The sequence below is a fragment of the Nesoenas mayeri genome (genome assembly GCF_963082525.1).
Source record: "Nesoenas mayeri genome assembly, chromosome: 3".
In the NCBI taxonomy this organism is placed as follows: Eukaryota; Metazoa; Chordata; class Aves; order Columbiformes; family Columbidae; genus Nesoenas; species Nesoenas mayeri.
In genome coordinates, this window is record NC_137544.1 from 35,802,909 (window position 1) to 35,947,087 (window position 144,179).

A 144,179-nucleotide genomic window follows, 5' to 3' on the forward strand; every position below is an offset into this window, starting at 1 on the left:
AGAGCCGACACCCAAAGTCCTGGATTGGACTCTGCAGCCAACCGGAGCTGGATTCAGTCTGTCACTAGGCCTCAGTTCGCAGGGACGACTAGCAAGGTCCTCTCCTAATGTCGGCCATAAGCAGAAGGGAAAAAGCAAAAAGGCAAAAGGGACGAGATCCTCGTGATCTCTCACTTTTATATGAAGTATTCACGTGAATGGAATGTTATACACAGTTGGTCAGTTTCTTGGTCACCGGTTTCTCGTTGCCCCTCTCACGAGATGTCCAACCATGCTTATCAATAAGTTTGCATTCCATTGCTAGGTTTTACCAAAACATGTGTCTGGTTCTCCAGGAAAATGCAGGTAATATGAAGCTTTAGCTGACAGGCAAATTCACTAAAAGAGAAACTTGTTTTTAACAAAACCAGGACAACCTTCTATACAGAACAAGACTGCTGGAAAAGAGAGGTTCCTTTTCATAAGCACTGCTCCATTTGGAGGTCATGAAATTTGGAACACTTCTGAAAAGCTGCCATAGGGATATGGGCGTGCAATGGCCATGCTTGAAAATGTCAGTCTTGATTTTTGTTTGCAGCCATAGCCCTTTAAATCTATTCCTCCAACTGCTGAAAACACAGTATATAAACAAGTATATGAACAAGTATATAAACTCTGACACTTACTGACTGTGTTGAAGGGCGTAGATCTGCCCTGCCTCAACCACAGTCTTCACTGCCTGGCAAACTGAAGATGAGTCTTACCAAGGGCTTGGAGGAGAGCTAGGAGCAGATATCCCTCTCCCAAGCAAGGCAAAGTGAGAGCTGAACTCTCATCCTTTTGACCTCCACTTCTTGCCACTTTTGAAGCAATTTGTATTCCAGAAGTATTAAGAAAGATAACAATTGCTTTTGATCTCTCAACAGGAGGATAGGCCTGGAAGTCCTAAACAGGGTCTAAATAACAGGATATAAGTTATGAATAAATTGTTTCCTACTGGTTTGACAAGTTTGGTTAGTACACTCTCCTGTATAGATAAATATTTCTGTAGAAGAGACCTTGGAAGTCAATAATTGAGATCTAAAAACCAGGAAGCCAAGGGAGATGCATTGGGTATAAAAAGCGAGACTCTGGTAGCAGGAGCTGCACGGCCGACACACTGGAATGTGCAGCTGAGCCCAGCAGTCACCATGGTGGCACCTCAGGGAAAGTGTGTGTGAGGAAGGGCAGCAAATGGCAAGAACAACAAAAAAGAACCTCCAAGGCCAGAGCAGTAGGAGGTGCTCCATGGCGGAACTACTGATACCCTCAAGGGAGCTTCAGCCCTGTGACAACCCACACTGGAGCAGGTGAAATGAGTAAGAAGGAAGGAACAGAGAAAGAAAATATTAAGGAGCAAGTGGTGACAGAAAGAAACCACAAATATCCTGAATCTCTACATTCTGCACCACTCATCACCTCAGACTGAGCAGAACATGCCTCAATGTGAGGGGCGGTGAGCGAGCGATTGTGTGGGTGCTCGGCTGCTGGCTGGGGCCAGCCCACCGGAGGAGGTTATTTACTTTAAAATGCATGATTATTTTTGAAAGCAATAACTATTTACCACAGATAGCCTTCTGAAATATAAAAGAAAATGTCATGGTGCTGCTGAGAGCCCACTGGGTAAAGGAAATAATCTTGAAAATCAGCTAACTCCTCTAAGTTCAAATTTGTGCCCACTGTCTTCATAATTAAAAAACTGAACTACTGTAAAAAGAGATCCTCAGATCAAGTTTCAGGTAGAAATACCTGATATGTACCTGAAGGCTGCAATTTTATCCTCAGGCTGTCAGATATAGATCTCCAGACCTTAGTGATAAATTGAAAAACAAATTAAAAGCCAAAAAGGCAACAGAAATGTCTTCTATTAGAAAGTTTCTAAGTGGCTGAGGAAAATATGTAATCCAAAAGTATGTAAATAATCTATTTGATTTTAAAAATATCATTTTCAGCACACTTGTAACTGGTACTTTTTCATTCTATCCAGATGTGCATAGGTATTTTTGTTGGAGGTAGAAGAATCTTGACTCATCTCCACTTCATGCATCCGAGATCCAAGCAGTTGTCAAAGTATGTGAAAGCTCTTTCTCAATAACATAGACAAAAACAACATACAATCCTCAGCCTGTTGACATGGTATACTTCCATCTGCTGTGCGCCTGATTGTCATTGACTGCACATGCTCAGTATCTCACAGGATCAGATCAAACTAACAATGAAAGTAGAAACATTGAAGATGACTCGAAATGCTGAACTGTTTTTGTGCACTGAGCAGCCAGGAATCTACTCTACATACGTCAATTAACTAAGCCAAACAGCCTTTGCTACATAACCATGAATGTAATTTCTGACTAACTGCACAAGTATCACTTTCAATTCATTTTTTTATTATAAATCTGAACTGAGGGTCCAAAACCTGTTTTCATACAAAGTCATGTGAAAAGCATAAACTCCAATGAGCACTGAATTATACAGTCCTGATCTGCACCTGTCAATTTTCATTTCTTTTAATTTAAGGATAATACTGCCAGGAAGTTTATTCCCACATCCGAAGTGGGAGGAGATGCGTAAGGGATAATTCATCTTTGATGCTCAATGAAGTTTTTCTAAAGCAAACACTGTTGTACTTGCTTTAGCATATAAAAAACAAGATAATTCTCTAATGGAGAAGTAAAGTCTTTTATTGGACTCACTGTAGCAAATGAACAACAGGTAAGTTTTCAAACACTTCCCTGAGGATTCACTAAGAGTTTGTCTGTTTTCTGCAAACCTAACACTACTAAGGAGACATGTAAGATGATAGCTTTCCCTAAAAACCTGCCCTCGCTTTTGCTCTGAGGTTTTATTTCATGTTCAGTGTCCTAGTGGACATATAGCAGAAAATCCTCAGTTGCTGTAGAGCAAAGCACCTTTACTTTTATCTAAGCCTTGCCCTAAAATTTCCCAGTATGGCAAACTGCTAACAGAGTGCAAATATTTCTTTATGTCTTGTGGAGTGTTTTGTTCCACTGAGCAAACAAGGAAGTAAAGTCCATGAGCACACGAACATAAGGAACAAGCCCCGAAATAAGGAACTGCCTGGACAGTGTCAGGGTGGCTGGTATCCAGAGCTCAGAAAGGAGCAGGGCAGACCAAGATATTATCAGAGCTCTTTATCAGACAGCCTCCCATCAACAGTGAGATTTCTTTAGATCTCATGGCCTACAGAGAAGCACCTCAGCTGCAAATCTCAGTAGACCTCTCAACTAAGGAGGCTGCCCCACTAGATCCCATGATTTTTCCAACCTGTGTGTAAAAATAATTTTAAACCCACTCTTGTCTCAGCAGTAATCAAGCTGATTTCAGAAACAATTTGACCTGCCGGTGTTGCAATGGCTGAAAAACATTGTAGCTGGACTGCAATAACCCTGCTGGCAGATGCTGTTTATTTATAAACTACCTCATGCCAAAAAGGCACACACATAGGCGTGATTTCCATTCAGGTAAAAGAGAAGAGGATTTCTATCCCAAACACACAATACTCATTAACTGTAGTTGAACATAAGCCACAAGCAAGGAAAAAAAATTCAACCTTGGAAAATTTGCAAAGTATTTCAAAATAACAAGAATTCGGCATCTAAAAGGAATTCACTTATTTACACCAGATGTTACAGATGAAATGCAGCCTTGCAAGGAAGATGAATGCTCTCCAACTGTTCAAGCGTCAATGCTTTTTGAGGTATAACCAGAGTGTGGGAATCACAAAAAAAAAAAAAAAAAAAAAAAAAACCACACAAAACAAAACAAAAAAAAAATAAAAAACAAAAAAACCAACCATGTACTGCACATCTTTTCCTGGACTTCTAGATTATGAACTTGATAAACTTGGCTGAATGTTTTACAGTTAAGAGTGTCTTGTAAGTGAAAGCACCAAGCTGAACCCGGAAACTTAATCAGTGCAACCCATCTTTACTGTGCCAAGAATTAAGTTATATATGTGCGTAAGGCATTCTATATATATACATATAAATATGAGGCACCTCAGACTCCCCACAGTCTGAGATACCCTGTACTTATTCATTGTAGTCAGGATCCTGCAGTTTGTTTTAGTTTGTCACCAATGTCATTAGTCCAGAGCATTTTAAAATAGAAGATAAGTCACAGCACAGTGAAAGCTCTGCTCAGCTTGAGCATCTCCCAGCTGATAGCACTGATGTGTAGCCCCATCATCAGAAAGAGCTGTTGTCCTAAAATTTGAGCTACAAAAATGATAGTGGGGAAATAATGAAAAATGTCTCTTTTCCTGATCTTATTTCTTCTCCTTTTGCTGTCTGGAGACACACTTAGCTGTCTGAAAGGGTGAAACCCTCTCTATCTTTATAGCAGACAATGAAAAGATGCACATGTAGTCATGGTACTGTGTTCTCCCTTGACAGTTCAAGCAACAAACAATTCAGGCACAAACTCCAGTTAGCAGCTGCTGAGCGTGTGCTTTCCTCCTCCACCTTTGTAAGCAAATGAAAACTATAACTTTATTCTCTGTCCTGTAAACCATATGAATTTTGTTAAAGGTGTGGGGGATGATCTAATTCTGCTGTGCCCCACAAAAGTTTTTCAGCTAACTTGCTTTGACGTGAATTGGACAGCAGAAAATTCAATGGACCTCAGACATAACCTTTACTTTTTTAATTGATTAGTCAAGGCTATTACACACATACAAAGAGCCCCAAAATTACACTGGGTACAAAAGAAAAAAAATCCTGAAAGGGTATTCATTGTAAAACTGAGGTTAGTTACATGTTATGTTCACTAAGCTGTTGCCCTGGAAGAGTCTAAATACAAAAGCTTACAATGAGATTTAAGGGACTTATCTGTATGGAGAGAAGGCAAAATCACACTAATAAATCAGAAGAAGATAATAAGGTCTTTGTGAAACTTTGTATCTTTGGCTTAAGTTGCAGTCTGCAAAATACCAGAAAAAGGGAATATGATTCTTCACAATAACAAAACCAAAAACAAAAAAAAAAAAGGTCTTTGCTTGCTGCTCGCAATTAAAACAAGTACAAGATGGTGAAACTGAACTGAGTCTTATAGTATGGTTGTAATTCGCTATACAGTCACCAGGCTAATATCTGAACCTCAGCAATCCAGCAATCTGCTGACTGCTCATAAAAACATTCCATTTAGCAACAGTTTTGCTGATGCTGTATAGCAGATTTTCCTCTATTTTCTCCTCCTTTCACTTTATTGCAAAGGATATTTATTCAGAAATAGAAAACTTGCTTCTGAGGAGTTCCTCTGTTCCTTCTGGCATTTCCACCCCTGTTGTCACAAACAGATGATCAAGACCTGACATGGAGTATCAGCTGGGAGAGCTGACAAAGCCTTCTGAAGCAAAAGGCCTTGCTGATGATTCAGAACAGAAATCTCTCTCAGGAGGGCTCACAGACCAAAGCTTCAGGATATTGGTCTACATTTGCCACAGATTTGCTAAGTAATCTGTCACCTCAATCTGTGTATATATGTTTGTGTATACACACGTATTGTCTAGTTCATCTGTGCCCCACATTTTTTTTTTTCTTATTATTACCACTAATAATAAAAACAAGTAAATTGTCATGGATCTTCCCATGCCCATTACATGGAGCACCCATCTCACTATTCATCTTCCACCAGGGCACTTTCAATAGCTGTATCTCTATTCTTTTGATTTTACCTGCTACTACTAAACAGAGGTCTGGCAATAGAAGAGATTTCACCTGATTACAAATACATACCAGTAACAATCTGCATAGGATATCTCACCAACTTCTTCTTACTGGCTGCCTCTTGTGGGAGTGGGAGTTTTCGGTTCTTAAATGATTATTACATTGCCATAAATCGTCATAATACAGAAATGCTTATCTGGTTTTAAAAGCTCCTGAAGGTACTATTAAAGTTACTGAACACTCCCTAAACAATTTCAGATACATATTTTGAATCAAAGAAACCTACCAGACTTTGGTTGTCACTGAAAAACTGAATTAAGGCAATACAGTAAAGATACCCTCCACCCAATGTAAAAGCATGCTCAGTAGTAATTCTGCTGTTATGCTAACCTGCAATTGCAAAATTGCATAGGCCCTTGGAAGACGGCTTTAAAAAAGCCTCAGTCCATGTTCTCTGATGGCATGAACTGCTGCACAGAATATCCCAGAGGAGATAGATTAAGGGCAACAGCTGTGTTACTGATGAAAGGAGCGCCGCATTTTACAAACTTGAGAAAATCAAAAGCTCCCATTGATGTGTCATTTTCTAAAGACTGCAGTGATTCATCACGGATATTTGACCCACAATTTTTGCCCTTTTAAGTTCGAAAACTGTTTGCTCCAGCCACTACCTTAAGAGAAGAGCCTGATTGCTTAAAACTTGAAGGAAAGGATTAAGGTCTCCATAGATTTCCAGAAAGACAGAATCCCAGTAGGGCAAAAGCACTGTTGAAAATACAGAAAGCAGACAGGCAAAAGCCAGACTAAATATGGTTTCTTCATACTTATGTTTGGCAAATTTTGGTGGCTTTTTCCATTAAAATCAGTTACATTTACCAATGAGGGGGATGTGAAGTCAATAAAACAAAATAAAAAACAATCACTCGAAACCCAAATAAACCAAATGCCCAAAGGGTATTTGCCAAATCAGTCAATGGTGTGCAATGATGTGATAAAGAAACTTCCTTGGACATAGGTTACCCAAACCTCTTTTTTTTTTTTTCCTTTTCTTTTTTTTTCCCAAAATGAAGAAAAAACCTGTTTAGGAAGCATCCTTTTTGTGTCAGACTCTGCAGATCCCATTTGTTATTCCATCTTACCCAAAGGAGATGAAAGCCACTAAGACAACTGTAGTCTGTGTCAGCCACAGCTAGCTGTAATGACTAGAAAAGAGCTGTGAAAGCAGGAGTATCACCTCCTGTTCAACTACAGTTCAACAATAACTCCCCGGGGGTCTTCATCCCCCAGTGTGAACCAATGACTCCTTCTGCTAGAGGGAGCTGTAGAGGCTCCAGGAAGCAGCATCTCTTCTTACCTATCAAAATCCTCTGAGGCAGCCAACAGACTCCATGGGGGGCCCATTTGTGCAGGAAGAGTAACAACTGACTGCTCCAGCGGGAACCCACAGCCCTTAGAGGAGGCCAGCACACTTTAATCGAGGGGAAAGGATTAGTGGCCAGGTGATTTAGGCTTTCCAAATTGCACTGTAGCTTTTCTGCTTTCTTCCTCCTTCAGTAAAAATCTGTTATTTTATGGTGTTTTATTTAACACAGTGCTGGCAAAGGAGAAAATGCTGCTCCTGGAAAGTTTAGGCTGCCTGATTTTACAGCAAAGGCTTTGGCATGAAGTGAATGAGCCACGGTAGTTTATGTTTTTTAATTAAACTGGCTGGAAGAGCAGAGCTCTGCTGCTGATCCTGCTGCTCAGTGCCTGGAAGAAGGTTAATGCTTGTCTTTGTCTTTGCATTTTAACAGTTTTTAACAATCACCCCTGCTACATCTCTCAGAAATCTGATTAATGGTCACACAACTAAACCAGAAAACAACATTTCAACAACATAGTGCTTAGCAGCTCATTTCTTCCTCCTGCTGTATTTGTTGGAAAATAATGGAAATCTAGCATGAGATGTAAAGTTGCAGAAATGTTGTATTGAAGCCTGACTGCTGGGCTTCAAAGAGGGACGTGACCCTGAGACCATCAGAAGCTTGTTCTGAGAAGTGAGGAATATTGTGGTAGAGCTCTGTCATGTCTGATGACAAATTTCAGAGCCACAGGAGAATCTGACTCAGTTCTCACCACAACTGTCGTGCTTGGATGGGATCCAGCAAAACAGATTAGCACTTAAAAACTAGTTGCTAGAGATGTAGGTGGGCAGCAGATTATAGTTGCTATCATCTCAGAAGAAACTTCATCTTTGGACAATAATTTGTAATTTTATAACTATCCCAAATTTACATCTGCATAGTGCCCCACATGTAAACAGTACTGCATACTGGACCTGCCATATAAAAAATATGCAACTGAGTTGCTAGCCCTCTGCCATGAATGCACCACTACAGTCCAGAATTAAGCAACACTAGCAGTAGATGATGGATATACCAAACAGACCATGACTGGGTTACACTGTCTTCTTCCATCATCTCAAAACATGATCTACTCTCAGAAGATTTGATAGTTCATATCTCTAAGGAAAACATAAGAAGAGGTGTGAGTGACTTAATAAGTGTGACTTTTCTTTCTGAGTAATGGAATCTTTCCACTGATGTCAAAAGAAGTTGACCATCACACTCTAAGGCAGAGATGGCGAAATTTTTTGGTTTCTGTGGCTATATTTGTTTTAAGAAACAGTCCAGTTTCCTTGTTGATAGGCCAATACCGCTCAGTAATGTTAACAGTTTGCTGCTGGAGAAACTGGTGTTGAGAAAGGGAGCAGCTCATGTTGCGGGTACAATGTCTCTTTGAAAGTCCTTGAAAATTTTGTAAACCAACTTATTTCTGTTTAGTGATGCAGATACAACGAAGGACAAGAAAGCAAATGCTGTGCAGCAATTCAAGGGAAGGAGGTCATGGAAAGAAAATACAGCTCTAGAAAATATTAGAAAAAAGTGAAGGGACACGGTGGTAGATAACAGAAAGTTGCCTGATGCAGCCTCTTTAAGCAAATATGCAACGTAGAGTCTGACCTCTTCCTCAGTAAAGACAACAAGATGCTTTTACGTAAACCTGGTGATCAAAGGATGCAACCACACGAGCAAATAGAGCAGAACTGCATTTTCTGGCTTGGATTTTATACCATGGTTTCCATCCCTCTCCCACACCCCATCTGCCTCTCTTTTCTCTCACAAAAGTGTACACTTGCCCAAACTGTTTATTAGCAATAATCCTGAGCCATGCTGTGCCTAGACCATGTTACAGCACTACCCAGGCACATGCTAGTTGTCTTTGACCAAAACCATGCCTAGGAGCATGATAGCAATTAAATGATCAAAAGACAGTGCTCTAACCTGTGCCCCAGCCCTCCCCTCACCTGCTGATATAGACATAAGCAGAAAAATATGGGACAAAAGCCTTATGAAGACCAGCTATAGCACTCCTCACTTCTCATCATTAGGTGTTAAACTGTGCTGCTGTCTGCCCTTCAGGAGGCTCCAGGTTTCATCTTCGCTTTGGCTTGACGCTCCAGCTCATTTGCTCAGAAGCTGTGTTAATGTCGAATGAGATTATTAAACAAAATGGTGTGTTTACACCTTAAAAATTCCAAGAATAAATAGCACATGCCCCATAAAGAAAAACAACATGTCTAAGAGGTGCATTTACCCAAGAGGCCCTTTGAGGATGTAGATTAAGCTTGAGCTCTCACTTCTAAGAAGTTGTGCAACCATGAACAGTGCAGCTACATCCACAAGTCTAAGCTTGCTGGCCAGCATCTTTAACCAGCTGTTTGAGATATTTGAGGAAAAACACAGAAAGCATATATCTAGAAATGATATACATTATGTTACAACAATATGTTCTGTTTTGAATTGTAGGCTTTTAGTATTTCCGTGGGAATAAAAACAAAAGACAAGCATTGTGAAGACAAAATAGCGTTGGAGTTTCCAGTTCCATGGCACTTTATAAATGCTGCCATTCCATATCGTGACTTTTTGCAAACTGCTTCGGAAAGCTTTCAAATTCAAATTTAGTGGCCATGTTCCAAGCAGAGTAAGCAAAGAGTTTTCAAGGTATATATGAGATTTACAGCTTTACACTAAACTCTGGCACAATTCACAGCTGCTTTTTAAATTGAGTGATCAGTTTGTAGGTTCTTTAGTTGTTGGTTTGATTTTTCCTTCATGTGATTCTAGAGCTCCCTGCTGGCACAGTAATTTTACCTTTCTATTCTTTTGCAAACAGCTCTGAAAAGTATATCATTGTTATAGAAAATGACAGACCTTAAACTTGACAATTTTAGGAAAAGAATTAAAGACTAGCATCAAGATCAAGTAAAGCTTCAGGACAGAAGGAGTCTCTGCTACTGTACATGATTTACCATGACCTGCTGCTTCCATATTGTTTGGATGTTTGCATTTTTTCAGCTGTGTTTGATCTCTTATCGCAGCTGGCTATCAGCCTGCTGCAGCTGCTCCTTATTGACCTTTCGCTTGAAGTATATTTTCTTTTCAAATCCTGCTGGGATGCACAGGGCTGAGCTGCACTTCCTTGGGGATGACAAATGACATTGACAAGGTCTTCAATACTTGCAAGGAAGCTCATTCCTAACATGATATACATTACACAGAATCACAGAATGTTAGGGATTGGAAGGGACCTCAAAAGATCATCTAGTCCAATTCCCCTGCCAGAGCAGGAACACCTAGATGAGGTTACATAGGAATGTGTCCAGGCGGGTTTTGAATGTCTCCAGAGAAGGAGACTCCACAACCCCCCTGGGCAGCCTGTTCCAGCATTCTTTCACCCTCACTGTGAAGAAGCTTCTTCTCATATTTAAGTGGAACCTCCTGTGTTCCAGTTTGTACCCACTGGCCCTTGTCCTATCATTGGTTGTCACTGAGAAGAGCCTGGTTCCATCCTCATGAAAGGAAGGAGGAATGCAGTTAGGTACAGTAGACCAACCAGAATGCAGAGAAAAAGAGGAAAGATCTACTGTTTCTTACAGCAAACTGGTGAAACTGAGGAATTATATTAGACTAAATATGTATATATTAATATCTTAAAATATATGTCTGTATTAGAACTGTATTTAGGGCTATACTCTGGAAGAGCAGAGGTACAGCTATCAGGCCATCTTATAATAAACTTACCTACAGTCAGTGGATCTCCAACTCTTGCATGCAATAACAAAATAAAACTTTGGAAGTGGATCTTGTGGTAACACTAGGAGTATGAGGAGCAATTTTCTCTCCTGCAAATAAATGATGTTTTTCAGTTCCTAGTGTTCTACTGTCTGACTGAGAAATTGCTACACAACACTCAAAGCAGCAGAAATAAAGCAGATCAAATATACAGTTCTCTGGATTTCATCTACCCGGACTGGTGGGACTGTAAGTTGTCAGTTCTGTCACTGTGGTGTTGCCTGTAGAACAGTAGAGGAATGAAGAGGTCACCATGAGCAGACAAAGAAGAACCCCACTCCTTATAGAGCTACAATCCTTCTTTTCCTCAGGCTCCTCCTGAGCCACTTTAGGTCCTATGGATGAGAATACACCAACCCTCCCACTGTATCTATCCCTGGTCTCTGCCAGAGGGAGCAGAATTCGAGAGAAGAAGTTGTAGCTCAGTGCCTATGGTTTTCTTTTAATAAGGTTATATGTACGATACAAAGCAAATAATTTGCATGTAGTTAGGGTCAGGCTAGGCTGACCCTCTAGCAAGACAATCTGCAAATTTACATCTTCCTTGACATTTCCAAGTCAGTCAGAGAATAGGAAAGCCTTGAACTCAGTATGTTTGCAGCTCTGAACAAATAGGTACAAAGAGAGTTCAAGTTACACTACTTCAGCCCATGACCTGAACGCCCAGGAGTGTGCACTTGGGGGGGAGGGAGCAAGCAAGAAGGAAGCATCTCTCCACCCCAGCATGGAAAAGCAGCTCAAAGGACAGCAGAGGTGCCAGTCATTGACTCTGGGGACACTTAGCTAATAGGGCTTGCTTCCATGTTCAGGACATTTTCCAAGTCTGTACTTGGTGTTACCAAAGAATTTTCTCCAGAGACACACTGGGAAAGCCCCGTACTTGCTCTGTGGCACATCTCATCCCTCAGGGCCATCAGAGCAGTCTCTATGTAATGACCTCCCTGCTCAGCTGCAAGGATGTGGGCATTGGTGGCACTGATCTCTTCCAAACTCTCCAAAGTCTGCACTTCGACAGGTCCTTCAGCTTCCTCCAGGATGAGATTTCATGTCCCACAAATGTTCAGATTGCAGTTTTCTCATCTATAAAATTGAAGGGCAAGCAACAACTGTTTGGAGAAACCGAGGAAGTAGCTACAAGGAAACAACAGGGTACAAGGATGACACTGACACAGGGCCTATGGGAATGTGATATTTCTCAACAGGTAATTAAAAAAACATCCTGGTAGGATAGAGGGGTGAAGAATTTGTACTGTAATACTACTAGAAACATCTCCCTCTTTTTCTTCTGCTATTGCTGGCTGTCTTTTCCCTTTCTACCTACCAAGAAGACTCTTCTCTCCCTGGTGACTGCAGGGTAGCTCACAGCTGATGCCCTCTGAAATGTACTTTTTCACTCTTGAAACTCAGATTTCCTCTGCTCTTTTTATTATACCTGGAATCCCCCTCAATGACACAACACAACCAAAGGAAACATCATGATTTCTCTGTTGGGGAAAAGTAGTAATTTGCTCTGAAAACAGCACAGCCACGTATCTGAGCATTACCAGTAACTAAAATCTAAAATGAAGTCAGACTCCTGAGGGTGATGCAATATTTCTTGTACTATTGGCTTACAGCCCAGTGATCCAGCTGGTCCAGATCCCTCTGCCGAGCCTTCCTACCCTCAAGCAGATCAACACTCCCACCCAACTTGATGTCATCTGCAAATTTATGAAGGGTGCACTCAATCCTCTGATCCAGATCATTGATAATTGGGAGACTGGAAGTTACTGTCATTTTGCATTTCTCATATATTTACACAGTTTGCTCAGGATTGCTCAAAATACACACCGAGATAAGTGGACTAAGTTTTGGGAAGGGAGAAGGTGTAGGAGTGGATTACATATATTCAAGGGTTTATTTCTGAGTATTCTGACTGTAATTCAGCAAGATATGTAAGCGCATTGCAACACAGCAATATGAGGCTACATATATTCTCAGAATTAAACGCAGCCATAAAGAGCTTCCAAAACTGGAACACATAGCACTATAACTTCACTAAACAATGAACTGCAGTAAGTGAAAATGCATTTTATAGTTCATTTTTTTTTTCCTGCCAGTATCCCAGGAGCAAAGTAAAGAATAAAGAGTGTGGGAATGATGAAGTGCTAAAAGCCTATTTAGAAAGTATATTTGGTCCTTAAAGAAAAAATGTACATCTTAAAAAAAAATATCACAGTTACTCCAACTTTCCATAGTAGACATTTCTTGATTTATTTATGGTGAATGCAACATTCTGACAAGCACAAAGATTCATATGGCTGGGAAACTGGAAGAAAAAGGCATTTCTACGGTTATACAAAAAACTTGCAGTTTGTTGTATATCTTGGGATTGCAACCTTGGCAATATCTCATCCCAAGCTTTTTAATTTCTCTTATTGATTTGATGGAAGTGCAGTGCATGGAGCAATGGCATATATGTTTTATCAAAATTCATACAATTTTACAAGCTGGACACAAGCCTTCAAGATGCAGAACCATATTTTAAAGTAAACAGTTGGAAAGATGTTCTGAAATCAGTCACTTTTTGTAACATTCATAGTTACACAGGAGTCCTAGTTTCATAGGAATGATAAACAGACAAACAAACCTTAGGAACCGCAAAGGCTTTCTTTAATCACCTATTTGAAGACAGTCAACCTGCTATACAATGTTAAATTCTCAGACCAGTAAATCACAGGGATTTTTGTTTAAATAATTTCTACAGGAAATTCACAGCAAAAGGCTTGTGCCTCTAACAACATTATGAGCTTCCTGGCATTCACTTCGTTGGTGCCAACAGGCGAGCATAGGAATGCCACTATTTCAAGAGAATTGGATAGCGACCAGCTCCTTTTTCCAAGGCAATAAATCCTCTCTATCATAACAGATAAGAGGCAAGTCTTTTGCTTGACATGCAGACCTATACGTTCCCATCCAAGTGATGGGCTGAAAATCTCCAGTCATCAGTTTGTTCAGGTCCAAGAGCCCATAAAGTTCCAAGAAATCTCCCTGGAGCTCGCCTCAGAAACAGGATCCTAAAGCAGAACAAAGAAGATCATTAGGGATTTTCTTTGCCAACACATACAATATCTCTTTATTCCATAGCTAACACGGCCTCTTTTCCTATTGTCAGTATGTACAGAGTGAGACAATATGAAAGACTACAGATTATTTTTTCCTTTGATTAAACAACATTTGACATACTTCCTTTTCTGGACACAAAAAACCAAGAGCTAGTGGTAATGACCATAGCGGAGCTTTGCTGATTTTTTTTTTAGGGTACTGAATACACAATAGAATGACATCACAAAAAAAACTCATAAAGCAAGATGGAAACAAAATCAAACTTTCCTCTTATGAAGATGACCAACAACCTGGCTCCTTTAATTTGCCCACACTTAATCCTTTCCCCCATATTTCTTCTTCAAATTTTCTAATATCATTTACATTTTATGTGGACCATTAGCAATTACAGGCTGGTAGAGATTCTGCTCTTTGTTTGCTCTTTGTTAATGATGCCCAACAAACAGGTTTACAACTAAAACCTTACTTGAACTTTATTCTGAGTCTTGAATTTTCTGTAAGCCCACCATTACGCTCAAACAATTCATGGCCTGACCCATGCATGGGGAGATGACTGCAAGAGCTCAAAATAGTAAGAGGTGAAAGACAAAACTGTTGACAGACACTGGTCAGATTTGCCCCTGAAAGAGATTTCTGGGAAAAAAAGGGCAATGCTTAATAGTCCTCCAGGCCTTCTCATTAACTCAAAGCCCTTTTTATCACACAGTCATTTGGTCCATCTGAGTTAAATGCACAAATTTAACTGTCCTCAAAACTTATATGGTGATTGTTTTTGCAATATCTGGACTGCATATTACTGGCAATATATGTCTCTTTACAAGACCCCTGTGAGGTAGAAAGTGCTGCTATCCCCATTCTGCAAAATAAGCATAAGCACCAACAATGCTGAAGGTAAATTAAGCTTGCTCTGACTTCCAGAGTAGCCACAGTAGTTCCATCCTCAAGCTTGGGCAAAAATTAAACAGTCAGGTTTGAAGCATACCTCAAATTGCTATAGGAAACTTGAGAGTAGAGCAGGGAATTAAATTTAATGTTGTCAGGTCTCAGGGTAGTTCCCCAACCTATAGACCAGACTGTCTTGTTTCCTTGAGTTTAAAAACTGGTTTGATTATAGTACAAAATCTACCATGAAAGCTCTCCATTTTATTTGCAGTATCCATGCAAGGGATAGAATACATTTGACTAAACAAACTTTTCAAACCAGTTTAAACTAGGACAGCTTTCATGACAATAAGACTGTCTTCAGAGTCCGCCCCAATAAACTCAATCCCAAAAAGAGTGAATTGTGGGATCGTTCATACCACTGGCAGTAATAGGTCATTTTGGCTCCAGATGAAATTATTGCATCTGAATATCCATTTGAACACCTGCACTGGAATTCAGGAGCCTGCAAACAAGAAGACTCTATGCAGCTTGGTAGAAAGCAGTGCTGCACAGTGGGTGCTGTAGGAAGAGACAGGAGAGGCAATCCCAGCTCAGCACATACCTCAGGTTACACACAGACAGAGCTGTTGAAGTTAATGGGTGCATTTGAGTGTTTATTTAACTTGCACGTGGGTGTGGGTCAGAGCAAGAACAGTGAAATCTTGATATGTTGCAATCACCAAAATTCCCACTGAAGTCAGTGCTGTAAGGATGCAAGACTTGTACCTGGCAGTGCCTGTAGACTTGGGATGGTGTCCTTTGTACTGCTGTCCCAGTAATACTGAGCATGGGGTTTTGTTTCATTACTTATATTTTGGGAGTTTTTACTTGGTTGGTTGGTTGTGGTTTTTTCCCCAATTAAATAGTGCAGCTGAGACACACAATTTAGGTTATTGCATGAGCACGGATTTTTTGGTAGTCCTGCAGAAAGTTGTGCAAGTTACATTAAAAACCTCTTTCTTTAGGTATTATATTACCTTATGTCTCCCATGGACTTATGAATACTTAGAGCAGCTCAGATGCTCATGTGACAACCTTTTTGAAGCACTCCCCTCATCCTTAGTGGAACAAAGGACCATGTTATGCCTTAACTGTCTGGTTTTTGTTACTTTGGGAGGAAAAGATAGATGGCTGTGGAGGCAGGCATCTCATCTTTCCCAAGATTTTGTGATTGATACTTTGGGTGGAAAAGATAGATGGCCACGGAGGCAGAAGATAAAGGCAATTAACAGTATTGCTGTGAAAGGTCTCCTGGCCTAATTGGGCAAGTCAACTCACTTCTGGTCAGTACTGTGAATTTTACCTTAGTTTGAAGACCCCAGACCCATTTCCAGAAGAGTCTTCCTGATTAGCATGAAGCGTGAACAGAGGGAGGAGACAAACCGCCCTCTCCTATCTCGCATGTAAATGAACTGGGTTATAAAACAACCTCTCGCATGATATGAGTTGGCAGCGAGTAAATCTTCAATGCATTTCCACCCTCCAGAGGTCGTCACAGGACCGATGTACCTGAGAAGTGGTGATATCTTACTCTCTTTCTGATATCTCAGTTTTCCTTTTCTCTCTCTCTCTTCCTTTTCCTTAAACATATAAAAGTAGTATCATTGTCAGTTCTTCTTCTAAAGTCTTGTAAAGTTTTGCATTATAGTTACTAATTGTTGCCAATCCACCCTTTTTAGAAGGGCTTTTGCTGTCAATGTATTGATAAGTTTTGTGATATTAAAACATACTTTTGCCAGGTCACTAATCACTGTAATTTGAATTCCACTATGTGCTTTTAGTAAATTAATAATTTAATTGGACCCCCGGAGTGACTGTCTGCCAGTCACTTCGCTTTACCATGAAGAAATATCCAGCATTAACTCACACCTGATCTCATCTGTTGAATCAGGACGTATCACGTTCAGAGGGTAGATCTCCTAGAATGCATATGATAGTGCCATCTGTCTCCCTGTCCATCAACTACCTGCTGATAACTGAAAAATAGTTTAGGTGCTACACCCATTTAACAGGTAGGGAGCAGAGTGTCACACAGTATGACAGGAACCACCAGGGAGCAAACCAGGTCCATCAAGTCCAATAGAGACCCTTCAGCATGTGACTTCTTAGTGACCATTTTTGTCATACTTCTCTCACTTACAGTATAGTGATTTGCTTGTGTCATAAATCGGCTTTCAGAATCTATTAATAGTGAGGTTAGGCATTCTTGCTGTGCAAGGCACTCCTCTATCTTAAGACTCAACAGTCTCAAAAACAAGTAATGGTGCTTTTGCTAGTTAATCACAATTCTCCAAGCCAACTAGCCTTTAGTGTGCAAAATACATGCAGCTGGCTTGACTGCAGCCTTATGAACAGACACCAGAAGGGCCCATGTCCTGGTAGCCCATATTTTGCATTCAGGGACATCTCTACAGATAGCCAGCTTAAACTGCATTCCAGAGACTGGTTGAGTAGCCACAGAAAACAGAGCTTCAGAACTGATGTTCCTTGTTCCCTCCATTTATTTTAAAGCACACATACATGCATATATAACTCAGCACATACCTGTTCATCTCTGGTCAAGCAAAAAAAATACAGGATCCCTACTGTGCAGAAGGCATACACTTAAGCATCACAACAAATTTGTCTACTGGAGCATCCACCATGAGCATCCACCATGTGAGTATGGATGCCAGCTGCATCTCTTAACAACTATTGGCTTGTCCTCTTTGATTTGTGTTGATAAACCACCACACTTCAGTGACTGAAGCACCAAGATGTGTTTTGAAGTGCATTACTACTTACGAAAACGATTCACGCATAAACAACAGCTACATTTCCTATTTTTATGTTTTCATAAGTTAATGAAGAGAGATAGGTTTCCCTTGAGAGGTGCTGAAGCTCCACAAAGCATTATTTACCCTTCTTTCAAAAGCATAATTTTCGCCAACGGAAATTACTCAGAATGCAATAAAACATGTTTTTCTAACAAAACGAAGTCCAAATCCTACTTCCTGGACCAACATGAACTTTCCAATGGAGGACAATAAAACTACCTCTTTGACCAGAGAAAACATCATTTGGACCTTTCTTTGAACCTTACAACAGTGGTGAATAAACATAGGGACACACATTTCACCTCATTATGCTTTGGTTTATGGGTAACACAAAGATTCCTTAGTGACCTCAGTTTGTTCCTGCCTGTTGCATGCTGAAAAGCTTTCTCTGGTCCACTAATCCAAATCAAGTAATGGCTGTCCTAAATATCTTCCAATAAAAACACTCACATCTTTGTTAGTACTTTAAAAGAATTACCTATAGATCAAACTAGTCTAGATATAGCTTAGAAAGACAAACAAACAAACAAACAAGCACACAAAAAACTTTTTTTTTTTGCATGTATGTTTGAAAACTGTACAAAGAGGGAGTTTTTGTGGCTCATATAGGGAAAAGATTATTTTTATTACCAATTTATCTGCCTTTATACTGTGGAACTGTCTTCATTTAACTGTATCATCCTAGGTCTGTGCTAGAACTTTTTACCAGTTTTCTACTGCAAGATGTGAGTGGGTTGATCTATTTCTTTTTTAAGTGACAAAACCATAATGGCTTTTCAGTTATATCATGAGGGGGAAAGTGCTTCAAATATACACTAAGCGATACATAACTGCAATTCCATGAAGTTCTGCCAGGAAAATTGTTATTTTGTCATCATAAACTATGTTTGCACTAGATGAGTTCAGCATTCTAGTCAGAGACAAAGCTTTTCTAATGAGATTCTGAGGCCATTAAAACTTCTCTTATGAACAAATGCCTGTACTGTTTTTAAACAGATTTTTTTATTTGAAAATAGGCTCTTCATAGAGCATTTTCCCATGTTATAATCTTAGATATTTAATCCCAACAAGCAATAAAATACTAAGTATATTTAGTTCTTCTCATATATCTTCACAAAGTTTTACGTTACTCATTTTTTAAAGTTCAAAATCTCAAGAAACAAATAAAATTGTTAGTCTCTAGCAGTAGTGAGGACTAACACACAGGACCAGGAATTGCTCTCTTTTTTGCTGCATGAATATTACCTTTCTTGATTAAAAGTCAATGAATATTAGCCAGATATGATTGCTGGCTATTTAATAGACAATTAGTATGGTTCTTCGGGATAATAATAATAAACAAGTACATCTCAATAGGAAGTGTGTCATATTTATGTAATTTCCTGATGTCCCAGACTCAAGGGCACCAATGACAACAGCTACCACCAGAAGTGGGAAAGGTGGAACAGATGATGAAACCAAAATGGTGTGTGATTTTTTTATGGGCTGAATGAAGTCTTTTATGCAGATGTGAACTCTTAACTGGATTTCTAGCCTCTAATTTGTTTGACTTACATTTTAAAAATACACACCTAGGTGAAGATGGATGCAATGGCAGGGATAGGTGTGTCTCCCTAAATGAACACTCACAAGCATTTCTGAAATTATAAACTTTTGAACACTCCAGAGAAAACCTGATTTTCCAAAAGTTATGGCCTCTACTAGATTCACAATTTCACTAAGTCTATTCAGGCAGCAACCTTGGTGACAAACCAAGTCTTGTCCTATGCAGTAACTCGTAGTGACTCATGATTTTTTTTGTTACCACGAGAAATTTTTGGCATGATGGATGAAGTTCTCCAAGCATCAACAAGAAGGTCCTGACTGCTGTGTATTCAAGTTTTCAGAAGATTTGCCTATCTTTAGGTAGACAGGGATGTTCATGTATTAGATAGATAGGTTTTAGGTCTTAGACGCTGACAGTAAGAGTAGCTGGTTGAAAAACATTTTAAAGAAATCCCTATTTATTGCAGAGATTTTTTTAAAATAGACACAAATCTAGGTAAAAGTTTTAAAAGATACTATGTGCAGAATACTGAAATAATCTTGAAAACATCATGATCATAAGACAATTCACATAAATTAGAAGAATTATACTAATTAGTTAAGACAACTGAGCTGTAAACTCTAGAAGACCCTGTTTACCACAGTTTTATTAAATGGCAGCATGATCTAATTTAAGGATAAAAACAGTTGGTCTTCCAGATTTGGGTTCTCAGGTGAGAGGCAGAATACCTTCTGTAATAAATTTCTTGTAATACCTCCAGTAATTGTGTTTAAATAGTCTTCTAATGCAAAGGATAGGGGTTTTAAAATGTACTCTATTTCACTGCAAAGGCTTACTAAACATGTTAGAAGAATATAGATGCATTCAGATCAAAATGAGAACAAATTTAAACTAATAAGTGTGAATAAATAAGATCTACTTACTTAAAAAAAAATCAAATTATGGAAAGAGTCCAATAAATCAAACCATTTACTCCTTGAAAGAGTCTCATTGGCACTAACTCTTTCAAGGACCCTTTGGCCATTACTTCATCAAAATTATAAGTAGAAGAATTACTGGTGTGCTCAGGCTGTCTTCAGATCTCCCAGTATTTTTTCCATTAATGTTAATATGCCATTAGAACATTCTGCACTCGAGTTAGTGATTCACAATATTAGATATAGCCCTAAAGCAATCAAAAGAGTCACAAATGCCTCATAGCACATTTTAGTAGCAATGCCCTGCAAAATATCCTTCACATCAGAAATTTGTCACTTCCTAAGCGTTATCATAAAAATGATAACTTCAGAGATGCCTGCAGCAACTCAGGCTGTACACAAGCCTCTCTTCCACAAGTTGCTTCCCAGGGCTGTTATTAGTATTTGTGAGCAGCAGAGCTGGCTGGTAGGGAGCAAAGCATGGGCTGTCGTCTCGTCATGTTGAATCAGTCATCGCTGATACGAGCTAGTGAATAATGTAGAATAAATTGAGTTCTTCTGCAGATAATGGCAAAACTTTGAAATGACAGTAAAGTCATTATTGATTGTGAAGCATTATACTCATTTCACAGTGTGTTTTACTTAACATACTGAGAAAATAAGGCCTCTTAAATGGATATAAATAACTGTTATTTGGTGGCATCTGAATATGAGACATTAGAGAAATACAGCCTTATGAAAAAGAACTTGAACAACCAAATTTAAGACATCTTTGATGGGGGAAGAAAAACATCAAGATATCTTTGATGAAAGAAAAAGAATGTCAAGATATGTCCAGTTCCATGTAATACTACCAAGTGTTGAACACTATAATCAACCTGGAAAGGAGATCAGCAGATGTCATTGAGACATGTCTGCCAATTGCACACCTTTCCCTAGGCTCTACTAGTTTTTATTTATATGGAAAGATTATTTTTTCCTTCAGCACTCATACCATGAGAATTATCAACAGTAGTGTCGATCTATAATTTATCATTGCACACTTTCACGCAACTGCAAAACACCCATTTCATGTACACACAGGACCTTCCCCACACAGTGCCAAATATGATAAGGAAATAAAAGAGTTTCTTAAACTATGTGACAGAGACCTAAGAAGGAAGTTTAAAGTAATCTAGAAGCTGTGTGTTGTGCAGGAAAAGTAGAACAACAGATTAATAACTCTAATTACAAAATGGGGATTATCTCTAAATATTTCCATTTGGATGGATGCTGGTTGCTAATACATAGCCTGAAGTGTTCTTACCTTTCATATTAGAGCAAGGCTGATATCCATAAGGAAGAAATGTTCTCAAATCATACTTACCACATTAATCAAGTCTTTCCATGTGGGAGGACAAATTTGGTCCCATAAATTGTGAAGCTCTTCTTCTGGCTTTTTTCTTCAAGCAGTAGGAATCCAATAGTAATTTCGTGCAGAGAGCTTGACGGCTTGCTATTGCATGAGCTTCAGTAACATTAATCTGACTCCATAGAAGGCAATGTTGTTTCAGTACTCATTTACATGGAATATTGTAGCGAAGAAATAAAGTTATGCTGCACAGCTTGCTTGAACATTAGTTTTTCATCAGCCAATTGATAAGGCACTGAAAACAAACTTTGGTTAAGAAATAAAAAAGTACAGTTTATGAACACGACAATCGTAGGTGGGCATGACTCAGTATCATTTTTTTCAGAAATGCACATTTTACCAAAAGCCCGCAAACGACTGACACAATATTACCTTCTTGATGTAAATATGATAGCTGGACTGGAAACCAGCAAACAGATCCTTATGTGGTAGAGGTCACAGATAAACTCCGAGCTGCATATGTCATTCTCAGCAGCCCAGGAGAACCAACCAGAACTTCAAACCTGGCCCTTCTCTGTGTGTTATTTTCTTATTCTGTTGTTTTTGTGGTTTTTTTTTTTTTCAGTTTTCTTTGGTTTAAATCAACACTTGATATGCAACATTTCAGAAATTTTGCTTTATCTTCAGACCCAAACTTGGCCGCTCCTGTCCAGAGCTCGTGATGACGGCACTAGGGACATCATGCCAGGGATTTACCAAAGACAAGTCTGTTCTTTCCTGGGACATTCCCTGCCCACTCCATGCTTCTGAGAAATGCAGCCATCAGCAGAGGTAGAGAGGCTGCTGTTCACCTTGAGTTCCCAGCTGTGGATGAACTGGCATAAACATAATCAGAAGGTGTTGTCACTCCATTTGGCGATAAAAACTAAGCAAGAGCATTCCTCCCCCAGACATTCAAACTGCTCCATATGCTCTTCGTGGTAAGCTAAGTGGCTGCAAACCCCCACCTATACACCAGTTAGAGAGTAGGTGAGCAGGGAGAGAGTCATAATGTGCTACGGCTTCCAGCTGCCACCCTACACCCTGACATTTCTGGAGTAGGTGTACATTTAGTGAAATAATACCCTTAGGCACTCTGCAGAGATCAAAGCTGTTTTCCAGAAGAACTACCATCAGTCTCCATACACACCATAAAACAGCTGTAATCTTCAATTGTTCTAAATGACTGCCTCAGACTTATTAAAAACACTTTGGTTATATCAAATAAACATGAAGATCTTAAACATACCTGCTGAGAGACTGGTGATGCGAGATGTGAGACACAACAAGCAGAGAAACAGCATGGGGGAAGCCAGGAGGGACCTTTGAGAATTACACAATATTTTGTCTGCAAAACACATTTCTAAAAACAAAACAGGGAAGAAGCATCTCATGCAATGATGAGATGACAAGAAAACATAAGAGAAAAGGCATCACATAGGAAGGAGACGGGGAAAAAACATAGCAGGAAGATAAAGGAAGGAATAGAGTAATAACTCAGATTGCAAGCAACTGTGACGGGTTTAAATTCCAGAGGTAATGTTCATAGTAAGGTTAAAACAGAAATAGATGCAAAATGTGTTCAGACCATGTTCATCCACAATGATCAAAAGTATGCTAGCTTTCCTTCCAGCAGTCTCTGACATCAGTACACAGAGTCTTAGCTCTGTGTAAGGATTGTATGGCTACCCACATCTTAACCACGAGACTGTCTAGCATCTTTCCCTTTCTGATTTAAAGGGTATGGCTATGAATTAAGTCTGCACCTTTTACCAATAGTCAGGCATTAGCTACAGCAGTGATTTTTGAGGTGCGTGTCTAAGTGTGTATGGTACGAAGGAATGATGAGGGAAAGCAGAGCAACAAGCTCTTGCTCTGGGCTCATGTTTCTGAGCCAGTTTCTATTCCAGTTTCCAGACCAAGAACACACTGCTTGTTCATGGTCTGCAGAGACCTAACTTGTTAAAGGCTTTTTGGCTCTCGTCCTCATTTCCGCTTGCTAAATTGCCATAAAAAGCAGTCGTGTTATGGCAGGGATTTTCACCTTTGGCATTTCTGAAATGTCTAGCCTTAGCCTTCTTGTTTTTCACATTACTTCCCTGTGTCAGCAAGTGGTGTAGCTTCAAGAAACATGCTGTGGAGTCATGAATAGCAGAAAAGTCCTACGGCACTGTGAACTGGGAGGGCGAGGAGCAAGTGTGATCCACTTGCTGGTTTGAGAAAGTCCCTGCTTAATCATTACACTTTCAGGGCAACCTTGCTTAAGAGAAAGGAGCCCTTTAAAAGAAAATTCTGATTTCTCAGTTCTACTGGTATGTGTCAGTGGTGTTGGCACAGAGAGACTCAGACCCTTCACAGGATCCCTAATCCGGCCCCAGCCCCAGTTTCTCCTTCACCTCATGCAGTGGTTTACCTCCAAATTCACAGCCAAGACACATTGGCAGAAGCTCCTGATTCAGAGGTCTGCTAAATCTCCTCATGGGAACAGGAGGCACAAAGTATGTGATGGAGCACCATGGGAAAACACATCTTGTAACTGCTCTTCATAAATATCTTCATTGGATAAATCAGGAAATAAGTAAATCTTTCCAGATTTGGGAATGGGTATAACTCTCACAATAAAGAAAAAACAAACAAACAAACAAACAACAACAACAAAACAGCACAAAAACAAAACACAGACACAGGAGATTCTCTTAGTGAAAAGATGCAAGTTCTAATGTACTGGAGGCAAATGGGGTGAGAGTGCAAGAGGTCTGAAGGCAGAGAGCTTTCCTCAAGGTGGAGAGGATGTTTTTACAGTAGCTTTTGCTTTTTATTCAAAACTGTTCTGTCTAGTGCATGTTGTTTAGCTACTCCTGTTATTCAAAACTTGCCTTGTTGATAGACCAACACAATGTTCCACTATATTGTAAGAGGGCTAAAAGTCCTCTCTTTACTGCAACTTGAGATCATTGAGATCAAGCACCAGTTGATCACATAATGCTAGACTAACACTAATTGTACACATTGTAAAAGCTGAACCTATGGCACTAAATTCAAACGCTGCATACTGTCTACCTCTTGCAATAGTGTCCAGCCCAAGCAATCTCAAATTTCATATTTGCACCTCATTAATGACATCCAAAAAGGAAGGAAATAAAACAAAACAAAACAAAATCAGCAAGGCTACAGTTACTTTGACTGAGCTGACCATAACTGCTAAGAAGTACAAAAACCTTTGGGAAACCATCACCACAAGAAATTTAGTTAAACTAAAAATATCACAATACAGTTTGACTGGGACTCAATCACTGTTTTTTAAACAAAGGGTTTTCTTTTATTGTTTGTTTTTCATGCAAGGTCACTAGAAAGTCAACTATTATGTTCTGTAAGTCTAAAGTCTGCAAGATCTTGCAGCTTACCAAAACAGACTCACACCCTCTGTTTTACTTAGGAGAGATTAATTTAACCTGAAACCCACAGTTACTGTTCCTAATTAAGGGGTTCAGCACTCCAGAGCAGTTTTCAGAGAATGGTTTAATTTCTGTTTCTATAGATGATTTGACACAAAATTAGGTTTTAAGAAGGTCTCCAATAATTTATGTTCAGAAACTGAGGGCATTAGGGACAGCACATGAATAAAATCAGGGAAAAAAAAGATCATGCAGTTACTATAAACTATGTAAAATAGAGCAGATGCAATCAGGTATTTGCATCAACCTGCTTTGCTTATTTATACACACCTGCACACTTGTACTGCTATTGTACATCTCCACTAAGAGCCAGTCACTTACGTGATACACTTATCCTTCTGATTTCCAAGATAAAAGTACATGCCTCTCTTTTCAGTTACCAGAATTTCCAAATCACAGTCACTCTTTTTTAAGAACATAATGAGTTTTAAAAATGAATGTTTTACATAAATTCACACAGGCCAAGTAGTGGTAGTATGTTATTTTCATTGAGACAACACCAAGCTCTAGCTGCTTTGGATGGCACTTCAAGTGCATAGATGCATATTTGTCGCGGGGGAGTAATTTAGGGTTCTGCTTGCTGTAGAACCTGTTTTAGATTTCTTAAGGAGAAGTGTGACTTAAAAGAGTTCAGTGGCGGGTTCACTCTGTTATTTACTGCATGGGGGAAATATGCCAAGTCAAATGCTGCTTGCCTTCTCTCCAAGTGCCTGTATCTGTCTTCCTTCCCTGATAACCATTCGCTCCAGAGTCTGTGTCCTGGAGCTCCAGAGACAAACTTTCAGGTGAGGCCACATCCATCGCGGTGCAAACTGTCAGGATTCTTCTCTTCCTGATAACCGTTCTCTTCGGAGTCTGTATTTTAGAACTCCAGTGGCAAACTTTTGGGTGCCCGATAAACATATGCAGAGCAGACTTTCAGGAGACAAAATTCTTAGAAAAATAAATAATTTAATGGAGTAGAATAGCAGAAGGACAGGCTCAAGCTTGGTACATGTTCAGAGATCCACCCAAGCATAGAAAACTGCAAACTTTTATATTTTTACAGACCATTCACACCAAGATTCAGTCCAATAGCAAAATTTCAGCACCAGGTCCTTTGCTCCCCATTGGACCCTTTTTCTCTGACTCCACGTGGGCCTTTGTTTTGTTAAGTTGTAGACACTGTTTTTGGTCCATATCCTTGAAGGTGCTGTTTTGTCTGGACAAATCGTTTCTTCTCAACGAAGTGCAATATAGGCCTTTGCAGATATCTGTAATGTCTCTGCATTCGCCTTGAATCGTGGTTTTCTCAGTCTGTTCCATATATCCCAGCAAAGTGCAAGCTAGACTTCATCTTGCAGGCATTTAGTGTAGTCTGCAGTTGCTTTTGGTAGATATGAACAGGACCTTACAGCTTAACATTTTAGCAAATCTAGTCTACCAAGTAACATGAATCAAAGAGTACACTGAAAATCATACAACCATATATCTGTAAATAATCTATTAGATTTGATGTGCATCTACTTAAGCTAAATTATCAATATTGAACTTGAATTGGGCTCATCCACTGACCTGTGAGTAGTAAAACCGTTGCCATACGGCTCACTTATTTAGCAAGGATGGCTCAAAGTAGGCTCATCCAGGCTGTTGTATTTATAGAACGAAATGTTTGACTCGTAGTCAAATTGCATACAGTAGGAAAAGTATGCATGAGACTCCCAGTGCTCACAAGTTACCTGTGTTCAGTTGCCGTTCTGCTTCCCTGTGGGTCTCCTGGAAGGAGTTCTTGGCCTGGCTGTGGCTCAGGCCTTTGCCTCCTCTGGACTCTGGACCAAACTGCTGCTGGTTTGGCTGGGGGGATGGCGAGTGCATCAGCCACAATGTTAGAAGCCACTTGCTGAACTAAACTGAAATAATCAAAATAATTTCTGATTATGCTTAAAGAGAAGTCATTTCAGACCAGCAAAAATTGATAGTCAGTCAAATCTTGTTATTCAGCCATGGCACATGAGATGTATGTTTTGATGGCTATGAGTTCTTTAATTGTTTTCCCTTCAGGCATTGATTTGTTAAGATTTGATAGCTCTCTGGGGTTGTTATCAATTACTCTAAAATAATTTGTCCTGAAAAAATTGCCAGTGTTCTTAATAAGCTGCAAGTCTGAGTGCTTAGCTGTATGTTTCATGAATATAAACTGCTAATAAGAACTTCTCACTAAAAATACTAAAAGGTCATTGCACTAATAACAGCCTTTAATGCAGAACCTCTTCTCATAATAACTGTCTTTATACAGAGGTCTCTGCTTCATAGAGATGTCAGCAGTGGCGGAAAGTGCTCCCTTTTTAGGAGGATGCTGGCTATGATTTCAAACCTCTAAGCAGGAGGGTATCTGCATGAGAAATGGAAGAAATGGCTTGGATTGGTACTGAGTTCACCGTATTCTGAGTTGGGATGAGTTACACTTGCCTTCATCCAGCCTATTCTTAAAAGACTTCAGTGATTAAGATTGCCTAGGGGAAGTCATGGCAAGGCTTCACCATACTTGCTATTACAATTTTTAGAGTGTTTAAGCAGAATCTTTCGTGGTCCAGCTTATTTCTTCCTTATTCTCCATAGACATCAAGAAGTGATGATACTTTTTCCCCTAGGCAGTATATTTCTATTGCTTTTGAAGATCCATTACCATACTTTTCTTGAGGCTAAACAACTTTAATATTTTCAGTCCCTCCTCAATGTTGAAATTTTCTACACCTGAAGCGATTCTTGGTAAGAAATGTGTCCATCTCAGACAGAAACCTGAACAGGAAAGAGAGTCCCACCAAATTTCACAGGCATAATTTTACTGCAGAGACATAGTGGGAGGTGCTCCAAAAGCCCACTGTGACCTCGGAATGTAACAGGCACCCTAATACACGTTTCCATACATTTATGAAAAATCATACATATAGAGTTGAAAATGAAAGCCATATGTCAGTATGAGGGATTACCCAAGTAAACAGTGATGATGGAAAAAGTAGGGATAATAAGATAAATATAAGCACTCAGAATGCTTAGGTTGAAGGGTTACTAGGTTTTTAGTGCGTGTCAACGTGTCAGATTATAAAAGCAGGGGGACGTTCTCAACATTTGGTTCTACTATGACTTCAGTGAAGTGCCTGATCTAATCATGGCACCCAAATATTCACATTTCAAAGAGAACTTTAAGAAGAAAAAAAATCTAGAAAGTTTCAAACAAGGGCTGTTAAAATAACTAAGAGATGAGAAGCATCAAGGGAATCTAGTATATGTAGTTTAGAAAGTTACTCAGTTACATCCTTTGGGATTATAAATACATTGAAGTTCTTCAGACAAAGCAATATCAAGAGAAATGATTGGAAGCTGAAGCTAAGGAAATAAGATTCAAAGTCAATTCAACCCATTAGTGTGGCAGACAAGAATGCTCAGTGCATTTCACTGGACCTGTAGATCTGTTAGTTGACTTTTTGATGGTAGAATGTGTGTGTATTAAATGTCAAGGAGCTGCATTTATATCAGGACTTGATTAGGTTAATGTAGCAATTTCCAGACTTGCTGAGTTTTGAAATCCTTAGTTCACTGGGTTGTTGTCAGTCTATAATGTTAATACACAGCATTTTTCTTTGTTCAGAGTAATGGAAGGTAAGAATATGAAGTTTTACCTTGGGAGAGCTGCTGACATTTTCAAGTTGAAAAGCTCAATTCCTGTCTTTTTTATCACAAAAAAAAAAAAAAAAAAAAAAAAAAAAAAAAGTGGGATTTTTTTCATAAGCAAAAATACTGAATAGGTAAAGAACAGTTTAAAAAACATGGATGAAAGAAAACAAAAGCATTATAGGATTTGACTCCAGCCTCCATCTGTAGCACAAACAAAACTCAAAAATGAGCCTTGCTGACAACCAATAAAGCTGTATTAGTGCTCTTTTCATTCACCTGTTGCAGTCCTCTCTCCTTCTCTCTTTCTTCTCAGACTGTAACAATGTGCTGCCATGCCACTCAAAGCAGAATTTCTAACCTCCTCTGAAGCATCACAAAGCATGTGAGAAAACCTCTTCTGATATCACAGTCCCGCAGTCAGATGCACAAGAAGAGACAACTCAGCAGAGACCTTCAGTCCCCTGAACTGCCCATTTCTGCACATGGCATGGCCAGACACCATTCCTGAGACAGGAACATGCTGGTGTGCTTCCCACAGCAAGCTCTACACATGTTCCTCCAGCATCCACTCAAAAAAATGGCACCCCCTTTTCTCCAAAATCACATCAGTTTGTACAAGGCAGGATGCAGGAACCAGACTTGGTACTGGCAATTTTCTGCTAGAAGTAACTGAAAGATGATACTTATTTTCCTGGGCTGGCAGAGTTCCTCTATTGATTTACCTTAACTTACTCAACTCTAATTGACTTCTCTTAATTTATTTTCACAGATATTTAATTAAGCGCTGTAGTTTAACCCAGTCAGCAGCTAAACACCACACACAGACGTTTGCTCACTCTATGCCCACTGCTCCCCCCACCCCCTCAAAATGGGATGGGAGAGAGAATTGGAAAAAAATTAAACCCTGTGGGTTAAAATAAAGGTAGGTTAATAAGAGAGGAAGGGAAAATAAAAATAACAACAACAGAATACATAAAACAAGTGATGCACAATGCAATTGCTCACCACCCATCGACTGATACCCATCCACTTTCTGAGCTACTTAAAACAATAGCACTAACTGCTGAAAACTTATGTATGAGATAGCACATTAAAGTATATCAGACAAAGGGGATGCCAGATGGATAAGAAATGGCTTATACTCTTCAGTGAACTGGCTAATGATTAGGAAAATACTGTGGGAACAGAAATCTGTGTTCAGAGATGTGTCTGACTGCAGTTTTACAAACCCCTGCAGAAGCACAGAAAAGACAGTAAACTTCAATTCAGTTTCTAAATTGTATTTAAAACAACAACAACAACAACAACAACAATCTTAATATGGCTCAAAAAAGAGAGACAATTATTTGCATCTAGATCTAATAAAAAGGTTAGGAAAAAAAATGGAGGGTGATTCTGGCTTCATAGTAAATCAAAGCTAACAACAGGTCTGGATACAATGTGGTGGAAAGAGACATGAATCAGATATTATGAATACTGCAAATGAATATATAAATAAAATAGAACCAATAAGAATCTGTTAGTAGATCAGATTCTTGTTTCCAAGCAGATGAACTTTAAAGCAAAGATGTTTAATAAGTAATGTTTCCCTAGGTAATGTGAGACACTATGAAATTGCAGTAGAAAGAGAGAAAAAGGGTAGGAGTGAGAGAAGCCAAGTGTAGCAGAGCAAGGAGCGGCAATCAAAAAATGCTGCCACACAATGCCAGAGCATTTAAATAAAACAGAAGCTTTTAGGGGGTGAGAGAGGAAAATCCTGGGAATTCTCCAAAAGCAGTTTCAACCCACAAAAAATGGCATGTGTGAAAGACGTTTTTGAACAATGTTAACAAGAAGTTGAAGGAATCACACAATAATATTTCATCAAGCTACAAAAAACAACAGACTGGTATAAGTACCCAGTTTCCAAGGATTAACAGAAGCATTAGTAACAAAAAAATAAAAAGGCAATAGCTGAAAGTGATACAGAGAATTGACAACTAATTTATTAACACTTAATAACTAACACTTAAAGAACTAACCCTACCCCACATCACTAAAGACACTTAGAGAGCTAACCCTTTAACCCACATCACTATTGCCTAGACTTGCTTAGCTCTGTGTAACTTATTGTATAAAAAACAGGACTTCACTGATGCCTTGCAAAAAGAATAATCCTTGGTGCATCCTTGGGTGAACTACATTACAGAAACTTGGGCACAGGACAGGAGATACAGCAGTTTTAACCAACTCAGCAGTCTGAGACCTAACCAACTCATCACACTGGACCTAAGGTGACCGTGTACAGAGAAAGAGGACCAGGGTTCACAATCACTATGCAGCTGCAACCAGGAGGAGCCAGTGGTGGAGACTATGGAAATGGTTTCCTGGAACTCGTTGTAATACGAACCACCTTCTCCGGGACAGGTTATGAATATGTATAGGCATTCCTAAAACTTTCATGAGTATGTAACACTTTACTGCATTTAACCAAACTCACAGCTACTGTAATTTTACACACACATTAGGTGAAACGATTCCCCATGTGTCCAGTGTCGTAAATAAATGCATACCTTCTTTATAACTTCAAGGGTTGTAAGGTCATTCCGCGCCACAAAAGAAAAGAAAGTTGATGAAAACTCTATCAAGTGGTAGAGACTTGCACAAACCTGATAAACAAGCTTCTACGCAAACACAAGTCACAAATCAAACAAGGGCAGAGACAATACACTGAGGAGAATGTAGCAAGCAAGTGGCATGGAAAACAAACCAGCAGTCAGTCAATAGCAAATGTACAAGATGCAAAAAGCATACAAGAAGAAAACAAGGGATGATGTGTAGAAAACTTAATGGAAAAATCTTATACGTAGAATCATTGCGTCAAGGATTTCAGAAACATATTCACTTGTCAGTTACTTTCTGATTTCTCACATAAGACATTAATGAAATGCAAAAATAAAGAGGAAAGGTTTGTGACTCCCAAGTGATAAATAAGACAGTAGTCAATGAACAGGAAATCAGAAGCCAAAGAGAGAAAATCAACACACTTTTCCATGTAAAAGTCTGTACTAAATAGTGCAAATTAAAACTGCATAATAACATGAGATTGGAATCTTTATTCTAAACAACAGTTAGATACATGAAAAAGTATAAAGATTGAAATTTCACACAGGGAGGAAACATCACAGCTTCCAACTAGAAAATAAAAAGTGAATATATTTACTTGCACTAAACTTAAGACACACAACAAGTAAATGTAAAATAGAAGCAAACCAGGATGGTCATGAATCAGTCACAACACATTTGTTTATCACTGACCCTGAAGAAGTAAAAGTGCTACTGCAGATATCCATTCTTAGAGTAATCAGTACAACAATCATTAACATTTTAAACTACCTGATATTTTCTCAAAGACCTCCAAGGATGTCCACCACCTGAGACAACAAAGGGAGTAAGATTGTACAGGATACTGCCTCAGCACACTGTAACTTGTCTGTTGATAGGAGCTGGAAGCCAGCTACCACATCCTGAAAAATAAAGTGGTGAATGAAAAGGCAATCAGCACACAGCATGAGGTCAGCCAGACAGAAGTACCACTCCAGAAAAAGACAGAAAGCTGCTGGATTTAACATCAGCTTCCTTATCAACAGATGGTCAAGAAATACTTGGAAAGAACATCTTAAAACAAATGTCTGCTTGATAAAAGTCCAGACAGAATTTTTAAGAGTAGGTAAAAACTAGTAGAAAAGGATAATAGCCAGTGAGGAGAGGATTTTTTTTTCCCCCCACTTAGTTGACTAATGGGTTGTGGGAATTTTGAGATGTATTTTTTCATTTTGTTTTTAACAAAAAATACCACAATCAAAACAGGTACTTCACTAAAGTGACTGCGAGGTAGCTAGCTTACTGCTGGGACAGAGTGGCCTCGCTACAGGAAAACACATCAACTGAACAAAAATATTGAACTCACAAACAAATGGAAAGTGCCAGCCATGCCGCTTAATTTAGAATTTTAAGGCAAACACTAGAAGGAAACAGGAAAATAAAGTGGAGGTATCCAAGTTCTCGTATTCGTCATTCTGTCAGGCTGACCCCGCAGGGGAAGAAAGTCTTTTCTATGTCCATAAAGACAAGAACTGCAGAGACCAGCTCATCCATCTGGAAAGCATTACTTAAAAGGTAGAGTGCCTCACCAAGAGCAAAAGTGTTGGCAAAAACCAGAGTCACCACCAGAGAGAAGGCTATTTCTGGAAAGCAAGAATTGCCAAATTCAGCCAAGGACACTGGACTAAAAATGGTCATGATATTTGTAGAAGTCAAATTAAGTGGCAAAGAGATAGTGACAACTCACATGACTAGTAGCAGGTCATGGGACAAAGCTGAAAAGAGATTTTGCTGCAAAACTGTATGGATATACCTCTTTATAATATGAAACAAAATTCAAAATTGACATTTTTAGAGTATTGCTGTTCTCAGAGAAATCTTCACAGAAAGAAAAACAAACAAACAAACAAACAAAAACAACAAAAACCACACACACACCAAAAAAAGACAACAACAACAACAAAACAACAGCATTTCAGCAGAACAGTGTCACGAACTGGCTGTTGTCTTGCAGTGAGTTTGTAGAAATACGTTCATATCAAATTACCACCACATCACCATCACCTAAAGAAGAAAACCAAATCTTCTATTAAAATCCCAAAGAAAGCATTTTTTAAATTGAAAGGAAGTAAGTGCCCTTTTGGGTTGAGAAACTCTCCCTCTATAACATTAATGCCAAACTATTTCAATACATGATATCAAGATAAATATGTATTTTCTAAGGAGCTCACAGACTCCAGCATGTATACAGACAGAAAAAACAGTAAGACTATTCATTCAGATGATTGCAAATTGGCCCAAAAGTCCAGGCTTACTAGAAAGAGAAAGACTTTATCAGCATCAATAAAAATAACAAAGAAACTGGAAACAGCTTTCAGGACTTTTTACTTGGTGAGGACAGTGCACTGTGCAAGAAGAAACAGGACCAGGACATTGTACTCTTGTGTCTCACTCTTGTTTCACACAGAACTAGAAGGAACTGAGTCTATGACATAACTTACCTGCTTGGAATGATTTTAGCCACAGAGGACTGAGGCAGTTTTGCTTGGAATTTATTCTGCTCACTTGGACACATTTTCTATCATGGATGTGAGCGTGCAAAGGCGCATGAGAAGGGAGACAGTTCTTGATTTCAGTCTGCTGTCCATCCTGCTCTCTTATGGAGCTGACCATAGCTCCATACAGTTGTCTAGAAGTTGGTGTAACCTCAATATCAAAGGACCAAGAGCATAAAATATTTTAATGAGAAAATTCTAGTTTTTTTTCCTTTCTATTCCTTTCTATTTCCTTTCTATTCAAGTAAGCTTCCTGGCATAATTTATACTCACTGTCAAAGTATTATCAGACAACCTTAATCCAGTCCTTAGTAATGTTATTACTGCAAGGCTGGGTTTCAGTCAGTCTTGCATAATGCATTAAAATACATGCAACTTGATTTTTTTTCTCTGTCCCAACCTGTTCCAAAATTTGTTAAACTGATAGAAGAATGCCAGGAATGTCGCAAAGGCTCAAGCTCAACATATTGCATCTACAACTATATTGCAGCTGCATCACCACAGAAGAGTACATGAAGAAGCAGTCATACTTTCCAGAGATATTCAAGCCACAGATACTTTTGGGAAAATAGGGCTGGAAAACCGGTATCTAGTTTGAATGTGTGAAACTGCAAGAGTATTTATCTGTGTGTATACCTCAAGAGGATGTAGGACTGTATGGATTCATTTCCCACCTCTGCCTCACACTTGATCTTGACGAAACTTAAGTTTTAGTTTCTATTACCATGAACTGCTCGACAAGGATAAAAGGAATTTAACATCCAGTAACTGAAATTAATCATCATTATGCTGTCAGCAGTAGAATCCAAAAAATATTATATTAAAAATGTTAGAAATATTTAGACAAGAGTCAAAAGCCAGTTCTTGAGTCTTCAGAGTCCAAAGCAGCATTACAAACATCCAACTCCAAGCTTAGTGATGCCACTTTAAATAAGTTAATTAAAGAAATATTAAATTCTTATTCATAAAATCTTCCTTCTTCCAGAACAGACATTGAATAATTAGATCTCAATAAATCAAAGATCATCAGCTTTTATTCTATGATAAATCTTTCAATTTTAATGTCTTTGCTCTCTCCTGTGCTACCCACTGCATCTCCTCCAGCTGCTCTGAGCTATTAGTAATGTTTCCAGAATGAAAACATGGAACTGTTCCTGTTTCTACTCAAATGCCAGAACTGACAAAAGTGAAACAGAGAATGACATTGCCAACAGTTTTTACCAGATCCCATCATCTTTGCTGAAAATAAGTGTATAAAAGATAATGGAAGGCATAACTCAATCCTACTCCTACTTGAGTTAACTTAATTTTTCCTTTGACTAAAGTGGGAGAAGACTCTTCATATGCCAATACACAATGCCTCTATACTTCTCATTTCTCATCTGTAACTTCATTTGGGGGAGGGGCAACACAAAACAAAAAAACCACAAATAACAGGTTGTGAACCCAGAAAAACAAGTAATGATGCATACATCATAGTTCAGTGAATGTCTGGCCATGGTAAGCAGTCCACAGTTGTTTATGGGGCCATGTTAAGCAGCCCAATGGGTAAGTTTGTTATTTCCACATTGCCACACACGTACCACCTAAGTTGGGGCTGATCACAGTTTGTCCATGCAACAGGCTTGTGAAGCAATAGTTTTACAGAAATCTATTTTGCCAAAACATTTGAGTTTTCAAAATATTCCTCACTGTTGTAGCCAGAGACTACTAAAGCAAACAGCCTTCCAGTTCTTCAGGAGAACCCTCTCAGAGAAACAGTGCCAAGTATAAATGTGATAAAGAAAAATGTTGATTACCAGTCCACCAAATTATTCCTTTCAAAAGCATCCACCTCCTTACATTGGCTACATGGGAAGATTAAGTTTGTGTTTTCCTTGCCTAAAAATAGCTGATGCAGGAATCCTCTTTTCAGAGCTCCTTATCTCTGTTATATACATCTTACAATAGTACTGATAAGAAGCCCTGCCCAAAGTAGATTGCCTTCAATAGCTCATAAATTTATTTCTTTTTCTATTTAACATTCAATAGATTTTGTGCTAAGAAAGCTTTAAGAGCTTATTGGACTTTCATATTTCTGTCCCTGCAGTAAGGGCTTTTGAGAATCTGATCAAGACCTCACTGCAAGCACAGAATCACAGTAATAGCAATACACATTTATTAAGGCTATACAATCAATGACATGGTAATTTGCTTTAAACTATCGTTTAAGGATAATTCTGACCATGTTGACATTCTCTATCCACAACACCTATAAGGAAATCTGAGAAGGATGCATAAATCTAGATTTGTGGAGTGGTCGTAAACAGAGAAGGCTCCTTTCCCACTCATTAAATGGCTGAAACAAGCAAGCAAAGACACCAGCAGTAAGTGAACTGTGACAGCTTTTCCCCTAACTTCTTACTAACACAGAAACATGGAGGTGAGTAGGTCATGAAGCCTCAGATGAATACAACCAGTAAGACCCCTTTGATCCATCAGTGCTGTCCTATCCAAATCATGCAAAAGGTAACGGCAAGATGGTACATTCACCTAAATGGAGAGATATAGGAACATTCTCCTCAGCAAATGAAAAGGAGTAAGACTAACTGTACTAGTTATATTCTATTTATCTGTTCTACTGGTGCATTTCACCAAATTTAGGACCGTTCCCCTTCAAAGATCCCACTGTTTGAATGCATCCTCTAGGCACTCAAATTGCAAAGCTTGCCCCTTGAAAGTTCCTAGACAATTCGAAGGCATGGACATTTAATTTTCCTTTGGTGAGTTAACTAGTTTGCCAAGAGGGACCCCTAGACTACAGATGTGGCTGTTGTGACTGCGAACATCATGTGACAGAAGGGTAATAGAAGATAGCCCTGGGGTGACCACTGACAGAACAAGACAAAGAGGGTGGAGGCCTCAGTTCTTGCTTCAATGCAAACAATAGCACTTTTGTATACAGTTTACAATTTAAAAAAAAAAAAAAAAAATCAAAAATTAAGTTCCACAAAGGTCATAGCAATGTTTGATAAACTTGGAAACAGAACACAAATGAGAGATTCACCTTGAAGTTCCCAGGTGATGGGTCAGAGTGCACCCTCAGCAAGGTTGCAGATGACACAAAACCAGAAGGACTGGCTGATACACCAGAGGGTTGTGCTGCCATAGAGAGGGACCTCAACATGCTGGAGAAATGGGCTGACAGGGACCTCATGAAGTTCAGCGCAGGGAAGTACGAGGACCAGTCTCTGGGAAAGGACAAACCCATGCACCAGGACAGGCTGGGGACCAACCAGCTGGAAAGCAACTTTGCAGAAAAGGACCTCTGGGCCCTGGTGGGGCCAGCAATATGCTCTTGTGGCACAGCTTCTCAGGCTGCATTAGGAAGAGTGTTACCAGGAGGCTGAGGGAGGTCATCCTTCTGCTTTACTCAGCGCTGGTGAGAACACACCTGGAGTGCTGTGTCCTGTTCTGGGCTCCCCAGTACATAGACACACTGGAGAGTCTCCAGCCAAGGGCCTTCCAGCTTCAACCACGCTGTGATTCTGTCATTTTATTCAATACCATTGCAAGAGCAGGATGAATAGCAGCTATCAGTATATCACAAACAACAGCATTTTGATACTACCTGTGGTGGCCTTAATGCTGCCCATCACCCTCCAATGGTTTTTCTAACTGTTGGTCAGCTTGCAGCAGGTGGAGATCTCAACTAGAAATTCCACGGTAGGTTTCAGTGTGTGTGTATGCACGAGGAAAATATTTGGTTGTTATATGTTCAAAAAGAAGCGCTTCTAACTTGTAACTCCCTTTAGTGCTCAGTCCAAGTTGGTACAGGTGCATCTCAGCAACCTCAGAGGCAGATAATTAAATCTGCACCAAAGGCTACTGCACAGGCACAGAAATACCCAAGCATTCTGCAAGGTGTTAAAGTGTTAGAGTAAAGCTGTAAAAGATGTATCTATGGGAACTTGTAACACGTCGTAGAAAGTGACTTCATGTTGCAAAAAAGTTTGCACCAGGTCAGTAGTTACTTTTATTTTACAAAGGGCTTAAAAACTTTCGATGCAGTATGCCACCATTACTGCATATCACTTGTGACAGAAGAAAACAGAAAAAAAATATTAGGTTTATAAAGCTGTGGTGGGGATGGACTCCACTATACCCAAGGTAAGAGCTGTGCCTTGATACACAAATATGCTTCATCCTTGATTGCTTTGCCTCAGTCCCATGAAAATCAGCAAGCACCTCCTGTATTTAAGACTGAAAGCATCATCGCTTCCAGAAAAAAAACTAATAAAATATTCACAAGTCAACACAGCCAGTTTGAAACATCTGGCACTGCAGCTGCTGTGCCAAGTCTATAGGCACTACAGTCACAAGGAGAAAGGCACGTTTGAGAGCCAATACACAATTATGAGGTCTCTGATATGGCCATTATTTTTCTACTGTGTGTTCATAAAGCTTTTTCAGTGCTTAGTGCTTACTCCACATAATCTCCTTTTTGGGGAAATTTTTTAAATCTCATCCCCCTTAATGAGCTAAATTTTTATCATCAAAGCAGGAGACTTGCTCATGCTGTAAGTTACATGAGGTATAAAAGCATAGCCCAGGAGAAATTAAATTCAGCTTCAGAACTACATGAACTTGGACATTACTGAAATTAAGGTGGTAAATTTCAGGCTTTGAACAACATAAAAAATGCACAGCTTAATGACTGCTATGCAGTGAAGACTTTTATATGGGAGCACAAGGAATCTTCGGGTGCTGTTGATATCAAGTCCACTCTTCAATAAAATAAAAATAATAATAATAAAACCAAACAACAACAACCCCCCACACAGATCACATGCATATTTTGTCATTGCCACTTATGGTGAAAGCCTTACCATTTCTGCAGCAATTGGTGCACTTCTAAAACACCAAATGGCACTTCACAGACTAACTTTGCTCTACATAGTATTACATAGACCTTCACATCTCCTTGTCCACCCAAGCTCTATCCATAGTATGGCTTCAGTTACTGCTGCTCCTTCTGAAGCTGCAAAGGAGCAGGGAGAAAAGGACTGAGTAAAAACCTGGCTTTATTGTTTCTGGGAAATAAGAGGTTGGACGTTGTAAGATGCGAATAATGATGAGGGCAGCATAAACAACTGCAGGTTGCAACTCACAAGGAGTTTCACAGAATCACAGAATGTTAGGGATTGGAAGGGACCTCAAAAGATCATCTAGTCCAATTTCCCCACCTGAGCAGGAACACCCAGATGAGGTTACACAGGAATGTGACCAGGCGGGTTTTGAATGACTCCAGAGAAGGAGACTCCACTACTGCCCTGTGCAGCCTGTTCCAGTGCTCTGGCACCCTCACTCAGAAGAAGTTTCTTCTCAAATTTAAGTGGAACCTCTTGTGTTCCAGTTTGAACTCATTACCCCTTGTCCTATCATTGGTTGTCACTGAGAAGAGCCTTGTTCCGTCCTCATGACACTCACCCTTTACATATTTATAAACATTAACAAGGTCACCCCTCAGTCTCCTCCAAGCTAAAGAGACCCAGCTCCCTCAGCCTTTCCTCATAAGGGAGATGCTCCACTTCCTTGATCATCTTTGTTTGAAGGATTCCAGCCAGAACCTTTTTTTTTGATGCCATCAGGCAGAAGAGAGAGCACCCTGGGAGTGCATTTTCCACCTGCTTGCATCGCTGCCCAGCTTCGATGGGGTGCTCTGAAAGCTCGCACACAGCAAGTAATATAATGTGCCTTGAAAAGTAGCCATGGAGCTCTTTTTCCCCCTGAGCAATCAAGTCAGGCTCACGCTTTTTTATTTTTATTGCACTGTTTTGCCATTTCACCATCTCTCTGCTGCTAATCACTGTGCTCCCCCACCTCCCTGCCTACCCCTCCTCCAGCTTAACTACTGGGAATCATTTTGATTTTATTGCTTCAAATAACAGGAATTTCAGGTCAGAACTTTCCTAGATTTAATAGAGGCCATTTTAGAGACTCAAAAGAGAGTTGCTGCCTGTTGTTACAGGTTAGCTGAAAGATGTTGCCTGTTATATATCTTAAAGGAAATATCCATGCTGAGCTTAATACAAGGTGTGATTAAAATCTTCACCTTCTCTTTGCTTTTTTTCTTGTCTTGATAGTACTAGGATAATACAATATATTTAACATAGAGATGGACTGAACTTGTAATGCAAAAAAAAAGATGAATAAATACATAAAAGATGTACTAGAAACTACTCCTATGCCGCCAACATGAAACTGCAGAAGATGTAACTCAATTTTCTTCTCTTCGCAGCTCACCTTTAGACACCTCCCAGTCAGCCCATCACTTCTCCAAGCAGGTGGTGTGTGCTACTCAGTGCAGCTCCTGCCTGACATTAGTGTGCCTTTCCACAAGGAATCCACCGCCATCAGTTCAAGCTAGTTAAGCTTCCCTACTCAGAGGGAAATCATCTCATTAAAACTCATAGGTAACAATCAGACTGGCCAATAGTAGGCCAAGCACTTTTTACAAGAACATTAGTTTACAAGACTAGCAACATGGAAACAAAACAAAAGGAGAAATACAATCTGACTAACTTGTGAAGGACTTGTAGCCCCTTCAGATCATGAACAAACATATTACCAAATGACTGGCAGTCCAGAGGTGCATGTTCTGGCAGCAGAGCCACTCCCTTCAGGAAGAGGGTCAGAGACAAATGAGGCCCGGTTGAATGGAATTTCTATGCAGCTGATCCCAGAAAAGCTACAGGCTCCACATGGGGCTGGAAGAGGCAACTGAAAGAAGAGACTTCCAGATTCTCCTTCAGGACATGACAGCGAATTTACTGCTTAACCTTAGGATAACCACCTTATTACTTGCGTGTTGGAAGTCAGGTAACAGTTCAGTTATTGTACCTCACAAATGTAGTGAGGCTTAATCGTTAACATTTGCAAAGGGGAGAGACAAAGTTCAGATGTAAAGGTTCACTACCACTAAGTACATACGGATGGAGAGAAAACATGTTAACTCTATTTGCTGAAGTGGTGCAATATAATTCAATTCTACAACTGCAAACAGATCAAATGAAGAGTTACGGTAAAACACATGTGCATGCACACACATTCACCTTCAGCCCTGATACTGTCAGCTTGTGCAATACAAAGCTGTGATCCTGAAAACCCTGCTGTGTTCATAGCCTTACAGCTCAATTCCATCTTCACAGTACGCACCAACATGGGCAGTGTCTTGTAAACATCTTAAAATACACACAGTGGGAAAGTGACCAAGATTCTGCATGTTCTATTTCAATAAAGGCAGCATAAGCAAAAATATCTGTACATGTGCAAAAGGAAAACACCACTTTATGCTTAATACATTATTTACATTTTTTTTCATCTTTTTGCTAATGTATCACCTGTTGTTCCAGGTGTTGTGTCACCAGATGGCACAAGCATAGTTCTCAAAAAGAAGTGCTATGCCACCATTTAGCAGCAGTGGTAGAATCCCCTTCAGAACCCAGGCAAAAAGCAGCCCTAGAAACTCAGTCACACACACAGGACAACCACAGCTGAGGAATCACAATTGCGGGAGAGAGCTGAGCAGGAAGCGATTATTGCCTGTGCAGTTCTCACGACCTCTTCACCTGCCGTACAGGGATTATGGCTGGGCTCACGTAGCTGATCGAGCGGCTGTGCTTAAAGCAAAGGGCACCTGGCAGCCTGCACAACCTCTGAGACAGGTGGCCGTTTCCCTGTAGTCAGGGTTCACTGGCTGACAAACATACGTGACATATTCCTGCAGAATTACAGGATGGTGAAACGAGCAGATGAAGAAGGAAAACTCATCTTCAACTTTAATGGCACTTCAGTCTGAAGAGAGAGAGATCAATAAAGTTTACCACTGCGAGAAATTAGTTGAGAATCCAGCCTCAGGTGTTGCATTCTCCGTGTCTTCCTGCAATAAACTTTTGAGAGACGGGAAGTAAAAAAAAAAAAGGCAAGAAATCTCATAGTATTGAGAATGATAGAACAAGCTTTTGGTTCAATTTTCCCTGCTTACTTTCTTATTTGAGAATGTGTCATGAATATGATGGTTTTTTATTAGGAGAGGAAAGAGAGCTGATCCTTGGCTTTCCCCCAGCTGTACATTATTACTTGAGAGCAAATGCACTGGGCCTGTTTAAGTGTGCTCTTACATAAACTTGCTTTTAATTTGTTTGCTTGCCTACCTGTTTTTCATGCATGTGAGATCCTTTATGCAACTGAAGTAAGAAAAAAAAAAAGCCATAGCCAGGCTTTTAATGGTTTTATTCTCTTTGCTATCTGAAAAGACCATGCAAGATTTGGAAGAAAAAAAAAAATATACCACAGTGTGAACTGTGGGGTTGTGCAGGGACAGGAGTTGGACTCAATGATCCTTGTGAGTCCCTTCCAACTCAGGACATTCTATGATTCTATATGAAAATCCATTAAAAGAAAAAGCCAGTGTAATGTCCACAGGCACATTTCCAAATATCATTAACTGCAGCGGACACCCACTTACCATTCAATGAAGTGAGTCACAAGCCTCAACTCATTTCACTAGGTAAATACTAATCTACTACTATACAGTAAACCATGATAAATAGAACTGTTCATGCTTTAAAACCCTTAAGATACCCCTAAATATTATTCCAGAAGACATGTGGTAAAATAACACATGATGAGCACAGACACACTGGAGATCCCAATGAGGGACAACAAAGATAACGGGAGTACTGCCATACGAGGAGAGGCTGAGAGCTGGGACTGTTCAGCCAGGAGAAGGTCCAGGGGGATCCTCTGCTGTGTGTAAGCACCTGGTGGAGGGGCTGGGAAGAAGACAGACTCTTCTTAGTGGTGCCCAGTGACAGGACAAGAGCCAAGGAAGGGCACAAAGTGAAATCAAGGAAGTTCTGTTTAAACATTAAAATGCCTTCTTACTGTGAGGATGGTCACACACTAGAACAGGTTGCCCAGAGAACTGCTGGAGTCTCTGTTCTTAGAGATACTCAAAACCTGGGCAGATGCAGCCCAAGAAAGCCACTCGGGCTGAGCCAGCTTGAGGCGGGGGGTGGACTGGGCAGCTCCAGAGGCTGCTTTCACTTTCAATGATGCAATTGTCAAGTCTATTAAAAAAAAAAATGGATGTACCTTGCATTAAGACTGGGAACTGATAGTCTTCCATCAAGGCAAAGGATGCAACTCAAGAAAATTGGCAGTTTTACTGCTTTCACAGAAAGACATTTCTATGTGTTGATGCATTGTTCTTGATGTCTAGGTTTTCATGTGTACCATAAACTATCCCCAAAGTTCATCAGAGATTTACAAATCTTTGTTTCTGTTTCCAGCAGAATATGAATTATTTTAAGTACTTTTCAGTCACTTCAAACTCTGTTAATTTCCAAGTTTTAAGAAAGCTAAATAAGAATAGAATCAGTAAGCTTACACAGCTTTCTGTGACACATTCTACCCTTAAGCTGCTCTAACACAACAGTTTAATAAATGTTCTCAGTTTCAGAAGAGTGGTATACTTGATCATTCCTCACTTTGTTTTGTGAATATTAAGTATAACCAGTGACAATCCATAAGCGAACTGCAGCAATAAACCCAGAACTTAAAAGCACTCCCCTCAGCACTGTGGAAGCATGAATCCTCTTAGAGTGACAGGAGAATATCTTAACACAACCAATTCAAATCAACTTTGGGAAAAAAGTGCAACTTTACAATTTTATATTTGAGAACAACTTGGTTTCACACCTGGAAAGGCCCACTGCTTTTATAGCTATTTCTTACAGTACGTAAGTGTTCTTTTAATTCAGAAGGATCATTTCAGTAGGCCCTAAGGCCCTGCAGTGCATCAAGTAAAGAACTTAATGCAAGTATTCTCATCAGTATAGCAAATGAATCACCAGTGGAATTTAAAATAGAATTAAAAGCTACACCTTCCTCTGCCTGTGTAGCTTCAAAATGCCTATAGTTGTTTCTATGCAAAATAAATACTTTTAGATTACTCTATAGTTACCTAAAGTGTTGATTATACATAGACAGCAAATAAAGTGTATTAATTTTGTGTAAATCAAGATTTTATGGTTTATTGCATTTGTTTACAATTTTTGTGGTGGAGTTTTTGGTGTAGCTTGACCTGAAACTATTGGACATATCTACTTTTTTTTTTCCCCCCCCAAGATTCAACTCTTCTATCACACAGTGATCAATTCTTTACATTCATCTTCTGTAGCGCTCTCAATTCCAGTTTTCCAGAGTTCAGGAGTACTAACACTATTCAAAAAATACAACTTCAAATATACCTATACAAACAGACAAACTAAACAATATTGCAGATAAGGCTACTTTTTTCTTTTTTTTTTTTTTTTTTTTTCCTTTTTAATACATATATAAATTTGTTTAAACCAGGCACAAAGAACTTTGGAACACACAATACTGAAAGCCACCTATGATAATCTTTGAAGGTTAGGTGTTTGCAAATCCCACAGTCAAGCATTCGTCCCTATAGCTTTAACAATGAATACACAGATCATTTATTTCCCCAGCACTTCAAGTGAATTGTACCTTAAACACAGTGGTTCTAAAACTGTATCATATTTAGCAGAGTAAGACAACAGATGAGCTAATTAAGTGCTACCATGCTCTATTTATCTGTGTGCTTTACTTCTCCACAGAGCTGACTGCTCAAAGGCCAGTCCCACCTCAGAGACAAAACACGCACACCTGAGCTGAGAGCAGGCAATGGCACTTGGGTACAGCGCCGAGCTTCATTGTGGAGCATGACAGTAAAAAGTACCGGCTGTGACAATCAGGGAACCCATATTTACTCATATAAATTAGGAAAACTGCACTATCAAACTGTACTTTTATGTGAAGTTCAAGCACAAACATTTTGCAATATTCCAAATTCGCCAGAAAGCTCTGAAGAACACACTCCCTCCAACTTTAAAGATGTATAATTCTGTACATTCAATTCCACATTAAATCACAAAACAATCATTTGCTTTTCAGCCACCTGTGAATTGAACAAAAAATCTTCACCATTTTAGATTAGCAAATGCATTTCCAACCTACAGCTTTGTGTAATATTACTACTAATAAGTCTTGTTAAAGAAATTCTCTGAAAACAAACATATGATATATACTGTGGGTAAAGGACACAGTGAACACATTATTTCCATTCTGTCTAACAAATACCTAGTGATTATGTGCAGTGTCTGAATGCTGATGTTAAAAACTAGGATTCCTGTTCTTCCAGTCCCATTCCACTTGTAATGAGAATTAGAACCTCAGAAGTGCACATACAACAGGGACTGTGAAGAGTACAAATTAGTGCTTGTTCCACATAGGTGTTGCTATAGGTCCCTGTGGAGCCCTTTCAACAGTCACAAATTCATCAGGGTTGTCAAAAGCTTCGTAGTGGATTAATAAATCTTGAATAGCACACTCCTCGATCTGAAAGGAAAACATAAATGTATGTCAGTCACAGGTCCACATTTACACCAGTAGCACAATTATGAACTGTCTTTACTGGTCCTGAATGCATGAAGAAGTAGCAGATGAGGCCTTCGGACAACTGCTCCTCATGGGAAACTTGAGTCACCCTGGTATCGGCTGGAAAGACAACTCAGCAGGGCACCAGCACTACAGGAGGTTTGCAGTGGTGAGAAGTACCTAACACAGATAATAAAGGACCTCATGAAGGGAAACACTCTGCTGGATCTCATACTTATACAAGAGGATTGGTCAGGGCTGAGAAGGTCACAAGGGTAGCCTTGGCTGCAGTGACCGTGAGATGGTGAAGTTCCCAAAAGATGGGAACAATAGCAGGATAACAACCTGGGAGTTCGGAAGAGAAGACTATGATCTGATCAGGGACCTGTTTAGAAAAAAGTCATGGAATACGGCCCTGAAAATAAGAGGGGTCCAGGACAGCTGGTTGATTTTAAGGATCACCTCCTCCAAGCCCAAGAATCGTCCATATCAATGAGCAGGAAGCTAAGCAAGAGAGGCAAAAGGCTTGTATGGATGAAAAAAAGAGCTCCTAACAAAATAAAAACACAAAAAGGAAGCATACAAGAGATGGAAGCAGAGATAGGTGACCCAGAAGAAAACAGAGACACTGTCTGAGCATGCAGGAGCAGAATTATGAAAGTCAAAGCCCATTTGGAGTGAAATCTGGCAAGTGACATGAAGAGCAACAAGGAAAGTTTCTACAGCAGCAGGGAAAACATAGGCCCACTGCCAAATGACAAAGGACATGGAAAAGGCTGGGGAATTAAGTCTTCTCCATTTTGGCCTTTAGTGGTAAGACCTGCAATCAGCAATCCCAGGCCCCTGAGACCAGAGCTTGCCAGTATCACTGCAAGGCCACTCTGAAAAATAAAATTAATTAATTAAAAAAAAAAAAAAAAATCTTTGAAAGGCTGTGGCGATAAGGGTTGGTTCCTGAGGACTGGAAGGAAGCAAATGAAATGTCATTTCTATCTTCAAGAACGGCAAGGAGGATCTGGCTGACTACTTACGAGTCACTCTCATCTTGATCCATATAGAAGTGAAAGAGCAAGTGCTTCCTGGAGGTCATTTCCAAACATACAGAGAACAAGAAGATGACTGGGAATATTCTGCATAGATTTATGAAGGGGAAATCATGCCTGCCAAACCCAGTAGCTTTCTATGGTAAGAATGCTGGCTTGGTGGATGAGGAGCAAGCAGTTGATGTTGCTTATCTGAACTTTAGGAAGTCTTTCAACATCCTCATACACAAGTTTAAGTATGAACTGCATAAATGGACAGTGAGACAGACTAAGAACTGGCTGAACTAGTGATGCCAAAGGGTTGTGATCAATGGCACAAAGTCCAGCTGGACACCAGTCGCTAGCACCAACACTGAGATTGAGACTAGGGCCAGTACTGTTTAACATCTTCATTAATTACCCACATGATGGAACAGAGTACACCCTCAGCAAGGTTGCAGACAACACAAAATCAGGAGAAGTGACTGAAAAAACAGATGGTTGTGCTGCCATTCAGAGGGATCTCAACAGGCTGGAGAAATGTCCTAACAGGAACCTCCTTAAGTTCAACAAAGGAAAATGCAACATCGAGCTCTTTGGAAGAATAACCTCAAGCACCAGTAAACACTAGGGGTTGACAGACTGGTTGACAGCTTAGCATTAAAGGATCTGGGGTCCTGGTGGACAAGTTGACTTTAGAACCAGCAATGTCCTCATGTGGCAAAGAAAGGTGACAGCCTCCTGTGCTCTACAAGGGACAGCACTGCCACCAGATTGGGATAGGTGACCCTTCCCCTCTACTCGGCACTGGTGAGAAAGATTTGGAGTGCTGGGCGTACTTCTAGTAGAAGGGAGACATGGCCATACTGGACAGAGTCCAGTGAAGAGACACAAAAATTTTTAAGAGCTTGGAGCACCTGACATATGAGGAGACACTGAGAGCACTGCAGTTGCTCAGCATGGAGAAGGCGGAAGTGTATCAATATCTAATGGAAGAGAGCAAAGACAACTGACCTAGGCTGTTCACAGTAGTGCCCAGTGACAGGACAAGAGGCAATGGCTAGAGACATGAAATACAGAAAACTGAATTTAAGCATAATTTTTTTTTATTGTGAAAGTGGTTGGACACTAGAACCGGTTTCCAAGAAAGGCCATGGAGCATAGGCTCTTGCAAGATATTCAAAAGCTGCCTGGACGCAGCTTTGAGCAACCTGCTCTAACTGACCCTGCTCTGAGTGTGGGTTTGGATTAGACCATTTCCCAGAGGTTCCTTCCAACCTCAACCACTCTCTGATGCTGTGAATGCATTAATCATAGACTCAATAGTCAATCTGACTTTAATAGACCTTCCTTATCAAGCAGCAATGTGAAGTTCTTATTAAATTACATTTAATATCACTACGTAAATGATACTAATGTATCAATACATAATTAATTCTAAAAAGCGATCTCTGAAATAGCCATTGGAAACTCCTTGTGTTACTTCACAGATAAAGTAATTTAGTGCTTTACCTGGATCAAAGCCAAAGGTTTTTCTCTGCTCCTAATAAGAGCAGCTTCTTGCTGGAGCTCTTCCTCTATAATAGCTGAAAACATTACAGGTGCTATCACAGGAGATTTAGCTGGTGATGTTGCTAACCAAGGACTGCAAAAAAATACACATTATGAAGCAACATGAAGAACAAGGTCAGCATAATACACAGAAACAAGCTCCAGAATTTAAGCTACTGTCAAACTTACTTATGACTCTCCAGCTGTGGAGAATCCAGAACATGGTCTTCCAAACCTGGGCTACTTCTAGTGGTGCACCTGAAAAAAGGTAGGAAAGGAGCATGAAAGTCACTGAGAGAGCATTCTCCTACATCTTACTGTGAAGTACAAGTTTACAGTAGGCAATTACAAATTTGTAGGATTTTTCCAGAAGAAAGGCATTAGGATGTAATGCTGAATTTGTCTTTAAGTGTGATACTGTGACTAGAGAAGGGACTGATGCTCATTTCTGACTACCAGAACTTAATGGATTTTCAGCTTGAGCATTAATTCTGACATTTCCTAACAGTCGAGCATTGAACAAAGGTTTGTGTCTTTGTTGTTTTGTTTGTTTTTTTAAAAAAGTTTCTTTACATGTAAAGTAATCAACTGAGTTACGCATCAACATCATTGACTATAAATGTTTGCAAATATGAAGCAAGTATTGCTTCAAGATAAAAAACAAACAAAAAACCCACAAACAACTCTCCTGTATTCAAATTAAGCATTTCATGTGAAAGAATCAGTGCTGCAGTAGCACTAGCAAATTATTTCCTCAAGCATAAGCCCAGAAATCAGCAACTTTCAGTACATATCCTGCAACCACCTCCCATGTTCATAAGAACAGCATAAGACTAGAATTAACAGAATTGGGAAAAAAATTAAAAGTCCTGAAATATCAGAGTTCCCAACAGGAAGGTATTTTATTCAGTTGCAAAACATTAACCTCTCAACAAAAAGAAGTCACATTTGTTATACTGCACTTCTTAAGAAACAAGTAGATGTCAGAAAAATCCTACATCAGTAGGAAGAGAGGGACCTATTCTTATTTAATACCTATCTCTGGCGATTTTTGTGTTTTCCAGAACTATAAAAAAGTGTTACAGCATACTGTGAAATGCTAGCAGACTTCTTTGAACTATTCTGCAGGATTGTAAGAAACTCTAACGGTGTTGGTATTTCAATAAATCACTCTCAATTTTCTTTAAGGCTTTCTCGGTAAGTGGCCATAAACTCTTGGAAAAAGAAGAAAAATCTATAGAAAGCTATTAGAATTCCAGTAGCTAACTCCTCTTCCTGGAATATTTTCCCCACAACACAACTCCAAGGACAACAAGAACAATGATTCCTACCACTCAGCAATGAGAATAAACACAAATTTAACTGCTTAGGGAAAAAAAAAATAAAACAGGTGTGTGTAAATATATATATATATATATATATGTATGTGTGTGCGTGTGTATGTACGTGTGTATATATATATATTTATATATATATATATATATATATCTGCAGCAACAGCTACAAGGGTACAACAGTGGACTTCAAAAGAGGCTTTCTACAGTGTCACTCCCTTGAATCAAAGCCAGCAGATACTCCTTCTCCCAGGTCATATTACTTCTGTGTTTCCACTAGGAAAGCAGAGTTCACACTGGTCAAGATGATCCTTCCCCTCCACTTCCAGATATGAACAGGATAGACAGACGTTCACTGAATGCAGGGGAAAACAAAACGGTGTGGCACTCTCCAAACAGGGCATTTCCAGATAACCACTATTTCAGAGCTTTGAAAGATCTGACACATGAAACAACAGCTCTATGGCAAGAGTGATCAAAACTGCTGTGCCGTTTTCCAGATCGAGTATCTATAACATATAGCTGCAGTTCCTTTGTTTCAACTCCATTAATATCTAATGTTTTTTCTATAGGTGTTTAAGACTAGTTAAAACTGGAAAAAAGATAGAAAAATCAGTATCTTGTAACTGTTGTGGGTTTTTTTTTCTGTTTTATCTTTGTAAAAGAAAACCAATGGCAGGTTAGAGAATCCTATTTTATTTCAGACAGGTATCAGGTCAAGCCAGATAACTGTGATAAATGAATATGGGAATTCTATAAGGCACTAAGTCAATTGCCACATAACCATTTTTTTAAAAAAAGTTGCTCATAACTTTCCTATCTAGCTAATTCCTTACTCACTTTACAGATGGGTCAATCATTATTTTAGAGAATAAGTCAACTAAAAGAAATATAATTAACACTGGTTCAAGCCAAAGTTCAAGCCAGTAGACAATATTAAGAGATGCTATTAATTTAGCAAAGGATAAAAATGAACAGCATGACTGTGGAACTGTATTTTGAAGTCCTGTATTTGAAAGAGAATAGTCCCATGCTGAAGTACAGACCAGGGGCTGGCTGCCTAGAAAGCATAGCCAGGCAGGCAAAGGAAGTGATTCTTGTCTATGCTGGATTTGTTAGTCTACATACAGTATATCATATCCGGTTTTGGGTTCCTCAATATGAGAAGGATGCTATCAGGCTGGAACAAGTCCAGTGGAGGGTCACCAAGATTAGGGGCTGGAGCATACAACAAGAAAAACTGTGCTTTGTTAATCCTAGGAGAAGGTGGCAAAGGGGAGATCTCATTGCTGCCTTCAACTACCTAACTGGAGGGTAATGAAAAGATGCAGCAAAAATCTTCTTGAAGGTGCACAGTGATAGAATACGAGGCAATATATACAAGCTACAAAATAGGAAATCCCAGTTAGATATGAGGAAAAAGGAAAAAAAATCCCACTATGGGGATGCTCATACAGTGGAACATGTTGCTCAAAGAGGCTGGAGTATCTTCATACTTGGAAGTGGTCACAACTCAACCAGACCAGACCTTGAGCAACATGATCTAGCCTGACCTATTTTGAGCACAAGGCTGAACTAGACAATCCAAATTATTCTATGATTTCAACAGTAGGGGACTACTTTTTAGCTGAAGCCTAGATAAATCAGCTTCCAGCTTGTACTGAACTAGGAGGGAAGGAAGGAAGGAGGGAAGGAGGGAAGGAGGGAAGGAGGGAAGGAGGGAAGGAGGGAAGGAGGGAAGGAGGGAAGGAGGGAAGGAGGGAAGGAGGGAAGGAGGGAAGGAGGGAAGGAGGGAAGGAGGGAAGGAGGGAAGGAGGGAAGGAGGGAAGGAGGGAAGGAGGGAAGGAGGGAAGGCAAATGCAGCTTTTGCCTGCTTGTTTAAAAGCATGTTTGTACAGCTTACTAAATGCCTTTATTCTGGTGTCATTCCTAAACTTTATCTCTTTTTCCACCTGCTTTAATAATGCTCACCTTCTGGCACATTTGACAGTAACCAATACCTATCCAGCCCATTTGACAGCTACGCTCTTCTTCCCACTCCCAATCCGAAGAACTCATAGCACTACTATAAATTAATCCAAGGAGATTAACAAACCTGTTTCAGTACAGATAAAAAATTCTTCCCATAGTAAGACTTCTAAACAAACAAATGAACCAATAAAAACCACCAGAAGAGACATTTCAAAACACTGGAATTAATAGTTCTAGTGTCACAGCACACTCTAGTGATCAATTAAAAAATAAGTTTAAATACCCGTGTCATCTCCCTCAACTTCAACGCATCTCTAAAATGTAGGAAGCAGTTCAGATATTTTGAAGCTGTTTGTACATCTGTACATCTGTGTTTCTTACTAGCAAGACACTCAGTCCAGATATTAAACGAGCTGCAGATATTTCAACATGCTAGATTAATTCCTCAGCTGGCATCAAAATAACTGTAAGAAATGGAACAGACGGGAAATGGGAAGCTACCTTATACAGAAAAAATGGAAAAAATCCTCAAAAATACAGAACTTGGAAAACTGGAAGTCTTGGAAATTAAAGACTGATGTAGAGACATAAGTGGTTCTGCATGGCAACAAATAAGCCAAGTATCATCAGCACTAAACCAACCTGATTAACTCACTTGGCTGAACTTGCCTTGACTCCTGCACAGCCACCAATATGTCCCAGCACTCAGCTCCCTGGTGTTTCTTGAGGATTTGCTCATTTGAAGCCAGTTCAGGTCCAGTGCCTCCCTGATCTAATGGCTATTCTCAAAAAAGAAACACAAAGACCGGTCTCCTGCAGAACCTCTTGGGTTTTGCTGTACCATTTGAGTCATGTACTACTCATTAGCTCATTATTAGCCATGCCAGAACCAGGCCATTCCCACACGAAGCCACAAAGACTCGCTTCCACTAAGGCTCTTCACTGCTCCCTGGAGTAACACAGTGAAGACAACCCCGGCTGCCACAACAAAGTTAAATCACGTCAGGCCAATGTTTTTAGCTTGGACAATGAGCTACACAAGCACAGCTGCAGAGTGTAACTCCCACGGCCGAGCTGCCCCTGGAAACAATGCAGCCACATCCACACAGCCCAGCTTTTGGACTGATCTGCCTTCCGACTGAATCCAGGTCACATCTCCACATTCATGACATGCCTCATCTACAGAAAACTTCTGGGTTGCATAAATTGAAAGGTGACAGTATATGGAAGAGTGTTTATGCAACCACTGAAAATTCCTCCTCCAGCGACTCAAGAAAATTGTCACTTTAATTCCTGTACAGTTTATCAAAAAAAAAAAAAAAACAACAACAAAAAAAACAAAGCAGGAACAGTAGCAATGCAGATATCTTCAGTGTACCATTAGCGAGTTTGATATGAACAGATGAGGATTACTTATGCTCTACGCACATGCTATTTCCTTTCCTTTCCTTTCCTTTCCTTTCCTTTCCTTTCCTTTCCTTTCCTTTCCTTTCCTTCAAAAGGAACAAGTATGGCTGTGGATAATTCATCTTCACAGAAATAGGCCTTGAATGTTGCAGGCAAAAATCAGAGCCTACTGTAACAGGAACTGTACAGTCAAAGAATAAAATTACCTCAAACCAGAAACACAACTCCTAACTTTCAGATGGATGAAGTAGTCACCCTGGCTCTTTATACCTAATAGAGGGAAATAAGCAAGCTCAGACACAATTCAAAACAACCTGAAATAGCTCTGGAAGTGCTGTCATCTAAGCTCCCACTGGCTTAATGTATCGTTTTCAGACAGCTAACATATTAGGCCTGGATTTAGCTCAAATAATCCACTTTGGGAGTGTGCAGACTGGCCAGACTGCATAGACTAGACAGAGCAATGCAAAAGGAAAATAAAGGACTTTATGAAGATGACAGAGTAGGTGTGACAAAGCTATAACAGCATCCAGTGCAAATTCCCTTATCGTCAGCCCTTGCCATCTCCCATATGATGAAAAGCTTTATTATTTTGCTAGCAACAAAATTAATGACACTTGTTTTTCTGCAGATTTGTACTTCATGTCCCTACATCTCCGCTCACCACAATAAATTCAGCTTTATCTCTCTGTTCCTGAAGAATATCCACACATCACACACACTGTCCACATTCCTCCTACCTCTCTCCTCTAACACACAATGTTTCTATATTTCAACCCTCATTTTGATCTTTATCTACCAACAGGGCACATACTACCCCTGTCCTAGGGAAACACCAATTTCTATACAAGCTGACAAATCAAGAGGAAGGTCCAGCAGAATTTTCTTTTCCTTACAGTTTTTGGAGTGGGATGGAACAAGAGTTCATAAGCAAAACTGGAAGGTAATGGGTGTCAGGTCTCCCTGTGCACCAAGAGGCTCTGCAAACTCTGCAGCTGTGTCAACTTGAGTCAGGTTGCTATGAACAGCGCAGAGTTGTATGGAAGAGCTGTGTGAAAGCTCCTGGGGTCTGTCTCCCTCTTTTTGATCAAGAGCCACACTTAAGCTCAGTCCCTTGGTCTTAAACCTTTCGTGAGCTATGCTGCAGCTAGGCCCAAGCCCAGCCTTGCTGTTCCTGAGCCTGACTGGACTTGTAGGTTGGACCTCAAGCCTGCCTCATCCCAGAGGACATGTCTGCAACTACTGACTGTGGCTTGCCCTGGTTCCCACCACAGAGCCTGCCCTGCTCACCTCACTCCAGCACAGTGGGGCCGTCCCCCTGCCAGGGAGGTCACTGCCGGTCCTGCTGTCACCCCTGCTGGGCAGCTGCCTGTGCTGCTTCCAGACCCTGTGTGGAAAAGCCTGTAACATTTTCAGCATTTAAAGTTACTAATGATGGGGGTATCCCTAACATTCTGTGATTCTGTGAAGAGATGCAGGTGGGTGAGCAAGTCAGTGAGGAACAAGACTGAGATTTCTCTCCTCAGCTAAGACACTTATTTTAACCCAAAACAGAGGGTTTATCGGAGGTAGCAAGAGGATATGTGGCTAAAACAATTTGATCAAAGAGCAATATTTTCTAATAACTAGACATATAAATCACATGCACCTCAGAACAAGTTCTTGTTGTCCTTAGAATCGTAGTTTCCCAGTAAATATAATACACAGCCAGAACCAATGTATCAATATTTCAGAAAACCCTCTTAATCCATGAAAAATTGCACCTAAAAATTAAGGCAGTTTATAAGAAAACTCTCATCAGGAAATGCTAGAACTGTGTTTGAATAAATTGATTTTTATCTACTCAGTGATTACACTGAAATACTCCTAAGCAAACTCTTTCATGCATGCCATACCTGAATACTAAGAAATATCTAATTTCTACAGAAGCTAGAAAATACAGGTTTATCAGTTTTATACATAGATATACAAATGCACACACACACACATATTCTGTTTGGAGCCCAAAGTGTTTGTGTTCATATACAGACACACACACACATGTCCATATATATGGACAAAACCACTTTGAACCTCAAATAAAATATTAGCATAGGCATTAAATTGCTTTAGTCTTTAAGCTTCCTATTCATAAGAGTATTCTGTTCACAAAATCCCATTAACAGAATCATTAAAATAATGCTTATGGGATTTTTTTTTTTAATGACAATTTTATCCTTTCTTACTTCAGCAAAATTTAAACAGATTACTATGGTTCTTGTATAAAGTTTGATAAATTAGGAAAAACTGCTCTCTTACCTTGCGGTGTTTTGGACTGGTGAATCTTCAGTTCCTTTATATCCAGTTCTTTTGATACCAGTGCCACGTGAATTGTTTGCACTCATACATTTTTCTTCTTCCATTACAAGATCACGGAATGACTTTGGCAAAGCAGAATGTAATCCAGACGACCTTTAATTAAAAAAAAAAAAAAAAAAAACAACAAAAAAACCGATAAGAACAATTAATTTTATACTTGCACTTTTCAAGATTCCATATTGTTCCATGATTCAGATGGCAAAAGAGGGTCTTTTCAGTTACTAAAAGTAAAAACGCAATATTACTTAGCTTTCGTATCTCACCATTATGCCTGCTAGACCTCATTCATTAAATCAAATCACTTTGGATCAAATAGGTAAACATCAGAAAATAAATATCTATGAGAACAGAACAAGCCAGTAGTATGGGAGTTTCATTAGGACAAAACCAAACCAAAACAAAACAAAACAAGCCACCACACAACACAGCAATCAACAACAAAAAATCCCTCTCTCTCTTCTCCCCCTAACATACCCTGTTAAAAAGCAATTTTATTTTCATAGACACCTTGTCTCAGAAAAGCTGTACATTTTCTAACAGTATTATTCCTTCAAAAGCATTCTCATGAATCACACAACACTCTTGTACTTTCGTCCTGGTTCACCTCGATGAAAGTCAAGTGTAGTTGATCTTTCCCCAGGATACTGAATGAGTTACTCATGCCTGCCAGAAGCTCTATAAATCTACAGTGAAATTCATAAAACTTATATGTTTAGTTTCCTTTTACTTGCCCAAGTATAATGTGCACTGTTACTGAACCAGAGCCTGAGTATTATTTTTCAAAAACAAACCAATATGAAAATACAGCAATTTAGCACCATAGTTATCCTGTTCTGATCCAAAAGCTTTTTCATTTACAGAATTCAAGACGGTTGCCATTAGCCTTTCCCTTACCCAGCCACACTTCGGAATTTATTGCTCGTACATTTGCTTTACATTTAATTTTACTAAGCATAGCATTTCCGCTCATTGACAAACATACAAAAAGTATATTGGAAGAATAGCTCTTCTCATTACCTACTCAAAGAAATAAAAGATCAATTATAAACACTACTGAAGTAAAACAAGCTTTCTATACAATGCTAATTGTTTATGTAGCTACCATAGCAATGAAGTATTGGAAGCCAACAGACGTTCAAACTCCATGTAGGTGGCATACAGTTTGTGTCAATAAGTATAAAAGAATTAAAACATTGCAACATTGCCTCCAAAATCTTAAAACAAAAGCATTTGAAAGTCATATATGATGTCTACACCCCATGCTAGACCACCTGGGCTTTAGTTTGGGTTTGTTTGTTTTATTGTTTGTTCTAAATACTGCCTGAGTAGCACAGAAGCCACAGATAGTAGAATGGAACCTCCAGACGCAGGGGCTCAGAGTCACTTTGTACATCCTTTGTTCCTACCACCAGCTGGCACACAAGAGTCTAGGCAAGTGTTTGACAAAGTAGGCAAATCATTTCCTTGGGATCTGCTCTCACAGAAGTTGCTTCTGTTTCTACCAATTTAAGTAGCCTACTTATTTTCATGAAAATTCTGTACTGTTATTAGATCCACTTGTAACACATCACCGAAGAAAAAAAAACACCACCACCTATCTCCTTCAGTCAAAATAAGTTCAGAGAACTAAGAAAGTTAATGCCTAGCTTCTTGCGTGACATACTCTTAAAGTATTACTGGCGAGATTTTCCCCACCCCACTCCCCTTCTAATTTCCACTTTTCTTCAAAGGAGAAAACATAGGTTCAGTCCCCCACAAAATACAAAACCAAAGGTTTATTTTGGTGGAAAAGGTAGGAATTGTTTTTGATAGAGTCTGTATTTCAGTCAACCCAAAAAAGAGCCAGGAGGTTCCACACCCGTCTGGCAAGTGAGCTTGCGGCACATCCAAGATGAAGATCTCATTTCATGGGAACACAAGTTCTATGGCTTTGACTATGTTGCATATGTGGAAAGTTCAGTCTATTGCCAAATGCACTTCAATAGTTCATTGTGAATTTACAGAATATAACTTTGCAAATTTAATATTAAAGCAGATGAGTGACACCATACTACCTTACATACAAAAATACTTCGAATGACTAGCAGGGGCAATCACATAATTGATGGCTTGCCTAAAGCAGCTTAACCTTTATTCAACAAATGCTCTTTTCCAGCAGCTAGGCATAATTTTAAATACTCATATACTTCCCACTGGTTCTTTGCTTGAACTCTTGAGCTACGGCATTTTCCAGATCAGCAGCCAGAGGACCGCGGCAGAGGAATGTACAGAATCATGTGTGGTCACCACACAAGCATTAGACTGGATTCCACCCTTCTGAAGTACACTCGAGCCTTTCCACTTAAGATGGTTTGTGTAACACAGCAGAGTTGATACTTCCAAAAACAGTTTAATCAGAACCTTAAGACCACAATATACTTTTTGGAGACAGTTACCTAAACATATTCAAAAATCAGTCTACATTTGCTTTTTAAACACAAGAGCAGTTCATAGGCAATTGGTAGTTCAAAATTAAATAACACCCAAGAGGTAAAGAATTATCTCTCAGAGAGTAGATGAATAGCATGAATAGTCAAACTATTCAGATGTCAGATCAAGAGTAATTTATCTTAAACTGAAAAACAGGACTTCAGGAACAACAAAAAAATAAACCCTTGTGAGGAGCCCCCGATAATTAGATAAGCTATGTGATGTCCTCCAAAAGCTACTTCAGGTTTTGTTGTATCAAAAAGTTGTGCATAAAAGGAAAAAGGGAAAGACCAGACTGGAGAAAGACAGACATCTCATACAAACATACTCATGTAGAGGAGTTATAGCTCCTTCCCTTCATACCCAAAGTCTGTCAGAGACATGTAAAACTACTGCTAGAAAATGGCAAGTAAAACAAAAAATTAATTTATCTGATGCTATTTAAGATGACTGGTTGAAAACATCCACAAAATGCCTACACTAGTGATCACTGACACCAGTCCGTTCCATAACATGGTAAGTCTGGAGAAGTTCCTTTGAAGACTCCAGGTCCACAGGTACTAGTCCACCTCATTAGCAGCACCCCTGGCCAGCGGCAGCTCTTCTCCCTCATCAGCGTGGACACCCTTCGGAGTCCCCCATTGGGTAGCACTCAAGAGCTTGGCTTCCCTGGTGCTGCTGCGCTGCACCACTGATGGGTAGAAAGGTGGTGGATTTGTAACAACACGTAAATTAGTGTGTGAATGAGCCCATGTGATTTGTGTATGTAAGACTGTGTACATCATCACTGTAGATGTTAGGTTACATATTGTTTATGCACAATTATCACAGTATCACAGTATCACAGTATGTTCTGGATTGGAAGGGACCTCAAAAGATCATCTAGTCCAATCCCCCTGCTGGAGCAGGAATGCCTAAGTGAGGTTGTACAGGAACATGTCCAGGTGGGTCTTGAATGTCTCCAGAGAAGGAGACTCCACAACCCCCCTGGGCAGCCTGTTCCAGTGCTCTGTCACCCTTACTGAGAAGAAGTTTTTTCTCAAATTTAAGTGGAACCTCTTGCGTTCCAGCTTGATCCCATTGCCCCTTGTCCTATCATTGTTTGCCAACGAGAAGAGCCTGGCTCCATCCTCATGGCACTCACCCTTTATATATTTATAAACATTAATAAGGTCACCCCTCAGTCTCCTCTTCTCCAAACTAAAGAGACCCAGCTCCCTCAGCCTTTCCTCATAAGGGAGGTGCTCCACTCCCTTAATCATCTTGGTTGCCCTACGCTGGACCCTCTCCAGCAGTTCCTTGTCCTTCTTGAACTGAGGGGCCCAGAACTGGACACAATATTCCAGATGGGGTCTCACCAGGGCAGAGTAGAGGGGAAGGAGGACCTCTCTTGATCTACTAACCACCTCCCTTCTAATACATCCCAGGATGCCATTGGCCTTCCTGGCCACAAGGGCACAGTGCTGGCTCATGGTCATCCTGTTGTCCACCAGGATCCCCAGGTCCCTTTCCCCTACACTGCTCTCTAATATGTAATTTCCCAACCGATACTGGAACCTGGGGTTGTTCCTGCCCAGATGCAGGACTCTACACTTTTCCTTGTTAAATTTCATTAGGTTATTCCCCGCCCAACTCTCCAGCCTGTCTAGGTCTCGCTGGATGGCAGCACAGCCTTCTGGCGTGTCAGCCACTCCTCCCAGCTTAGTGTCATCAGCGAACTTGCTGATAGTGCACTCTATTCCCTCGTCTAAGTCGTTAATGAATATATTGAATAATACTGGCCCCAGTACTGACCCCTGAGGTACTCCACTAGATACTGGTCTCCAACTAGACTCCGCACCATTGACTACCACTCTCTGGCTTCTCTCCTTAAGCCAGTTTGTAACCCACCTCACTACTCTATTGTCTAGATCACACCTCTGCAACTTAGCAACTAGGATGCTGTGGGAGACTGTGTCAAAGGCTTTACTGAAGTCAAGGTAGACCACATCCACGGCTCTGCCATCATCCATCCACCTTGTAACATTCTCATAAAAGGCTATGAGGTTGGTCAAGCATAAAAAGAGTAGATGGATGATTTTTTTTTTTTTACTGAAATAAAAAACAGTGTAACGCATTATTTCCTGTGTTGGTCACCATCTGATTCATCCATCAGTCTCTCCCAGCAAATTTTAAGCCTCAGAGCTATAACTGCCCTGTGACACCTCCATTAGATACGCCATGTAACAAACTTGTTGCCTGACCTGCAGCATCACCTGTGTAAAGCAGATAGCGTGTTCTTTGGAACATTTGAGAGTATCAGCATTAAAGATTCTGAAATTCATCCACTCATTAGAATTCAAAAGACAAATCTTGCCAACCTTGTTTCTCCTATTGTGAGGGTCTCAATTACAGTTCAGAGGTCAGGCAGAGTCTGACTCCTAGAGTACAAAACAACTCATTCAATTTTTTCTTTAAGACGAAAGCATGGGCTTTGCCCAATGTTATATGAGAATAACTTTGAGAGGCTTAGGGAATAGGAGATCTCAAATTTTGGTATTAGGTACACATAGTTAAATATGTCTTCTCAATTTATTTTCAAGTCCTGCTTATATGAATCAAAAGAATTCAACCTTTTCTTGAAGTCACTTGTAATGTTGTGCGCTGGATTTTTTTTTCTTTTAATCAGGTCATTTTCATAAATAACTATTGTAGTAACACACCTCTATAGCTTGCAAGCTGGACAGTGTATGGCATGTAACTACTCTTTTTAGTTATAATCAACCCATGACATACAGATGACTACAGAGATTTCTTGCCCCTGCTTTCACTGACCCTTGGAGGAATCCCAGTCATCACTGCCAGAATCAAAACTTGAAGGACACTTCATGCCTGGAATTCACTAAACAACTGCCCACCTCAGATCAGACTGACATGGTCCTTGACAGGCTCTGTAAAATACTAAGGTCCTTTAACCACGAGGCTGAATGTACTGCATGGCATCACTAGAAAAGCAAAGCTTGTTCTGATCACATAACTGGAAGTAGAATACCATTTTAGAATCAATTATTATCTGATGTATAATGGATGCTTTTGGGATGATTACAAAACACTCTCACAGTTTTTCCGGTACATTAATGATAAATATTTTGAAAACCAGCTCTATTTCACCATTGTTATGTTCTGGGATATTACTGTTATTAGTATAGTCTTAAACTAAGGTAACAGCATACCAACAGATCTATGTGGAATCTCTAATAAATCTAAAGACACTTCAAACTCAAGGTGCTGACCATAATAGTATCCACCTAAAAAAGACAGACAACAGATATATGAAATGGAGCAGAGAAGCAAGCAGTTCTAGACATTACTTTAAACCTTTTGACACAGAACACCTCTCAGTAAGCAAATACTGCCAGGAAGCAGCCTACCTTTTCATCAGCCAGCTAGTGATGCGATTTTTTTTTGTCTCCATACACTCATTATATAGCTAACAGGCTACACGTCTACTTTGAACATACAGGAACATAACAGAACGGCAAAGATTCCAGGAGGTGCTTGCTACTCTTATTTCTGAAAGGAGCAATCAATTCATACAAAGGATCACAGGAGACAAAAGACACGGAGATGGCTCTAACTGTGGAAAATAAACCTATCCTTTCAAAGACAGACTCCTATTTTATTTTAAAATCTATCCAATACAAAAGGAAAACTACTACAATAGCATTTAAAACAGCTAAATTGTCAACAAAAGAGTTCATTTAAAATAGAGTGACTGTGGTGAGTATGCAGCAAGCTTTGTTCCCACTGAGGCACAAAGAGTTAAGCTCTTGATAGAGGAGACTAATCACAACTCTTCTAGGGTACCAATACAGAAGGAAGCTGCAATAAAAGTCTAGACCTTCTTGAACAGGGAAAGGGGGTGAATTGCCCAACATTTACCTCAGGTTAAGCAGATGCACAGAGTTATTTATTCTGTAATAATTGAAAACATTAAATTTACACAGCTTGCAACTTTTACAGTTATGCTTTCGTGCTTTCATCCAATACAAACTGTAAATGTGAAGAACAAAGCATGAACCAGGCTAGCACCTCATTACATTCATTGTTGTAAACCTATTCATTGAACAGATGGTAAGCCATTTTTCTATTTGATACAGTGATATTAACTTGAACATTCAAATTGTGTGTAAGCAGCATTAAAAATCATTTAAGACCCATTATGCATCCTTCCACCATAAGAATTCTTTGCAGCATCTGTCACTCCCTCCAGTTCCTAGACAACTAGGTAACTTTCTTAACCTATAATTTCACTCTATTTTTGCTCTACTCCAAAGTAATTCTGGTCCTCTCCCCCAGGAAGACCTAACATTTTTCTTTATGTTTTTTTGACAGATAAAAAACACTATTCATAATGGTTTTCAATAACCTCTTCTTGACCAAGTTTCAGAGCTTGTGCTCAACCTTCTATGTTTCACTTTGATACCATCTGCAAATACCACATCACACACTGGCAAGAACCAGATGGGATGAAGTTTTCTTACTCAATATAGTAAGATTTCAAAGAACTGTGAAACTGCAACCACTGCATTTCACTGTCCTCTTCGAATTTCTGGATTACTACCAAATGTGGATACAAATAGTTCAACACTAGTCTTTAATGAACAGAACCTAGGCCATTTTTATTTGAGAAACTGCTTCTAAGAGACTATTCAATGTAAAACCACTTCAGAGAAAAATAAGTGATATTTGATTTATAACATACCACGCATTCCCTAGTTTTGCAACTTTTGTAGGTGGGGGTGGTGTGCTTATCAGTGTAGTAGGCTCCATGCTGCTCATTACTGATCCATTATCTTTTGCTGCCAGGGCAATCATTTTCCTTTGCTTCTGAGAAAGCTTGATTCCATGAGACGCCATTTTGCTGTGAATTGATATTGCAAAGACAGATGTAAGATCAGTGTCCTGTGAGATGACTCACCTTTAATCTTGACAAACAAAACTGAGAAATCTTTCCTAGACCAAAATACTTTGTTTGGAGTGCCAAAAGGGGAGTATAGGTAGGGGGGAGGGGTTGGATGGCTGAGGAACAAAAGGAGGATCAACAAATATCAAGAGTGACAGAAAAAAAGATGCCTCATAAAACTATTCTTCACATAGATGTCTACAAATGAAAACATCCAGAGTAGGAATCAAGTCTCCAAAGGAGATGGATTACCATCAGATTATTTTCTAATTTTGTGATATTTTAGAGACTCAGAAGCTTAGTTCCCTTAAACCAAAAATACTAATGTATAACAAACGTATATAACGGCATACCATCATTCCTTTAATTTGTAATAATTTGTTTTTTAAATTATTTGGATTCTTCAGTCTTGGCTGTTCTGTTCACAGCTTCTGAATCTTACCTAGCCAGCAACCCTTTTAAGCTCCAGGTCTACTGTCCTAGATCTCCTTTACAAGAATGACACACTTCAAAGGTCATGAAAGTCACCTCCAGTTCTCTTCAATATGCCACCAGTTAAGAAACACTAAGTTTAATCCACTGTCTCCTGAAAAAGTACATTTATCTCCCTGTGTCTTTGGGATGGCCCTTCGAGCAAAGATCCACCCTTAGTTCTGTCAGAGGAAGAACTATCAATATCAACACGTGGGTGCTGAGGGCAGGGGACAGAGAATATGAGACAAGAAACAAACTTATCGATTACAGTACTAGTAATTTACTAAGTGCTAGGGACAATAATTAGTTATTTTCAGTTGGAAATAGGAAAGCTCAGTAGAGCAGGCCACTGATTTTAGACAGTAGTTTACTAGCTCTTTCACATTTCAGCAGCTAAGACATGCTTTTGCAGTAGTTGACTGAACAAGGCTAAAGTAAAATAAAGGGATAAATTTTGTATGCTCACAGAAAAACCATAATGAACTGAAGTAAACAAAGCCGTTCAAAAACAAATAGGACAACTTTTCTCCTGCTTTTTTTGAACTCTGAACTGCCTGAACCACTAAGTAAATTCATAATAGCCTGGTCTATCACACTTTTCTTTTATAGATTTTGGTTTTTTACCAACCCTGAATTTGCCTTTGGCATGGTTCCACTTTTCTGCATACTTTCTTCAATTTCCATGATGGTTCTAAGATCCATGGCAGGAGGGCTGGCAGGGCTAAATGAAAAACAAAAAGTTACCTTACAAGGCACTCACTTTTACTTAGATACCACAGTTCCAGCCTTCAATGAAATCTTCTAAACCATACATAAGATTGGTAACCGGATATATAATTTATGTCTGTTTCCTCAATTATGGTAAACCTCAAATAGAATGTTTCTGACAAAACTTTTATAAATATATACATATTTAAGAGCACACGATAAAAATAGTTTCAAGACTCATCATATTATGAAACAAAGAGATGTGAACTATGATTACTTTAAAAAAACCTAGATACCTAAATCCAGGATACTTATTTAGCAGTCAACTGCTCATGCTAACTATTAGAGAGGCATTGCTCATAGCTCTTTCATGAAGGCTGAATTAGATCTTTCTTTGAAGAACAGGATTAAAATTATTTTACATGGCAAACCAGGCACACTTTGCAAAGTTAGAGCTCTGTACAAACACCAGTAACATCCTCAAACTTTAGGAATCAGTTTCTTTTTCCATAAATTGCCTGATTTTAACCTTCCACAGAAATTTCTAAGTTTTATGTAAAACTCTAAATTAAAACCTGTGTACATAAAGGTGTTTGTAAACTAAGCTGCATTACTAGATGCAAGGTCAGGCTTTAAAACAAACTACAAGCAGCACTCTGTCTCTTCTTACATAAACTCAACTGCCATAATGAACCAGTGAATTAACTGCTGGGAGGTCACACCAAACCCTGTCATCACTGCACCTCCACAGTAGTTCAACCAAATACACTACAGTATTAATCCTTTAAACATTCTACACAACAGTGCTGCTTGATTTTTCCTGACATCACACCAGCAATACTAGAAAAAGAAAAGAAAGAGTTCAAGGGAAACTCATACAGGCACAGTGACACTACAACAAAGTCCTATGGTTTTATTTGTTTCCCTTCCATGCACTCCTCTAAACAATGTTTGAAAAGAACTCCAAGATAGCAGATGAAGGTGGAGGTTCTTCCAACCAGGCTAAAGACCAAAGATTTGGTTGTGGGATGTGTTACCCTCTCTGCATAGACTAGGTTTGCATAAATACATAGCAAGAGAAAACACAGATTTCTAATGGACTCCGCTCACCAAATGATATACTTCAGAGTTGCAGCTTTTTATTTCTACAGCTGTATCATCTGTATTAACAAAGGCCATCAGTCACAAACCAATAGAGCCTGGGAAAACTGCAGGAAAATATCACTATATGATTCCCTAAATCCTTAAACTCTTCAATATTCAACCGTTATTGACAACTATCAAAGACAGGACACCAGGCACAACAGACCAAGAAGGCCTTCTTAAAACAAAAATATTAGAAGTCTAGACTGGTAGCACTTAAAAAAATACCTATGTTTTTCTTAAAGAATAATTTAAAAAATGTAACACTTATTACACTACGACAATCTTTAATTCACATGTCAAGTAACATATGATCATTTTGAAGAGCAGATAGATTTTTAGTCTGAATAGAATATTACTAGTATTCACCACCAAGCATAGAGCAGCGATTGTAAGTCCAATAGGTACCACAGGTAATACTCCACCTGAAACTGGTTGCTAACCAGTTGGGAGAGCTTGCAGAGCTGTTTCTGGCACTGGGAATGGACTGTGGAACAGACTGTGGCAGTGCTGATGATCCCTTGTATGATTTAATCTCCTTGCTAGGTTGAGGGGGTTTCATTCCCTGACTGTATGATTTGTCCCTCATCTGAAAAAAAAGACAGAAAAATATTGAATAAATATACTCACATTCTTTCATTTAGAAAAAAAAAACAAACAAACAAACAGTGATGCTACAAACAACTTGAATGACATGTAAGTGAAAAGATTATAAAGGATACCTCAAAAATAGCAATAATGAAGTGAATCTCTGATCAGTCTGCTATTAATATTTGGTGGTTTGTTTTTTTTTGTTGTTGTTTGTTTCACACTTCACCTTGAATCCTGTACGTCCAAATATGCTTCTTGATAGCGGAAAATTCACTCAGAGATATCCACTTCTAAGGCTTTAACACTTAACACAGGCACAATTCTCTCAAACTTATTTCGCTTTGCCAGTTATGCCTCTGTCATCCTGAACCATACTTCCATTCAACTACAGTAGTCAAAGAACAGCAGGATCTTCCTGGAGTTTTTTGGCTTGTTTGGGGGTTTTTTGGACTCCAAACTTCAGATTTGCTTTGCATTTCAAAAGAATTAAAGTATTTACATAATTGCTCTTTTGGTTCAAAATTTCCTGAACACTACAGGATAGAAAAGTTCTTGCTACTGTACCATTTGAATAAATCACCCTTAGAAGATTTAATAGGGAATACTATTTTTGTTTGTTTATCAGACAAGCAATAACTACATAAAGTTGTCTACTCCATTTTAAGGAAAACAGCTCCTTAAACGCACTCCAAAATACAAACGCTGCTTTTCATGGACTAGATAAACTCAAATAAATAAATTGCTAGGAAGATAGAAATCTAACCTCGGTCCTTTCTGGATGAAATGGTTTTGTGAAGTCAGGGGATTGCACGTCTCTGGGGCTTCCCACTCCTGCGTAACTACCTTCAGAGTCAGATGTTAAGAATTCTGGAAGCGATTCTACAGAGTTGGTTTTATCCAGTTTTACTGAGCCTGAAATAAAGAGAGTATTTACTGAAATAGAGTAGAAGCAGTAAATTATGAGAGCCTGACTAAACAATGCTTAAAGAGAAACAAAAGTTATTCAATCCATATGATGAATACAAAATAACCAGAAGTTCACCTAGTCCAGTGCACTAGACTGTAATAAGTGTTAGCAAATTTAAGACTACCTTAAATATTTTTTCAGAATAAGATTACTCCCAGTTTTCTTTCTCTTTCTCATAATACACAGTTTTGCAAAGTAACACTGATACTTTTCTGTTGAAATGAAGGCTGCTACCATCTTTTCAATCAACAGTGACTACTTTTTATATTCCAGAAAAAAAAATAGCAGAAATGTCCCACTTATTAAAACCAGATGGAAAAGTGGCCATTAACTTTATTTGATAAAATACATGCTTTTACAGAATCTGAACTTTGGGCATAAGCTTAATATGACAAACAGCCTTTCAAACAAAACATAATCTTCAAACTTCATTATTCATATTCAACTATTCACTAGAAAAGAAATAATCTTTGCAATATTTCTTTACTGAAACACAGAAATAGCATTGCATATTAAACTTCATGGTCTGTTTTTATACCTGAAAGGAACTTGTTTCCCACTGACCTGTAGAGGCTGGACTCTGAATAATATCTGATAGATTATATCCTCCAGAGCTGTCGGACCGTTTCCGTGGCTTCTTTTTTGCCTTAGTTTTTGCTTTTTTGAAAAGAGCTTCCCTATTAAACAAACAAACAGAAAGAAAAAAAGAAAAAAGAGAAGCCAAAGAACTTGACCTTCAGAACTACCAGTGTCAATGTAAAGTTTTCAGTCAGCAGCAGCAGTTATACTTCAAGCAGTAATACCTGGTCCCACCACCTGTCACTAGCTGCTTGTCCCTACTCTGCTTATGCGCTTGCACAACTATTTAGCAAATGATCTGGATGGCAAAAAAAATCCAGGAGGAAGAGAAAAAAAACATCTTCCCAGTCTATATGTAGGCTCGGGTCTAGTACACTGCATAAAGAATTCTGCTGAGACAGGGAAAGATACAAGAGCTGCATAGGCTGGCATTGAAACCCAGGCCAGATTAAACTTGATACACAGTACAGCAACTGACTTAAAGCAAATTACATCCAAGTCTCCACTTTTTCGTCACTAAATTAGGAGAAATCAAGAGAAGTTCAATAAACTCCACAGTTGGTCTCATTTTTCCCCAACACAAATATTGCCACCAAGATAATACTACTTCTGCAATAAAGCAGGTATATGGTCATGTTACCAAAATGTCACGTGTTCCTATATATGATATTAGGATGAGTGGAATCAAACAAAAGGCATCTTTCATTTTAACAAAACCATTAATACTAGAAATTCAGAATTATATGAATTACAGCCATTGTAACCCTATTTCAAAAAGCTTATTTGAGAAGCTTTTTGTGGAATTACTACATATGTACTTATTTATTAATTCCTGCATCAATACTGTAACCTTACAATATTTGAGTTTTATTTTAATCCATGGACAGCCCTATTCCCTCAAGGCTATCATCTAGCCTTTAAAAACACTAAAAGGCTTGAAGCCTCTTAGTTCCTTTGATCTACTACTAGTCCTTATCTGTACTAGTTCATTTAGTATAACTTTGCTTGACACATGGGGTCAGAACAGTCATCACAGTGACATCATATTTCACTATTTGGAAGCACGTTACCAAGTCATCCTACCAAATTAACTTTTCATAGTTGTGATATCATAGTCAATTTGTTCAGTTCAAAAAACTGTACCAAAAAAATCCAGTTGTAATTTTATTACTTATTTGTCAGAGAAGAGCAGCATATTAAGTTAAGTCTGATAAGACTTTACAGCTTCTGTTGCTCTCACCTTTATGTCTTCAAAACGACAGAATACCAGAAGTCCACAAAACAGCCAAGGCCAAAGTACATGATCTATGGTTGTTTGGATCACATTTTCTAACACTTTTTAAACACAGGTCACTTGTTTTGTTATTCTACAGCTAGATAACAGCCACTTTAAACTGACAGATTAAAAACTCATGTATAAAACTTTCTATTTTGCATGACAATTATGTTAATATTAGGAAATGAAGATTATCACAATTGTCCAGACACACCTGTAGTACATGAAAATTAGGGTTTTTTTCCTCTTTTGATTTCTCCTAATTCAGCAAAGTTCAATGACCTCCACAGTTGGTGACATACACTGGTACTTTCCTCACATGTGCAATTCCCAAAAATTACTGTGATTGCCTGTTTTGCTACCTTTGCTTACAGTCTACTTGCAATCGACAAAAGTGCTCCTCTGTAACTATACCATTTAAAAATACTTAGGGAACAGAGAACAGTCTTTGAAATCTCAATTTCTCCTGTTTCTTAATATTTTAATTCTGAACCCAAAGGGAGTCAAACACCATCCAAAGGGGAATAAATACCATATACAGCTCACCTAGTTAAAACTGTTGATGAAAAATCAATACTTACTGAGAATTTTGTTCTGTATTCATTTCTTCCCTTAAAAAGACAAAGTTCTCTCCATCTTCAGGCTCTAAAGAACTTATATCAGGTCCATCTGGATATGGAGTAATTACTCTCCTGACCATAGCTGGAATCTGTAGTTGTAAAAGCTGTTACACTAAGATTCTCTTAAGTTGTATATTAGCAAATATATAATCTCTTGTAATAGCAACAAAACCAACTGCCATTTAAAACACTTTTACAGATCAAGTAATTAATTATTTAACCAGCTTATAGACTTAAGTTACACCTTTAAGCAAAACAGGAGAATTATTTTAAGTGACAGACACAGAACGCATGTTTCAGCTGCCTATAACTCCTGACAAAAAAAATGCTTCAAGGTTTTGTAAACATAAATGTTTTACTACTGTACAGTTAAAGAATGCTGGATTATAAAATGTCTTGGTTTTCCCCTTTGTATTGAAGTTCAACTTTCATATTATTTTTCTTACTGCTTTTAAGACCTTTATGATCACTCTGAACTTTACACTTGAGAAGTCTAATTTGTTTTTTTTCTCTCCTTTCTTCTAACAGATGCTCTTTTCCATAGGTTTTTCTTATGCTTTTTTAATGTAGTAATTGTTAATTACAGAACATTAATATGTTTAATATGAATAATTAAAGGACACAATACTGTTGCAGCAGTGGCTAGTGAATAATAAAAGCTAAGGTTAGCTGCTGCTATTATCATTCTTACGGAGCTCATATTTTCAGTCAGATGTTGCACATTCAGCCTGTCATCTACAGACCATGCAGGTACATATCTGTCACTCATCTGTTCTCATTTTAAACCTAATCAGCTTACACTCAAGTTGTACAACCTACCATTTTCCTGTAATAAACAGAAAGATCCTTTACAACTTCATCACTTAAGACATCCAGAGTCCTAAAAAAATGAATACAAATTTATATATTAAAAAAAATTAAAAAAACCAACAAAAACACATTAATGAAAAATCCAAATGAATGTTTTGGATGAATCTCACCTACAGGCATTAGTAGCTATTCATGGTGGTCACAGTGTCAGAAGGAAAAAAATGAACACAAAATATAAACTACTCAATGCCCTTGTTGAAAGGAAGGATTGAACCCACAACCTTTCCAGATAGGCTACCTTTACTTAGAGCCACAGCCAATATAGACCTATACAGTTAAGTTACCATGAAACTGGTCATTACTTTACCTATTTCTGCATACTTTGAAGTCTTCCTGACATGTATCTAGTACTCCAAGCCTATACAAATTCTTCTGTAAAATTCAGCCACAATATCCCTTGATGTTTATGACAAAATAATACTACAGCAAACAACTTTAATCAACAGAACTGTCTTGCCTGCATGAGCACCTCTCCTTGCACAAAACTGTCACGACTAAATTCTGTCTGTCTCATGTGTCTCAGATTAAAGTCTTGCTGCCCAGTAACAACATTTTCAGATTTTCACTAAAATGCAGATACAGTCTTAATTGCAGTAAGAATGCTGCATGTCCTTTACAGGCTTAGGATGAAAAAAATCTGAATTCAGAATAATGCTTAAGACAGTTACTAGATTCTTACTCTTCTCTCCAAAAGGTTAAAATGTTTATACTTTATAAAGATGTGAAGAGGAAAACTGAAAATATGAGTGAATGCCTGCTTCTATGACACAAGCAGAGCAGTTGTGTGACACAGCAATGAAATGCTAGCATTATGAACTAGTTCAGATGTCTGAGAACTTCTATAGGTAAAAGGAAGCATGACAAAAAGGCTAGGAGTGGACAGAATGGAGCAGTAATAAAAATTGATTGTTTTTATGTTTTTGTTTGTTTGTTTAAATCTTTGCTAGAAAAGAAGTTCAATCAGTGCTGATAAAGCTTGCTCTGAGAAGATGATAGGTACTCTGGAAGCAACTTGAAGCCCTGTCCAAAAGAATAAAGAGATGGAAGGCCAGCATACCCCTTTGATTTCTTAGAGCCTAGCTTAATTATTGTTGAAAGCAAAGGTAATTAATTAATTAATTTGTTCAGCCCTCACTGCAGACAGTTAAAGCAAAGACACTACCAGAAGGCAGGTCCATCCTCTTTGGAAAATGTACCAGCCGTAGTAAACCTATTTAAAATAAATTCAATTTGCATAGTATGATGTTAAAGAAAAAACAACCACAACACACACAATGCAGTAGTTTTATGAATCTTCAAAAAAAATTGTAGAAGCCCAATCAAGATCAGACTTTGTGTCAAAGCCCACTGAATTCAAGAGAGGTTTTTCCCCTTAATTCAGACTCTTTACATCAGATTGTAATATAGGGGTTTGTACTATAGAACTGATACAGTATGCACAGATATTTAACTAGTTTCTCTCTCCCTATTTGGTAAAAATGAGCCCTCCCTTTAAACTAGCAGCATCCAGTTTCATTTTAATATTGACCTGCTCCTATCAGTTCTTCCAATCCTTTTGCCTTTTTGAGATGTTTGAATTTATTATAACAGCCAGTACCTGAACATATTTGCATTCCTCCTCACCTTGCTTCAAGTAAAGCTGCCATATTGAGTCCTATGAACTGCAAGCAGGACAGTTTTAACTGTTCAGCATTATACATTGCTGAGAACTCCAGCAGCTCAGCAGCATTCTTCAAAGTAACTGCAAAGAAGAAACACGACAAGTTAAATTGGATAACCTGCTGCAACATCATGCAGCAGTTTTTAAGATGTATTGCACAGTGTGATCTAGTTATTGAAACATAGACTTCTCCATTCCTAGAAAAAATGCTAATGCTCAAATGGCCATACACTACAACAAGCTTCAAATAACTTTGTAGCACCTTGAATGCAATAGCTGCTTCACAGAAACAGAAAGGCCTCACCTAGAACCTTATTAGTTTCAATGCATTGAAACTCAGCAGTCCAAAACAAAGGGGAAAAGAAAGATAAAAATAGCAAGTTTCATTTACAGCATAAACAGTTCTTTAAGCACCAAATGGTCCTTTAATAGGGAGGAATTAAAAAAAGGGGAGTAATGTGGCAGGGTGTGAGGAAGAGCGAGAAAAATGGAAGCTGCTAAGAAATGCCAAGCAAAAAATTATATGATGACTTCTTGTATGAGGCTAAGCAACAACACTTAGTGCTTCCTCGAAGAGACAGATCTTAGCCATATAGAAACAGCACTGTGTCAAACAAACAGAAGAATTAAAAGAACTAAACACAAGGACAGAAATAGAAACACAGAATTCATTGTATCATGTTTTAAAGACAAGAACTTTGAATTCAATAAAATAAAGGTTTATTAAAAGTTTGGTTTATTTGTTTTAGCGGTTTCTGTTTGCGTTCTTGCATTGGGTTTGTTTGCTTGGGTTTTTTTGATTTTTTAACTTTTTTTTTTTAATTAAAGAACATGAGATAAAGACAAAGACGCAGAAGAAATGGAAGATTATGCTAATCTAGAATATCACCCAAACTAACTGTTAACAGCTATGAAATGAACAGCAAAGGTAAATAGAGCAACGGAACATAATAAAATAATTCTGTGCCAAAATAGGCAATAACACTAACATCTAAAAACAAACAAACAAACAAAAAAGGCATTTTTTATTCTCTAACTCCTTATACTATAAGTAGAAGAACTCACGTCTTTCTGCAATGGCTACTTCACAGATTTCTTTGAGTCTGGATATAAGAAGTTGGTCAGCTACCACGAGAACATTACATATGAATTCAACATTTTGAGAATCTGGAAAAGAAAGCATCACGTAAACACTGTGGCCAAGTCACAAGCAACTATAACACACACAGTTTCAACAACATTTTATCAAGTGACAAATGTAATGGCTTTGCAAATTTTGACTGGGATTTTCACAGCACAAGGAATAGCTTAGAAGAGCAAAAACAGTCTTTTTTTTTTAAGCAAGAGAAGGAGGGAAAAGGAAAACTGCAGTTTGACAAAGTAAAGAAAAGTTACAAAAAGGCCTGGGGTACAGCTATCACCTCAAAATCTAAAGCAAGAGGCACAAAAACTTAATTTTCTACATAAAGATTCAACACAAGCATATTAACTATTGAATTTCTATTTTAAAAATATAAAACTGCAAGAGCTATACTTGAGTCGAAAACATATTAATGGCACCTTTTATTGCAAGAGCTTCATCTGTATACAGGTAATCTACAATTATCTGTAGTATGTCAGAATGGATTGGCATTTCTAGAGCTGAACAACAGGAAGCCTAAAAGGCAAAAGGATTAAAAAAAAAAATAAAATACACTGACTACTTGGAATAAAATACAAAATTAAGACAGCAATTATATTTAGCAAATGACTCAGAACGAGGGTCACATTTTCGAAGTTAAGCAATTATTTAAGCATTTGCACAAAATATGCTCCTCTATTAAGAATTCATTGCAGCAGAGCTATTAAAATCTGCCCAAACTTCTGAATAAAGATCCATGAAATAGTTCACTGTTTCACTGGTTTGAGCATCTTCTCAAACAATCCTCCTTGATTATATTATATTATCCACAACTGTCTAAAAGTCAAACTACAGGAATCACCTCTGCAAGTACTGAACTGCTTTCCTTTCAAAGGAAAAAATTTAGTGAAATCACAAGTTCTTCAGCAAGAATAAAATGAAAGTGGCCATTACTGTTAATCCCTCAGAAAACAACATCCTCAGCAAACCCTCCATTTTAAGAACCATTTTAACAATTAAAGCAAAGCTTTTGTGTGAGCAAACATTGAACCATGTAACTGTCACTTTTCATGTTTATGCAACATCAGTGCCTAACAACTTTGATTTATTTCAACTGGTACCAAAGCAAAGCTTTAAACTAAAAGATTTCTTTTGCTCTAAAGCATGCTATCGGCACTGACGTATTTCCCATCTGAAGTTTAAGATCACCTTCCAGACATTAAAATTTTTATACAACATCCAGAGCACCTGATTCACAAAATATTTGTTATGCTTATGAATTTAGTATGATTTAGATTTAATTACAAAATAATAGATAACTTAAGAGCTACATACAACTGACAGAGAAATCTACAATACAAATGGACATTTAACACTTTAAAAACAAATTAATAACTTGTCTTACAGTGTTGCAGACACATTTTCTCAGGGATGACTGAGGAAAAGGCAGCACGGTAACTTACAGGATAGGTAAAGTTCTGTTACGCAGCAGAACTGCCAGTACTTTGCCTGGTTCTTAGGTTTACGAATTGCCAAAAAGCTATGAAAGTTGAGAAAATTCTCGCACACTGATTCAACATTCAGTCTCTGAAAAATGCTTCTCCATTTACACCCTTCTCCTCTTTCAAGAGGGATTTTCAACAGTATTCAGACACTTAATCAGAGGCATTTAGTGAAATTATGATGTCCAGGAACAACTAGGGCATTGACTGACAGATGGCAAAGAGGAACCAAGACAAATGAAAGATCTACACCTTTTGAAGCAGCAGCTAGTGACTAAGTACATATGAAAAGCTATTCCATACTGCACACCATTTAAACTGTAAGAACTTTACAGAAAGAAATAGGAAATTCATCCATAGCAGTATCCCATAAGAACAGTCTGGCAGCATTTACAAATCCATAAACTAGCCCAAAAATTAACCTCTAAACAAAAGTAATACTTTAATTTCCTTTGTATAAACTATTACATTCATTACTCTCATTTAATACACAATATCTCAATAGCACAAACACAAAGCAATCAAAAATATGTTTAGGTTTTATTTGTTTGTTTGTTTTTCTTGCAAACAGGATTCAAGGATCCAGCCTTTCCTTTTCCCCAGTATTTAGCATACGTTATTCTAGGAAAAACTGAAAAGCTGTCACTAATTTGATGCAACAAAACATACTGCCACATGTCTATTGGCAATCTTACCTCTATCCATGAGCTGCTTAACATGCTGTGAAAATAATCTGTAAAGAAAGGCATTTCAGTTCAAGATGCAATAAAATTTCAGTTAAAAAAGACAGTATGGCTTAAATTTCATATATGTATAAAAATACACACACATACCAAGTCTTGCACAAAGCACACACTTATGACACGGGAATTCCTTTCCATCTAAAGATTTCAGGGTCACATCGCAGAGGTACGAACTAGAAGATATTTAACAGGATCAGAACTGTGACTATTTGGAAGGGCTACAAGTTGTAAACTCTACAAATAAACACTTACTTAAGCAAGTTAGGATTTATCCTTTAAAATAAATCACACTTGAACTTTAATACTATCATATTAAATTAATCTAAAAGCACAGGCACGATAGTTTCAGGAGACAATTTTTTTGTCCAAAGTTGAGCTCTCAAAATTCCATCTGAAGCGTTTCCTTCAAAACAGTCAATTATTATTTCAAAACTGTTATGAACAAATAAATTAATTATGGCTAATTTTAGTCAATCTTAACTGACCTTATGTTATATTAGTTATTTCTTTTACATTAGTAGCTACTGTAAGCTTCGACAATCCATTTAAGAGTGAAGTAATCCAAATTCTGTTAAAAAGCTACTTTTATGCAATGTAGGTTTTACTAGGTAGGAAGACTATTCAAACATTTGAGTATAAATAGCCCCATCACACCAACAGAATTAAAAAGCATCACTTTTATCAAAGTTTAAGGAATTTTTCCATTGAAAGATATTTCAGAGATTTTCTGAATCAGAAAAAGAATATTATACGTACATTGTCTTATTATTAATCCATGTAGCCTTATTCTCACAGCAAGCATATTTGCAAAAGTCAAACTGTCTTTGACTGGATTACCCACAACATTTCTCCTGGCAGTAGTATTCCATGACACAGTTATACCACAGAACACATTGATGCCCAGCAAAAAAAAAGACACAAAAATATACTATACATTATCTATTCCAGATTACTAATTCATAGACGAGTCTATAAGCATCTATAGAGAACTACCAAACATGAGATACTGTGAAGGAGATACGTGTACATCAGAAATTAAAATAAAGCTGATCACCCCTTAGCCTACACTTCACAGATAAAGAGATGACAGAAAAGGACAACAGTGGGGGTAGCAGAAGCTTGATTTTAAAAGTTTACCATTTCTTCTGGTTTAACTTTGGTTTGTTCCCATTCTTCTTGTTGACAACGTTAATTTTTCCATTTTCTAATCTGACTCCATCCAGCCTGCAAACCATTAACATTAGTAATAAGTAATACAATTAGTACACAGTTCAAAGCATTAAAAACTATTTCACAGAGTAACAGCACTTCTGTGGCCTCATATTGTGAATATGAAAAAGGACCAAATTCATTAATCACAGAAAACTAGAAAGGGACAGTTGTTACTTGAATATCTTCACTGCAAAGTAAAATGTAACTGACATTCTTTCCACATGGCAGCTTTCTTATTCATCATCTTAAATGAAAGCTATACTGCTACCAGTCAGTTATCTGAGCAAAGACAGTGGTTTGGAAGAGATGCATTTTTCAGCATAGGCTTCTTTAGTACCCGAATTCATCAAGGAGGTTTGTGAATGGGATGCTAAAGACAGAGGGGTGCTGCGGGTGATTACAAAGCAATACACTTTCAAAGGGTAGAGAGCTTTAACACAGAAATTTCACTTGAGAACTCAGGTTTAACAGCAACTTCACATCTTTGCTGATTAATTTAAGTGTTTGCAGAAAATACAGTGGAGAAAACTGCCCTGAAAAAAGCTCATTCCTTCCTTTGAAAGCAAAAGATAGAAAATAAAAATCTGAGTAATACAGTTCCACAGAGACATTTGGTCTCAATTCCATTAGTTATACCATTTAACCTTAAAAATGCATCAGTTGAACAAGAATTTAACTTTTCTTTGTTTTATGCTAAATATGTTCTTTGTCTATGGCAAAACTGGTAAACGATGGACCACAGCATAGATACTCATCAATCCAAAACTCCATTAGATCAGCTGTCTCTAACAAAAACATGTATTGATGTTTTATGACAGTTGTTCTGGAAAGTAAGATGATTTGCATCAGATGGCCAGTCTCAGAGAGCTCATGCCTTTAAAGATACACAGGACGGATGTTTTAAATACAAATGTCCAAGAGGTTCTAGGACACATGAAAGGCCAACAGCACATTTCCGTCATATAGAAGCCTATCGACAAACAATGCTTTAAGTACACAATCATGCTACACAAGTCTGCTTCTGACATTATTCGAAAAGGTCCCATACGCTTTCTTTTAGCAAAGTGCATTGGAACAAACTGATGTTGCTTTAAAGAGATATGGTGTGGGTTGTAAATTTCTAAACTTACATACAATAAAACAAGTTTAAAAAAAAAGCAAACTTCAATCCCAATTAGCCTTCTATTTTAATAATAACTAAAGCTAGATCAGCTTACACAAAAACACCACTCCGTGAAGAGATGGCCAGAATATAAATGCATTTCCTTTCACCCACCTTCCACTTAAATTGCTGAGCCCAAACTTCCTTGCAGCACTTTGCAACATTTTTATGAGGTTAGCTTCTTCACCAATAACTTTGCTTTTTTTGGATTTGCTCTTCTGTTTTTCATTTATAACTTGCACTTGATTATTTCTATAGATCTCAAATGCAGACTTTCCATTAACATTTTCATCAAAACTCATTTTGCTCAGGTTAGAAATTAAAGTATCTTGATATTCTTCTGATTTTCCTTTATGCAGGATTTTTGGTTTATAACCATGAGTCAAAAGATCACAAGTATCAGTGTATATGAATTGCAGAAGGTATGTAAACAGATCTGGATGAACTTTCTCTATTACATAAAGATCACATCCAACAGCATCTTCATCTTTACGGTAGACATCTGGAGTGTCTAGCTGGTTGTCACTGGAAACAAACAGCTTCTTGAAGAAGTCAGAGCGTGCAGCCAAGATGTATTTGTGCACGGGGTAAGTTCTTGTGCCAATCTGAAAAGTCACATCATGGATGCTATCCATTTCATCTGTTTCATCTAAGAGTTTGCCAAAATCCTCTCCAAAACTTGATAACGACACACTTGGAATTTCATAGAGGCTAGAACAAAACAAAATCCATCAAAAAACCCCACTATTTACAAGCTCCATAAAATTTTACATGGTATTTTAATGAAGAGGGTGAGGTTCTTTCCATTTGGTTTGTTGTGTTGGGTTTTTCTGTTTGTTTTTTCCTTACATTGCTGAACTATTTAAAATTTCTTGTTCTTTACAAAAAGAACCACATATGTAAGATCTGTCTAGGTTGAGAATATCAAACACATTATTTTGTCTTTATAATGTAGCCAGTAAACATGTCTTATCAGAACTATCTTCATCTCATTCTTCTAACAAGAAAACATGAAAGAAATATTTCCTGTATTTCATATTACAATCCAAAGCAATAAGAAAAAAAAAAGCTAATATTTACATATCACATACATCAGAAGGTATTATGAGAGTGCAAGAAACATGGTTCAGTATTTTACTTATTAATTTTACTTTCAACATTTTTTCCAAACAAATAAAGATCCACTTTTTTCTCTTATGTAAAAGATTATTACTGATTAGTGAAGAGGTGAATTTCTACAGTCTTTAGAGCTCAGAGTATGTTGAGAAATACATTGCAAATGCTTGTATTAAATACTTTAGATAAAACATCAACGCTATCTATGCTAATGATGGAAACAAATCAGCTGAGGTCTTTGGGTAACTTCAATAGAGTTGCTTACTAACAAGTGCTATTCTCTAGCAGTATGGATAACCACATTTACTGTGACTTCTGTGTGAGCCAAAAGATAATTTTGAAATGTAGAATTATTTGATCACAATCACACACAAAAATGAGAAAAAATACAGTTGTTGATATTTTAAATATACCTTGTTTTAGGATCTGACTGTAAAACAGCAAAATTACAACCACTAGGATCAGTGGCAATACTAACAGCTCGGTGGACAAAAGTAAGCTTCTGAAGTCGAATTCTTTCATACACACTGTTTGTATCATGTTCACAAGACGTATCAAACGAAGAATTCTGAAGGCTTGAGACGAGTTCTGCTATTAAAAAAAGAAAAAAATCCCCCATAAAGGTCCAGCTAATTAAAATGCAACTAATATGACAAAAAAAGCAAGATTTATGACTTCCATAAGCTCATTGATGGAGTCACTGAATATTATGGTGAAGATTTCAGCCCAATTAAATGTCTTCCTGCATTTCACTTTAAGAACAAGGCTTCACATTACATATTGGAGACTTTTGATTCAGAACTTCTTGTAGAAGTGTTTTGCCATTTCTTCATGTAAGGCAAAACACTCCATCTAACATTCAATGTAATCTCTTGTGGAATTAAACAAGCTGTGCGTAAGTGTACAGCAGTGCAAGATTGTCTTCTTGTTCTGTCATATCAATTACAGCAGATATAGTACAATCACATTCAGGCTTCATATTGCATCTGTTTAAATTATACCTAAATAAAATACTATTGAAAAAAAACATTATATTCTCTGAACACTGGATTATTTTTCAAGAACTGGGTAATCAAATACATGCACAGCATTCACCACATTCATTAAAACCACTCAAAGTAACAGAAGTTCTCATTCATTACAAATCAGTGACAAAGATCAACTAGACATTTAAGTAGTCAACAGGTCTGGATTCTGAATTTTTCTTTAAGATACTAAAACTACAAAAGGAATAGCAGTGAGCATAAAGAACACCTACAGACACATACCAGCACCAGGAAAAACAGAGAAAAAAGGAGATACATTTGGAGCCTCTATAATGAGGGAACTACTATGTGATGTGTTGAGTTAAACAGAGTAGCAACAGAGTAAAAGTAGTATGTAGCTCTGGATTACGCAGAGGAAAGAATTTTACTGTGAAAGAATCCAAAAATGGACGAATAAATGTAAAGATAGAATATCTGTATCAAAGGAAGTAGAACTGCAACATAAAGCTATAGAGTTCAAATACATCCCAAGCTGGAAGTAAATCCATTTATATCCGTAGAGTTCTAAGATCCCTAAATGAACAGAACTCAGTTTTAATTAAAATCTTGTCCTGTAGTAGATAGGTATCTTCTTCACGGAAAAAACAATCCATCAGGATCCACTATCAACAATATGAGCTAAGTTAATAAAGCAGAAATGGCTCTGGACCTTGTATTATGCCCACATAAGGGTCTGGGAAACATGATAAGGTCTCACAGACTTAACAGTGCAAGCAAGTACGTGCTCCTCCTTTTCTTCACTGCCAGTCTATATGCGACGAGATCATTACAGTGGACCCTGTGCTACTGTTACTCTTCAGAAGTATTTTTCTTCCAAGAAATCTGCACCTGAAGGTTAACTGAAGGCTGCAAAGTAAGTAAAGCTTAGTGTTACTGAGGAAAGAGAATAGTAGTGGTCAAGGCTACCAACTGGCAGTCACAGAGAAAAGAACACACTCACCAGACAGTACTATTAGAGATTGTAAAGAATCAGTTAAATTTTTATATTGATTTGAAGTACTTAAAAACCATCAAGAAATCAGAGCTAACCTTTTTTTTCTGAGACTTTTTTTACTTCTTCCAGCCACTTGCCTGTAAAGGCTTCACCATCCTGTGTGACAAACATTATCTCATTCCTGTTTAAAGCAACATCGGACATGAAGACTTGCCGGCCATACACCCAACGACACTGCTTCATGGAGTTGTTAGATGACTTCCAGCAAAACACCTATAATATCATTTTTTCAGAGAAAGGAGAAAACCTCATATCATACAAAAGCAGTTACATATTACACACTACATTTTTAAACACAAGAACATGCCATCTCAAAGTTGCATATAAAAGGAAAAAAACATATGTTCAAAATTATATCCTAAAGTGTTATGAGCATCTATTACAAAGAACCCAGAAGTAAAACAGGGAAAATGTATTACAATATCAAGAACCAACTGCCCACGAAGGGCATTTGAAAATTTTTTCTGTATATTCAAACATCTTCACAGCAGTCCTGTAGGTCAGTTTTTACTGACATTTCAACAAGGACAGCAAATGGTGTCATCAAATCAAGAAACAAGTTAAATCTAGCTCTTGATTTACAGATTTGCCCTACTGGATGCTTATAAATCAGGCAAAATTCAAAGCTAGCACACCAAAAAATTAAACCATTTCCTGTTAACTGTTTGACAAAAACCTCAAGTTTCTCTGTACCAGCCAAGATTTTGGAATGGAGATCATGATCAAACACAAACTTCAGAACACTCAACAGAAATGTAAAGAACTGTATGCACAGCAGGACTCCTACAAGGTATACTTTAGATGTCTGAAAGGAGCAAGTATGAAGCAACAATCCCATGAAAGGTAAAACCCAGGTGTGGCATTAGTGCTGCTAAAGTCAGACTTTTGTCTTCTCCCATTGAAGGACCCTGCACAGGTCTGTTAACACCTACATAAGGAGGGTACAAAATAATTTGAGTAACCTATTTCCTTTCCCCTCTCTTGAGCCATAGAGAATCACAGAATGGTTGAGGCTGGAAGGAATCTCTGGAGGTTATCTAGTCTAACCCCCTCCTCAAGCAAGGCCAGTTGCCCAGGACCATGTCCAGACAGTATTTTAGTATCTCCATGGATGGAGACTCTACAACGGCCATGGGCAACATGTGCCAGCGTTCAATTAACCTCACAATGAAAAAGTGCTTCCTGATACTCAGACAGAGCCTCCCGTGTTTCAGTTTGTGCCCACTGCCTCTGGTTTTGTCACTGGGCACTACTGAGAAGAGCCTGGCTCCATCGTCTTTATGTCTTCCCTTCAAGTATGTATATACCTTAATAAAATCCCTCTTAAGCCTTCCGTTTTCTATGCTAAAAAGTGATCTTTTAAAGAGAGTACAATCGAGCCAGACAATGAACTGCTGATTCAGGAAATACAAGTATTAAGATCCCATTCCTCTCCTTATTCAATAATTTATAATTAAAGCACTAAAGATCCCAGCATTTGGCAGTATTCAGCATGGAAAGTTATGCAATGTACGTTGACATAGTTCCACTCATGCAGGACAAAGCAATTTCTTACTGCTAAAGCGGTATCGCAAAGATGTTGAAGGGGCACTACCAATACTACAGATGCTAGAGGCTAAACCTCACATGGACAATTACTGAAATGGAAGTTTATAATCTCTGAGACAACTAATGACCAAATAAATAAGTAAGATCATCCCAAAACATAACTCACTCAGATACAAAGAAGGAAAACACCCACACCGCTCCCTATTTTGATAAAATGAAGTCAGTTTTAACATTCTTTAAAGGAGCATTTCAACAACAAAACCTTTTTGTAAACACCACTAGATGGCACTGAAGATTTAGACTTCCAAGTAAGCAGCTCTAGGAAAGTCTGGGGTTTTGAAAGGACCTATGAACTGTTACTCCATGAAAAAATGAGGGAAGGAAACAATAAATCGTCCATAGTATTCCAGTTCTAAGTCACAGTGCCTACACTTAACTATGAATACTATGCCATTCACCAGGTTTAGCTGGAACTTTTCAACAATAAAAGGGGCATCCTATCGACAGAACAGCCGCTTTTCAGCAAAGGCTCTAAAACTTCAAGTACAGAGACTACTTCTGAGACTATTTCTGGAGGGCAGAGAGATGGTGGGGTAGGTGGGGTGACAGGAGAGATGAGAAAGAAAAAAAAAAACAAACCACAAAATTACACAACAATCACCAAAATCCAACACCACCACAGTCCATGTATGCTATATAACCACTTATGCATGTAAAAGTAAGGAAGTTTAAAGCCATTAGATGTTCACAGATTTAAAAATAAGCTACTGTACATGACTTTGGTAGTCTTCCCACAGTTCTAACAAAAACCAAAACAAACAAAAAACCAAACCAACAAACAAAAAACAAAACAAAAAAAACCACACAACCAAACAAGCCACACACAAACATACAACTCTACAAAAATGAACTTGAGTATTTTCTGTGCATGATTTTGTCCTGTTAACTTCTTACATTAAAAGTTTGATTAATGAGTATGCATCTTGCTATATAATTATGATGTCTAGGGACACAACTTACTCTTCCAGCTTCATCCAGTGCTAAAATGCAAATCTTCTGACCCTCATTTTCTTGAAGATGCTGGGTATCTATCTTATATTCCAAATATCCCCCATTAACAAGAACTTTTTTAAGGTTCAGCTGTCTGAAACAACACAAAAGGTTAAATTAGTATTTCTTCATTGTGCACTGATGTTGGTTCTATTTTAGAGTTACCTTTTTCGTTTAGAGAAGCAGTAAAAAATACAGTTGAGGTAGCGACATTGAAAAATTTGTTAATTTCTTCTCACTGGTATTACTAACAGGGCTGCTAATAAAATACTGTTAGTAGAGTGTAATTTTTGCTTTGCTTTTAAGTGAGTCACATCATATTTACAGGTTCTTCACAAAATTCTGTAAGTGAAAACCAGTACAAGATGTAGTTTTGATCTTCAGCATTACAAAAGTCATAGTGGTACAAATTTCACGTAGCTGTTTGTACTAAAAGACCTATCTTATCCCAGTAAGTTGTTTCTCAGGTTTTTGGTGGGTTTTGTTTTTCACCTGATCACAACCATGCATGTTCTCTCTTTTCAGTTTGTTAGTATAATAGTGCAATATATGGTATTAAGTTTCTCCAAGTGCCAGCACCTTCATTTACAACCATGTAGAAAACAAAAAATAATAATTAAGCTATAACATGTCAATAAATCCTGCTAGAATTTGAAGGCAAGCTGAAAAGCTAACTGGGAGTTAGCTGGGAAAAACTCCTAATTACCTCTTCTAATCTGTTATTGCAAACTAAGAAAGAGAGAATCAAATAATTTCCTAAATTTTTGCCCAGTTTCAACAGGTTTTACATTCAGGTTTTAGCATATGGACCAGATGATGTCATATGGTTCCCCTTGAAACCTGAATTACCCTTTATAACATACTATATCCACACATTAATTATGAAATTCAGACTCCAAACTACTGATTCAAAAATCATACCAACATAATTTAACCAAATAGCAGATATTTAATGCTTCTACCTAGATGCATTTATATAAATTCAGGCTAACAGATGAACAAAAAATACCAATTTCAATATTTACAAAGCTATGGTACAAAATAATTCCTCTTGGTACATTTTCTCAAAATACCTTTGGTAAATGGTGACTGGCACCTTAGACTCATCTAATAACAAAACCAATGAAACAAACGAACAAGGTAACTGCAGTTCATATGGAAGTCCTGCAAATGAAGAAAACTCAGGGGAGCACTGTATTATCTCTACTTCATGCACAAAAAACCTTTAAAATAGCTTGCAAGTATAAGACTACAGTGAAATCTCCCCACATTGTTCTTTATGACAAATTAGAAAAGTAACACATACTTCGAAGCTATCTTTTTGCACTGATAGTCTGCAAGTAAATAAATATCTCCTCTTTCAGTAACGCATACTGTAGCGCCATCGCTTGCAGAGACCAAGGACACAGAGATATCTTTATGGTGTAGAGCAGAAACTTGGCGAGGTGAAGTTACACATTTTTCTCCATTGGGATCCAGAAGATAACCTAGAAAATACAACACACCCCAAAAACATTACTTGCCATTTCAAACATTGTGCATTTAAGGGACACTTTGCTACACTATTTGGAAGAAGCTTTAAGTTATAAAAGACTTTTTAGGTAGTTTGATAATTCATCTTCAAAATAACTAGACAGATAAGTGACCCACCACACAAATTTGTTGCAAACACCAGAAAACATTCAAGATTTGATACACAAAAAAAATGAAGTCAGGCATATTCTACAGGGAACACTATTTAACATGGCTAGACTCTGCAGTGGTACTGCCTTTGATTCCAAAGAAAGAACATTTATTTGATCATATTACAGCTCAAGACACCAGCAACAAGCAGCAGAGCTACTTTTAAAGCTGGAAGCAGCCCTGTCATATGACAGTGTAGTGCTATGCCCACTGCTCTGCGCCATGTACACACCAGAATAATCTCAACAACACAGGCAACCACAAAAAAGACTTATATGATGAGTACATACAATAAAAAATACATATTCTTTAGTAAGATACTTCTCCGACAAAGACAAGTTTTTTCACATACCTTTGCAATCTTAAAAAGGAATATAAAAAAGTGTTTGAACCTGATGCTAGAACTGATGCAGATTAACTGTAAGTACCAAAGCTAGCTATATCAGTTTTGTTTGCACACAGATACAGAACTGCAGAAATGCAAATCCAAACCAATATTGCAATACCTGTTCATTAAAAAAGACTAAAGCAATTAAAATATCCCATTCATACAACAAATCAAGAAGTTCACTAGTTGGTAATAAATTTTTATTAGCTTCTTGATTTCAGAATAATACTGAGTTAAGTGAAGATTCTTGTAATGGCATTGTTGAAAAAATTGTAGATATGGGCAAGTATTTCAGTGTAAAAAATTTCATAAGGAAAAATTTATCAGTAGCACGTTTACAGTGTGCAGTGAAAGAACATAGGCAGGAAAGCTCAGTGCTAGTTTATGAAGGGCAGTACCAGCCAGGCTGCTGGAAGGAGATAAGCATGCTACAGGGTAATTTGCAACACAAACAGCAACATTCTGTTTCCTGAAAGTCTTCAGTAGCAGGACTACACAAGATACATGGAAGGCAAAAGAATTATAAAGAGTTCAAATAACAAAGCTAAGTCTGACTAGCTCCCATCATCTCAAAATGTGAAAGTGACTGACAGTAATGAAAAGCATTCTTCAAAAGAAGAGTGTGAAGATACAATGTCATACTGTTAAAAAAAAAAAAGGAAAAAAGAAAGCTTTAACCAGGCTTCTGTTGTAAGAAGCAGATGACAGATTTAGTATGAGGAATAACATTTTTTTAAGGCTGAGTTTTACTTTCAGAATGCTTCTACCTTACCTAGTTGGCCGCCATTCAGCCCCATGGTATACACTGCTTCCTTAGTCCATAGCACTGTATGGAATCTGCCTGCAGCCACTCCAATCACCATTCTACCTTTCAGGTTTTTTGCCTGAACCTAAGCACAAATCCAAAGTACATCTTAATATTAAGCAGCAACAGGTGATTTTCACATGTACAAACTCCTCAAGTCATTAAGAATGAAACATTAGTATCAATCCACATACAGTCTAAGAAGTCAGGATTACTTCAGAAGTTTGTCAAGTGGGGCACTACTGCTCTACTAATAAAAAGAAGTAAACTTTTTTACCTATCTAATTAGAACTAGAATAAAATCTCCTTAGGCTGTCTTCATATGTAAGATGTTGAACAAGATTGCACAGGACACGTATCAGACAGCCAAAGACAACTTAGGTGCTGAAAAAGGGTCAGCTAAAAAGTTCAGCGTGTAAGCCCTAACACCCTAAACACACTGCAGAACACTATAATATTAATTCCACACTTTGAATTTAACTTGATTTTCAAGATCAAAGCAAATACTGTGGATACACAGCTACCATTACACTACTGAAGAGCATCCCACTGTATCCCAAAACACTATCCCTGTTGCACTTTGTCCAGTTATTCTTTCCTACTTTTATAACACTGGTAGTACAATGTTGTTCTAATGTAGATAAAGCTTTCTTTCAATAAAAGGTACTGTAACTCATATTTACTTAAAAAAAAATACAAAAAGTTTAGATGAAGTATAGAAATATAGTCAAGTTGCTGATGTCCATAATCTCTCTTCCCTGTTGCTATTATTCCCAAAGCATTATGACTACAGAATCAACAGTGCAAACCCCGAGATCCATCATCTAGTGATTCAAAAGGAGCAGGGAGCATGAATCTCAAATTATACACGTCTATGACTTGTACATCATTTCAGCTACAGAACAATTTGGTGAAGAAAAGGGTTTTAGCAATTGTACCTTATACTTAGCACTACAAACTTCAGTACAGTTCAGGTTACAAAGATGTCTATCAAGACACAGGTAAGTATTTAAGATTGAGATGTACGACAATACAGAATCAAGATTTTATCTGAACTCATATTTTACTTTGTCCCAAAAAAGTTTTAAAGTTATTTCCACAATCTTCATATTTTACTTTTTGTCAAAGAAAACCCAAGAAACTAAGCTTTGGCTGATGTAATTTTTACCTGTCTAGGAACACTGCAATTAGCAGGGGGAGGAAGAATACCCAATTGATGGAAAGTATTTAAACCAAATGTGTAAACATATCCATCTTCTGTTAAAACAACAGTATGATCCTTAGCTGCAGCTATCTGGGAGCACTGATGGCCAGCTAAGCCTTCCACGAGTCTTGGAACCTGAAAAGGAAAAAATGTTTTATATTAACCAGTAGCCACCTATGAAATTAAAGTTACAGCAACAGAAAGTCATGACCAAATATTGAACTGAAAATGAAAATGCATTTGAACATATAATACACTCATTAATATAATTAGCATATCTAACACAATAAGATGAACTACTTTAATTTGAAAGGCATTCTCTGCTACCAGGAAGATGATTTTTAAACTACCTGCTCTGAAATGAGGTTGGAAACTATATCCTCAGGACAGCTGGACAAACATTAACTATTGCCTCTTTTGTTTTTCTTTTTTAACTACCATGAGCAATAAAGATTTCTCTCTTCCCTCCAAAACATAGGATTAAGAAAAAAACAGAGTAAGGAAGCAATTCTGTATCTTTCATTCTTCATGCACTCTAACATGCGCCTTCTTTTATTCACCTGGGTTCATACTCATTTCAAAACAGCAATTTGCAAAAAATTCTAATTCCACAGAATTTTTTTGCATGTTGCAAAGATGTACTGTTCGAATGAGAACAACAGGTGAGTTTTCACTCAATAGCTGTGCAAGTTTAGTAAGAAGCAATCCTACCATCACTTTTTATGACACTACAGTACTACAGCTCCACAGTACTGCTGTTTCTTTTGTGCCAGCCTTGACATTCATCAGATGGCATTACAAACCTATTTAAGAAATCAAAAACCAGCCAAAAACCATTTGCTTCCACTTACCTGGCATCAGCTAGTCTTTAAAACAACTTAGCCATAACACAGAAGTTTGACCACAGTATCTAGCTATCTTAAATTAAAATATATTTAAATGCACATTCTTCTACTCTCTGACACCTCATCAGTAGTACGGGACAATATTTTTTTTTCTGTTATTGTCTGAGGACCAAGGGGGTTGGTCTGAAATCAATAGCAACCTGGTTTTGAAAGTGCACTCACAGAAACTCTAATCCACTTTTTAGACTTGCTGTTTGAAGTAAAAGAAACATTACATTAGACTACATGGGATAGCATAAGATAGCATACTAGGCATGTTTGTTCATCACCATGACCCAAGCGCCCTCCTTGTCCATGTCCACATGTATAAACTTGACCTTTGTGAGAAAGGAACACAGAGTGGAATTCACAGAGTACCACCTGAAAGAAAAAAAAGGGGTGAGGGAGAAGGCTGTAGAGAACAAATTAGTATGCTTGGACAATCTGAAAACACTTGCCAAAACTATTTTGGGAAGAAGTTCAGCTTTAATAAAGATCTGTTCGTGAAAATACAGTACTAGTATTAAAGAATAGGACTGCCAAATCAAGTCAAAAGAACACAAAATATTTGCTTTAATATCTTAACCTACTTGAAGAGACCTACAGTTTCTATTTATTAAAATAAGTTCAAGCATGGCCCTACAGGATAACAAGTTCAAAAGTTTTAAGGTCACCAATACTGCCTCAGAAGAGTTGAAGGAGACATGCTAAGACTGCAGCACATTGTCTGCCTTTAATGCTTGTTCAAGTTGTACTCTGGACTTCCAAAATTTCTTAAATTGAAGTCCTAAGATGTTATCAGGGATAAAGCTACTGTTACAGGTAGCATGCTTAACAGCACATGCTGCTTTCAACACAGTAAGAATTTTAATTCTACATATATCAAACAGATTCATCGTCCCACTTGAGTTCACTATGGGAGTTGCACAAGAAGTTGAACACAAAACAGTCACAGAAGTACCATGCTTCTGCATTTATTTGGTGATATATGAGCCGCACATCCAAGGTAAATCATATTAAAAGAAACCAGCACATTCTCCTCATCAAAACAGAACCACAGTTTTATTGAAGGTTATTGGGGAGCAAGAATATAGTACAGAAGGCCTACTCTGGAACTCCTTAGCTGCTCTAAGCTGCTTGCCAGATTAACAGAAACTGCTTGCTGAGAAATAGCTAGGAAAAAAAGAAAAAGAGATGGGGGGAGGGAACAAAGCACTAAAAACAAACAACAAAAAACCTACAGACACTCTTTTTTTTTTCCCATGCAAATTTTCAAAACCTGGTAACATCTTCGATACAGGTTGCCCCCCACACACCCCTCCAAGGTCACCGAGAAAGGTGCCTATGTAAGACATTAAGAATACCTGTTTGATATACACGCCATTCCGAGGAAAAAGGTCCACCAATTCAGGATGATGTTTACCCTGTTGACCGCCATGACCCAAAGTAAAATTTCTATTATTTCCCCAAGTGTAGACTTCCATGGGATCTGCAATGAAAAAAAATTCTCTGAAGCTTGTAAATTTACAAGTCTTGTGCATACTGACTTTGAAAAGCAACTCTTGCTGTTTCTATTTGAAATTTAAAGATGAAAGTTGGTTTTACCTAGAACTGAACTTCAAAAATATTTTTTCTCTTGTAAGAAGGTGCTATGACAAAATACTTTAATAATAATGTAGAGATGATCAACATTACTTATATGTATTTCGCAGTTGCAGAAAATGCAAATATTCCTCAGCAGAAGGTTTACTTCTTACATTTTCCAAAGACAACTACTACTACCTGAGGTTATACATACTTTGCTTCAATTTAGCAAAAAGCCTTTCCCATAAAACTGCTATCCTGTCATGCATGAAAACCATAAACACTTGAAAATCAGAGGTATGGCCAAAAAAATAACACTTCACAATTTTCTAAATAACCTCTCAGTTACAGTGGTATCTGGACACATTTTTCTGATGAGTAAAAAACTGAAATCAATGCATATTTGATCATGTTATACCACTATTAAGAATAATTTAAACATTTTACTCATTTAACATATTTTAGAAGATAAAATTAAAAGTATCTAAAACTCAGTATTTATGCAACCAAAACTACTTAAACTGCTTGAAAAAAACTGAAAACAACAAATTTCACTGTACAGCCAGACTGAACTCAAGGACATGGAGAAGAGGGGAAAGAAGGGGGGGAGAAAAGTATAAAACAGCATTAAACTACCCTGTTTCCCACAAAATAAGACAGGGTCTTGTATTAATTTTTGCTTCAAAAGATGCTTACTTTTTTACATGTATAGCTGACTGGACACTATTTAAATATATTTTTTTAATGAATTGTAACCAGGGCTTGTTTTTGGAGTAGGGCTTATATTTCAAGTACCTGCAAAAATCCTGGAAAAAAAACATGCTAGGGCTTATTTTCTGGGTAGGTCTTATTTTTGGGGAAACAGGGTAAATAAAAGCTACTGGAAGAACTACTCCCTTGTCAAACAAAAACTTGTGTGCTCAGAGTGATTCTTACATACTCATTTCCTATTTGTAGAAATTGTATTTAGAGTGACTGTAACTGGCTTTAATCAAGCTACCTTGTCTAAAAAATATCTTCAAGATTCAAAAACATGTTTCCCCTCTTTTCACAAAAGGCACAGAAGTGATGTAAACTACTCTATCAAATTCAAAGCCATTGAAGTCTCTCTGATCATTTGAATTGAGATAAAAGAGGAAAAACACAGAATCATTACTATCGAAAGGCACCCCTTGAGCTCATCTAATCCAATGCCTCTGCTCAGGAAATGTCAGCTAGACCAGGTTCCCAAGACCATGTTCTCACAGGTTTTCAGTAACTCTGAGGACCGAGTCTCCACCTCTTTGGGTTACCTACTATATCACTTGATTGGTTGGTTTTTTTTAACCTCTAAGTCAGTCATCATTCGCTTGGTTTTGCTACATATGCGCATCCTGCGCGTATTGCCAAGATTCTGCACCTGCTGTCTTATAATAATAGTAACCCCGTATCTTCAGCTATCTCCTTAACTTACACAGTCCTAATTAGAAAGAGACGATATTGTCTACACTGCTACATACAGTAATATGCTACTGGATCATATATCCTTGTAAAATATAGTTTAAGCCATTTGACTTCTTACCAGTTTTCTTGAATACCACATGGACTGGCCTATCTTTCATCACAAGATCCAGAGCTGATAAGCCTTCTTTATCCTGAACATACAGGCTAACGCCATGCTGAAAGAGGAGAGGAAGGAAAGAGAAGAACAGAAGTTATTTTAAACTCTACAGCTTGAAGTAAGCCAGGTAAACATTTAAGAAACTAAATAAATCTTTAATTTAAGCTTAATACTGATAAAGGAAAACCTTCAGATTCAAGTAAACTGTAAAGAAATATGAAAAAACCAGTGCAATTCTGTTCAGCCACATATACATCACATTGATGTATTAACTGGGATTTTATTGTATGAATATTAATGGAATAAGATGATGTAATCACTGAAACACAAAGGTAACATACTTGAAGATAAATCACTGCCAGCTAGCAAGGACAAGTATTTACCAAAAATACATTTACCAGCTTCAAATAACACATTTTCTTATACTAGAACATTTACAGAACCAGTTTTGACAAGCTAGAGGGAAGAGGAAAAAAAAAAAAACAAAAATTAAAAAAAAAAACCCAAGCAACCAACCAACCAACCAACAACACAACAACAACAAAAACAACACATCAACAAACAAACAAATGAACAACTACTATGGCTCTGAAAACAAGCAGGGAACAGTGGTTCACAGTTACTGAGAAAAGGCAAGAGGACACAACCAACCAGGTAAGACAGCAGCTGGGAAGCTTCAGAAACACAAAGCATGAATAGGTCATTGCTTTAGCACTCAGAGAGCGGTAGATATTCTCCGTAAATACCATTTTCTCAATAAAAAAGTGCTACTGCATCAGCATTGGTTCTAAGGAAGTGTCATAAATCAGATCTCTGAAGGGAAGAACTGCAGATGTCCACAAGTAGAACCTAATGAACAATAAGGCTCTACATGTGTACCAGAGCTCATGGCTAATATAAAAGAAAACCTTACAGAATCTCACGCTTAAGAGGTAAACACAAGAAAAACAAAAAGGCAGCACAATTCACTCAAGCATGACAGAAGGACAGCTAGCTGCATTTGCAGTAGGGATTTTAACCTGTAACTTCTTTTGGAAAAACTCTAGCCAGAACAACAACATATATTCTCCAAATTATATTGGCAACCCTACTAGCGATAGTGCTAGTATTAATCCACTATGTGACAGAAAGACTGACCTATTTTTATGATTTAACAGGTAGCTGGATATTGTTCTCTTTGGAAGCTGCATAAGATACTTACAAGGAAAACAGAGGCTGCAGTGATATTCATGTGGTCTGAATTTGTAAAAACTAACCCAAATTACTGCATGGCAACACTTGTACAGTTTGACAATAAACCATGACTGCCTCCAGCTTTCAACACAATTCTGTCATCCACACCAGTTGAGTATCCCAGAGACTGATAATGGGGCCAGTGCTGTTTAACATCTTCACTGATGAGCTGGATGATGGGACAGAGTGCACCCCCAGCAAGGCTGATAATGGTACAAGACTAGGAGTGACTGATAAGCCAGGGGGTTGTGCTGCCATTCAGAGGGATGTGACAGGCTAGAGCAATGGGCTGAGAGAAACCTTATGAAGTTGAACAAAGGGAAATGCAAATTCTGGCCCTAAGGAAGAACAGTCCAGCGCACCAATACAGGCTTGGCCAAAACAAACAAACAAACAAAAACAAACAGGAAAATAAAAAGGACCCAGGGCTCCTGCTGGACAAGCAGTTGACCACAAGCCAGCAATGTGTCCTCACAGCTAAGACTGCACGGTGAAAGCATCCAGGGCTGCATGAGGGAGCATTGCCAGCAGGCATTACTCAGCACTGGCAAGCCACAGCTGTGGTGCTGGGTTCAGGTCTGGAATCCCCAGTGCAAGACAGACATGGACAGAGAGGAACAAGTCCAGCAAAAGACATGACTGGAAGCAGGGGGTGGGGATCCCAGTGACATGGAGTTGCAGGACAATTGGTAATAGGTACAAACTGAAATGTAAGAAATTCTCTTTAAACATAAAACAAATTTTTACTGGACTGGCATTAAAACATTGGAACAGAGATGTCAGAGTCTCTCTCCCTGGAGACATTCAAAATCCAACTGGACACAGTCCTGGGCAACCTGCTGTAGCTGACCTTGCTTGAGCATGGGGGTTAGACTAGGCAATCTTCTGAGATTTCTTTCTAGCTCAGCTATTTCATAATCCCTCCCTGTTGTTGCTATAATACCTTAAGAACACACTCTTTCTACAAGGCAGTGCAGCAGTTGAAGAAGTGGGAGGCAGAGCACTCCCTACGAACTGTTTCATACCATTTCTTAACAGAATATCAGCAGAGCTAGCTATTAAGATCAGGAAAACCTCACTCATTTATGCAACCAACAGAAAAGTAAAATCCATCTGGGGAAACCTGTACAGGCCTTCTGTGAGTAATTATCAATGATACAGATGTACACACACACATAAGGACTGAATACTTTTTCATACATCACATGCACAGTGTCCAGATTTCTAGAGAAGAGAATCATGCACAGTTCTCACACAAACACCTACTTTTGTGAAGTTTAATGAAAACCTCCTCACTATGTAAGGGTACAGCACATGAAATCTGTATTTAGCAGTTACCAGACCTTCAAGAATTAAAAAGTACTGGATCCACAATCATCTTGCTTAAACTGCTGTTGAAAGCGGAGAGTTTAATGCTTACAAATGACTAGTCGCTGAAATTTTAAAAGGCTCAACTCAAAATGGAAAATTCTCTGCCTTAAAAGGTTTGCTTTTAAATAACCCTGAACCACAAATATTTCATTTTCTCACATGGTTAAAGGGACCCTAAATGTCTCAACCATATGTAGCTCTTCCCTTTGCTGTACATGGGACAGGAGAAACAGAAAAGCAATTGAAAAATACACATTACTTGCTAACAGCAATTGCAAGAAAGGAGTAAGAAGGACTGAGCGAAAGCCCTGGTTAAAGTATTAATGAAATGAGGATTCACTTAATAAAATGATCCATATCTTGATGTGCTTCTCTCTCAAATGTAAGATTAATTTCTAATTATAACTCAATCTAGTATTTTATCATTTTGTGTTCTCTAAAAACACTAATTGGTATAAGTACTAAAGAGTCTATTTTTACAGTATCTTAAATCCGATCACAATCCACTTCTAAGATCCTGACCCGGATATCATTCACAGAAAACAGTTTTCAGAGAAGTCCACAATTAATCAGGGACCCTTACTCAGTGCTGATTTCTGCATGGGAAAAGGCAGATATCTTTTATAACACAGAGACAACTTTCAGGTAAATCAATGCACTGTGATTTACACACAATATTAAGACAACCCTCAAGAGGCACTCAGGCAAGTTAAAAAGCGCACTTTTGCATAACAAATAGAACTTTAAAAATTGTAGATACCAAGGAAAACTATAGTTATAAATCACTCACCTTTAGTAATGACAAAACACAATCAATGTATCCATAAAATATACTTCTGTGCAGAGCTGTCCATCCAGACTCTTTGTCTTTCGCCAGGAGATCTACTCCTTTGGTCTCAGCTAACCAGTCTAGCACGCCTTTTTTGCCACAAGATGAAGCAAGATGTATAACGTTTCTACCAAAGGCATCCTTTATAGTTGCAGCATTGTAGCAGTAAGAAGAGAGAAAGGCCTTGATCTGGCCTTCACTTCCTCGGGTGACCACAGAAATAACATCCAAAGCATGCTGTAGAGATCGACACTTTGAAGTGCAGTCTGGCACGAAAGAACTCATCTTCAATTCTGAAGCTGCTTCTCTCCTTAAGGGGAACAACCCTTCGGTGTATCAAGGCATTCCAATTCAGTACACAACACAGTGCCTTAAAAAACTTATAATTCCAAGAATGTAAATCCAGTTTTATTGAGCTGCCATTAGAAATCTTTGTACTGCTATGTTTGGCACTTGATCCAAATAAATATTTATAAATATATATATTTTTAGAAGTCTTATTTCACCATCTTATATAACAAACATTCTTGTCCATAGAAAATTCCAAAAGTGAACTACCTCAAGTGTGGAGAGGGGGATTCCCCCTCCACACTACCTTATTCTTCTAAAACGCCATAATTGCAAGGGAGACCTGAAAGAGAACAAACCAGAACAGATTAGTCAACAAAAATTATTTTCCCCAGCAACTGGACCAATTTAAATGTATATCAAAACGGCACTTGCAATTACAAGAGCAATGTGGCAAGGGTTAACTGACCTGACCCATGCCATCTGAACTTATACTCAGGCATTCAGTCAGTTTATAAAGACATGACTCTATTCCCCACCCCAACCTCCAAAGGCACCTCCTCCCTTTCTTTGACAAAAATCTTTCAGGCTATACGGTGATCTGGATCCAAAAAAAATATCTGAAGGAAAATAAAAAGGTTGCTTTCCCAGCCTTAGAGTCCTTAAGACCCTCATAGCTTACTGTCTAATTACATCATTACTTTGTGCTCAGAAAGCAAGGACTGAACTGAAAGACTGCTGGGAAAAACAAAAACCACTCATCCATCAAAAAATCCCCACGGTCATTGACTAGTTCTTGTCTAACAGAAGCTTTCTCAGTCACACCCAAGAGGAGGGAGGGAGGGACTCCCACATTTTACCTCTGCTACTGCAAAAAAAGGATTTTCTTTTTTTTTAATTTTCTCTTCCTCCTGGCCTGAATACCTAACCATCTCCATACTAAGTCTCTCCTGTGGAATCAACAGGAAGGCTCCTCACCACCACTCCCAGAGCTGCTGACAAAGGTGAGAGGAAGGATGACAACAGGGCAAAGAAAAACAAACTTGTACAAAGAGCTGTGAATTCATATTGTTGGCACTCATGCAGTGCAAAGGTCTAAAGCTCCTGAAATAGGCAAGAAGAAATTAAGGTCTAGGTTGGAAGGTCTAAGGGAGCAAGAAGAAGGAAAAAGAGGCAAATATACATATTCTTTTTCATGAAAATACGTTGACACTATGAAACACACAGCATTTCTGCCCATCTGTGCATGCTTTTCTTTAGCATATCCATCTTTCTCTGGCACCCGCTTTCTCAGAAGTAAACAAGGCCTTACAGAAGCACTCATCCAGCTTATTAAATGTGTGCACTTATATTTAAAAGGGTTCTAGTACAGGAAATGCAGACAGTAGTATAAAAATCACACATAAACCCATGTAAAACAGGAAAAGTGAACTATACCCATCACTGATGCACTGCATAAATTAATGTGAATTGCTTTTCAGTCCCAAAAAGCTTCATGCTTCCATTTTTTCAAGCATAAGTTGGAAACTGAGTGAAGTAGTACTCAATCGTGTTAAATTCCTTGATGTTTTTGCTTGCTATGCCAACTGTAGTTTAAAATTGTTCTAAATTAGTGAAATATCCCAAAAGAAGTCAGATAATGCTACCATGAAAGATGAATAAATAAAACTAAACATGTTAGCAAATCTTCAGGGGACACACACACACCACACACTAAAAAACAAAAACTACTTTCCAGCTCAGCAGTCATTATATATGTAAGCATTTGTACAGCCCACTCCTTGCCTCCCCCCAGCCTGTTGATCTTAGGTATCATTGCTTTTTAGGAACTGAATGCATAATCATGTTTTGTTAATGTTGCTATCTGCAAGGATATGTCAGGGAAAGATTATTTTGTTTGGAAGAGAAAACACAAATCCCAGTCCTCCTTCTGTTGCAAGAATTATCATAAAGACTGATACCAAGTTGAAAGCAGTTTAAAGCAAGTACTAGTAGTAGAATCTAAACTTAAAAAAAAATCTAATTCAATAGTATCCACTTAAACATATAATGACAAAGCCTTCAACAATTTTTTTTCCAACTCATTCAAAAGGGGTTAAATACTTGGAACGGAAATCTACAGATCAAAGTTGTCCAGTATGTACCTTCAAGACAATTTCAAACAGCAGGCATATGAAAACCAAAAAAGTAGGTTTTATTCACTACAATTTAGTCCCCCATCCCTGTCCAGAAGTAAAATTCAGAAATATTTCAAAGACCACAACTGTTTAGCTTACACTTGTCAGAGTGAGCTGGAGTTCACTCTACAGCAGGTGTGTCAAACTCATTTTCATTGGGGGCCACATCAGCCTTGTGGTTGCCTTCAAAGGGCCAAATGTAATTTTAAGACTGTACAAATGTAACTACTCCTAAAATTACATTTGGCCCTTTGAAGGCAACCCTTTACAGGGCATTTTACTTCTGCAGTATCACAAGAAGTTTAACATGTACTTGTGTGGACTCTTCTCGTTTCACCTTGCCTAAAGCCTCTGACTATAAAGAAAAATGAACCACTGTTGAAAGCTTGGAAAAAGCTCCAGTTTCAAGAATACAGACTGCTTGCTGCTCCAAGGAATCAACATATGACAGGTGATTGCTACCAGCAGGTTCAGATTGTCAGTGCATAAGTCTTCTAAAGAGTAACAATTTAAATATATATATATTTGGAGACCTATAGGAAAAACATAAGTGCTATTATCCTCAAATAAATTTGTCACATTTCATCAATATGCCACTAGCCAATAAAATTATACTGTGGAAGAAGTATGAATTTTACATATGTCTTATAAAGTACATCTTAAATACAATTCATTGCTATTAGTGCTACAACAAAACAAAAATAAATAGAACAAAGAAAAATCACTCAGGGAAGTCACAAAATAAAGTTGACTAATCTGTTAGGTAAACAGGTATGAAATGGCACCACCACCCAAGGAAGCAGACCTGCCGTGCCCCATGCCATACCTGCCCTGCTGCAGTACACACCTATTTAAGACACCGAATTGCATGAGAAAACTCCTGGTTCCAAAGAACCTTGTGCCATCAGAGGAAAGGAACAGAGAGGCCAGATAAAAACTTCTTTAAAGCCCTTGAGCTCTAGCCTCACCAAACACTAAAATACTGTGGACAATAAACCACACATTAAAAGAATAAAAGGTCTGCTATTAGATAGAAATACAACCCTGCCTACCTCACACTAACTACTTTATGGTGACTTTTACTGCAGCTATGTGAACTCTGACTCTGCTGAATTACTTCTTTACAAGTCATTCTAACTCAGCCCTCCTTCACTATAAACATTACAACACTAGAAACTATATTAGCACACTGATACATATACCTTGAGTTTCGAGACAGAAGGCTGTAGGTCAAGTTTTCACCACTCTACAATAAAGACTGACACACCAATAACATACCATCATATTACTACAACATCTGAAAAGGGTTAATCAGATCTGTTTTCAAACACAAAGTAGGTCCTTAAGTAAAACCTTAAAACTTTAAAATTGTGAACTGATGCTCATATCTGCATGAAAACCTTGTGATTGCTGACCAAATGCTTACTTCTAGTATATGGAGTCCCAGCTAGAATAGTCAGCACCTAAAATAGGCACAAAATAGGAACAGCACCAGCATTTTTTAAACACTGAATTTAAATGTCTAGAATATGGTGTCCTTTTGATTACGTATCTCTGATTTTATTTGTAGACATTTCTGTAGGCTTCTCAGCCTCCTCATATTCATGTTATAATACCAGTGTCTTCCTAATGCTGTAATTATTGAAAGATCAATAGCTAAATAAGATTATCATCTTTTAAACATTTTTTTTATACAATAAGTATCATTTGGAACTCATTCTTTTTAAAAACTGATTCCTAGTTAACATTTTCATGATAAAAAAACATCATTGAGGAACTGGAACAGTATTTGGAGTATCCCAAACATGTTTTGTTCCAGTAGTAAGTGGGCTTCTAAATCTTCCCTTAGGGTCATTAACTACTCATTATGTATGCTCACAGCCCAGGAAAATTTAGAAGATTACAACCAACTTGGAAGCAATTTCTAAGTAGCAAGAAAGGGTTTGTGGTATCTTGCCTCCTGGAAGTGAGTAGGTAGAGCGCTCTCACTCAACTCTTCCTCAGCACCACCACACAACAGCTGTCAGACTTCAAGAAGGAGTATATCAGATGTGTCATCTGACCTTATGGAGTCAGAACTCCTACAGCTGAAAAAGCAGCTCTCTACCTACTCTGGTTCTCTTAAAAATCTGTTTCTTTCAAGAAGTCACTACAAAAAAGGCAAAAATTTGGCACTCGTTTGCTAAAAAGTCTCAAATCAAAGCTGTCATATCTCTCTCGAGTATGAAACTAAGACACAACTCTAAGGCTAAGCTAAGACAAATACCTTAATGACTAAGGATGATGATGGTAGAGTTCACTTCCTGCAACCAGCAGAGGGCAGATGTGGAATCTTGAGATTCTGTTCAATCATCGGGAAAAATGAACAGAGTTGGAAGAAGCTTCTCACTGTGGAGTTCCAGAAATCTCTCTGTGTATTAAAGCTGCTTACGAAGGACTTCTGGTGGGTTAGCAGTCTTCAATTCCAAGGGAATTCCACCCCCTACTATGTATCTGTTTCTTAGTCACTGTCTTTCAGAAGATCAACCCAGTGAAGGGAAAGCATATTCAGGAGAAAATCGTGTGATGCCTGGAACACTGACATGTAGCAGAGGCATCACAAGCGACTGGATGAAGTAAATACCAGACGGCTCATTTCCACAGCTGTAGAATCATGCCCTCTAGGAACACATTCCCGATTTCTTTTCATCTACAAAATACTTTCACGGATGTTCTATGCTCTTGGCTCAAAGGTACAAGGGTGCTACCAGAAAAGAAACATCAACCAATTCTCACTACCTGGCTGGATGCCAGAAACATATATTGAATCTGCCAATCTGGGAGGCACACATTTGATACTAGAATTCATATCTGTGGTTTTTCAGATTCTTCCTAATGGTCTATACCAGGTATTAGATCTAGCAAAATCCAGCTAACATGGATGTAGATACCAGTACCAAGTCTGTGGCTGGTGGCTGCTGTGGTGGGGTTTTTTTTGTCTTAATAGAGACAACAGTCTCACATGGAAGTGAAAGAGAAAACAGAAGAGATTCACATAGTTAGAATTCAGTGCCACTCGAAGACACATTTAGAGTTTTACATCTTCCATGTGTGCTGCATTAAAGTAAATTAATTGTCAAATTAGTGACATGGCCTTGAAACCCAGCTTTAGGCTGCTTCCCTAAGAACATACTTCTCAAGACCTTATTGATCTTTAAATTGGCATAATCTCATACCTTTCACTATTTCTTTGGGGGTTTTTGGTTTGGTTGTTTGGTTTGTTTTGTTTGGTTGGTGTTTTTGTTTAACAATTATTTATTTTTTAAGCAGTACTGATTTTTTTTCCTAAATACTAGTTGCATCCAGGATACACTTGGTGAAAAAACACCTAGTATTTGGCTGTCCTTAAACAAAACTAAGTAGTGGTTTCTATTTACCATATAAAAGAAGCCTAGTTTTTCCTGTCAATCCTAATATCCCTCCTTAAAAAAAAAAATAGCATAAATAATATGGCTTTTCAGAAGGTACAAAATTAATTTGCCCTCCCTTTTGCTAAATTCCTAATTGAAGACAGATATGATTGGCAATATCATACACTTCAGGAAGGTTAAGTCCGTCCTTACAAGAATATTGCGAGTTCTTAAAAATTTCCAGGGTGGAGTGGATGGGGAGCTTCAGAGGGGGGCTGTTTTTTAAACAAGTATTCTGACATTTAATAACATTAATAACATCAATAACATTGGTCCATTCACACTTGTTTCATAACATCACAAAAAACCTGTAACCATAACAGCATGTAAATCCTGAAAATATTTGTATCCAAAACAAACTTTGCCATGCAAACTACTTGATTAGTAAGCTAATAATAATTAAAAAATAAAATAAAAAAAATCTAAAGCTTACAGAGTTAAAGCCTTGGGAATCTGCTATCTAGGATTTTCTGTAGTCTTACCTAAAGGCAAATTTCAGTAATACATATTAAAGTAGCAGTTTAGAATCTGACGAAAGTGACTAGGAAATTGAAGTTGGGTAGCAATACAATAAACATAGCACTGACATTAAGCAACATATCCTCAAGGAAACATAGATTAATTCCTAGATAAATAACAGCAAGCACACCCTACAGCTATTAGCAGCACATTGTCCAAGACTTTAAAGAACAGCTAGACTACTAAATTCTACTCAGAAGATTACACATCCACAGATAGTTTAACCTGTTCAGAAACCTCCTGCACATTTGTTGAAGTCTGGGCATAAATCTAGACTATTCAACCCCCTGAATAATATCATTTGAATACATTATGTATTTTATGGGAGGGAGGAAGTGATTGAATATACAAGGAAAAAAGGGTAAATCTAAGTTATGCAGCAGCTTAGTGTGCTTTGTCAGTCAGAAATTCCCACACAGAGTCTTTTTTTTTTTTAAAAAAAAAAAGTAGCAGCTTCTCAACTGCATTACAGGAGCATGGCAACACAAGGCACAGAAAGCAAGGGTTCTGCTCTCCTCAATATACAAAACATCAGGTAGAGTGCTGCCTCTAGTTCAGATATCAAGTTTTAAGATAAGTAGTTAAGTATAATAAAACTGTGGAAAGCGTAACTAGGATTCAAAAGGCTTACAAAACAACCTATGAGTACAGAGTGAGCAAACTACAGCTATTTTTTCCTTCAGCTATGTTTTCTACAGACCACACAGACCCTTTGAATAAGGCTGCTGTTACAAAAAGAAGAAAAATGAAAACTCTAGTTCCATTTTACCCCAACAGTGGGAAAAGTAGTCATTTGTTTACACTTAATAAGAAACTAAGATTTTTACATCAGGAAGCACTTTCAAATTATAAACTGAATGTTAATAAGGCTACCCACAGGAACTCTCAAAATGGGTTCTACAACAAGCAACCTGTTCAAGTTTTAAATAAACGCCTGGAAGTAAACTGGACAAAATCCGACTTGCTTAAAAAACATCAGGTTCCACCCTGCCCACTATTTTCTCTGGGCCATGGCAGGTCCAAGTTTCCTCAGGTATTGGGTTGGAGTCTCTGAGGACCTCTTGGCACAGGTGCAGCCCTGGCACAGTTATCTTTGGAGGCTCTCTCCAGACTTTCTACAACTTCTGCATTCATAGTGACAACACTAATCCTTATGAGGATGAAACATTCAGGAATCCAGCAACTCTAATCCATTTGCTCCCAACAGTGCTAACCGCACTATCAATTAAAGGCAGACATGTCTGTAAAAAAAAAACAAACAACAAAACACAAACCACACAACGACAAAAAAACACAACACCAAGTACCATTGGTAGCTAAATTCAGCTACAACATGTCAGGGTGGATCTATTAGTCAGGTATCACAGAACACAAAAAATACTATGAAATACTGTGTTTGGCTCCTCTAGAAATAGTCAAAACTACTTAAATTTAATAACTTAACACTATCCAAAAAATTAAAACATACAGTGGTATAGACAAGAGTAAGTGTGAGTGCATTTATAGGCATTTCCACAAGACACTGGGACCTTGCTCTGGATTTTTTATTGAAACAGACAACCTGAAGATAAGTCATGTGCAATGAACCTCAAATGTGTTCTGGAGTTTCACCACACTTAAAACTATATCAGATAAATATATCAAGTCTTAGGAAAGACTGACTTTTCTGAAAGAATTCTGAACTTCTGGCACAGTGTTACTAAGAGTATCCACATGAAATGTTGTTGAGTGATTATTATCTTTTGTAATCCACAAGTTGTGGTCAGTTTCCATAAAGACAGACAACTACGCTGACCACATCAGCAAAAAAAGAGAGAGATTTCAGAGATCAGGTGCTCAGCACCTAAGAAGACTGACCAAAAATATTCTTTTAAGCTACCTACGAGACTCCAGCTCTTTCGTGCTTGCGCTGCCACAGACAAGTATCACCAAGAAGGCCAGAAACACGATAGGCTTCCCGGGAATCTCCAGCTAAGGAAACCTGGCAGCGAATGCTGCCAGTGCCGAGGGAGGGAAGGTCTGAAGTGCTTCCCAGAGCCAGCCACAGGCGGTTGCAAGCAGGTGGAAGGCGGCCCTCCTGCCTTTCACCACACAAGTCTACACAGTCGGGAAGCGACAGAACAGACTTATCAAAACCGGCGGCTGAGCCACTTCCGCTTCGAAGCCAGTCGCCTCCCATTCTACGTGGCCGGCTGCCCTTTACACTCCGTGGTTCGGGCTCTTCCCATTTCTACAGACCCCTGCGCCACCTCCACCACCCCATCCCGTGCCCCCCGGCAGGGCCAGGGATGACACGTCCCTCCTGCAGGCCCGGCTCCCACTCGGACACATCAGCAGATCGCGGCCCGCCCCTCACCAGTCGCTAGATGAATGGACTCGGGCGGGCAGTGCGGGACGCGCGCTGGGCAGCGCGAGGGCTCATCCTCAGTGACACCGGGGCACGGCCAGGCTGCTGCTGCTGCTACCGCGACCCCTCAGGCGACGGCGGCGACAACCAGTGCCAGCAGCTCGCAGCAGGGCAGAGGGACAACAGCTACCGCACCCCCGAAGAAGAAAGCAACCGATTGGCTGCGGCGCAGCCGCACTTCGCATTCTGATTGGTTACTACTGCCGCCACGACTCCGCCCCCCACGGCGGAGCTCAGATTGACGGACAGGCCAGGTCAGGTGGCGAATCCGAAGCGAGGGGGCGGGGCGGGCCTGGGGGCGGGGCCTGGAGTGACGGGCTGTAGCGCGGTGCCCAAGGGTTAAACCAATATGGCCGGTCCAGGTGTGTGGGTGGTGCGGGGTGCAGTGTCGTGAACGAGGAAAGGGGGTGGAAATGGGAGAGAACTGAGTTGTTCCAGTGCCTTGTGCTGTCACAGCTCGTGAGAGAAGCAGCGTGGGCAGGTTCTGACGAGGCAGCACCTCTCTCCAGGAGGGCCCCGAAACAAGTAGTTGAATAATCAGCCTGCAGGTCTCTAGGAAATAGCAAAACAAGAGAAAGAATTGAGAAGGCCGTGTGGAGGCAGATTGTCTAGAGGCAATGTAATTTCTCTCTCTGACAGAGGAAATGGATTAATTTATATGATAAAGCTTGGTTTGTCTGAGGCTTTTTACATCAACTCAGGGGTGCACCCTCAAAAGCAGACTTGAAATGTGCATAAGGATTTGAACAACGCGTGTTGTAATTACCTGTGGTTCACTTGGTGTGTGTTTCAGGTAAATTCCATGAGGGATCAGTTAAATTCTCCTTTTTAATTAATACTTTTGGATGATGCAATAGGTGGTACAGATTGCAGATTAATCTGGAACAGGATTATGGTGTAGCATTTTAGAGCGGGAAGCTCGGAACCAAGATAAGCAGTGGCTAATGTTAAATACGGAGTAAGAAAATCAGGCATTGCTTTTTCCAAAATACAGAAATGTATTAATGCCAATGAGTTTCTGTGTATTTCTTTAAAGCTTCAATTTCCTCCCATGTGTGGTGCAAACACTAAAAGAGTTTAAAACAACCTAGCTATTTTTTTAAACCAGAAAACATTCGAAGTTGGAGAACGTTATGTATGATCTTCAGCAGCAGTTTAATTTGGAGAAAATCGAGGATAAGTTGTATTTAGGTGACTCTCAAGCATTTTTTCCTGTGCTGTCTGACCTATAATTTGAATTCTGCAATCTGCTTTCTGTATTTCACTGTACAAATGTTTGGGTTGCCAGCAGTCATTCACCATTGCAACTAACACTGCATGCTATGTGAAATCTATTTATGCATTATTTTCCTAGTAATGGCTTCTTTCTGCTTCAGCCATAAGCACGTCTCAGAGGTGGCCTTGCTCCGAGTATGCTGCCAGCTGGCCAAAGAACAGTAATGACCATCTGGGGAGATAAGGAGGTTCAAGTACAGCTGAAGTCAGTCATAAAAAATGCTTTGTTGTACAATAATGAATTCAAGTGAATAACTGGGACAGGCGTCCTTTGGAGAGGTAAATGGCGCAGTAGAAAGATCAAGAGGTTTAGAGTAGAGCAAGGCCCAAGGCAATATGAATAGATTCCATACGAGAAAAATAATTTTTAAGATGCTGGATTGCCCCTCAGGTGTTCCATACAAAGTACTATTGTAAAAGACAGAAAACTATAGCAAGGGACACAAAAAAAAAAATGGAAAATAATTTAAAATAAATAAAAATTAAAAATGGAAAATAATACTGAGTCATTAATAGGACCTGATGGAGTCCAAGTCAGCCAAAAGATTGACAGAATAACCAAAGGCTTTTAGCAATGACTTTCTATGCAGGAGTTTGATCTTCTTTTCAGTATTTTCATAGAAAAATAATATATTAACTACTTTACCTATTGTTTATTGTTCAGGGTTTTCTAATTGTCACCAGCTCATAGGTCAGCAATAGAAACTGCTGCTATCTTGTGCTGCCTGTGCGAAAGCAGCAGACTAATCAACACTATTCATAGAATCCAGATTATATGGTTTTATTTGCAGAAGTATGTCAAGGTGATAAGGTAACGTTATAAAGCAAAAATAGTTCAAACAGGTTAACTTGAACCTCTCTTAAAATTACTGGGTTTGTTCTGTTGGTTTTGTTTTGTTTACCAGTGGAAAATTACAACCTTGTTGCAGAAAAGCATACTGTTTTAAGCCTTCCAGAAGAAACTGCAGGCAGTGGAGATGCAAAGCTAGTAGTGAGTCATTGAAGAGTCTTTTTTAATTGGGTAGTCAAACAGCCAGATTTGTGAGTTCCTGAAGCATGTAGTAAGTGCCTGACAGTTAGGAACTGTTAATCTTTTTTTTCTTTTTTTTCCAGAATTATCACAAATAAACATGTAATTATAGTGGGAAAAGGTGTCTCTGACTGCTGTTGTTACTTTTTATAGCACTTCTAGACTTTAATTCAAAAAATCCCTCAAAAAATTGAAAGAGCAGCAGTTAAAAAGGAAAATCGGGATGCTTACCTGTTTTCAGAAGTTGAGGAGGAACATAAATTTTGAGAGGCTTAGTTAGCCTGCAGAAAGGCTCTCATAACAGATTTCTGAAATTAATTCTGAATGTTGAAAAAAGATGGTAATTACTTTTATCACCTAGTCATCAAAAAGCTGTCTATATATCAAAAATGAAAATAATTAATTTTTTTCCTGTTCGACCAAAGAAAGTGTTGAGTGACAGATTTTTCCCTTCGCATTTCTATTCATGTGCCTTAGCTGGCCTAATTATTACCAGCGTCCTCTGGACCCTTGAGTAATAATTCTTATTGGCAGCAGTAATACTTTCTGCTGAAGAAAAAATGAGTAAGCTCCAGGCTTGCCTTCTGCTGATACTAAATAAGTTCCTAATGATCTTTCTCTTTTATGAGCTTGAAAAAAAGGTTATAAAATACTAAGAAATTTGTACTGCAGAACTAAGAGAGGAAGATTCAGTGTAACAGCTTTCAGCAAGGAAGCCTTGCAAAAAAACGCAGGCTATTTATTTATCAAATATTTAGCAAATTTATAACACAGTCAAGCATTTTTATACCAGAAAATTCTCTTCAAATGTTTAAAAAATATGTGCATCTTGCTTTAAGAAAGCCTGTCCTCTTGCTCAAAGTGACTGGGTTACTCAACTCCATATACCAATGCTGTCTGAGAAAAATGTGGAGAATTCCAAGGATCACATTGCATGTAAAGGAGGATGGTGATGTGTGGGGACTCCCTGAAGTCTGCTCAGTCTGCTTCAAAGTTCCCCTGTGAAGGTGAACTAGGAAATTCAGCTGTGGGGAGCAGGCAGGAGCTTTTGCTCAACAAACCGTGGCTTCAGCTCAGCAGGTTCTTCATCTTGGGAGTGGGAACACTTCCATGTAGCCATGTCATGTCAGACATCTCTCTTTTAACTGCTAAGATTTCCAGCTTGGCTAATTAGACCTTGACAGCATTTCTGATGCACAAGGTATATTTTCTGTTATTATAGTAGTTTGGATACCCAGAAAGAGTAGCTTGTCACAAGTGCTATGAGGTGTGTGTGATGAGAAAGCATTGTCCCACCTTTGTCCTGTATTAAAAAAAAAAGTTTTGCAACAACCTGTGGAAAAGGGCACAACATACATTAAACAAAATGGTATTTGCATACCATAGATAGTAAAACACAATCATTTGTTCAAGGGACAGGAACTTGCAGTAACTGCAGTATAATCTTGAATATAATCAGAAACTGCAGTACACGTAAAATCGATGTTATCTGTTGTAATCTTAAATATTTTGCAGAAGAGCCTGATTTTAAACAAAGTGTTTTCTTATTCTGTGGAAAGTTTATTGTATAAGTGCAACAAGGGAATTCAATTTATGGTCTATCTTTCCTGCACATCTTCCTGCCACCCTCATCTTCCTGAACAGAAGGCACAAGGCTGTGGGCTGCCATCGGCCTCTGGAGGGGAGAGGATGGATGGAAAAGTGTGAGAATCAAGGATGTTCTCTTTGGCTTCCTGAGGACTTTCCAGTGCACATCTCAGACTGCAAAGCCATTGCAAGTAACACTGCTGGTCATGTGGCCGTCTCACAGACAGGAACAAGGAGGATCTCTTTATTGCTTCTGAATTTGTGGGAACAGAGAGGAACTGTATTTCTTGCCTTGTTCTGATAATAGGAAAAAAAGAGGTGTTCATTTTTTAAAACCGTTTGCAAAGAGTTGTTAAACACCCTGTTTGCAGTACAGCTGCTTTTTTTCTGGCCTTTGCATGCCCAGATGGAGCTATTTGGGCTATGTTGGTGCGATCCCTGAAGAAGGCATCCGATGTGCTTACCTGGTGCTCTGAGAGCCAGACGTGCTGGCAGCAGCAGCCCCAAAGCTGCTGCCAGACGGTCCCACCATGCTCAGTCCAGGTGGCAGAGGGTGTCCCCCTGCTGCCACATGAAGTGCCACTGTTCAGGATGCAGTTCACAGCACTGGGCACACTGGGAGGCAGTCCGTCTCTCAGAGTCTCCCAGTGCCTTCTACAGGAGTTCATGACTCAGCTGAAGTGGTGCCTGAGTACGTGGGTTGTCTTTCTCCAGCTGCATGACCCAGGAATGCCAGGAGCAGCTGGAGTCACCACTCATGTCCATCTCTGCAGTGACCCACCACTGTTGCAGGAGGCATCGGTTCCCAAAGCGAGATAGCCTTGTACTAAATTGGCAAAGACAGCATGGCATTCCCTTTACATCACCTCCAGACAGGTTTCCTCTGGCTTTACCTCACTTCTTTCTAGGACTTTTCAATGTCTTAAAAACCTTTGTTGAGATTTTTTGATCTTCCAAACCCTAATTTCAGAGCGTTTGGGAGATAAAAACCCTCAAGAGACTAAAATCTCCGCAGCTAGTAGACACCTTTGCACTTACAGTGCCATCTACAGTCAAAGAACTTCTGGCACTCAGCACCACAGGATTTTTTGGTTAGGAGCTCACACAGGCTTTGCAGAGCAATTCTGCAACAAAAACTACAGCACTGCAGTTTTCTTCACATGTGGAGCTTGTCAAGTGCAGGCTCAGGACTCTAAGCAGTTCACCTGAGCCAGTCCCGGCTGTGACAGTGGCTCACTGAGTATTGCATCAAGCAGCAGGGAGAATATTCATCCTTCCTCACTCCCAGCATCATCTGTCTCCATGCAGAATCAGAATAAGCTCCTCTACTAAGATTGCCAGAAACAGAAACTTAACTTACCTGCTTTAAATTGTCACATGTATGAAGCTGTTTCTGACTACTGACTCCCCTGCAAAACAGTGGAGGGGAAGAGGACTATCTAAAGTGTGTTGAAACCTATTAATGAAAAGCTGTATATGAAATGGTAAATATTTCAATACTTAAAATTTGACATTCAGTTTTGGTTTAGTGTATGATGAGATGACAAATGAAGATGCAAATAGAACTATAAAAGGTGTGAGTAGAGTCTCTTTTCTACAGTTTTAAAAATAAAGATAAGGTAATTTGCAGGGGGGAAAAGCCCTTAAAAACTAAAAAGGTTAATTTTTTCTCTCAAGTAATTCTAACCTACGCAGATATTATTTAGACCCACTAAAAAAAATAATGCACATGAACATTGTATTCCAGACAGAATATATCAGGAAATGTATAGAATATTTTTTAAAAATAAAAGTTTTAGAGATTTTTGATTAATAGCTTTCAACATTAATTCTAGTGATTTTGATACATTTGTGTGAGTTTCTGCTAAGGATTCTGGTATCAAAAGCCAAGCAGCAGCATATCTATGAACTGCTATTCTCATGCACAGAAATACTATTTTTCTATGACCTATCACCATAGAACTGTGGTCATAGTCTTTAAGGATACTGAAGATTTATCAACCTTTTTTCCGTTAAAAAAATTGCATCTTCATAAGCTATTTAAAGTTTATTGAAAATAGAATTAGATGCAGTGGTTGATCAGCAGTCGTAATGGAAATTATCATTTGTATTTGTTCTGGTTTCACAAAGAGGATATATTTGATGGATTTCGTACACTCTGCTGATTTTTAAGTTTTGATAAAGTAATCCCAAGTTTGCTGCAATTGTTTCTGATTAATTAATTATATTATTTTAACTTCCAGGTATGAAGACTGAAGTAGGCTTCGGTCTCCTCTACCAGCACTGGTTACTGCAGTGTGAACATCAGGAACCATACTGCAAGTACAAAGGGGTGTTTTAGTAGAACTGTAGCCCGAAAGATCATTAGTGCCTATGAGACAGAATGGACTGAACAACATTACAAGAAACTCTCAGCTTACTTCTTCTTGCTTTGCCACATGGACAAATGACCTGGTTCTAGGGCCTGAGACTAAGACCTCCAAAAAAGGGGGCCCAAGGAAGAGGAGTGTAGCGTATTTCACTGCACTCATAGTTGTATCTCATTATCATAAAAGTTCACCCTCAAGAATCAAGCCTGCTTCTCTACTGACATTCATTCTAAACTCTTCAATGCTGCTGGGCAACCATCTGTGCTGTCTGAAGTTGTGTTCCTCTCTTCTATCTGAGAGGATACATCCCATGCTGCCAAATAGATCATGATGATGATACACATCTTCATGGCCGGTGGGCTGGATTTTTTGCAATGTAATGAACACACCAGAGCACAGTAGCACAAATATAAGCAAAGTGAAACTATTTGGAAAACAGAAAAAAAAAAAAAAAAGTGGTTTTTTTGTTTGTTTGTTTTTTCTCCTGTCTTTTTAAAAATATCCTGGTGGTTGAATGGTTCCTATTAGTTGTGCTAACCGAGACAATATTCTTCTCCACTCACTATACCAGTTCCCTACAAAGCACAATTTCATGGTCCTTGTGCTAGCTTAAGGAACGCTTATTTTTCAGACGATACTCTCTCTATGGTTTCGCTACACGGGAAGTATTTTTACATATACGAAAGGTAAATCTTTCTTAGCAGCTGAACTAAAAATACAGACCTTTTCCCTCTGAGCAACACATGATCTCCTATGCAAACTGCTAGAAGTACTCTCTCATCTGTTCTGGATGGAAAAAGTCTTCAAATCGCCTGCAGGGAGGCCTCTCAAAAAAGTGCAAATCTGTGTTTCTGTCATAAATTAGTGCGTAAAAGGCGGTGCTGCTCTCTCAACAGCCTCACGCCTATTTTGCCACTAGATGACACTGTCGAGACACATTTGTTCTTTCTACCTACTTCTCCAACGGTATTCAGGAAAACCAAATTTAAAAAAAAAATTTAAAAAAATGCAAGCTGCATTTGCTAGTAGCATTTCGGAAAGCCTTATTCTTAAAACATGAGGCGAAAATACAATTTAAGAAGCTAAAGTTTCTAACAAAGATGGTATCGTTTCCTGAAGTAGAACCACGGGAAAAATCTTTCCAGGCTATTGCAAGTAAATGAGTTAATTTTGGTTTTAGCTGATTTGAATAATTATGGTACCATTTAGAGACAGAGTGAATTTCTTTCACCTAATCACAAACCTATTCAAATATTACAGAATCAATATTAGGGAGAGAAGGTGGTATGCGAAATTTCTATTTAATTTGGACAGAAAAAAAAAAAATATTATTTCTTCCTTAGTTCTGCCAAAGTCCTCTTATCTGGAAATATATGCGTTCTTCACTCAGCTGAGAAAACCTGTATTCCTTCTTTACATGAAAGACAGCTAATAACCAACAGGAGAGAAAGAAAGGAACCCGTAAGCTGGACCATGCTTCTCCCTTCTTTTCCCTATAGTGAAGAAAATAAGACATCACCCATTACAATCTCCATCCAGTTGTTTGATTTGGGCTAGAGCAAATTTGCAATCCTATTTCTAGACCTTGAAAACTGAAATCATCTCTTAGTCAGATGCTGTTCTCCTTTTGATGTGGATGTGTCCACACACTCCGCATTTGTTTGGTCTGGTGGATATCTGAACAGCTATCCTTGTGCTAAATATTGCTCAGCTCCTGCCAAGATACCTGCAGGCAGTAGGACCATTTCCAGGCTGGAGCAGGTTTGCAGAACAGGGTGACTGACCTGAAGCATCGACTGAGAAGCAGTGACACTCTGCTGTAATTCCGATATTGTTTTGAGCAAACATGAGACTCTTGATTTGGCATTGTTTGGACGGGAAGTAAAAGGACTTGTGCCCAGAATCTGTGAAAGGCAATTCAGTACTTTGAAAAATGAAATAAAACCTGTATTCTTTGAAATTCGAAAAGATGTTAAAAATGCAAATACCTTCATTCATTCATTCTTAAGTCTTTTTTTTTTTTTACCATGCATACTTCTTCCCTAGCTGTTGCTGCTTGAGAGTTTGGTCAGCAGTAAATTGCTTTCAGGACATGTGGCTGCTACTTCTTGAAAAACAGTCTTATCAGCTTGGTGCTTTTTAAAACCTTTTTTAAACAGAATAAACCTGTGAGGGCACATTACATACAGGATTGGATTAAGTTTTTATCAAGCTAGTAAGTATTTGCTTAGGTCCGTGAAGACATTGTAGACTCTCATCAGTAGATCTACACTGCATGCTGAAGTGATGTGGGTTTCCAATATACTCTTCTTTTTAACACAAATCAGACCAGATCTTGTTTTCAGCAGAGTCTTGCAAACCTCCTTGAGTACAACTAAGCAACCTACTGCACAGACAAGGGAATGAACATCTAGAGCAGAAGACAGAATGGGGAGGCAGGAATTTTGTGGGACATTTTTGCCAACCAAGAAGACACTGTGGACTACACCATACTCTGTCACACAGCTCACAGCACCCTTCCAACACCTTTCTTATCGGCAATAACACAGAAATACTAGCATAATACTGCCCAGATCACAAATGGATGTTTTAGGAGAGGTATGTAAACGTTTTCCAGATGAGACTTAAGATACTTCAACATGACTGCAACAGTGAGGAAGCTCCAAGTCGGCTCACCACACTGGTTCCACTTCAGCCACTTCACATAATGACTGTAAATGTAATAGGGGCCGCCAAGAGTACAGAGCCCATGTCCTGCAAAATAGTAAAGAAAAAGATTAGGTAAGAAAAATGTACATATTAAAATGGTTTCTAAAAAAAAAAGGAAAGATCAGAGGCAATTCTCAGCTACAAGTGCTGCCATGGATGATGTGGTGGCCATGGCCCCAGGGGCCTGCCCTGCTCACCGGCTGGGGCGGTGGGATCCTTGGCTGTGAGACCCTGCCTGCCCCAGGGGAGCCCCTGCCACTCTCGTCCCCAGCCTCACTGTGCCCTGAAATTTACTTTTCTCAAGGAAGGGGTTGGGGACAGTAGGAAGAGCTATTTTGCCACTTTTTTATTCCCCACTAATGGTTGTTTGTCTCTGAACATACCCATTTGTTTGCCAAGTACTCTTCCTTGCTCCCTCAGCTCTTTTTTTTAATAGAAAATAGTAGGAAGAAAGAAATAAAGATCATTTTTCATGCCAAAGCTCATTAAGCAAATTTGGTTCAGCTCCCAAAAAAGGAAAAAAAGAAAGGAAAAAAGTAACTTAGGAGCCGATTTCTCCCCATACTTCAGTAGCATCCTTAATGAGCTGACCTGTGAGAAATTATTTTTGCCTACCTTTTAGTTGCCTTAGTAAAGAGTTTGCAGCAATGTCTCACCTCAGCATTGTCTTATGTCTTGGCTCAGCTCTACAGCAGCACAACAAAACCTTCATTGTGTTCTTACCAGTGCAGACACTTTTACACTAAGGGGCATGATGCTATCCTTCCACCAACACATGTGAAAACAAGGTTGGTGCAAAAGATACTCAGAGGTGGTATTCTGAGATTAGAGGCCCATTAAGGAATTTTGAAGTGACTGGTGTTGCACAGCTGTGAAAGGAATGAAACACAATACACAATTTTAGTAATAAACAGGTCCAAATAGATAAGGTTTAATGATATCATGTAGTCAATGTGATGATTCACTGGTTACTCTGTAGGACATTGCTGTTACAAGCCCTCCTCAGGGTCCTTTTCTTTCTGCAGCTAGCTTTTATATGATTTAAAGCTTTGTGCTCAGCCTTTTTCAGCCTGAGCAGATTACAGCCAGCTTTTTCTCAACTTCTTCCAACAAAGAGCTCTGTATTACCAGTACAGGCAATATCCTTGTACAACCACATTTTTCCTGTCCTCACTCATAGCCAAACACCAAGGCTGACATAGCTGTATGCAAAGGACAGGATGGAGGGGAAGAAAATAACAGAAAACTTCTTTTATAAAGACAGCTTCTGAAAAGTAAGAAGCTTAATCTGTCTGCCTCAGTCTCTTAAGGAGTAGCTCCCTTTAACAGCTAGTAAATCTCTGATCTGGGACTCAGCTGCTCCTTGCATAAAAATGGCATGTGCCGCTGAACCTTCAGATGCCTCAGCACCTAAAGATATTTTAAACTCAAAAGCACCCACAAAAAGTCATGTCCAGATGGTATAAGACTTAAATATAGTTTCTCTCTCTCCCTGGGACTTGATTATCTCCTATCTTGCTCTTTACATTGCTTGTAGTGCTTGTACCTTCTAATTTATATCTCTATAAAGCATTGCCATTTTGGTAAGGTGACACTATACACAAACCTGTAAGTGGGTGCATGGGATATAAAGTAGGAGAAGATTAGGTCTGTGGTTCCAATCTGTCCTGCAGAAGGAAAAAACAATCTAGAGAGAAAAGGAGAATAGGAATTACCAGCTGCCTAGGACAGCAGAAGATAAACAAAACTATTACTCTCCCATCAGTCAAGGAACCAGAAAAAAAAAATCTGTAGTGAACTCAGACACTTCATCTAGGATTGCTTTTCTCAGATCCCAGAATATAGGTATGTCATGAAAGAAAGTCCATAAAAATGTTTTCAAGAGCTTTTACTGAAAGCATATGAACCAATGTCATCTTGTTACCTTCAACAGAGTGCTCAGTCACTCCAACAAACAGCAGTGATCCGTTTGATAGCATGTTTACCTGGCACTAATCAGTATTTACCTATGGACAGCAAGCAGGGCAATACCTATAACAGTATAGCTGAAACGCCAGGCACCTGCCTCATGCACCTGAAAACCTGGTAGGGAGCTAATTTCTTATCTAAACGCAAGAGAGAATACTCCCAGTGCATCTCTCACGCTGCAACAGGAGCACTGAAGTGATTAACTCTTCCGAATCAGGAAGCCGGGCTGTCAGCTGCTGCTCCTGCTGCCTGTGTGAGAGGGCAGGAAAGTGTCCCTTTGCTGTCCTTTGCCTCCTGGGGAACATGACAGCCTCCCCATAAGACCACAGCTGCTGGAAAAAGTTCAGGTCTGTGACTCTGTAATGTGTCTAATCCGTCTTTTTTATTAATATGTGTACTAAAATGATGCAGCAGTAGGTATTTATAATGCTTGTGCATAGTTCAGATGTACATATATACAGATTATAATATAATCGTACAAACCAATGCTAGTCAGACTTTCTACATACAGATAAGCAAACGGGGCTAACTCAAAGTATTACAACTATGACCCCTTCACAAGCCATTTACCTCCAGATACTTTTTTGTTTCCCATTAGATCTATCCCCCATGACCAATTATATAGACATTTTAATTCTCTGAAGTATGATAAACACATAAATCCCAACACTCCTTTTGAAGGATTTAGATAGAAATAAAAGGAGAAAAAGAAAAAAATTGCACAAGGTTCTAACCGTCAGCTTGTACAAAATGCAAGTTTTGAAGCCATCCTGTGAGAAATGCTGAGAATAACAAAACCTGATTCAGCTGCATTCATAAATCTGTTGATTACTGGGAAAAATTAATACTTAATGCATGGTACAATGTCCAGAGTCTGTTCTTTATTGTGGCTTAAAGAAAAGCATTGGACATCTCCAGGATGTTCTACACATCGTCACAGAAGCTTTTTAACAGCTGAAGAGCTACTTTGTCCAAAAGGGGAGCATCAGACAGCTGTGAAAGTTGCAGACATATTTAGAAAACCAAAGTACCGAAAAGGAACAATGCCAGTTATAAGATGGTGTGACCTGAGCAATGTAATCTGGTGAACAGCTTTAATCAGCCTGCCAGAAAAATCCAGAAATGGAAGGGAGGAACTAGTAATGGACAGGAATGGGTTAAAAGAGCTCAGCACTAACTCTGCTTGAATGGAAATCAATGCCTTCCAGAGGAACAAAGCAGGATAGTTGTTCTTTTTTTAAAAAAAAAATAAAAACAACAGTACCTGTAGTCCTTTCTTATTCATTACCTTTTTTCCTAAAGTAATTTTTTTCATAGGATGTGAAATAAGCACTGCATTATCCCAAGGATCTAGATTCCTGTTACTCTTACACTGAAAAACAGGCAAATGGAAATATTTTAGTTGATAAAAATGCTAATACAGGGCTGATCTTCTTTCTCTCCCTGTATAGACGGTGCCCAGTTTGGAGTGCAGCTCACTTCCTGCGACTCTGCTAGGGACGGAAATGTAACATATGGAGCTGTTTGTAGAATCAGCATTGAAATGTAGTCAAGCAGCTTCTGTAATTTTAAATCCATTCTGACCCAGCAGAGTTATTCCCTATCTATAGTTAAGTCTATCGTAACTGTAATAGGAGCCACATCTGAGGTTGGAGAAATGTCACTTTAGCAAAAAAGAACATGATAAAAACCAGCTCATCAAAAGTGGAAAATACTCAAAGATATTAACTTTTGAAAAAGAAACTGTAAACAAGTCATTTAAGCTGTCAAAGTAATAATTTTCCTTATTTTCACATTACTCTGTTCATAAAAAGACCATCTTGTAAGCAAAAGAATATATTCTATAATTTGCATTTAACATTGCACTTGAAATAATTTCCACCCGTTGCAGCGTTTTTAGTTTTGCTCCACATAATGCATCTCTGGGATTTTCAGGCTGTCAGGTATTTTATATTACATGATTACAGCAAAAAGGAAAAAACTTTACTCCATTCCTATGAAAATAGTGGGTCTTGGCATATTAATGAAGTCAAAGCAATCTGGTATGCGAAAAAAAAGAAATGAAAACAGCTATAGCAAGGAACAAACAGTATAGGAAACAAAATAAGCCAACATAAGTGATGAATTTCAAATAAAAAGTTCTGGTTGACTTTAAACTTACAAAGTATGGTCACCTTGTTGATTGCCAAAGCTGTCTGCCAGTGTACAGAACAGTTCAGCGTAACTTATAGATGGGAAAAAACAAGTTACACGTCAGGACCAGTTTCAGGTAGGCAAATGTCACTGCCAGTGAGGAAGGGGTTAGTACAAAAAAAAGGAACCTGTGCAGTGGCTGAGGTTACAGCCTAAGGTATCCACGTGCAAAGGCTTTCTGCTCTGGATCTGCTCTCTTCCACATATGATGGAAATGTAGACATGGTCCCATGCCCGTTTACACAGAGGCGGCATAGACCCATGAGAACGTAGTTCTGCACCAATTCAAAAATATAAACAAATCTGGTTGTATAAGACAGGTTAGTTTTCCCAAACCAGAAATATTGTATTACTGCAGGTAAACAAGCCAACCACTGAGATACAGAAAGTCAATTGTAGGCTTAACAAATTAAAACTACGCCTCTCAAAATTCACTCGATATCTCTGCTTAAAAAAGTTTCAGCCTTTAGAAAACATAATGTAAACAAAACAAAAAAAAAAGAGATGTTCAAATCTACTCCAAGCTTTGAGCTAACTTAATTTTTTTAATTAACTGAATTAAAAACTAGTTCTTTTCCCTATACACCTAAAAACCCACATGACTAGACATATCTAACTCTCTTTTCTTCTAAAGCACAACATTTTACCTTTTCACGCACTCAGTATTGCTGTCTACAAATGATCTTTATTTCTAGATTAAATAATTACAGAACTTCTTTGTTTTGGTCTAAAATGAAGATACCATTAAAAAGTAATTACAAGATATATCCTCCCCATTCACGTGTCACTGTTAAAGACCTGTCACCCTATTTATGTCTATTTTTTCTGCATTAGAGACTGAATAGTAAAATTTAAGCAACAAGATGAAATGCTGATTCCATTTTTTCCATCTTCCCAAGGGAGTTATTTTAAGATTATACATAGAACTTTCATTTTTAAGTATTGCTATTGTACTCATTGGGAGTCTGCAAACAATATAAATATACCTTGTAGAGGCACCAGCTGTGAGTATTGGGGACAAGAATATCTCTGTTACCAAGAAATAGTTAGAAGACCTAAAAAGTGTCCTGACTTGAGAATTTAGCTACTTATAATGAATAAATTAAATGCCTGGAACCACAACAAGTTTAGCATTTGCTAAAGTGTGTTTTGGTGTTGATTTGTTTTGTTTTGTTTTGGGGGGGTTTTATTTGTTTTTGTTTTTTTCCTGAATGAAGGACTTTATCTTCACAAATCAGAATCTGAATTCACATCCTGATGGATTATTCATTAGTCTATTATCAATTAACTTAAAGGAAAGAAACAAAAGACCTTAACTGAGGAGGAAATAATTAGAAGAGTTAACATGCTTTTAAGAAAGCTGAAAAAGACTCAAGATAACAAAATGATTGTTCTAGCTTTCCTGTTCCATATCTTTACCAGTGTAAATGGCAACCATAAAACTCGGGAATTACTTCATCCTATCTGAATTAGAAAACTATTTAATTCTGAGCCTGCGACATGAGTAATTGTGTAATCAGATGAAAACATTTCTGCAGAGCCTTTGCTCCAATTAAAAAACATCTGCAGAGAGATGCATTACCTGTGTAATTTCGCAACTTTACAGCATTGTGTCTTGTGCACATCTTGGTTAAAATGCCAGTCCTAGCCTTTCTGGAGAGTTTTTCAACGTATGTTTTCCTTCTCTGCTTACACAGGCTCATTTTCTACACTGGTCAAAACTTTTTAAAAATAATCATACACCATCCAGGGCAAATATATAAGTAAGCAATGTTCCATCAGTGGGCACCATAGAGCGAGAGTTTTTTTGAGCTTTTCAAAGAGATTTAGGAGACCTCTAATGAAGCACTGAGAGTTAAGGCAAAGCACACGCTTCAGTGATCCATCTGATTTGGGGTAATTGTTACTGCCTACCAAGTCACTATGATCTCATGGGATTGTGGCCACTAGTCCTGGAAGTCATCCTGTGCTTCTGGAAGGTGATAACATGCTGTCGCTGAAAAGAAGTGTGATTTTGAGAGCATCCTTGAAAATGCCAAACACTTTGTTCAGCCTGAAAGATAACAGTAATTAAAGGCACTTTTACAGGGATGAAAAGGCAAGGAGACCCATGTTTTGAGAAATGCTCATGGGACAGAGGGCACATACACAATCTAAGGAGTCAGTTGTGGAAGTAAAAAGATTTGAACACCCTAGTGGGAAGCTGAAAGGTACTCAAAGCTTTCAGGAGATGCAAGGGATGGATGTCACAATATGGTTGTCAAATTGCCCAAGGAGCTGAGTGCTTCTCAGCAGTCTGTGAAACCTCAGTTAGTCAACGAGGCTCACAAAGGGTTGCAAGCTGTATTGGATCACTTTCACAAATTCACAAAAACAGACAAGACTTGTCCAGAAAGGTCCATGATGACATGGTCAATATTTTTTCTCTTCGCTGCAATGAAGTATGATTTTTGGCTCTGTTCATCACAAGTTATGTTAATGACACTCGAAGTTCTTCACTGACTCCAGAAGACCCAAATTTGATTCTCTGTTTGCTTCTGAAGCCCATTATTAACTTTAGATGGGAGAAGGTAATTTTTTGAATGATGCTAAGTATCTGCAAAATCATAGATGTATGCATGAAGGAGAGTTTTGAAAAGACATGTTCCATGAGAGTGATGGATGTGCCCAGGAAATACCAGTGTATGATTGCATCTTAAGTATTTTCCAAACCATATATCTTGTATGAATGCTTAAAGATCAGCTACTAATCAGCTTGTCATTTATTTTCTGAAACCATTTTCTCCATCAACTTTCAACCATATTTGCTCTCCAAAAGTAAGGGGCAGAAAGAGGGCACAGAGCATCTAAGAATGTCCACTCATGCTAATGTGTGCATTATTGTCCCAAGAGCCAATACCCTCTGTACTGATTACATACCGACTAACAGGCATGCTTTTTTGGCAGGTTTGCTAGAACATTGGTACAATTTTCAAAACCATCAAAAATACTTAGAAACTGGGAAACTTGGGCTCCTTCATATCAGTCACTTCTGAAGACAAAATGTAGAGGCCTCTACTACAGATTTTGGTGAAGGCTAGACATACCTGAATTATCTCAGAGCAGGTTAACTGAGCCGTGGCTACAAAGAACAGTGTCTGGCAGTGTGGGCATTATATAGTTAGTTTTCCATTGGGTTTCCACTGGGTTTGAGGTACGCTAACATATTATATCCTGAAGGAAAACCAGAAGAATACAGACTTTTGAAAGAGTTGTAGGCAGTGCTAGAGCTCCTAGCAGCATTAAATGAAATCTTGTCCAAGGCCTGTCTTTTTTCTCTTGTATTTTTCCAGCTATTGAATTTGCCTTTGTTCTCTTGTGACTCTGAACTGTGATTTGGCAAAGTGAGATGGGCAAAGTGAAGGTATTTTTCAAACTCATACTAGCTGCTGGACAAAATGCCAACCTGACTGGAGATTCAGCTGTCATGGCATATATAAAAGTGACCTCTACTTTATATATGATTATCTTTGTAATACTTTTTGAGTTTTGGTTGAAAACACAGCAAAGAACAAATGAATGCATCCTGCCTTTTTTTGTTGTTGTTCCCCTATCTCGTCTGCTTTTGTTTCCTGGCTTGCAGCAGTTCTGTAAAGGTACATGAGTTTGCAGTTTGTCTAAGCATGCTGGAAAAAACAAGTTGACTGCAAAGAATAAATGAAATACTGAAAGTGCAAAAAGTGAGCAAGCTACTTTTCTGTCACTGTAAACCAGTAAATTTTTAAAAAGTTCTCCTTGAAGCCTCAAAAATGCCAAGGTATTATGCAGTTCCTGTTCATTGGAATAGGAATGTCTGACAAGCCATGCCCCTATATTTTTGCAAATAGTAAAAATCAACTTTTTCACATTAAAATTACTATTGAATACTGAAGCTGTATTTTTCCATCCAAGAAAGCATACACAGCCTAGAATGATTTAGCCCAGCTTAAATGCACCCAAGACCTCCATGTTCAGTGTGTCAGTTCCCAATTATGGTGATAATAATCATCAGTGAATTCATGTTAGAAGCAATAAAACATATCCAGCACTGAAAACTTCAGTGGGATTTTTTTTCTCCAATATTACCTAAAGATGATTTAACCATCTTAAGAACTGCTTTCTGACCATTTTCCCTGACACCACACTGATTTTAGAATGTCATCCTGAACATCAGAATATTTTATCCTAGTTACAAAAGAAATAACTTTTGCCAGCCTGGATGTAGTTTCATGTCATAAATCTCTTCAAGCAGGAAAGCCTCAGCAAAAATACCTTTGTCATGTTGTCTTGCATCACGTCCTTTGGAGGCTCGGTCGGGCTGGCAGCTGCGATGGTGCCACCTATTCCCCACTCTGCTGTGTTTCAAGTGATGCATCTGGGTTTTGTTTATTTGGGGTTTTTTTTTGTTTATTTGGGGTTTTTTTGTTTTGTTTTGTTTCCACATCACATAACAAAAAAATTTTAATGCTGTCTTTTGAAAAACTGTGTAACTTCTAGAATTAGATTTCTTCCACTTAGTGGAACCGCTATGTCTGTATGCTCCTATTGCCTTCAGGTTATCAGTAACCAGAAGCTGTTTATGCAGTTATTTCTTTACCTTGTTCTTCCTTTTACCTTTTTGGGATATGAATAGTAGGGAAAAAGACATGGGGACTGAGAGCCTTGGTCTGTGCCATAGGCTGTGACTGTTCTGTCCCAAATGTGAGTCAGAGCAGTCTCAGGTTCTGATTTCCTCAGTCACTATGAAATAAATTGTGGATATACATGGTTCACCCTTAAACATGCGCTCGATGTCCATACTGCATTTCTGTAGAGGTCATCTGCACCCAAAGAAGGGAAGGAGCTTCAGAAAGTGATTTTACCCCCTTTAAGGCATTTTTGCACTGTGAATATGGTGCAAAGTAGGCCCTAATCAAACAAAGAAACAAGCCAACAACTTCATCTACAAGACTTTGCAGGACTTTTACATTGTGCAAGTGTAGTTCTAAGAGTTTATTCAACAACACCAACTATACAATGTGCTGATGAAGTGCATTACAAATATATCAAAATCTAAAATTAATGTGTTTAGCATTAAGGTATCTGTTGAATTTTAAGAGTAGGAAGTTTTTAATTCCTTAAAAAATATTTCCTAATAAATATATTTAGATGACCAGAGAATTTCATAACTACAATAGACTAAAAAATTTATCCCAGAAAAAGAGTCAAATGCTTTTCTTTATCACCAGTTAGTTATATTGTAGGGAAAGACAGATCAAAAATAGATTTAAAAAAATCAAATGTTTTCTGTTTCTCATTATGTTCAAAAATGACAATTTAAATATTTTCAAATTTTGCCTCCTTCATTTGCATGTCTCTCCCTCTCTTTGGCCATAGAGTGTAACTGATTTAATGATGTCTGCTGTTTCACTTTCATCTTTTCCATTCTTTTAGCCTCCTATGATTAAAATCTTTGAGAGCTAGAAAATGAAAAGATATGCTGTAAAATTTTAACCATTTTACTTAAAAACAAAACAAAACACACCTCAAAATATTAAGGATGCATAATTTTGTTTTGACATTTCAGGTTACGATAGAAGAATATTTCAACAAAGGGAGAATGTTTTGATGGGAAAATATTTCAAGTGAAAAATCCAGTCAACAGTGCTCATGTTTATGGTATTGAAGTTTTTCTAGGTCTTGTTTATGAAGTCCCTCAACCACAAATCACTAGAGGTTGGGAAAATATATTGGAGAGTTCATGTTTGTATGGAATTTAATGTCTTTCTTCAGCAACCTGTGTTGGCTGCCATGAGAGAGAAAATGCTGGACTAGGCAGACTTTTGCTTCAGTGCCATAACAAGACTTTGGCACTTTTTCTGGTACTGAAGTTCTTTCCAGTTTATATTCAGGAATAATAAACTTAATGGGGCAGACCTCAAACCATTTATGACATCAAACTGATAATTATAACAGACTTTATAATGTAAAATGCATGTAATAGTGATAAAGGATACTAAAATAGTTCAGTAAGCCCCATAGCTTTAGCTTGCAATGGCTAGCTGGTGATGACACACATCATGCTACATTATTACACTAAATCCTTAAAACTAGCATATTTTTAAACATGGACATAGAAAGCTGAGGTATTTTGATCCCGACATTAATTCTATTAGAGAGTGCCAGAACAGACTCCTCTTCTACAAACAACTGCAGAGGATCTTGTGATTCTTGGCCACAATGTCACAGCAACAGAGAGAGGAAAAGTTAAAAACAGGCATTCCTTTCAAAACACTCAGTCAGTCCATTAACTCTCTTTGCTTTTCCATCTCCCAGACTTATAGATAGATAGTGAAATTCTAATGCATACAAAGATTGCACCTGAGAGGTTCTTGTAATGAAGCAAGAGTGAGAAATTGCACAAAACTCATAATTGTTGACAGCCATGAACTCAGGGAAAGAGATTCTCAAAGCTTCAAGAAGCAGCCAGGAAAAGCCAAAGATTTGCCTTTCATACATAGATTTACATACACCCACCTGCCGCTGTGGTCATTGAGACTCTTTTCAAGTATGGCAGAAATATAAGTATGTATTAGAACCATGTCTTCACAAGTTTATTCAACTGATTACAGCATAGGGAACCTACTATGAATTCTGAAGTACTTTCTTTCAGTGGGTATGGTAAGCTACCACTAATACAGTATAATAGGAGACAGTACTGTAGTGCAAGCAAGCTTTTTTTTTTTATACCAAGCATGCATTTTTCTTTTCTAAATTTTAGCCCACCATCTCTACCCACCTTGATTTACTATAACCAACTACCTTCTTCACTCAGTTTTACAGTCTGCTTTCAGACAGCGGTATCTTTTGTGGCTTTTGGCTTGGGCAAGCCATAGCTTTTAAAAGTTATTTTAGTATTTCTATATAACTCAGTATATATCTAGTCACCAAATCACCTTTACTGCTCTCTTCTTCCTCTCTTCTTTCTTTCTTGTCATTTTTTGTAGTCATAGGATGCCAGGACAGAATGCAGTATTTCAGGTGTAGTCACCGTGCTAACAGGGAGGAAAAGTATCATCTTCCTCCTCTGCTGACAAGAATGTGCGATCCCCACAAAAAAATCACTGTCCTCCTTGTTCCTCCCACCTGCTTCCCATTCCTAAACACACATTCCTTTCAAAACACCTGGGATGTGGTAACCCAGAAAAATGCCAAGACTCGAGATAAAGCAGGAGAAGGCTGGGAAGGCAAAGCAAAAGAGGGAGAGTTCAGTAGAGGAGGGCTGTATGAACCTACATGTGTCACGGTGGTCAAAGGCAGGTAACAAAGGAGCAGTGAGCATGGAGGAAAAACAAGGAGGCTTTTTGATCTTGTGTATTCAATCATACCTGTAAAAAAGTGGAGGCAAATCTTAACCAGGCAGCAAGGCTGCATTTTACATCTGCTTTGTCAGATCGTAAACAACAGCACAATGTGTAAGCCAGTGGAGAATCAAACCCCATATGTTCTCAAAACTGCTGAGCCCTTTATATGCTTTTTTTTATTACTTTATTTTTTTAAACCAAATTAAACTCTTTCCTACGAAGGCTTTCAGTTTCAACAGATGAATGTGTTTTCATGAAAAAGGCTTTACATGGAAACACTCCCAAGTTGCAGGCCCCAGCAGCCATGGCTCCCACAGGCCTGTGTGCTGACACCAGCCACTCTTACCCACGGGGAAGCGGGGCGAACCGGGGAACACCCGCAGCATGGCACAGCCTGTGCAGGGCGGAACGAGTGGGACTGTCGTCTGAAGTGTGAGGAACACATTGGCCCAGATTCCCTGCAGATCTGGGATTCTGCTTTTCAAAGCCAGAAGGGAAAACAATGTGTTTCAGCTCTCCCTTCCTTCACCATAGCTAAGCAACTGCCCTAACATATGCCATTTTTTAGAAGATCCCTAGAAACCCGTAGCAGATGTCAGCTGGAACACACCACCTCCATCCAACCAGCAGCCTTTCCCAAACACTATAGCTAAGACAAAATTGAAAGTTGGCCCAGAAAACAGGATTTTGAGTTCAGTGTCTGCTGAGAGGGCCCCAGTGCAGCAAAGGACTATGGCAGAGAGCAACACTAATCCATCAGATAACCTGCTCTGCCAGCTTCCCAGCATTGCCAGCAGATTTCTAGATTGCTGCTCCTTCGAAGGACATCCCAGGTGGACACAAACAATATACAGGTTTGCCAGCTGAAGCCTGTTCACGTGAGCCACCCTGCAGTGAGAATCTGAGGAATACAGAGTAATCAGAAGGCAGGTCCTTCAAAAAGGACTAAAATCAGGCAGCTTATTCTGCAGAAGGAAGAGTTTTACTGGCTGTAGTGATTTACTCTGAGTAGAATTTACAGGGAACTTTGTCTAGCTCATAGAACTAAACCTTAAGTTGATAAAATTGAACTAATGAAAAAAATACCATTTTAAAACCCATATAGCAACCTGTCAAAGGTAGCTTGAAAGTAAAATACACGTATCGTTCCTGAGCAAGGAAAGAATAAAAGCAGGATTGAAAGTGTAGCCTGACCTGTTTAAGCATGTCAAATTCTCAGTTACATTCTGATGAACTTGTAAGCAGTTATTCAACTTGGCTCCTGTTGCAGAAGCTCTACAAGCCAGAGCATGCAGAGGCAGAGCTGGAGCGCAGACAGAGGGACATGCACACAACGGCGGCACCTGGATACAGCAGATCCCTCTGCCCAAGTCATTTTTCCCACTGTATTATTGACCCCAGCACCATTAGCCAGCTTCACTGGAGAAAAGTCACTATTGTTTCCTTCCTTTTTGAGTAACAGGTTTTAACAATAAACTGCTACCGGGGGTAGGGGTGGACTTTTTGGAAACAAAGTGATAAAGAGTCTGTCTTTACAGTTTCACCAGTTTTCAGTGTTGCTTATGTTCAGCTGGGGGCACTTTGTCATCCCTTCAATCTCCACCTAAGGCGTGTAGGAGCCCCCAGAATTTACAACAGTGCATTATTATGCATACCCAGTTAGCATATTTTCAGAGACTCTCAAAAAAGGTTACTTTTAATGGAAAGTGTTTTATGTTAGCACTGGGAAAGTTTAACATTGCCCATCATATTAAAAAAAATCAACATCCTTTGTAAAAGACTGACTTTTGATATTTCAATATAAAAATGCGTAGCATATAAGAAAATGCAAACATGGTCTTATCTTGTATAGTGATTAATGGCTGCATAGTGTCCACAGATAATCATAGGATTTATCCTGCATTCATCATAGAGACAGTGAAAACCAGAATGGACCAGCAGATCATTGGACAGGGTGTTTCTGTGTCTAAAATGAAGTGCTGAGTTTAAAAAAAAACCAGCCAAACAAAAAAAAACCCCACAACTTGAAGATTGTCTTCCATATTGTTTACATTTATATAACAATAAATATATAGATCAATATAAGTGCACCTACAAGTCAGAACATGAATGTTTATGGGTATGAGTATGTGAATGATGAATAAAACATTCAAACAAGTATTCAAGGCAGCATTTAGTTGCCTAAGTATTTTTATGGCACCATTTTAATAATTTTGATGGTGTTTCTTCAAATGAAGCCACGTCCTGAGGGAAACAGAAGGTGTCACTTGAAGGACCTGCTGAATCTCTCCATGTGAGGAAGCAGATGGAACTTGCAGCTTGTTCTTCCACTTTTGTGGGAAGATATTTTTGGTGAAAGAAGACGAATTCTGGTCTCTGAGCTACTGCTCACTTGGTGTATAATATTTAGTACATCATAAATACCTTCCAAGGCCCCTTCCTGTGAAGTGCTGAATATCTTCATGCAATGTTGAGACAATGCAGGAAGATATCACAGAAGAAACATAAATTTCCCTGTCAGTATTAAAAAAATATATATCTATATATATAGCTATTGCAGAGTGTCCTACTCCACACTATTCCAACTCCTTGGACATCAGCTGGAGTCAGGCCACTCAGAACCCATAAAAGGCATGCAGCATTGCTTTGTATCTGGCCAAGGGGCTTTGTGAAGATTGGATTCATCTTAATTAACAGCCTTAAATTTCAGTGTCTAAAATAGTCTTCCAGGTTTTCCTAAGGACAGTGGAGTGCCATTAGCACCCACAAGTGCTACTTTATTCCTTGCTAAGGTGAGAGCCTTAAAAGGGGTATAGCAACTCCAAAAATGTCAAGCAGTATAGTTATCACAGGTTGTCCCTTTGAGACTCCACATTTTTTTAGGTAGGTCTCACAATTTCACTTTGGAGGAGCTGAAATACTGGGGTACTGATTTTCAAAAGCAAGCAGTTCTCATCACTGTGACATGAGGCAATCTTCTGGAGGAGGACAGTCAAAAGTTTCCTTCATGATTGCAAATGACCAGCACATCACGCAGCCTCAGCCTGGAGCAGCAGAACCACCGAGAGACTGATTGATCCACACTCAGCTCTATGTGAGCTCCTCAGTCAGCCCATAGGAACACATGAGCCACATAGGAACATGAGCCACAGGAACAATTTTCTTATGGTAAATTCTCTTCCAGTTTGAGTCCTTTAGCCAAGACATTATATTTTCAAATACTATATTTTAAATCAGTCAGAAGTTTTGCACAAACTTTATGCAAAAAAAACTGTGAGGTGAGATTCTATGGGCTGTGCAATGCAAATTCACAAATCGATCAATTGTCATAGCAAAAACTGACCTGAAAATAGATCAGGTTTGTTTGTTTTTTCTTCCTTTTCCTAGTACACACTACGAACGCATCCAGGAAATCCACTCAGTATAAGTGTATTCACCAGAAAGTACTGTTTCCTTTTTGGAGTATGCCTCTGAGAAAAGTTGTTTTATTTAAAGAGGAAGATATGACAGCAGATTATCAAGTGTTTTTCTACCTCCTGCAAGTTTAAGCAGGCTTACCAGGTGGAATTTACTACTGGAATAATAGGAAGCAATAGCACCTGTCGGGGAACACTCCACAAACATGGAACAAAAACATGTTCCCTGGCCAAAGAGCTAACCTGCTGTGCAGAGCAAGAGGCACAGACCCACCTGGACAGTCACCAAGAGCCAGGAGCTACTAGGACATCTTTGGCCAGCACGATGAGCAGATCAGTGTAATTGCTCTTTAATTGTATTATTTCATTTAATTTTTTTTTCCTTTTACCTTTTCAAATAATAGATTAAGGGAACATGTCTCTCTCTTACAAAATGTGGGATATCTTTACCTATCTACTTTTCCAAAGATTACACTAAGCCAGGCATGTGGATCTGGAATGCAAATACCTTTTAACAAACTAAAAACTCCTGCAGTGTAGTGTCATTGTTTTTCTAACTAAACATCAAAGCAATAACTTCCCAAACTTCTGGAGCTGCTTGTGAGTCCAAGATCTTATTTGTATCACCGTTACTTCAGTCACTCGATACTTTCTTTTCCCCATCATCTAAAGAGCATGCTGGTCTATCAGCTGAGCAGCCCCTGCCTGCCACCCCAATCCCAAACTTTTCTGCACCGTAATACCACTGTCAGGCCAGAGAGGGGAGAACAATCCTACAGAAATCAGCGTTTCACCTCATTATTTCCCAGATTCTGTGGCTGATTTTCTCAAGACTTCATATTGGATTAATCAGCTCATTTCCCCTATAGCTTTTGGCAGCTCTAAGATTTCTGCTGACTTTACCAAAAAAAAAGGAATTGAGTTGATCAGGAAAGCAGGAGGAACGTAACTCTGACATATGGGGAGAAGGAAATCTTGTGTAAGCTGTCATTAGAAGGGTAACGAAAGCCCAAAAGAGTAACAGACCCAAAGCACTAAGATTCACATTGCTGAAACTGGTTATTTGAATATACTGGTATGTGTTTTGCATTAATTAGATGTTATTTAAGTATGTTAATCACGGCATAGGGACCAGTGGCCCAACACAGCCCCCACGATTTCTCCCACCATTTACCTTTCCCTTAAGCACTCCCTCCACGGAGGAACTCAAGCAAATTCATCTACAAAACTGCATTTGTACCACCTGGATTGTTCAGCTACACCTGGGTGATTCTGGGACAGCCACAGCAACTGAAACTGGTAAATATTTTACATACAGATATTTAGGCTTTTTCCTCACCATAATAAAGTTTAAACATCAGGCTTAGGCTGTCCATTTATGGCTTGCCTTTTTTTTTTTTTTTTAATCATTATTATTCTTTATTTGAAGCCCTCTGAAGATCCCGGCGGGTTGGAGATTTTTCGCTTTAGTTCTGGAGCTTGTTCAGTGTATTTTGTTGCTGGTGTTACTCCCTCCTTGCCCGAAACGCTTTCTCCGGACAGACGGGGTGGGGGCAGCAGCCGGTTTCGCACCCGCCCCCACGGTACGACCTGCCGGGCCCGCGGAGCCCCTCACCCCCTCTCCGGGCCCAGGGCAGGGACGGGGCTGGGCGGTCCCACGGCGTGCCCTCCACCTCCCACTGCCCCCGGAAACTCCTCGGGATTTCCCGATCCCGCCGGCCTGAGCGCGCCCATCGGGGAAGCTGCGGAAAACGGCAGCCAAGCTCCGGCGCGACGCCGCCGTCCCCAGCCGCCACGTCGGGGCGAGGCGCAGGTACGGCGCTGCCAAGGCGAGGAGGGCGGCACGGGGCTCAGGCAGCGCCCGCCGGCTCTCCCATCGCGGAGCGCCTCCGCGCCGAGCCAGCCGCCCCCTCCGCCGCGCCGAGGGAGCGCCACATGGAGCGGCTCCGCTCGGCGGCAAGGTGAGCCTCCGGCAGCACCACCCAGACTGGTGAGGCGAGGGGCGAGCGGAGCAGGGAAGGCCGAGCGTACCCTCCCCACGGTCTCCCGGGCGCGGCCACCCGACGCTGGCGGCTGAGCGTGGGCGCGGGGGCGGTGACCGGGAGCCGGGCGGGGCGAGGGAGGCGGCGGGGCCGCCCCTCGGGGCAGGCGCGGGCGGAGGCTCCCCCCGGCCGGGGCGGCGGTTGGTTTCTCCTGCCAGCGGAGGCAGGGCCAGGCGCGGCGAGAGGGGGCGCGGAGTTTGCGGCGTGGCTGGGGGCAGTTGGCGGCGGTGCTTCGTTCTGGCGGAGTTTGGTCCGGCGCGGGGCAGGAGGTAAGCGACGGGGGCTGGGACGAGGCTCGGCTCGGCTCGGCTCGGCTCGGCTCGGCTCGGCTCGGCTCGGCTCGGCTCGGCTCCGCTCCGCTCCGCTCCACTCCACGGTGGCTTCTGTGGGCGGGAGTTTGCACCGGTCGTGGCGGGGAGCGTAGCGGAGAGCCCGGGGGCGGCAGGCGGGGAGCTGCAGGACGTGGTGGGAGACGGCGGGTTAGACCCATCCCTCCTGTCCGTGCTCCGCCAGCGAAGCCGCTGGCCGGGTGGGAAGGTGGTGGCGTGAGCTGAAAACGGGGAAAAACTTGTTCCTCGGTGAGTTCCCGCGGGCTGCCTCGGGGCCGGGGCTCTCTGGCCGAGCCACGTGTCGTGGCCGGGAAAGAGGCGCCGAGCCGAGGGAAGACGGGTGGGAATGGGCAAGGGGATCCGCGCCACCCGGCCGCTGCCCTCTCCCTTTTCTCCCCTGTCGCAGGTCTCGCAGCGGGAAGCGGAGCGGAGCTGAGCCAGCCCCGGACGGGAAGCGCCTGCCGCCGGAAAAGGGGCTGCCTGGAGCGAGCAGCGCCCCGGCAGGAGCCGCCCCCCGCCTCGCCGCCCAGAGCCGAAGGCGCCCGGAGGGAAAAGTTGCGTGCGGGGCCGGGCCGGGCGCGATGCCGGGGCGCGGCGCGCTCTGCCTGGGGCTGCTGCTGCGCGTCCTGCTGGTCTGCGGCTCGGCGCAGCAGCCCGACAGCTGCCGGGGCCTCTGCGAGTGCTCGGAGCCGGCCAAGACGGTGAAGTGCGTGAACAAGAACCTGACGGCGGTGCCGCCCGACCTGCCGTCCTACGTGCGCACCCTCTTCATCACCGGCAACCGCCTCGGCCGCCTGCCGGCCGGTGCCTTCCCCGCCCAGCGCCTGCCCGACCTCAGCGCCCTCAACCTCAGCGGCAACCGCCTGGGGGAGGTGGAGGCCGGCGCCCTCTCGGCCCTGCCCGCCCTGCGGCAGCTGGACCTCAGCGGCAACCCCCTGGTCTCCCTCAGCCCGCAGACCTTCGGGGAGGGCGGCAGCCCTCTGGAGGAGCTGACCCTCCGCGGGGCCCTGCGCAATCACACCGTCCTCCTTAGCCTGGCTGCCATGCTGCAGTCCGGTGCCCTGCGCAACCTCAGCCGCCTGGACCTGGCTGACAACGGGCTGGTGGTGCTGCCCACCGGCATGTTCATGGCCCTGCCTGCCCTGCGGCAGCTGGACCTCAGCAACAACTCCCTGGTGGGCCTGCACAACGTCTCCTTCCAGGGGCTGGGCCAGCTGCAGAGCCTCAACCTCAGCGACAACTCCTTGAGCGTGCTGAGGAACAGCACCCTGGCCCAGTTCCGCGGCCTGCCCGCCCTCCGGCGCATCAACCTGCGCCGCAATACCTGGGTCTGCGACTGCGCCATCGAGGACCTGGTGGCCTGGCTCAAGGAGAGCGACCAGGTGGAGGGCAAAGAAGCCCTGACCTGCGCTTACCCCGACAAGATGCTGGGCAAAGCCCTGATGAAGATCAATGGCTCGGACCTGAATTGCTCCTTGCCCACAGACCTGCCTTCCCAGCTACAGACTTCGTACGTCTTCCTGGGAATAGTCTTGGCTCTCATCGGGGCCATTTTCCTCCTGGTTTTGTACTTGAACCGAAAAGGAATCAAAAAGTGGATGCACAACATCAGAGATGCCTGTAGGGATCACATGGAGGGTTACCACTACAGATACGAGATCAATGCAGACCCTAGGTTAACAAACCTCAGCTCCAACTCGGATGTCTGACGAAGCGCCGTGGATGTGGGGCAGTGCACAGTAGCTATGCATGAAAAGTAGACTTATGCTTTACCCTCGTGCTTGCTTTCCTCAGAGAAATCTCAGACGTGCTTGTAACTTGAGGAGGATATGCCTCCCTGTGATGTCAAGTTCTTTTTTGTTGTAAGAAGCTGGGCAGCTGCGCATGGCGTTGGGCTGTATGTAGGAAACAAGCTGCTACTTCTTTTCCTCCTTACTTGTCTCTACTTGTGGGAGATTTTTTTCAAGATCTCAAAAGAAAAAAGGATTCTCTCTGGTGCTCCAAAGCCACCAGAGTTTATAAAAAAACTTACCCATGCAGACGTGATTCAATAAAAGCTGCCTCAACTTTTTGGGAAAAAAAAATGTTACGTTCCTCCGTGCCAGTTTTGATCTTGTATATCCAAATTGTGATAACAACGATTCAATTTCATAGACTATCTTGAGATTTAAAAAAAACAAACTCCTTTTAACAACTCCTCTGTTACAAAGAAGGAAATTGAATAGTAAGCATGCACAAATACTCTATAGTTTTACATGTTAGAAAACTTCTGATCTCAGTAAGTCTCTTACTATTTTTGTAACGTTATTTTTGATCACAGTTTACATGAAAAGAGAGGTGGTTTTTTTTTTATACAAACTGCATCTAAACTCCATCTGAACTGTTAAATGCAATAAACAGTCTTACAAGAACTGCTGTGTTGAAGTTTGCTGTTTTGATGAGAAATGTGTGGACATCTAAGAACGTGGATAGCTTTATAGTGTCTGAAGTTATAGCCCTGCAGTAGTAATCTGAATAAAATTTTATACAAATGTGTAGCTTAAAGACATAAATGTTTGATAAGTTTCTGAAATATGCTAAGAGAATTACACCGATCAACGATAAGAGCAGTTTCACTTGGCACAAAACCCCCAGGCTGCTTTCTCGAAACAACTGCAAAATATTGAGACAGGTGCTGGGGTCTACCTTGCTGGAAAGATACAAGCTGATAGAATTTTCATAAGGTCTTCTCTACCAAATTAAAATAAAATAATTCAAATTAACTTGTGGGGTTTGTAAGCTAAATAAAGTTTTACCTGAATGGAATTGTTTACTATAAAAAACTCTATACTTTCCTGAACTAAATTAAATGCAGCTCAGTCATGTAGTCAGTGAGCTTCAGGCTTGTAAATGAATGTAGCACTTATTAAATTAAGTGCTTACTATTTCATTTTAAGCTCTCAGTACTTGTGAAGTTCTGTAGTGATCTACATTGAGTAACTTGATGGAAATTTACATTTATCTTAAAGCTTATAACAGGTACGTTTCAGTATTGTATGTTACTCATGCTTATTACTTGCTTGGGAATGCATTTTCTTGTAAATAGATAAAGCATGCAAAGAAAACTTGAAAAATGCATCATTTATTATGCAACTTGATGATATATAAAAAGGTCAGCAAGAACCTTCTGATTGCCGCTGATAGTTAATGCACTTTTTATAATCCTTTTATACATTCTTAATGAAAAAATACACCACCTGTAAAGTGTGATGTGAATTGGCATCTATCAGTATATCTGTGGAGCTATTTCCATGGTCACTGTTACTTGAAGCTCTTGAGCATCTCTAAGATTTTATGAATTACTGGCTAATTCTCTTCACTTTCAAAAGTGACAGTTTTCTCAGAGATAATACACCTTTGTTAAGAGCTCATAAATATAAAATAGTGCTTAAAGTATCAGAAGAAATATAATCTATTTTGGGCATCAGTATTATTCAAATGCATTTTTCTTTCCTTGTAACTTCAGACAAAGCAAGTAGCACAAGTTGGTTCCGATTTTTTTTTTAATGTAGTTTTGTACATTTGCCCTCAAAAGTAAAAAATTAATTAATATTAAGTACAGTTAATGTTTTGATAAATCAGTGTATTTTACAATTAATGTAAGTAAAGTGATAGCCTATTTCTCCTGCTGTAATTTAAATGTATGAGCAATATCTGGTTAACAGCATATGAATTAAGTTTGTGGATTCTTAAAAAGCAGACTGCAGGTCTGAATGTTAGCTGCCCATATTTTAAGAACAGTGCAAAAACCCCAGTGTAAATAACTATTACTGTGCAACTATGCAAACTGTTCATACTTGTCATAAATAAGGCAGTATATGTAAGAAGCTTGAATTTACAATAGCTATGCAGTGTGCTTTGTTGTATTGGTCATTTCAGAGATTATCAACTTAAATTTAATTGTACAGTGCCAAGAGGACTACAGCATCATCCTTGCTTAAGATGCTCCTGTAATATAATAGATTAAATATGTACAAACTAAGCCATTTCTTGGGCAATTTATTGGGGTTTGTTAACAGATACTTTAAAGTAACTACAGTAAAAACAATTATGTGTGATGTGTTAATGTAGCAACCATGCATTCATTGAGCTGTGTAAGGATACGCAACGACTTTAATCGCAGTCTCTCACCAATGGACTGAGTATTTGTATAGTGAGCAAGTGTAACTGTTGTACTACACCTGTTATTCTAAAGATGATGATGATTATTTTTGTATCCTAGAAAGTCAATGTAATAGACCTTTATTAGACACCTGGTGATGGCTCCTTTAAAATAATTTTTACCATTTGCTTACCTGTGTATTTATTGGGATGTAACAGTTTAGCCTGTAGCAGTATTGTGTTGGATAACGTTCTCCTACAGTGTTTGACCAACAGTGAATGCTTTGGTGTTTTGTACAATGCATTATTTGATCTTAAATTCCCTTCCATAAACAGTGCTTGAAATTTGTTTTCCTTTTACAAAATAGTTAACAGTGGTACTCAGAGACATTTAAAAAGTAGCTCCCAAAGTGCTTCAAAACTTGGTTAAAAATTATACATTTAAAATAATATTAGTTTAAGTGTTCTTCTGAAGCACATTTTATAATCTTACTCTGCTTTGACACCTGAAATTTGAATTGAATACTATTTCCAGAGCAGCTTAATTAGCAAGGCTGCTTTATTCATTCATTCGTTCTTCAATAAAAGACGTGCAGCACTAAATGCCTCTAAAATGTGTTTTGTATGCATAAGCCCCCAAAGTTCTGCATGACACAGTTGTCACTGGTGTTTCATAGAAAACATCTAGACTAAAGTTTTGGGCAAATCTTCAGGAAAGACTGTGTAGTTAAGAAGCAGAAAAAAAGGATGGCTTGTCCAAGGCTCAACTGCTTTCTTGAAACTAGTCTTGGTTGTAATAAGCTTAAAATTTTCTTAGAAGACTAGCACAAGGAATTTACATTGTTTTAATGTATTTTCCTGAAGTATTTTTGATAAGCGCTGTTGCCAGGTAAGAAGCAGAAAATTTCTCGGATCTTTATCTAAGGTAGCTTTATGTTAGATCATCTAACATTCTATTTCAGCTAGCCATAATATTACCAAAATTTTTGACATCCAAAGATTTGCACAACTGCTTTAAATATTTTCATTCCAAGTAATTTACCTTTTAAGCACTGGTGATAACCCCCAGTGACATTCCAGCTAGCAAAGCAATCTGTTCAGACCCGCATTCGGTTGTTGACTGAGATGTCACTGAAGACAGGCATGGTGGAATATTCAAAATATGTCTGTGCTGGGATCCCAACTCTCATTATTCTAGCAGCATTTTCCGTGTGGTATACTCTGCTCTTTATGCATCTGCATAATTTCTTCTTCACCTCATTTTCTCAAATCCATTAGAAGGAGTATCATAAATCTGTACAGGTAGAGAAATGGGTCTGATTTCACCTGTATTTTGAGGTTTAGTGCCTTCATTTCCCTTCGACTTGAAAAAGAGCCTTTATCAAAGTGGACAGAATGAAAATTTGATGCGCACTTTTTCTTTCTCTTCAGCAGCTGAATGCTCAAGAAGAACCATTCATTCTCAGCATATCATGAAGGAAAATAGCATTTGGTAAGAAAAACATTTCCGTTTTGAGCATCCAAATGAGATTTATATTCTATGAGAGAAGGTTGAAGAGAGAAGCTTTTAAAGGAAACGGGTGTCTCTTTGTAATGGGTCAGCACTAGATAACACAACGTTAGTGAGCAGAACAATTGCTGATTGATTCTTTCTGATACGTTCTGGTCATGTTTTATGGATACAGCTCTAATTTCTTCCTGTTCCTATAAAGAGAAACATTTTGCTAACGAGTGGAGTCACGTCCTATAATATTTGTGATGCAGGTGTTTCCACTGTGAGATTTTTGTGAGGTATAATAGAAGACTGAATTTAATTCTGCACTTGCTGATTTAATAACGACTAGATCGTGCTTGTAACTTAATGCTCCTTTTTTTGCAAACACGCTGCTGACTACTTGCAAAGACTTTGGCTTGAAATCAAACAATGAAAACCCACCAAGGAACAGAGAAAGCAAGCCGTTTGGGATGTATGACATACATTAGATATTTCCCACATGCCTAAAAAAGAGGCAGGGATCATGTGGGAGCAGAGAGTCCTTTGCTGCTACAGAAGTGTACTTCTCTACGAGCTTCCCAAGCCAATCAGTGCAGCAGTGGCAGAAAAGTGGTGCTTTGTACCAATACAATAAACCTAACAGCACTCCTCTCCCACCTTGAAAAAAAAACCAAACAAAACCAAAAAACAAACACACCAAGCTTTTAGAAATAAGAATACAGGTTTGCAGTATAAGCATGTCCCTAAAAAGGGCTTTTGCTTTCTTAATGGTGTTACAACTTACGTGTTGTCATATCCTTGGAAAACCTTGCTATGCCAGAAGTCAGTCATCTGTCACGTAGGCAAAGCTTGAAATCATGCCTTGCATTCCCAATGTTAGCCTAAATAGAAAAAGGGAACTACCGACAAAATTAAAATAGTACTTTAGACAGTGTATTTGTGTTGCAGTTAATAATTTAATACTTGCAATTATTTATATTTTTCAAAGTATTCACTAGATAGCTTTTCCCTTCTGATTATTAGACTAACAGAATAACATTTGTGTTTTCTAGTAATTATGCATAAAAGCATCTGAATAAATTAGCAGTGTTGTTTGAGTACATACAGTGATGAAAATGTTAGAAATCTCGTGTTCTAGAATGTTTCACTATTCTAGAAATTTCAGATGTCCAAGAAACTGCTGTAACTTATTCAGATTCAAGTTTTATTTCTTAATTAAAAATTGTTCTTGAAGAAAAACGTAATAAAATATTTACCCAATTGTTTATAAATTTTATATGTTCACCCTGTTTATTTAATTACTGAAAATCCTTACACATATTGAGGTCTTTGCTAAAGATGGAGTTGTATTCCTTATAGCTCAAATGGATAATAGTGCTGTGAGTTTGTATGATAGAATAGTGAAAAAGCAACTTCCATCTAGATAGCTCGATTCATTTCTTTAGAAATAAATTTGGTCAGTGAATATAAGGGATTGTGGTTTAATCCTTCTTGATATTTTGGGCAAAGTTTGATAGCTTGTTTGTTTTTACTATATGGTATTTATTTTCAAGTTAGGTACCAATTTTAAAAGTGGATTTTCTGCTTTTTAATGACTAGATCAAAACATGTGTTTTAAAGTCTTCAAATACATTTTACATAGTGAGACACAGAGACACTTATTACTGAGAATGAAGGATGAAAAAAGCATTCTGATGGCAAACTCTTATTCTTAGAACTTCTTTAATGCAGGTATTTAGATTGGAAATGCGAAGAGAAGGATGACATTTCATCTTCTCATAGATAGCTAGTGCAGGCATCTGAAATTTTAATAGGACAGAGTGATTTTTTGGGGACTGTCCCAGGAGCAAAGCTGATAAATTCGTTAGTCTCGTATCTAAGTTGTTTGCCGTTACTGCTTTTTTTTCCATATTATTAGGACACCTAACACGGAAGAAGGTATGGCTTTACGTGTGACGGATTGATCTGTCCTAGATTTTATCTTAAGACTGATCTGTCTTAGTATCTGTCCACAGCCTACTTCACGTATTCCATTTGTTCTATTAGAAATTGTGTCTATGGCATAGCCCAGGGTAGCTTCACATGAAATCGTGGACATTTATACAATGAAGAACTAATTTGTCAAATTTACGTTATCAAATGTCAAGTAGATGTTTTAACAGTATGTAGTATATACTTCATGCTGGAAATGTGAAAGTATCAAGTACCAGTAGTGAAATATTCAAATAAGAAAAAATACAATTTATTACAAGAATGCCGTGAAGAGTCATGAACTGAAATTACTTTAGGGCATCTAAGCAATTTAAGCTTGTTTTGAAGAAGGAAAAAGAAGTAGTTAGTACATTGACAATTTTCTTCTTCAGGTAGGTGTCTTAGTTTGTTCTCCTTAACAGCTTATGAGCAAACAGTGACTGAATACTGCAGGTATGTGTAGATTTGAATCCATTTAAGTTGGTGGCTTTACCTCAGTGCTGTTATGTTTCCCTGTTTTCAGGGGTGAATGCTTTTGTTAGCCTGGAGGGGACTAAGAGAGAACTCTTAAGCATCAGAAAACAAGGATTTTTATTTTATATATGCATTTAACATACATACACATATATATGTAGTGTAAAACCGGGAGATTGAAGAGGAGTAGAGTCTGAGGCACACCAATCTCTCCAGTACATTCTGTTGGCTATTTTGGGGACCTGTTTTTTCCCACACATTGCAAGGGGGAACTAAGTGCCTAAATTGAGTAGGTAGGCTTCTCAGAAGCACTTAGGCATGCTTCGTGTTGCTGCACACCTAGTGCAGCCCTCAGCAGCAAGTTATGACAAATTGATGCTGATTGGCCAGGATTTTCCAAAGTGGCCACAATTTAGGGTTCTGCTTTCAAAGCAGCTTAGAGGGTGTCCATTTTCAAAAGTTGTTGGACACCTTTTGGAAAATTACACCGTTTTTCTTTTAAGGTGAATTGAACTAAATGTGGAAAAAACAATTTTCAGTGTGAAAAGGCAAGTGTCTGGTATATACTTGAGAAAGAATATATACACTCTTAAGAGCTTTTCAAATCCCAGCTTCTTTGCTCTCTTTGTTGTTTCTCATATTCACTGAGATCTCTGTAACACTATCTATGCTGAATATCCTTCCTGTTCTCCAGTTCACTTATTTCATCATCCATAATCCAGATGCCTTTTTTCCATCACCTTTGTATTGTGACCGAGCTTGAGTACTTCAATTGGTAAGCAAGGGTAGAATTCCTATGAAACAGGTCATGCACTAAATCAAATCCTGAATGTTTATCACTAAGCAGATGAATTAATAAGGTTATATCTGTTGTTAGACTTCCATTCAGGTTTTCCGTTTCCCTGTTTGTCCATTTTCTGTTTAATTTTCCAGCATAGCAGAAAGCTTCTGTGGTAGCCCAGAGGAGCTCTCTGATTCCGATTTCCAGTAATGAAAAAGGAGAGCTTATTTTGAGACAATAGTCTAGAAAAAAACTTGCAGAAACAGTGCTCGAACTTTTCTGGCAGGGTAGTAAAATGTCACTGAAAATAGCTCTGCTAACATATTCTTAATTTGTCAGGAACGCTACATAAGCAGAAAGAACTGGAATGCTGAATTTGGGATAGTGATACATGTGATGTTTAATGAGACCGGGAGATTTCTATTACAATAGGTTATGGTACCTCTGCTCCAATTTCTCTTCCCTGCATACACCCCAATATGTTTGAAGAGGACTCAGATGAGTTTAGGACATGCATTCAGCAGATTGCGGTAATTTGTTTAGATTATTACTCATATGTGAAGGCCTTTGTTTTTGGGCACAGAAAAATTAGAAGTACTAGAATGTATTTCTCTAACACAGAAGCAAAGTAGCTGACATAAGCCTGGTTTCATAACTTCTCTGTAAATACAAAAAAATGCTCTGAATTTGAATTTGCAAAGAACAGATGTCTTTCAGCAAGCTTGAGTGTAAATTCAGCAGGATTTCCAATTTAATCTAGGAAATGATGACACTGAAATTTATTGCAGGAAGAGAAATGACTCGCTCCCCATCGTAGTTATGCAGGCTATGCCTTTTCCGTAAAGCGGTACAAGGTATTTTGTCTCCTGGGTTTCCAGGGAGACAGTCACAATCCAGTAGGGGTTACTGTTGTTCTTAATAAAGCTCTCTAGATATGTAGTTTTAGCAATTTTTCTGATCAAAATCACAGAGACAGCAGATAGGATTTGATAAATGACACTGAGTAATCTGAATTGATGTGACCTATTTCAAACACACACAGATGATGCAGTGGTGCACCAGCTTAGACTAGGTGGTACTGGTGCTTTCACCAGCTAGAATAGTTGTTTTAACTGGCAGGAGAAGACTCAAAACTGAGTATTAGTTACTGTAGAGAGCTATACAAACTGTTCTTCTCCTTTAGCAGCTGATGTGTATGAATATAGTATATCCAAAAGGTTTTGGATAGACATGTGAAGCACCACCTCCACCATGGCAATTCTAGTTTTGTTCATACACGAGTTGTGGAATAGTTCACAGAAAACTGTATGTCTCTTCTATGGTTTAGAAGGAAAACTGGAGCAAACAACTGGTTAATATAAATCAGATTAATAGGCAAAAATCTTATGTCTCAAAATAATAATAGTTACTGGCCTCATTATTGATGAGAATTCAAGAAATTTTGATCACAGAAATATATTGTCATCACATATTCCTTCATTATTATGCTTTCAATATTGTTATACATTAGACAGTATAAACACAGAAATTTGCAGAGGCAGTATTCAGTGCAAGGAGACTAGTGAATAGCACAGAAATGCTACTGAGGACCATCCCAATCTATTTTTCTATTATTCTGCCATGCAAAGGGGAGAAGTAGAAAAGGGAAGACCTTTGACAGAACAAACTATTTAAGAACAAAATATGATAGAGCCAAAACTCTCCTGCAATGACAGTCCTTTTTGCTCTCACAGAAGAATGATGTGGCAACATTAGTGATGCTGAAGTAGAGGAAGGTAGGGTTTCTTTCAGGAATGTTTGGGTTTATTCAGGGTTTTGCATTGCTGGAGCCACAGCTAATTCACACATCAACGTTTATTCTAGGTCACCAGAAAATATCAATACCAGAGTGTGTTATACATTTTCTTCCCATAATTTTTACGCTGCACTCTGGGCCTTCCAGTCATGCATGAAGTGCTCATTCTCTCCTTCCCTCCTGAGGGAAGCGTGTACATTGGCTGAGGGACAGTGTGTGCGCCGTCTTGCCTTATGTTTCTGTCATAAGCAAGGCAAAGCACCTTCTACTTAAAGCAAAAGGTTGATCATCTTTGTGTTATTCCCTAATTCCTGGATGAATAAATTCCTTTGAAAAGCCTTAAACTTGGAGAAAGTTTTTTCTCCTGTGCAAAAAGCCTTTTGTCTGCTTCAGGAGAAAATGCTAGGTACATTATTCTTCTTTTTAATTTAGTCCTAAATGTTCATATTCCCAAAGGAATATAATAGTCTTACTATTTTATTTTGCATCAGGAATTAGAACATAAGCGGTGCAGAAGTTTGGGAGCATGATGCAATCTGTAAGAAAATTATTGTTTAGAAACAACGAGGAGTAAAAATTCTACCAATGGAATAAACTACATCACAGTAAATAAAGTCCCTCCATAAGCATTCTGCACCATTGCAGACATCACCACTGCTCCTGGTAAACAGGAGTAATGCTCCAAGCAGAAACCCCAGGGTTATCATACATTCAGCTCTTAGGGCAAAGTGTTTCAACAGCAAAATCTGCATCTCAGTGTTGGGTCTGTTCTGTGAGATTCTACCATACAGATTTTTGCAAGAAGCCAGACCATACATAAAGCCCTCAAGTGTGAGTGCCCTAATAGCATGTGGGGTCCTCTCCTCTCCTCCCCTCTCCTAAAAATGACTCTACCAAATATGACTCAACCTGCCAAATCCTTATCTCAGGGTGCAGAAGACAAGAACTCTCTAACCTGAAACTGCCAGTCAGCTACATCTCCCCCTCATTTTGCTGCAGGTACAGTTGTATTGCACACAGAGGGTTTGTTCCTGACTATAATTTCAGCATATTGAGGCAGACGGTACTGCCATAGCCTGTGTTATCCTGACTGAGCAATGTCCCACCCTCCAGCTAAAAGGACATGAATTTCATCCTCTAACCTTCCCAGACACACACTATTTGCACCTCAGGGTTGATTTTAATGTATTTTCTGCATAGACAAAATTTGGCACGTGCTGATCTGAGCTTTGCAGTTTAAGGGCATGAGGAATACAATGCAGACTAGTGATGTGCGGGCAACTTAGTCATCTTGTGATTTGCTCTCACTACCTTTAAAAGGCAAGAGGAAACATTCCCATACGCTTTTGTTCTACTTATCTTCACCTCATAATGACACACATAAAGAAAACTCATTTGATACCTTTTCAATTTATATATGTACATATGTGTATATATATACACACACATTGATATGATACATTTTAAAATTCTTACTGATTTTATATATGTATGAAAGCACATGCTTCCTATGTACAGGTGAGGCTGGACATACAGTTCTTGTTGGAAAATAATATTTCAGTTTTATCTTGTGCAGGCTTTTACAAATAATGCTAATTAAAAGCTATTTATATTCCGGTCACTTTTTTTTTTTTTTTTTTTTTTTAGATAAAAGAAACACAGTCTAATGTTTTAGATCCAATTGCAGTAAAGTTTTGCAATAAGCGCTTTGGTAAAGAGGAACTATAGCACAGGTAAACATGGGAATTTTTAGCAGCTATTAAGTCTTGTGAGTAGCTTTAGAATTCATAACTTGTAAAACAGTCAGACAGAAGCCTATCCTGGGTGAATAGTTTAGCACAAAATACTCCCTTGCCTCCACTTTGTTTTTATTGCTTCTCCAGCATGAGGATGCTGCCAATATTTTGACACTTCTTTTCCTCCTTAAAATCTGTGTAGCTCTGTCTCTGACAGTATGCCTTCAGAGAAAAAGAGCAAGGGGCTGGGATGTGCTTGTGTTTTCTTGTCAAAACACCGACAGGATAATTACCAAGAGACAATACAATTTGGCACTGGGAGAGTAGGTGTTTGTGCTTTGTGAGAGGGTGTCGGTATGGATACTGTGTTGTTCAGGTGTTGTTCTGTAATGTGAAAGGGTTTCCATCTTCAAGTGCAAGTACTGGGGAGCAAGGGCACCTCTGTGAAAGGTGACTCAAGACCTGGTGTTGCTTTTGTCCCAGATTGCCTGTTTTCTGGGCTGTTGAGGGGAGAGGCCTCTGCGTTACACCAACCCCTCCCAACTCTCAAGAACCATCCAGGTGAAGGAGGCCATGTTAGACATCGTGTAATGGCTCTTTGGCCTTCCTTCATCTGGGGCCATGGCACTGCCTGTGGGCTCGCAAAGGAACAATTTTGGATATTGGAGGGTCTCTCTACACCACTAGCAATCCATTTGTGACCATTTACCCTGTCTTTGGGGCTGTATTGTACAGACAAAGTGACATAAACCAGATGGACTACAGGGGAGAATGGGAGAATCAGAGCTTCATCCTCATTCCAAAATCACCAAAAAGCCTGACTTGCAGTGTGACCTGGGGCACTCCAACAAGGAGAATAGGAGCTTCAGGGATATTTCCTGGAGCCCTGAGAATAAATCATTCTTAGCAGGGAAAATTTAGATTTGCTAGGGGAGGCAGAGCTCCAGTGGTGACAGGGGGAATGTTCCATGGTGTAATTTTTCCAAGGCCCCCACAGGAGCTCTCTTCAGCCCATCAGTTGCTAGTTTCCAGGTAGTAACATAAAAGTAACATGTAAGGCTTCTTTTGAAAAAGCCAGGAAAAAGGCACAATACCTACCCTGATTCCATTTGCAACTTTGTTTTTACTAGTGGATACTGCAAAGTCCAACTTGTGAGTACTGCAAAAATGAGGAGTTTGTGGACATCACTTGATGACTTTATGACTCAACAATAAAGTATTGTAAAGTAGGAATAGGTAGATGTTCTATGTACATTAGAAACAATGCTTTTAGAAACATGCTGTTACGTTTATTGTGAACTTTTTGGAGTAGGGAGTAGCTTTGTTCTGTATTTCCACATTGCCTGACACATTGGGTTTCTGTTCTGTGTCAGGAGCAGCCAAATGCTACTGCAAAGTAAATAATGGTAGTGCTGTGCAGACTGATGTGCTGCACTTTCTTTGTTAGCTCCCCAATAGCACTTACTGCTTTAAGAGCACCAGTGCTTTTGGAATAGAGTAACAAATCCTCCAAGCACCTGAGCCTCCTCCTTCAGTACTCAGCATGGAGTAAATAACACCTTCTAGGCACAAAGTACTCAGAGTCATAATAGAGCTCTGCCAGGAATGACATTTTAAGTGAGGTGGGTTCAGACAGGCCCTAAGAATTCTTCATCAGACAGCTAAATATTATATGCTAAACTGGGGGAAAGCCTCCAGTTTAATGCAGAGATACCTGAGTTGACTTTAAATGCACTGCTTTATGTAGGAGAAGTCTAGCTGTGGCAGTACAGAACTCTGCAAGAGAATTTACTCTGCCAGGCAGACTGCCTCTTTCAAGAGCAATAACAACAGCCGCAATAACAAAAAAGATACCTTGGGTGTTTTTTTTTTTGTAACAATTCTTCAATAAAATATCAAAAAAACTAATACAGGACAGAAGTCTGGTGCAAAAATAATTTTTAAAAAATCCTATTTAGGGACCAAGAATGAGGTTGTGAAAAGACTGTGGTCAAAGAGTATGGAAACTTCCCAGATGCTTCAGTTTGTACCAGAAACAGGCTTTCTGCTGGAATCCATCCCCCTCTGGTCATGGTTGGCCCCTGCACAAGGCTCCTTGTCAGAGCCCAGCCCAGCCGTGCCATCTTTCCTGGGGACAGTCAGGTGCTTCAGCCCTTCAGCCATCATGGCACCTGCAAATTCCCCTTGGAGGAGGACAGCAGTGAAGTGGATCATGAGCTTTCTTTTAATAAATAAACAGATAAAAATATCTGTGCCGGAGATTTTGCAGAAACCTCAGAGGGATGCTCTGGCCCCGTAAGTCTTTAAGGGCTGCGGCTAGTTTGCTTTGAAGTATTTG

General features: G+C 39.0%; 2 protein-coding genes across 5 annotated transcripts; one reads left to right on the forward strand and one right to left on the reverse strand.

Annotated features, from left to right (window-relative positions):
• Positions 1-43,734: 43,734 nt before the first annotated feature.
• On the reverse strand, positions 43,735-103,254 carry IBTK (inhibitor of Bruton tyrosine kinase). Of its 4 annotated transcripts, none has more exons than XM_080341575.1 (29): positions 103,120-103,254; positions 94,292-94,961; positions 90,859-90,955; positions 89,078-89,202; positions 87,984-88,094; positions 86,794-86,964; positions 85,593-85,710; positions 84,056-84,236; positions 82,720-82,843; positions 80,187-80,364; positions 78,525-78,699; positions 77,110-77,706; positions 75,759-75,845; positions 74,712-74,794; positions 74,574-74,611; positions 72,817-72,913; positions 72,322-72,423; positions 71,220-71,337; positions 69,546-69,606; positions 68,688-68,815; positions 66,816-66,928; positions 66,048-66,196; positions 65,119-65,282; positions 63,471-63,563; positions 62,168-62,326; positions 54,895-55,047; positions 48,074-48,142; positions 47,846-47,978; positions 43,736-45,272 (listed from the first exon to the last, which is right to left on the reverse strand). In XM_080341575.1, the coding sequence occupies exons 2-29, from the start codon at positions 94,613-94,615 to the stop codon at positions 45,147-45,149; spliced, it is 4,074 nt and encodes a 1,357-aa protein (XP_080197701.1). In that variant the 5' UTR covers positions 94,616-94,961; positions 103,120-103,254; the 3' UTR covers positions 43,736-45,146. The 4 variants fall into 4 exon arrangements, 3 of the variants coding, with proteins under 3 accessions (XP_080197702.1, XP_080197701.1, XP_080197700.1); XM_080341574.1 differs by having other exon boundaries at positions 78,525-78,702; XM_080341576.1 differs by lacking the exons at positions 72,817-72,913; positions 74,574-74,611 and having other exon boundaries at positions 43,735-45,272; positions 78,525-78,702.
• A 26,776-nt stretch (positions 103,255-130,030) lies between these two features.
• TPBG (trophoblast glycoprotein) lies at positions 130,031-131,158 on the forward strand (the record flags this gene model as incomplete). Its single annotated transcript, XM_080343027.1, has 1 exon — positions 130,031-131,158. One exon carries the CDS (start codon positions 130,031-130,033, stop codon positions 131,156-131,158), a length of 1,128 nt encoding a protein of 375 aa, XP_080199153.1.
• Positions 131,159-144,179: the final 13,021 nt, after the last annotated feature.

Bases quoted from the DNA above. Each gene is read 5' to 3' on its own strand.
- IBTK (XM_080341574.1), bottom strand. From the start codon at position 94,615: ATGAGTTCTTTCGTGCCAGACTGCACTTCAAAGTGTCGATCTCTACAG. The intron at 74,612-74,711 runs GTATGTGTGTGT...CTTTCTTTACAG, and splicing joins TGTGCTTTGTGCAAGACTTG to ATTATTTTCACAGCATGTTA. The intron at 66,197-66,815 runs GTCAGTGGGAAA...TCTTTATTTCAG, and splicing joins TCAGAGTCCAGCCTCTACAG to GCTCAGTAAAACTGGATAAA.